The sequence below is a fragment of the Bos indicus genome, chromosome 12, assembly GCF_029378745.1.
Source record: "Bos indicus isolate NIAB-ARS_2022 breed Sahiwal x Tharparkar chromosome 12, NIAB-ARS_B.indTharparkar_mat_pri_1.0, whole genome shotgun sequence".
Classification (NCBI taxonomy): Eukaryota; Metazoa; Chordata; class Mammalia; order Artiodactyla; family Bovidae; genus Bos; species Bos indicus.
In genome coordinates this window covers 34,233,998-34,361,410 of record NC_091771.1, presented here as the reverse complement: position 1 = coordinate 34,361,410, position 127,413 = coordinate 34,233,998, and the positions used below count along the sequence as shown (strand labels likewise).

General features: G+C 45.4%; 1 protein-coding gene across 3 annotated transcripts; it reads left to right on the top strand.

Moving 5' to 3' along the window:
• The first annotated feature begins 19,430 nt into the window (after window positions 1-19,430).
• Window positions 19,431-110,565, top strand: TNFRSF19 (TNF receptor superfamily member 19). 3 transcript variants are annotated; one of them, XM_019971502.2, is made up of 10 exons: window positions 19,431-19,927; window positions 40,927-41,026; window positions 43,155-43,265; window positions 60,909-61,087; window positions 71,694-71,779; window positions 99,691-99,855; window positions 100,299-100,424; window positions 103,579-103,681; window positions 104,770-105,175; window positions 107,194-110,565. In XM_019971502.2, exons 2-10 carry the CDS (start codon window positions 40,961-40,963, stop codon window positions 107,224-107,226), a joined length of 1,275 nt encoding a protein of 424 aa, XP_019827061.2. In that variant the 5' UTR covers window positions 19,431-19,927; window positions 40,927-40,960; the 3' UTR covers window positions 107,227-110,565. The 3 variants fall into 3 exon arrangements, with proteins under 3 accessions (XP_019827061.2, XP_070656383.1, XP_070656382.1); XM_070800282.1 differs by lacking the exon at window positions 19,431-19,927 and adding an exon at window positions 19,977-20,324; XM_070800281.1 differs by lacking the exon at window positions 19,431-19,927 and adding an exon at window positions 28,254-28,408.
• Window positions 110,566-127,413: the final 16,848 nt, after the last annotated feature.

Here is a 127,413-nt window from a genome sequence, read left to right as displayed (position 1 = left end):
CAATGAATATTCAGGGTTGATTTCCTTTAGGATTATCTGGTGGTCTTGTGTATTCTGTTAATATGGTGAAGTATCTTGATAATTTTTATATGTTAAGCCATCCTTAGAGCCCCAGCATGAAACCCACTTGAATTTGATGCCCTATCCTCTTCATATCTTAAGGGATTTGATTGGCCAACATGTGCTAAGGATTTCTTCCTCTATATTCACAAAATATATTTGCAAATGGCTTTCCTTTCTTGTAATGTCATTTTCTAGATTTGGTATCTGGGCAATATATTATAAAATTAAGAAGTGTTCACTTCTCTGTTTTCTGTAAGGTTGATAGAAAGAATCTGGGCAGAATCCAGCCATCCAAAACTATCTGAGTCTGAAATTTTCTTTATCAAGAGACTTAACCTCAGATTAAAATATTTAATAAGTATAAGCCTATACATATTTCCTATTGCCTCTTGAATCATATTGGTTTGTGTCTTTCAAGTAATTTGTCCATGTAATCTAAGGTGTTAAATTCATTGTCATAAAATTGTTCATAATATCTCATTATTCTTTCAGTATATGTATGATGTGTATGACGACCCACTCTTATTCCTGATATTTGTGATTTGTGTCTTTTCTTCTTAACCACTCTAACAACCACAGAAAACAGCTTCTGCTCGCACTGATTTTCTCTATTGTTTGGTTGATTCCTAATGTATTAATATGTGATCTGTCCTTGTTTTTCCCTTTCTTCTACTTTGGGTTTCATTTGTTCTTTTCTAGCCTATATAATGCTTCTAAATACTACTTAAACTGTCTTCTGCATTTATCTGTATGTTTTTCATTTCTGATGTTTTTCTCTCCTTTTAAGATTCAAGTTACTAGTATGATTTTACTTCATCCTAAGGAATTTCTTTTAACATTTCTTACAATATAAGCTGGGGAAATGTCTTTCAAGATTGTTTGTCTGAAAACGACTTTCTTCTCTTTATTTTTGAAGAATATTTTCTTTCACTTGTTATAAACTTCTGTGTTCCCACTTTTCTTTCGTCAATTTAAAGATGTTTTTCCATTGTTTTCTGGCTTTTACTGGCTCTGAGAAGGATGGGACATTTCTAATTTTATTCTTATGTACATAATGTCTTCACCCCTCTGGGCTGCATTTAAAATTTTCTCTTCATTCTTAGCTAGCTAGCTATGCTCTGCTCAGTCACGTCCGATTCTTTGCAACCCCACGGACTGTAGCCAGCCAGGTTCCTCTTTCCATGGGATTTCCCAGGCAAGAACACTAGAGTGAATTGCCGTGCCCTCCTCCAGGGGATTTTCATGACCCAGGGATTGAACCCACGTCTCCTGTGTCTCCTGCCCTGGCAGGTGGGTTCTTTACCACTCACACCCCCTTCATCCTTGGTTTTCAGTAATTTGAGTGTGATGTTCCTTAGCATTTTTTTTCATGTTTTTTTCTGCTTGGAATTTATTGAACTTCTTGGGTTATAGGTTTATAGTTTTCATAAATTCTGAAAAATTGTGACCATTATTTAAAAATTTTTTTTCTGCCCCCTTTCCCCTCAAATGACATGTTAAATCATTTTATATTTTCCTACATGGTACTAAAGCACTGTTCATTTTTGTTCAGCACTTTTTTTGCTCTCTGTGCTTCAGTTTGGAGTTTCTATTGCTGTGTCTTTGATTTCAGTAACTTTTTCCCTCTGCAGTGTTAAATCTGCTGTTAATCCCTTTAAGTGAATTTTCTCTTTCCAGGTATTGCACTTTTCAACTCTGGAAGTTATACAATATGCACCCATCTGATTAAGTCCTTGCAGGTCTAAACCATGGGAGATGGTAGGTCTCACACTGATGGTTTCTCCTTCCTCTGGAAGCTCACTCTGTGCTCTCTGTGGTCCAGTATCTTCAAGCCATTGCTTCAAAAACCTTGTATCCTTTTCTTTCTCTTTCTTTCCTTTTTAAAAAAATATTTATTTATTTGGCTGCACAGGGTCGTAGTTGCAGCATGTAGGATCTAGTTCCCTGACCAGGGATTGAACCCGGGTCTCCTCCATTGGGAGTGCAGTCTTAGCCACTGGACCACCAGGGAAGCCCTTGTCCCCTTTTCTAGTTCTCCATGGCAGGAGGAAGAGGAAAGTGAAGAAGAACTAAAGAGCTTCTTGATGAAAGTGAAAGAGGAGAGTGGAAAAGTTGGCTTAAAGCTCAACATTCAGAAAAATAAGATCATGGCATCCACTCCCATTACTTCATGGCAGATAGATGGGGAAACAATGGAAACAGTGACAGACTTAATTTTCTTGGGCTCCAAAATCACCGCAGATGGTGATTGCAGCCATGAAATTAAAAGATGCTTGCTCCTTGGAAGAAAAGCTATGACCAACCTAGACAGCATACTAAAAAGCAGAGACATTACTTTGCCAACAAAGGTCTGTCTAGTCAAAGCTATGGTTTTTCCAGTAATCATGTACGGATGTGAGAGTTGGACTCTAAAGAAAGCTGAGTGCCAAAGAATTGATGCTTTTGAACTGTGGTGTTGGAGAAGACTCTTGAGAATCCCTTGGACTTCAAGGAGATCAAACCAGTCCATCCTAAAGGAAATCAGTCCTGAATATTCATTGGAGGACTGATGCTGAAGCTGAAGCTCCAGTACTTTGGCCACCTGATGCGAAGAACTGCCTCATTGGAAAAGGCTCTGATGCTGGGAAAGATTGAGGGCAGGAGGAGAAGGGGACGACAGAGAATGAGATGGCTGGATGGCATCACTGACTCGATGGACGTGAGTTTGAGCAAGCTCTGGAAGTTGGTGATGGGCAGGGATGCCTGTCTTGCTACAGTCCATGAGGTCGAAAAGAGTCGGACACGACTGAGTGACTAAACTGAACTGAACTGATGACAGGAGGGCAAGTCCATGACGATGATGACAACATGACTGAAAGTGGAAGTTGTTCATAAGCTTTTGACACACTACCTATATCACTTTCTCCCCTTTAGTCTCTGTTTTCTTAGTTTTTCCTACTAGCTCTTAAGTTCTGTAAGGTCAGGGAATTCAGTCTGTTTCCTTGCTGGTACTTCTCCATTACTTAGGCAATGGCACCCCACTCCAGTACTCTTGCCTGGAAAATCCCGTGGATGGAGGAGCCTGGTAGGCTGCAGTCCATGGGGTTGCTAAGAGTTGGACACGACTGAGCGACTTCACTTTCACTTTTCACTTTCATGCACTGGAGAAGGAAATGGCAACCCACTCCAGTGTTCTTGCCTGGAGAATCCCAGGGACGGGGGAGCCTGGTGGGCTGCCGTCTCTGGGGTCGCACAGAGTCAGACACGACTGACGTTGACTTAGCAGCAGCAGCAGCAGCATACCATAAATATTGCTCACATTATTGAATCAATTTTTTTTCCTGCAATTTAAAGTACTTTAGCCAAGAAAGAATGGTACTATATTTGTCCTAGTAAATTCCAGCTTTGACCTGGCATATCAATGTTCACAATTATGAGTCCACATTCAGAGGTGTTTACGTAATATTACATCAGTTGGCATGTGAGACCTCACTAATTAGCAAAATATATGTGAAAAATGGGGCCTTGCTGGTGATATCAAAGGCATTCAGAATGTGGGGACGGGCTAGGGTATTTCAGAGGCATTCCTCACCCTCATAAGATGTAAGAATTCAGTGAGCCTGTAGTCTAAACTCAGTGATGGTATGAGGCTTAATCTTTAAACAGTCTTGTCTCCAGCCATTTCTAGGCAAACATGCTTGCCTGACAGTGACTATGGAATGTTGTCATGCATTTTATGCAAAGCACTAATCAGAGCACCCAGATGTACAGGGAGCTGGAATTTCATCTAGATTAGAGAACCAGTTTTATGTCTACTTCCTAAACAGTACGGACTGCGCTCATGGAAGGGGGTGGAAACTGAAGGGGCTTCACATCCAGCCAGGCCCAGGGTCCACATTACTGCCTGTACCACAGGAAAGTGAGGTAGAGGTGAAAATCGTACTTCATGGATTCAGGAAAAACGTCTTCTAAGATGAAAGGGCCATCCACAACTTCCTGTGATATCCCCCACACAGGACACTGCTAAGCTTCTGCATTTCAGTTAAAATCTGAACCCTAACTTCTCCCAGGCCGAGCCTTCACCTCCAAGCTTTCACCAACTCTTCACTTGCTCACAAGTATCTAGTGCTCATTTCTCTCTGTCACCAGGTACAAGCTTCTTTCAGGTCAGGGCTATGTTTTATATCCTCTGGGTCTAAGACAACATTTGGCTCTTATTCAATTCAGTTCAGTCGCCCAGTTGTGTCCGACTCTTTGCGACCCCATGAATCGCAGCACACCAGGCCTCCCTGTCCATCACCAACTTCTAGAGTTCACTCAGACTCAGGTCCATTAAGTCAGTGATGCCATCCAGCCATCTTATCCTCTATCATCCCCTTCTCCTCCTGCCCCCAATCCCTCCTAGCATCAGAGTCTTTTCCAATGAGTCAACTCTTCGCATGAGGTGGCCAAAGTACTGGAGTTTCAGCTTTAGCATCATTCCTTCCAAAGAAATCCCAGGGCTGATATCCTTTAGAATGGACTGGTTGGATCTCCTTGCAGTCCAAGGGACTCTCAAGAGTCTTCTCCAACACCACAGTTCAAAAGCATCAATTCCTCGGCACTCAGCCTTCTTCACAGTCAACTCTTACATCCATACATGATCACAGGAAAAACCATAGCCTTGACTAGACGGACCTTTGTTGACAAAGTAATGTCTCTGCCTTTGAATATGCTATCTAGGTTGGTCATAACTTTTCTTCCAAGGAGTAAGCGTCTTTTAATTTCATGGCTGCAGTCACCATCTGTAGTGATTTTGGAGCCCCAAAAAATAAAGTCTGACACTGTTTCCACTGTTTCTCCATCTATTTCCCATGAAGTGATGGGACCAGATGCCATGATCTTTGTTTTCTGAATGTTGAGCTTTAAGCCAACTTTTTCACTCTCCACTTTCATCAAGAAGCTTTTTAGTTCCTCTTCACTTTCTGCCATAAGGGTGGTGCTATCTGCATATCTGAGGTTATTGATATTTCTCCCGGCAATCTTGATTCCAGCTTGTGCTTCTTCCAGCCCAGCGTTTCTCATGATGTACTCTGCATATAAGTTAAACAAGCAGGGTGACAATATACAGCCTTGACATACTCCTTTTCCTATTTGGAACCAGTCTGTTGTTCCATGTCCAGTTCTAACTGTTGCTTCCTGACCTAGTAAAAAACATTAATAAGTATTTTTAAACTAACTGTCTTTCTGGTCACCTTGAAAGCCAAGATGAAAGTTGTTTCCTAAATGTTTAAGAGGCCAAGATTCTTACCACTCTAAGATCAAGGACTAGTTCCTGTTGGAAAGTATTTCCTTCCCCAGGTACAGCATACAGCATCTTGCAATGAACCTACCAGGAGAGAAAAGTAGGTCTCTAACTTCAAAGCTTTTCAGAGTGTGAGTCTTTTACAATTCCTATGGCAGATGCCATCAGAGCAGCCTGTCCAATTGTAGCTTCCAGCAGGAAAACTCCTTGGAGAATTTCTCTGCAAATCACTCACAAACTTCAACAACTGCCTTAAGTAGCAATGTCTGCTTGGGAAAGTTTGTCATAAAGAAGTCGGGATTCTCTGGCCTGTAGCCGGATGTTTTTATTTCACTTAAGGTGACTCTGAGGGGCTGGATGTAATCTACAAAGTTCTACTGTCTAGGTAAAAATTCCTCAGAGAGCTCCCCTTTCCCTTCCACATTTTATGGTAATTATGACACTGGGCTGTGTTACTGCTTACGAGCAAAGATCTGAATTTCAGAAGTAGGAAATTTGGCCTTGAAGAAGACAGTATTATCTTCACAATCTTCCTATTGTGATTAAGCAAACACATTAGATTAAGCAAACACAATTCTGAGTAACACCCAATCTGTCTTTTTTTTTTTTTTGAACAATGGAAATAGGACTAGTGTAATTTTGGGGTGGAATTGAGATACATCAATAAAAAATAAATTTGTCAAATAATACTAAAGAATTTATAGGGCTTCCCTGGTGGTCCAGTGGTTAAGAAGCCACCTTGCAATTCAGGGGAAATCAGTTTGACCCCTGGTCCGTGAAAATCCCACAAGGCCGCTGAGCAGCTAAGCCCATGTTTCACAACTATTGAGCCAGTACTCTCGAGCCCACAAGCCTCAACTACTGAAGTCCGTGCTTCTAGAGTCTATGCTCCACAAGAGAAGCCACCGCAATGAGAAGCTTGCACACGGCAACTAGAGAGTAGAGTAGCCCCCACTCACCACAACTAGAGAAAACCTGCGTCCAGCAATAAAGACCCAGGGTAGCCAAAAATAATAAACAAAAATATTTTTAAAATTATAGAGGAAAAACGGAGATAGCATAATACATAAGACATAGCTTGGAAAAGAGAGTACATGCTAGTCCACCCATCGAGTGAGAAATAGAATCAAGGGGCTCAAATTTGAGAAGCAGGTCATTCCTGTAGAAATCAGTCATTTATTCACTCAGCCACTATTTACTGGCCATCTGCTATGCCATATCCCCTGTAAGATGCTGAGAATTACTTGCAGTTACTAAAAGACATTGACTCAGTCCCTGAAGGATAATTCAGGTCTCCCAATGGTAATCATGCTTTAAAATTTCTCTGTTTCAATTGAATGCGTACATACTCATGTCTTAGTGGGAATCTAGGTCAACTATTCCTCTCCCAATAGTGTTCCTGTTTTACAGCTCATCTGTTTCAGTTGAAATGCTTGACTGGCTCCAGTAAAGCCCATCAGAAAAAAGTCGAGACAGTCCATCGGCAGATGATGACAATAAAAAGTCCTTTCTGTTAACCGCTCCCCCCACCCCCAGGTTAACTATCCCACATTTTATGACTGTTAAAAACTTGAAAGGCCAGCTTACATAACTGTGAGCTTGAAATAACCTCAGTTACAATGAAAAGGAAAGCCTTGAGTTGGGTCAAATGCTCCAGGGGTTTACATCCCAGAGCAGCAAAGGAATATTTTCTCTGCTGTCTGCCTCACCAAAGACGATAGCGGGACTGCGCAGAGCAGCATTTGTTAACAGGAGTAAGCTGATACTGTTGAGAGGGTCCAGAGCCCGGCACCCAGATGATCAAAGGAGCTGTTTGTGCATTAAGATCAAAAGCCCTGGCAGAGTATAGACTGGCCGAGCAGTGGTGGGGGGAATGGATGCTGCCTAGGTGCGCGATAAGAGCTCTACAAATATTTAAAAGGTGTTAACACCCCAGAAGGCAAGTCCTCATTTTGCTTCCTTGGGGATGACATAATGTGAGAAATAGTAAAGGTAAAACTAAAGCAAGAACAAAGCACATAGGGTATCTGGAAAGATTTCCTACAAATAACGAATGAAGTTTTTTGCAAAATGTCCAGCGTTTGATCCATGATGCCCATAGCAGAAATGAACTGTGCAAAACTTTCCTTCCTTTCGAATGTTGTCTTTCTTACCTTGTTACCCATCATTTAAGACTTACTAATCCATCTTCCACTTGTTGCCAAAATTCTTTCATGTCCTTAAAGGTCTCATCAGTGACCTTGTACCTACTTTTTGATTGAATACAATTTATGTAGCCACGTCATATAGACATCTACAAATAGGAAGCCTTTGGATGGTGGCCATCACTGATGTAATCCCTAGGGTTTTAGAAACCAGAAACAAGCTTGAGGGGACTGCTGTCATCAGAGAGGCTGGGGGACTTCTCTAAAGTGTACCAGTCTCATGACTGAGAAGAGAAAAAACCAGGTCTCGCCAACATGGGGCGAATCCCAGTCTAGAGCAATTTTGTTGTTGTTATTGTTTAGTCACTAAGTCATGTCTGACACTTTTGTGACCCTCCATGTAGCCCGCCAGGCTCCTCTGTCCATAGGATTTCCCAGGCAGGAATGCTGGAGTGGGTTGCTATTTCCTTCTCCAAGGGATCTTCCCAACCCAGGGATTGAACCTGCATCTCCTGCATTGGCAGTTGGATTCTTTAACCCTGAGCCACTTGAGAAAGCCCAGGAAAGAGTGGAAGCCCATGATAGTGGAAATACAAATGATCAATAAATATGTGAAACATTGCCTAACTTCACTTGTAATTAATACAGAATGCCAAATAAGACAATGAGATAATACTTTTCACCTATCTAGTTGACAAAAAGTGGAAAATACTGATAAATTTCAGTGTGAAGCAAAGATGAAGGCTGGAGTAAAGAGGTCATGTTCGTATGCTGCTGGTGATAATGCTAAACGATCCAACCTTTTTGGAGGATACTGCAGTGATACCCTAAGACGCTGACTGCATATAACTCGACCTAGCAATGTTCTAGGAGTCTTTCCTAATGAAATATTAGCATGTGTTGGCAAAGATATTAACTATGGTACCATTTACAATAACAGAATAATTGGGAATAACTTAACATCCACTAATAAGGAAACACCATGCAAGCATTCTGATACATTTAGTGTACAAAAGGTAAGTTTTAAAACAATAGAAGGAAGGATAGCATAACCACATTTTGTTTTAAAAAAAATATGTACGTGTGTACATGGTGTGTGCACAGTGTGGTGTGTGTGCACAGTGTGGTGTGTGTGCAGCGTGTGTGGTGTAGGCATGCTATGGTGTGTGTGCACAGTGTGGTGTGTGTGTGTGCAGCGTGTGTGGTGTGTACATTGTGTGGTGTGTGCACAATATGGCAGATGTCTGCGTGCAGCGTGTGTGGTGTAGGCATGCTATGGTGTGTGTGCACTGTGTGGTATGTGTGTGCAGCGTGTGTGGTGTGTACATTGTGTGGTGTGTGCACAGTATGGCAGATGTCTGCGTGCAGTGTGTGTGGTGTAGGCGTGCTATGGTGTGTGTGCACTGTGTGGTATGTGTGTGCAGCGTGTGTGGTGTGTACATTGTGTGGTGTGTACATTGTGTGGTGTGTGCACAGTATGGTTGATGTCTGCGTGCAGCGTGTGTGGTGTAGGCATGCTATGATGTGTGTGTACAGTGTGGTATGTGTGTGCCGCGTGTGTGGTGTGTACATTGTGTGGTGTGTGCACAGTATAGTAGATGTCTGCATGCAGCGTGTGTGGTGTAGGCATGGTGTGGTGTTGCACATGGTGTATGTGCATGATGTATGTGTGCAGTGTGTGAACCTGTACAGACACACTTGGAAGGGCTCGCACTGCAGGGCTGGCAGAGTCAGCCTCTGTAATTGGATTAGCATGGAAAGAAGGAAGGAGGGAAAGGAGTTCCTTTCCACTGGACACATTCAGTGTCCTTTGAATCTTTATTATAGATTCCTGTACTGATGTTCTGATCTCTGAGTCATGTTTCTCTTTTCCTGCTAGACCTTTCAAGAGGAAATGGTGCAATTTCTATTCGAATTCCAGCACAAGAGACCTTTTTCTCAGGAACCTCATTTGAGGACAGTGTCTTATTTTGCAATCCCCCCTCCCAAGTGTCAGAGACGTTCCCAATAAAGGGACTGATTGTCAGAGACATTTGTTCCCTAAAGCTTTGCTCGTAGATGTGATTATGAGATAAAACAGGGCCCAGCATTTCCTGTATTAAATATCACACTGAAGTAGCACTTCAGATCCCCACCAGAAGGTTAAACAAACAGGAGAGGAAGAACAACCTCATCAGAAACCTGCTTGCTTCTCCTTTCAGGGTTTGCCAGTAATGAAAAGCTTATTGCTTTAATCATTTAAATCCATATAATTTTTATAAAGAAGACTAAATCAGGATCATGGATGAAATGGATAATGTCTTTTTACTTTGCTTTTGTGTACTTATCCAGTTTTTTAAAACAAATATATACTGTTTTTGTAATCAGGAAAAAAAAAACAGTGCTTGAAATTTAACATTTTTAACAGGAGGACACATAAGCCTCCTGTGGGCATTTCTATAGTCCAAGAAGCCCCAGTAATTTACAGAGGCTATTAACACTTAGGTTGGCAGGACTCCCTACTTGTGAAAACTAAAGCAGGGTTTTAGAAAGACATTTAATTAACAGAAAAACGGTGAAATGGTTTGATCTTGTAAAAAAACACAGCACTGGAGTCATACACTTCTGAGACTGATTTCAGCCATGTGACTGTGGAAGGCTGATGTATCTTTTCAGCCCCTTGGTCTCCTGGCCCGTGAACTGAGGGAGTTGATTATGAACCTAGCAGAGGACAAGGCTGAAGGGAGGTTGTTAACCAGGAGATGTTGCTAATAGCTCTGCAGAACGCACATGGAAACAGAGAGTTCCACTGTGTCCCCAACCTCTCGGAGACCCCAAAGGAGCTGTCAGATCATCAGGGCCTCTGAGGAGCACTGGATGCTTTTCTGCCTCTGATCACAGACTCTCGTCCTGGTGGTGTCCCAGTTACTGGGCCCCAGGGTCCTTCACTTCTGACCTTTTAGCAGTTGGACTTCCTCCATCTTTCACTGGCTGAGGTCTTTGCTATTCATCGTGCCATGTACATCCTTCCAGACCATACCCTTAGTCTTAGCACAAGAAGTTCTGTGACTTCTAGCATCTCCAGGCTTGTGCCCTCTCTCTAGGAAGCTTGTACCACTCCAAGACGGCAGACTTACAACACAAAGCTGCCCCCAACACCTAACACACAGACCACCTCTACTGTGTTCCCAGGACTCCCCCCTGTCTCCGTTGTGACTCTTGCCCTCCACCATACCCTTGACTGATGAAGGACTAGACATCCTTCGCTGACGGTGGGCATTCTGTCCCTCCAATAGGGAGGACTCACTCACTGTCTAGCTGTCCCAGTGTATGAAAATCCCTTTAATTGACTGAAATTTATACATAATATATATACTTTCACTTCTTATTTCGGGAGAACCTTGTTAATCTTATGCATTCATCTAGATTGGTGAATCCTTAACCTCTAACATGAATGAAATATCCCCCCTGAAAACTGTCATAATACGCTTTGGACTTTTTGATGGTATGATACTAAAATTTCACAGTTGTTCAGTCGATAAAAGTTGTGTCTGACTCTTTGTGACCCGATGGACTGCAGCAAGCCAGGCTCCTCTGTCTTCCACTATATCTGAGTTTGCTCAAATTCATGTCCATTGAGTCAGTGATGCTATTAACCATCTCATCGTCTGTCTCCCCCTTCTCCTCCTATCCTCAGTCTTTCCCAGCATCAGGATTTTTTCCAATGAATCAGCTCTTCACATCAGGTGGCCAAAGTATTGGAGCTAGGGAATGGCAAGCCACTCCAGTACTCTTGCTGTGAGAACCCCATGAACAGTATGAAAATACCACAGTGGCAATTTTTAAAAATCCAAGTTGTCATTGAAACATGTATAATATCATGTATGAAACGAGTTGCCAGTCCAGGTTCAATACACGATACTGGATGCTTGGGGCTGGTGCACTGGGACGACCCAGAGGGAGGGTATGGGGAGGGAGGAGGGAGGAGGGTTCAGGATGGGGAGCACGGGTATACCTGTGGCGGATTCATTTTGATGTTTGGCAAAACTAATACAATATTGTAAAGTTTAAAAATAAAATTAAATTAAAAAGAGAGAAAAAATAAAAATAAAGAAAATTTTAAAAAAAATCCAAGTTGTCCATATTCAAAGCTATAAAACATGTTGTTTGCCAAAATGCAAAAATATCTTTTGACTTCAACATAAGAAATGCTTAGAAAAAGCAGAACACAGTGTGTTTTTCTCTTTCAAAGACAATTTCTTTCTCATCTGATACAGCCAGATGTGACTTTTTTTTTTTCTTTTTTTGGCAACACTTGAAATAGCTGGGACTCAAGGTGTGCTCCATACTTACTACATGCCAGTACTATTCTAAGGTTGACAAAAACTCTAGGGAGTAGGTAGTCTTATTGCCCCACGTTTTAAAGATAAGGAATCTGAAGTTTAAAGTGACTTACTGACACTCAGAATTTCATGTGGAAATACTGGAATTCAAGCCAGCACACCCTGGCGTGAGCAACCATTCACTTAAGCAATGTGGCTCCAGCTAACACATTAGAAGGTGAAAAGTTGACTAGAACAGTTTCTTTTTGAAAAATTCCTTATATTTACTTCCAACAATGTACGCATCTCTTACTTGTATGGGTTCGATCCCTGGGTCAGGAAGACCCCTTGGAAAAGGAAATGGCAATCCACGCCAATATTCTTGCCTGAAAAATCCCATGGACAGAGTCTGGCAGACTACAGATCATGGGGTCGCAAGGAGTCGGACACAACTTGGCAGCTAAGAATGCACACACACACACAATGATCTATGAAGCTGGAAAATAGAGACTAAACTCTGAGGCTCATACAACCTATAGGCTATGATCTTAAATAAAGTTAGGAAAGATCTACAATGTAGTCATTTTTCACAAATTAAAAATAGCAACTGCACAGTGTATGCTTTATTAGAAGGTAAGTGTATACCTGGGCTTCCCTGATGGCTCAGTTGGTAAAGAATCCGCCTGCAAAGCAAGAGACCCCGGTTTGATTCCTGTGTTGGGAAGATCTGCTGGAGAAGGGATAGGCTACCCACTCCGGTATTCTTGGGCTTCCCTTGTGGCTCAGCTGGTCAAGAATCTGCCTGCAATGTGGGAGATCTGGGTTCGATTCCCGGGTTGGGAAGATCCCCTGGAGAAGCGAAAGGCTACCCACTCGAGTATTCTGGCCTGGAGAATTCCATGGATTGTATGGTCCATGGGGTTGCAAAGGGTCGGACATAGCTGAGGGACTTCCACTTTATATCTAGGGAATAAAGAATACCAATTTTAAACAAACTTTCATAGAAAATGGAAGAAGATGAAACACTTTCCAACCCATTTTAAGAGGCTGGCATTACCAAACAAATACATCACAAGAAAAGAAAATGAGCGATCACTATCTTTCATGAACATAAATGCAAAAAAAAAACCAAAACAAAACACTGAATCCAGCAAAATATTAAAAAGCTCAGACAGCACAGCCAAGTCCTACAAATGCAAGACTGACCTCATCCAACGTTTAAAAATCAATCAGTGTAATTCACCGTATAAACTGAAGAAAAACCATGCAGTCATCCCAATAGATGCACAGAAAAGTGTGTCACAAAAGTAGCCATCCATTTACGATAAAAAAAAAAATGTATTAGAAAAGTAAGGATTGAGGAGGCTTTCCTCAACCTGATGAGAAACAAAAGCCAGGACAAAAATCCTGACAGCTGCCATTGAACTTACTGCTGAAAGATGGGTGGTTTCTCCTCGATCCTGGGACAAAAGCAAGGACGTCTGCTCTCCCCGCTCCAGTTCGCCAGCCTACCGGAAACCCCAGTAACGCAGGAAGCAAGAAGAAGTGTGTAAGCACGAATGGTTATCCATTTACTCTACCACTTGCCTTTCAATTCAGTTTTATTTTGCAGAACTACTCAATTACACTTCTTTTTAAAAATAAATTCTATCTTTTCCTGATTTTATACAGCAATTACCATTATTCTGTGTGTATTACGCTAGGTGCTTTTTCAATTTCATTAAATATTTTGACTCTAGATCAGCATTTCTTAAAGTAGACTTCTACTTTTCTTTATCTAAAATCGTACTTCCTGATGAAGTGAAAACCTCTCTCTGGTATTATTCTGAAGACATTCCTTACTGAATCTTTCTGTATGTTCTCAACATGCCATTAGCAATCTAATTTCCTCATGTATCCTGTCCAGCTTTCAACAAAAGATCATAAGGGCTGTCAAAACGCAAGATAATGCACAGTCTCAAGAGACAAAGCAAGCTTCAGAACTAGACTCAGACATGATGCAGTTTTTAGAATTATCACATAGGAAATTTAAACTAACCGTGATTAATATGGGCTTCCCAGGTGGTGCTACTGGTAAAGATCTCACCTGCCAATGCAGATGTAAGAGACATAGGTTCAATCAATGGATTGGGAAGACCCCTGGAGAAGGGCACAGCAACCCACTCCAGTATTCTTGCCTAGAGAATTCCATGGACAGAGAAGCCTGGTGGGCTACAGTCCATAGGGTAGCAAAGAGTTGGACACGACTGAAGTGACTTAACACGTGATTACTATATTAAGGGCTCTAATGGAAAAAGGAAATAAGAACAGATGTAAGCAGAGAGAGGGAAACTCTAAAAGAGAAAGGGACTTTCCTGGTGGTCCAGTGGTTAAGAATCCATCTTGCAATGCAGGGGATGGGGTTCGATCCCTGGTTGGGGAACTAGGATTCCAGATGCTGCAGAGCAACTGAGCCCATGTGCCACAACTATTGAAGCCTGCACACCAGAGAGTCCATGCATTGCAACAAAAGGTCCCACGTGATGCAGTGCAGATCCCATTTGCTGCAACTGAGACCCCATGAAAGCCAAACAAATATCTTAAAAATAAATTTAAAAATAAAACAGAAAATAAAAAAGAAATGCTAGAAATCAAAAACTTTGTAACCAAAATGAAGAATGCCTTCAGTAGGCTCATCAATACACAGGACACAGTGAAGGAAACAATCAATGAACTTGAAGAAATATCAGTAGAAACTTCCAAGTGAAAATGCAAAGAAAAAAATGAAGAAAATCTTGTGGGATAATTACAAAAGGCATAACTCACTAGTGATGAGAATGTCAGCAGAAGAAAGAAAGAAAGGAACAGGAGAAATAGTTTAAATAAATAATAACCACTGAGAATTGTCCAAAATTAATGACAAACACCAAATCATAGATCAAAACTCAGAATCTACCAGTCAGGATAAACACAAAAAAGTCTATGCATAGGCATATCCTATTTAAACCACAGAAAACAAAAGACAAACTCTTGAGAGACATCTAAAAACAAAAATCAAAGCAAAAACACTTTCCTTATCAAGAAACAAGGATAAGAATTACATCAGATTCTTGATAAGAAACTATGAAAGCAAAAGGCGAGTGGGGTGACATATTTAAAATGTTGAAAGGAAAAGCAAAAAATCATCAAAAAATTCTTCAGAGAAAAGGTAAGTTTCCAGGTGCTGCTAGTGATAAAGAATCCGCCTGCCAATGCAGGGGACTGTGGGTTTGATACATGGGTTGGGGAGGTCCACTGAAGAAGGAAATGGCTACCCACTCCAGTGTTCTTGCTTGGAGAATCCCATGGATAGAAGAGCCTTGAGGGCTACAATCCATGGGGTCGCAAAGAGTCGGACATGACTTAAGAGACTTAGCATGCTCATATGTACCTAGAGCTTGCAATACACATCTACAATTTCTTAGTCAACAGACTGAGAAGGAAGAAATTAAATTTTTTTCTGTTCACAGATGTCATGATTATTTACAGACAATCCCAAAGAACTGACCCAAATAAACGATGGAAAAATTCCTGGAACAAATAAGTGATAAGAGCAAGGTTGCAGGATATAATACACAAAAGTCAATTGCGTTTCTATATACAACCACTGAACACTTGAACCTTGAAATTACAAACACAATGTCATTTATCTTAACAACCTACCCCCCAAAACTAAAATATTTCGGTATAAAATACTTCAAATGTATTATATATACGAGGAAAAGTACAAAACTCTGATTAAAGAATTCAAAGAAGATCTAAATTAATGGAGAGATATTTCAAGTCCTTGAATAGGGAGATCCACTGTTAAGATGTCAGCTTTTCCCAGTGTGATCTAAAAGGTCAATGGACTCTCAATCAGAATTCTATGTATGACACAGGACATTGCATTTGTCAAAATCTATACACCTCCTTTGTACAATTCTGTAATGGCAGTGAAACTATTCCATCTGAAACAGGATACTATGCATTTGTTAAAATCTGTAAGAACTGTGCAACACAATGAGTGACCTTTAGTGTGAAGTAGGCAATGGCACCCCACTCCAGTACTCTTGCCTGGAAAATCCCATGGACGGAGGAGCCTGGTGGGCTGCAGTCCATGGGGTCATGACTGAGCAACTTCACTTTCACTTTTCACTTTCATGCACTGGAGAAGGAAATGGCAACCCACTCCAGTGTTCTTGCCTGGAGAATCCCAGGGACGGGGGAGCCTGGTGGGCTGCCGTCTATGGGGTCGCACAGAGTCAGACACGACTGAAGTGACTTAGCAGCAGCAGCAGCAGCAGCAGCAGCAGCAGCAGGGACTTCAGTTAATAAAATATATCAGGTCTTCCCTGGTGGTCCAGTGGTTGAGAATCTGCCTGCAATGTGAGGGACACTGGTTCAATCCCTGCTCCGGGAAGATCCCGCGTGCCACAGAGCAGCTGAGCCCATGTGCCACAACTACTGAGCCCATGCGGTGGGCTATTGAAGTCCATACTCCCAGAGCCTGTGCCTCTGCAACCAGAGAAGCCACCACAGTGAGAAAACCCACATATGGCAACACAGAGTAGCCCCCGCTCACCGCAACTAGAGAAAGCCTGTGTGCAGCAATGAAGACCCACCACAGCCAACAAATAAATAAATCTCAAATAATAATAATAATGTATCAATACTGGTCCAGCCCCATGACACAGCCAGGTGGTAGAGACAGGACGTGGGGAGGAGAACGAGATATGCCGTCTACACAGGACGTGGCTCTAGGGATCAGAAATAAGACTTCAACTCAGTATTGTTCAACTGAATCATAACAGAGTGGGGGCTGACATATTTCTTATTGTCATAGCATATGACTTAATTTCTCAAATCTAAGATTCCCAGAGGAGAGAGAGGAAAGCTGTGCAGGGGGTCCCCTTCATGGAGCCCTGCAGAAGTAACCGTGGTGTGGCCATGTCTCCATACTGCAGGAGCCTCCATGGGCACAGCCCTCGTGGGTTGGGTCAGGAGGTCAAGCCTCGTTCCAGGCGGCCTTCAGCCACACTCTGCTCCTGGTGACATAGGTGGTCCTAACCTCGCTTCCTGTCGTCTCACATGTGGGGGGCTCTCGGCCACAAGAGAAACAACTCAAAATAATTCTCAGCCACTGGGTGAATAAACTCCTCCTTTGGAGATGATATCACATTGCTAGGCTTCCCTGGTGGCTCAGTGGTAAAGAATCCACCCGCAACACGGGAGACCTGGGTTCAGTCCCTGGGTCGGGAAGATCTAGAGGAGGGCATGGCAACCCACTCCAGTATTCTTGCCTGGAGAATCCCATGGACAGAGGAGCCTGTTACAGTCCATGGAGTTGCAAAGAATCAGACACAACTGGGCGTGCACGGATCACTGCGTCATCATCGTCACATTTCTAGACCTACTCTGAACTACAGATCTTCCTTGGTGAGGTTCGTGTAAATGGAGGATCGCTTGAGTGGTTTTCACTGAAGTTCCTGCTTTCAAATGCATCCTGCTAGCTTCCAGTGGAAGTGTCAGAATCCTGACCCGGCCCCTCACCTAATTTCCATTGGTGTTGAATTCTATCAATACATTAGGATTTTACATGCTTATCCGAAGAGCCTCACAGAGCATCTGTGTGTGTCTAGGTATGGTCAGTTGCTCAGTCGTGTCCGACTCTTTGCAACCCCATGGACTGTATGTAGCCCTCGAAGCTCCTCTGTCCATGAAATTTCCCAGGCAAGAATACTGGAGTGGGTTTCCATTTCCTCCTCAGGGGGATCTTCCTGACTGAACCTGTGTATCCTCAGTCGTGTCCGACTCTTTGCAACCCCATGGACTGTATGTAGCCCTCGAAGCTCCTCTGTCCATGAAATTTCCCAGGCAAGAATACTGGAGTGGGTTTCCATTTCCTCCTCAGGGGGATCTTCCTGACTGAACCTGTGTATCCTTCGCATATAGGGCTTATAAATTGCTATGTTGGTGTGTCAGGAAACATAACTTCTGAGCGCTGCTTGGTGGAATATGGATTTCACACTAGGGGCAAGGCTGGGTTAACTCAGAAAAGAAATGAGTACATGGCCACTGGGAAATATTTTGTCCTTTTTGGTATTCTCTATGTATTCTGTGGAGCCCAGGTAATGTTACGTGGAGTCCAAGTATCACAGGAGTTTTCGTGGTATACTTTTGAGAAGTCATAGGAAATCATACCTTGATCATATACTATCTGAGCTCTAAGCATCTTTGAGAAATGACCTGTGGGGAAGGAAAATTGTACAAGAAATGCTGGAGGAAGTGATTACTTAAATGTTAAATACTGAATTCAACTGTGGAAACCAAAAATTTTGCTATCAAAATTTGAGAATCTCAGACATCTGGAAATAAACATACCATAAACCACATTTTCAAAAATCACATGAGGAAAGAATTAGATGAAACTTATTAGGAAGAGGAGTATATAATGTATATAAATTAAATTCTATTGTCTTCTAAGTTTTACAAAAATATTTTTAACTGACTTCTAAAGGTTGGCAAGTTGCCATTAGAAAACAGAAAAATTTCCTTCAGGCCATAGAAGAGTGGCCTGGAATTCAGAAATGGACTGTATCCTGGATTGTAAGATGAAATTTTGAAATTATTTTCTATTTTGATAAATACTAAAAATAAACTTATTTTATTGAATCTGCTGTTGTTCAGGAAGGATAGTCAGACAATCTAAATAATACGTAATAAGTTTCAGGTTAAAACATGAATAAATAGACTAAATGTGATGACTTTTAGTGAGTTAGGAGTCCAAACTATGGGTTTAGGAGAAATGGTCCTAAAAGGCAAGGAACACAGCCTTCTTTATTTTTGTGAATTGTATTTTTTAATATTTATTTATTATATTTATTTAATTGACTGGGCCAGGCCTTAGTTATGTGGGATCTAGTTCCCCCATCAGGGATCAAACCAGGTGCCCTGCACTGGAAACCACTGGACCAACAGGGAAGTCCTTCTTTTGTGCATTTTAAATACTCGATAGGTGTTAATGAATTACACCTATCTAAGAAGTACACGTAGTTTTGAAATCTAGTTTTCTGAATCCTAAACTAAGATCAAGACTATGTCGGGCCCAGTGGCTTAAGTGAGAGGGTGAGAGATATCAAAATACTGGGTAACTTAGTTATCTGCTCGTTAATGACTTTGATTAAAGCGCCGGTGATTAATATTGGCAACGTCTCATAATTTAAGTTTCAAGGAAAAGACAGGTTACTCAAAATCCGTAAGGACTGGTCACAGGGAAGGCCGGAACAGCCTTTGAAGAGAGAGGTCACCCTCTCCCTCGGGGTCCCCACTGCTTCTCGGAACCATCCTGGAGACTGGACGCCGGCTCTGCGGGACGCACCGCGGGCAGATAAAGGCTGTGTCTCTGGCAGCCAGGACGGCTCGGGGGTCCGCTCCCCACGGAGTGGCCCCGCAGCAGCTTCCAGGAGTTGCCGCCGGGGCCGCGGGCGCGCGGCGCGATCGGAGGCGGCTGCCCTGCCCCCGGGCGCGCTCCCCGCGGGCGGCCGTCCTGCCAGGAGGCGGTGAGGTCATGGGACCCGCGGCTCCGAGAGATGAAAGGGCCCCGGCGCGGCCGGCTGGCACCAGGCGAGGCTCCCAGCGCGCAGCCCGGGCGCAGCGCGGGGGCCCGAGCGCCGCGGGCCCAGACTCTCAGCCCGGGCTGGGGGGCACCGCAGGGGGGTTCCTGGGTGCCAGGGAAGAGGAGAACGACGGGATCCGGGTCAAACAAAAGAATCCGAGGGCGGGGAGGCGCGGGGGCGGCTACCTGCTTGAAAGGAGCGTTCCTAGAGCCCTGCGCGCGCGCGCGCGCGCTCTCTCTCTCTCTCTCTCACTCTCTGACACACACACACACACACACATACACACGCACACAGCCACTTGGCCTGCCTTTGATGTGCGGCAACTGATCACCGATCAGATTACGGGCATTTCATCTCCCTGCTCGTCTGCCTTTGATCTGCAGGCTTCATTTTCTTTTCCCGGGTTGGAGGTTTCGTCTGGGCTTGTGCCGACATACATTTTTGGGAAGGTACAAGCGTTGGGCGCAGAAGGGCTGCCAAGGAGAAACTCAGTTGCCGAAAAGGGTGGTGAGTCCTTGGAAAGAGTTCAGCACGTTGAAGGTACAGCGATTTCTGTTTGTTGTGGCTTTCGGTGCACTTTTCCTGCGTGTTCTCAGAAAAGAGGGTTTTAGTCTAGGGGGCCACGAGCATTTCTGTCCTTGAGTACTCTGTGTGTGTGTGGATGAAAGGAAATCCGATACTCCGGGGTCGGTTTGGTAGTTTGTACAAAGGGTTTGCAATCTGCCGCGCACATTTTACTTGGAAATGAGTTGTTCCAACAGGACCGAAGGGGAGGGAGCTAACTTGAGCCGTCTCCCCCGCCGCTGCAGAGCCCGAGGTCTGCAGGCTGTAACCGCTCTAACTATTTACAAGTTGCTGTACTCAGTATACAGGCGGAGGGACTCCATGGATGCCAATGCTTTCCTGTTTTCTCATAGAAAAGAGCACTGCATCTCTGGTAATACTGTTTCTTTATTTATTCTCTCACCTCCAAGACACTGGCCTAAGAAATACATTTCCTTATGCAGTATGTCCCCTCCAAGGAAGCACTGGAGAGCCATTCAAGTACGATTAAAGCCCTTTTCTGGGTAAAACTTAAGAACTGTCAGACAGGGAGGGTTAGGTTGTGCTGAGTTTGGTTTAAAAAGAAATCCTCTGGTGATCTTCTGGAACCTTTGCACGAGCCTCAAGTGCAGACACATCCTGGAGGTTAATATTCTTAAACTGACATGTACTTTTAATGCAGTGACAGCTGTTGTGAGTTAAAATTTGCCAACTGTTTATGAAAACTGGGTGATCAACAGTTACGATGTTACACAGTTTTTAGTCCCATTTTACCTTTAGTTTACACTCAGTATGGCAAAACCAAAGTATATGGCTGTGCTGAATTTACAAGTTAACTTGTCAATTCAATGATCACGCGTGCACAGTGGAAATGTAAGAGCACCGTGTTCATATTCGCTCATTTCAATGTTTTGGTCTTAGTTTTACTTGGGTAGAGTAGGTATCATCACGGCAGTCTATTTAATGCCAGCCGAACCACAAAGCAAGTATAAGTGATGAGATCAGTTATTTTTTAGTCAGAAATTCTGTTGAGACCGGAAGGGCCTAATGAGCCTCATTTCATGTGTAATTAATTTTTCAGAGCCAATTAATTAAATTACTTTCTAAATTTTCCTCTTGATATTTGAAGGAGCATAATTAGCATTGTTTACTTAATTTTAAAACTGATAGCTGTTAAGTGGAGATTATTTAAAACCATACCAAACTGACTTTATTTTTAAGATGTATCAGTAAGAATTTAAAAGATTTAACTCCTGTTTTTAGTCATGCCAAGACAGGCATTTAAATTTTTGTTTTACTGACAATGTGACAAAGCATGTTCACAAAATCCTGAATGATCAGCTTAGGTTGATTTTTTTTTTTTCATTTGTTTGCTGATAAAGTCCTCCTTACATCACATTGCAGCAATAATGTTCACAATAGTTAGAATAAAACAATAATTAGGATAAAGAAAATTAAACTTTTAAAATAATGACTAAAGAGAAGATGCCTAAAGAAATAGTGCGCTTAAGAACTCAGTCATTTAGTTCAGATTTGGGACTTACAATTTTTTTTAATGACTATTATTCTGCTACTAGGCTCATTCTAACAAACACGCACTTTTTCAACAGAAAACAAAAGGGAGAATTGGCAATTATCTGATTAATTTAGGCTTTGCAGAGAGCTTGCTTGGGCAAGTCAAGTCATTGAAAATCCACTTCAGGGTCTGAATTAATTCAGGGAATTGTTTACATCTTGTGTCTTGGTTGAGAAAAGAAGCAGATTGTATTTGGTTTTAAAAGAAGGCTGCCTATTGCTAAATGTACAGGTACAGTCTTAAAAGTCATCTCTGAACTGATTGCTTTATGTTGATTTTGACTGTGATTTAAATCGGTAAGATTTCTTTCCACTGAAGAAAACCCTTACATTACATTCTTCAAAGCCCTTTCCTATCTGATGCTTCAATGGCAGCTTTGTTACTGCAGAAACTCTAAGACTTCAAAAGACTTATTTCTAGTCCTGATTCTCTCACTGAGCAGCTATGTGACCTTAAGGGATTCACTTCACTCCCCAGTGTTCTCATGTGGGGAATGAGGGAGTGGACCAGATCGTCCTCCTGAAATAAGCAGGGTGGAATTTTTATAGCTATTGTACTGATGAGGAAGCTAGGACTATGGAAAAGTCACTTGACTTTCTTAATTAAGTTACGTGGCCAGTTTTCCAAGTCTTGGTCCTGTGTCCTTCCCAGTTCACCGTGGATATTTTCCAACACCTGCTAAAACAAATGCACTGCTGACTGGAGAACAGGGTTAGTTTGAAGATCAAGATAACCACTTCCTTCTGCTGTGTAGTTTTTGTTTCCATGAGATATGTGTCAGTCAACTGGACCAGTCCTCTGATTTCCCAGTTGCTGTTGCTTCTGTGTTTCTAAGCAGTCTGAACACAATTACTGCCACACGCAATTTACCAGAACATTTAAAGTAATTTTCACAAAAATGTAATATATCTATGCAATGTGGAATTATATATACTTGTGTATGTGTAGATACAGGTGGGCATATATATTATGCACATATTTTGACATTATATGCACATTCTTTTTGTGTTTCCAAGGAATTGATACTTTCTTGAAGGATGTCAGTGAAAGTGAAAAGTTTGACGTAATAGTTAACTAAAGGTTGTTATTCCTTCCTGGAGAGTCCCAGTGGGATTTTGTGAGATTTCAGTTTACAGATTCAACATGGGCTTGTACATGATATATATTTCATATTACATTTGATTATATTAAGAATTCTTTAGCAAGTTTCACTAACTCCTTCTGGGATTTTTTTCTTGGAAAAAAAAAGAATATATCTCTTGTGAATAAATTTATTTATTGACTATAAATTTTTCACATATACACTGATCTCAAGGCCAAATAGCTATCTCTCATGTGTTATCACCCTCATAAAGATTTCATATAAAGCTTTACAGATTATTACTTAGTAACATTCACTAGCATTTATTAATGCACTAGTTATTAATTCACTCATATCTATGGAGTTCTTGTGTGTCAGGCACTCTGACAGTATTTTTAGGATACCATCTCATTTCCAGCAATTAATTTTGTCGCTGCAATTATACAGATGAGAAAAGTGAGTCTCAGAGGGATTAAATATCAAGTACAAGCTCACAGGACTAATTAAGTGCACCACTGGAGTCTGATTTCAATTCAGGTTCTTTTGTTTTAGGGCTGGGCAGTTAATTCTGTTATAAGAATTGCATGGAGCTGAACTTGACTGTTTAGCACACATTACAGCCAAAATTTTAGGAGGGGAATGGGCTTTTAAAAAAATTTTGTTTGGTATATTTTATGAGAGTTATTAGAATTTTTTGATCAATTTTTCCATCATTGGCCTAGAATCTTCAACCATAAAGGACCTCAGGATCTAAGTCATTCTTTCTCTGCTTCAGGACTGGACCACACTCATGCATCCTTCATTGGTGTGGTTGGTCAGACTCTCTGTGATAGCAGGGCCAGTCCAGGACACCCTGGAAACTTTCAGAAACCAGTGCACCATTAAGGAGTGATTCTTTACATGTTGTCAGCACTACTTAGAGGAATGGGCTACGAAAGGGGGCGTGAGGAGGCTCCCTGGTGGCCATGCTCCCTCAGGTCCACTCACTGGCTGAAATCACCACTCCAGCCTGACCATCTCTCCCATCCTTGCTTGCAAAGTACTTCAGCATCACCCATTGTGACTTAACTCTGCCCTTTGATGAGGGGGCAGAGGGAGATAACATGGGGGTTCTGAGCGACTTGATCAGACCAATTCTTCCAACACAACTTGCTCCCTCTCTGAGAAGCATTCTGAGAAGCATAGCTTTCTCCATCCTGTCAGTGGCGCCCAGGACTTAGACAGCCCTACAGCCTAGCCTTGGGGGCTGCTGCCCAGTAAGCCTGCTTCTTCATCCCACCATGTACAGAGGAGTCAGTCCCCTGTGTTTCTTGGGAAGCAGAAAAGGAGCATCATGGCCTGTTTCTTCTCTCAGTAAACACAGAAGAAGATTTTGACCAACGTGGTGTCATAAACTCACCAGGATCAGTGCACCTGCTGCAACTTATAGCAATTTTGTACTATAGATGTCATGAGTTTGACATTATATCAACTGAATAAATACCCTCCTTGGCCTGTGTTAGTCACTCAATCATGTCCAACTCCTTGTGACCCTATGGACTATAGCCCACCAGGCTCCTCTGTCCTTGGGATTTCAGGCAAGAACACTGGAGTGGGTTGTCATTCCCTTCTCCAGAGGATCTTCCCGACCCAGGAATCAAACCTGGCTCTCCTGCATTGCAGGCAGATTCTTTACCATCTGAGCCACCAGGGAAGCCCTAAGCCACATATATTAATTTATGCATTCTTGGTATGGTGATGATTATATTAGGAGTCAGGAAGCCTGGATTTTGGATCCTGCTTTGTTATTAACTTGGTGTGTGACCTTGGACAAGTTGTTCCCTGTCAGGCCCCCGCCCTACACAGATGGTCTGACATCAATGGTCAGCAATGGGTGCTGGGAATTACTTAAATATTTGGGTCTTTGTTATATTCCCCTTTATTTTCCTAACTATATTTGGCAAACTTTGTAACTCTTTGAGATTTTTACCCCTATTTATTCATTCATTCAACAAATTTTTAATGAGTACCTACTATGCACCAGGCACTGTGAAGGAACAGACAGAATTCACGATTCTTATGTGACTTGCATTCTGCTCCTTTCCCCCATGAAATAGTGTTTTATGCTGAAAATTACTTGAAAGTCAAGCAATTTTTCATTAACTTTTATTTCAGTGAGCTAGCTTATCACGGAAACTATTTTCCCAAGAGGTTTGTTAACTTCATTGGTTCAACTTTTTTAGGAACATATTCTAAACAAATACACTTCAAATCAGCCTAGCTATTGCTAAAACTAGCTTCAGAAAGCCAACTCTTAACGTTATCTTTAAAACTACACCTCTACCAAAATCCTCGTAAGAATTTGGCTCTTTCAGGGAATTGCTTAGTGGTCTAGTGGTTAAGTCTCTGGACTTTCACTGCCATGGACCAGGGTTTGATCACTGGTCCCAGGGAACTAAGATCCCTAAATCCCCAGTAGCCAAAAAAAAAAAAAAGAATTTAGCTTTGTCAGTAAAATTTCAGTTCATTAATAACAACCAGTGTGGAACTTCCCTGGGTTTCCCAGATGGCTCAGCAGTAAAGAATCCTTCTGCCAATGCTGGAGACAGTTTCAATCCCCGGATTGGGAAGATTCCCTGGAGAAGGGATTGGCTACCCACTCCAGTATTCTTGCCTGGAGAATCCCATGAGGAGAGGATCCTGGCGGGCTACTGGGTCCACAGGGTCCCAAAGAGTCACACTGAGTGACTGAGAACACATGCATGTGGGATTTCCCTGGCAGTCCAGTGGTTAAGATTCCACACTTCCACTGAGCGGGTGTGGGTTCCATCCCTGGTCGATGAACTAAGGCCCCAGATGCCAAAAAGTTAAAACAAAAAGAGTAAAAATGCACTCAATAGTCACAGTGCAGCCATTCAGTGCTCCTCATGTCAAGCACCATTTGGGTTATCACAGATCTCTGATGCTTGGCACTGTGTGCCTGACAAAAGGCTGCCATTTAGTGAGCACTGATGGTGTGCCAGACACTGGGCTGAGCTCTTTGCATCCCTTATCTTACTGAACAACGACCAATGGAACAACGCCTTTCGCAGTTGAAGAAGCATAAGTTTGGGAAGGTCAAGTAACTTTTCCAAGGGCATACAGCTAGTGAGTGGCGATTTAGCATCCAAGGCCAGAATGTGAAATGCCAGTGGCCGGGTGTGTCCATCAGACCTGTCCATGGAGAGTTAGTGGGCTCAGGGGAAACTCAGCCACGCACATATGAGATAGTGCAAAATGACTGAACGAAGTAATGTGCTACTGTCTCAAGCAGAAAGTGAGGCCAGAAGAAAACAAAGGAGTTCCTGGTCTGGCAGATTAAATTCCTCTCAGAAAACACTGAACATTCGTGTGAACGTTCGATACTATCAAAGGTGTACGTTTGAGCAAAATATGCCACTTCTTGAAAGCAGAACTCCTTTTAACTCCTTGAGGAAGAAAGCGAACTCACAGAAACAGGGCAGGAGGGAGAATGTGGCAAGTGCTGTCCTTGTCTTAAGAAGGCCTCAGACCTTAGGGAGACTCGTGAGAGCTGTGGCTTCTGGCGTGCGAAGGAGTCAGGTGAGGGAAAGAGGTGAGCATGAAGCGGAAGCTTGGGGAGCAGAGGAAGGGCAAGTTCAGGGCACACTGGAGGCAAGGCACGCAGACCAGTTTGGCCGGAATATGAAGTGGTCGGTCTAGAGGGAGGAAAGATAAGGCTGAAGGTGTGGGTGGAGCCCAGACCTGGAAATCCCTGACTGCTAATTTAAAGGATGGAGAAGCCATTCTTCACAGTGAAGAATCCTTGTAAGTCTTTTCATTGGTCAGTGACCACGATGTAAGGCAGGAGAAAGACAGATGGGCTGGACAGGGTAGTGGGGAAGGAGGTTTGAAAAGGCAGGGCATTCAGGCGAAAGGTGCGGAGGGCCTGCACTGTGGTTGAGGTGATGGGGTTAAGAGAGAAAGAGGGAAAAGGGTGAATGTGTGAGACCTTACAAAGAAGCAGCAATAAGTCAGCTTAAGGATGGTAGATGGAGGATCCCCTGTGTGCTAAGCTCTGGGCTACCAAGAAAATAAGAGGTGCCCTCGGGGAGGTGGGGTCCAGTTAGACAAACAGGTGACTACCATCTAAGAGGGAGCTTGTGAGTGAAGTTCAGGGAGTATTGTGGTCCCAGATCACAGCTGACAGGTAGGTTTGGGAAATTCAGGCTCACCTTGAGTTTCAGGTATAGTGTGTGCGTGCATGCTAAGCCGCTTCAGTCATGTCCAGCTCTTTGTGACCCCATGGACTGTAGCCCTGGAGAATTCTCCATCCATGGGATTCTCTAGGCAAGAATACTGGAGTGGGTTGTCATTCCCTTTTCCAGAGAATTTTCCTGACCCAGGGATCGAACCGGCATTGCTTATGACTCCTGCACTGGCAGTCAGGTTCTTTACCAATAGGGCCACCCAGAAAGTCCTCAAATAGGATAGGGTATATCATTTGTAAATTATTAAAAGTAAGTTATTATTGCAGTTTCTATTCCGGCCATGACAACCTTGAGGTTGACACTTGGAAGGATATTTTTAAAGTATTTTTCACAACTGCCTAGTACTGCACTGGGCATTTTCAGTGTGGGGTCATGCGTATGGGTAACTAACTGTAGCAACGTACTCAATCTACAAACACTTGTTGAAGGCTACTATGGGCCTTGGGGTACAGAAAGGAAACATAGGATTTGGTTCCATTCAAAGGAACGTGAAGTTTTGCCAGGGAATAAAGCCAACGAAGGGAGCAGTGCGCTCCTCTGCACCAACGCAATGCCTGCGTGGCATCCTGGGCTGGAGAGAAGTTTGTCCACTTACTCACTGGCCAGATGACGATAATTGCTTACATTTCTATAGCATTCTACTGCGGAAAAACTTTTTCTGTACTTGGTCCTTTTACTTCGTCCACCGAAGGTGCGGAGTAGGCACCCTTAGCTCCGCTTCTTAAGTGTGCAAAGTGAAGTTTGGACACCATCCGTTCACGAGATGCGTGTGGAGGCCTGGATCCCCGGGAGCTTGGATCAGACCGCGCTGGACCTATGGGTGCACCGGGCCCTCTGGAAGCCAGTGTCCCTTGGACCCTCCGGGAAAAGCCTCTGTGAGTGGGGAGGAGCCCGGTGGGCCAGGTCCTGGTGATCTGGACCCACTGCACTCGTGTCACGTGGCTTCCCGCGCCTTTCCTGGCCCAGAGGCGGGCGCAGGGTAGGTGATGAGCAGCGCAGAGGCACGAAGCCTGGAAGCCCGTCCAGGTGGACACGAGGGTGCCACTCTAGCCGCAGGCAGTGACACAGCCCCGCTCTTGGCGGTCCGGATGAGCACTCTCCGCCCTGCCCAGGCCCGCCTGCGGGATGCAGTCAACAGCTCCCGCAGCCCCGGGGGCCACAGGCGGCTCAGCTGCGGCCTAAGGTGCCCGGGGCCGGTGGGGACAGCCTGGAGCCCAGGGGGTGTGAGGTGCCTCTGCTGTGGGCGGGGCCGAGGGGTGGGTGTGGCCACGATGTAGGCGGGCCATGGGGTGGGCGGGGCTCAGACGTGGGCAGGGCAAGCGGTGGCGCCGCCGGGAGCCTGCGGGCCGGAGGGGACGTGGGCGGGAATCCTGGTGGGCGGGGCCCCGGGTGGGCGGGGCCGGGAGGCGGTGGCGGTTGCCGGGCTACCGGGGAGCGCGGGGCCGCGGCGCAGGGCAGTGCAGGGCGCGCGAGTGAGGAGCCGACCCCGGCCCAGCTCCGCGCCGCGTGCCGCGCGCCCCTGAGCCTCCGATCGCTGTCGGGACCTGCGGGGTAGCCTCCAGGCACCGGGGAAGGTAGGTGCCCGCAGCCCACCCGGCCACGCCACGCGGCTGTCCCAGCCCTCGCCCCGGCGGATCCCCGCGAAACGCGCGCTGAGAGGAGGCGGCCGAGGGTGGAGACAGGGGGTGCCACCCTGGGCTGCCCGTGCGCAGGGCAGGGGTCGGGAGGACAGGGCCGGCGGAGGCGACCCCCTGGGAGGGCTGACGGCGGGGGGCAAGGAGATGCAGGAGCTGGGGGAACGCCCCCCGGCCCGCGTGGGCGACCGGACCGAGCGCGCTGACCCTCTGTGCAGGGATCTAGTCAACAGAATGCTGCGCGCAGGCGAAGGTGTGTGTGCGTGCAAGTGTGTGCTCGCCCGGCCTGGACCGGGCGCTGCAGCCCTCCCGGCGGGAAGCGGTCTGCAGGCGGGCAGGCGGTGTGAGAGCCCGGGAGGGAGGAGGTGCCGGCACGGTGATGCACGGGGCCGCTCTCGCAGCCTTGGTCAGGGGTCTCCTGCCATTCAATGGCATAGAGATGTAGATCATTCCCTCTTGAGAAGGAAGTTTGCAAGCACCCAGCTGCAGCGATCTGTTTCGTTGGTAGAGAGCTATGCGTCACACCTACAGTTACCATTGTAGGAAATGCATGTCCTTGTTTGTTTTTTTCATTTAAAAAAGGACTCAGTTTGCAGACAAACAAGACCAGTAGCCATTGTTTGGTATTTCTTTAATTGAAATAGTTTAACTCAAACTATGAATGGGTGGTTTTTACTTCAGTGACAGTTTTCCTTTACTGTTTACAATAGAAGAAAATTTCTTTATATAAACAGGAAACAGTTACTGTTAAACATGACTTAGGCAAACAGAAGAATTTATTTTGATGTGTTGTTATTTCATAATCAGATACCTATATGCAAAGGAGAAGATTATATTGCATTAGTTCAGGGTTTACTCTTTCTGTTTTCTGTTGTACAGCTTCACCTTAGACGTCTTTGCCATGCTTCTTTCATGTAGTTTAAAAACATGTCTTATTTCAAGCACTTTATCATCTAATTTAAAGATACATAACTAGAGGGGGTGAGAATAGAGTCCTACCCTGGAAAACAGTTTTTGACAGTTATCATTCACAGAGATGTCAGTACTTGAAAAGAGTTTTTCTTCACATAATATTTATCAAGTCCTGGCAGTAATACAAAACACAGAAATGCAGTTTCACTTTGAAAATATTCCCTTGGCATGAATACATGGTGCTTTATCGTGAGCTCTGTGTTTGTTTCTTTTTAACCCTTGTAAGTGTCTCATGAGGTCTACTTTGTTATGGAGGCCAGGTGTCTTTAAGTACTTTGGAATTTTTTCCATACTAAGTGCTGACTCTAGGATGTTGTATTAGCGTTTTCTGGGACATTCATGGAATTTATTTGTTTCTTTGATGGGAGTGTCTTTAGGCTCTGAGTCCAGACTGAATTTTGAATTTGAAGGTAAGCACATAGGGAGACTTTTTTATGCACTTGAAATTGTAAAGTGCCTTTCCTACCCAGATGACTTGAATAAAGAACATTGCTAACATTTAAGAGGCTTTTTAAAAGAACAGAAAATTTGTTTTTTAACCTCAGATGATGTTTAACTTACATAGAATGTATTTGTACATACATGTAATAATTACATGCTGTGCTTAGTATGTTAATTTAATTTACTAGTTGTAGCTCTAATATGTGAATCCAGGGTATTTGGGGACATTTGACATCTGAATGTGGAGTTCTGCTAACACTCCTGAAGAGACTTTGGTTCTCCTTTTTCATCCATTTAAACATCCAAACCCAAGCTTAACCCAGTCCTCTGCAACCGGATGAGCCATTCAAAAATTAACAAAGCACAAACAAAGACTGAAGGATCTTTAAGGAAAATAGCCAAGTCCTCTTAAATCTGATAAATCAGTATTTAAAGTCAAGCATTTAAAGATTTGGAAAAGGCCAGCATGCTCTGTCTGTCGACAACAGGTTGAATAAATATATGCCCTGAATAAAGAGACAGCTGCTCATGTGATAAGAGAGCAGGAACAGCTTAACAGTGAGAGGTGTTTGTCTCATGGCAGCTGATTCTTAAATGTTCATAACCTTTCTAAAATGACCTTCTGGCTGAAGAAAAAGAACAGTCAAGCAGTACGAACGCAATTTCCTTTCATGATTTACTGGCTGAGCAGTGAGTTCATTCATCGTATTTTATCTGTCTCAACTGTTTACATTTAGAAGTAAGATGTTTAAACAGTATTGGGTTATCACGTAGTCCACACATCACAGAATATGTGCCTTTTAAATTGGAGTTTTGAGAGCTGGTTTTAAAAGGAGGACAGCCAACCTCAGCAATTATATACCAGAGGAGCTTGTCTACCTGAAGATTAAATGTTATTCAGCCAACTCTTCCCCTCTGTCTGCTCAGATGGTTCTAAGATGAGAAAGTTCTAAAAGAATGGAGGCCATTTATAACGGAGAACTCTGCACATGCTACAAGAGGGGTTTGGGAATCTGTCCAGACTTCTAAAGTAAAAATTTAAACAGCTGTGTTGTAGACATTGTTATGCACAATTCTCTTAGAATAGACTGTATGGATGTTTGGGGTCCCTTAGACCCTGATGCTACAATTGTCCTATTTGTCTTTTAGGACTGAAAAACGTTAGTAAAGTTGGGGAAGAGTACCCAGTTACAGTATGCTAGTTGATTAAACATTTTGAGAACACTGTGGCTTCCTAAGGCAAAAATGACAGCGTTTAAAACTCAGAGAAATAAAAAGAATTATTTTCAAAAAACCTATCCTAGTTTGCTGCTGCTGCTGCTGCTAAGTCGCTTCAGTCGTGTCCAACTCTGTGCGACCCCATAGATGGCAGCCCACCAGGCTCCCCTGTCCCTGGGATTCTCCAGGCAAGAACACTGGAGTGGGTTGCCATTTCCTTCTCCAATGCATGAAAGTAAAAATTGAAAGTGAATCAGCTTCTGTTAAAAAAAATTGTAGGAGCCTGATAGTGAGTGGCCCCTAATGGTTTTGAACTTTGAAGGAATTGAAGGTATTGTATTTGGCAACAGAACATTTTAAAGCTTGTAGAGTTTTTAGTAGAAAATATTTCTTGTCTTGAAAAGGGAAATCATTCCCACTTCCCAGCCAACAACAATATGTATATTTTTATTACCGCATACTTTCCTGAGTTTTCTAGGCCGCAAAAGGGGCTGCAAATTCTACTGTGTAAGAAGAACAATTTTCAGGATAGAGTGAAACTGAAGGTGAAGATACAGAAGAGCCAGCAGCTAGAGGTTGTTGCCGTGTGTGGAAATAGCAGCACCCTAGATTTCTAATTAATTTTTTATTCTCTTTGCATATGGAACTGAGATTATCCTCAGCCATTTATGATTGTGTTCCACCATTAAAATATAAGAGGCCGTACGTGTAGCATTGGCGTCATTTCAGGGCTGATTTTATAAATTGTAAGCCTGCCAGTTTAATGTTAATTTCTTAAAAAAATATCTCAGCTTATTGCATATTGGAAAAATGTATGAGTTGGTTGTGGCTTCATGACCTAGTGTATGAATAGTTTTACTAGATGAAAATGTTTTCCTGTTGCATGCTCTGCGTGTCAGATAATAAATCAAATGGCTTTGAAATATGAGGGGAAAAAGAAAATTAAGCAACTTTTTCTCGGAAAAAATTATTTAGATTATTTGAACCATTTTAAGATTCATATATTTTGGTCATTTATAAGATCAAAAATAAGGACCATTCTTGAAGATGTTACTGAATTGTTAAAATTTGGAAAGGTCACACGAGCTCTTCCTCCTTGGGGATGTTTGTTATTATTATAGCTCTATACTCAGAAACACCCTCCTCACCTGAACCGTGCTCTCCCACCATCACTTACGTTTCAAGCTCAAGGTGTGGTCGGTCGCACACATTTCCCCTTATATTATTTTACTCCTTATGACAACCCTAACATTTTACTGTTTCTAGTTAATGAATTTCTTCATTGCTTCAACATGTATTGCGCACATATTTTGGATGTGTTACAGTTCTAGAGCAAAATCACAGTTCTGATCACCAAATACTCCAACCCCAACTGGTGATGAACTCTTAACTGCTTGGCTGGTGATGCAGGAAGGTTGTGACGACAGGGGAGGTGGGGACCATAGCCCCCAAGGCCTGAATTCCTCAGTGGATGGGATGGCAGCTGCTCAGCTGGAGCTTGGGTCGCCTTGACATGGGACTTGTGGATGCCAGGCTTTCAGTTTTCAGGGAAAGTCTTCATTTTTAATATGAAAACTGATCTTTAAAATTAAGTGCTATAGTGACTGAAAGAAGCGATGCGTCCTGACAAGATGCAATTCAAGGGCAACAGAGAGAGAGAAGAACCGGACGGTCACCCTGTGGGTTGGCAGGGCACCCAGGGTGCTTTAGGAGCCCAAGGGAGGGCGCCCACACTAGGTTTAGGGAGACCCAGTGTGGCAGATCCAGGGAAGGCGTGGTAGGTGAGGCCCCGAGTGCAGGAGAGCCCGGGGGCAGAAGCAGGGGCAGCCGGAGGGATCTGCAGGTTGGAGCAGCCCCGTGGTTCAGATCCAGTGGGTCTGCCCGGCTCAGACGGGGGAAGCCTGGGGCTGCCGCTCCCAGCCACTCCCGGAAACCCTGAGCTCTGCCCAGTGACACATGCACCAGCCCAGGTCTTCGGGATCTGGATCAGCAAGGAGAGGAGGATGCCTTTCATTTCCACACCTGTGGATTTACCCTCTCCAGGGGCTGGCAGTTAGGTGGCCTCCATGTTAGTTACCGTTCATTCAAATGAGCAGGCTGAGAAGCTTGATCTGATAAGCAGTCACTTTCTCTGCCGCTGAAAAGTGTTTGCCAGCTCTGGGCTCTTCGTTTTTGCTTGCCTGGTTCTCTTGACACCTGCTTGCTGTTGTTGGAGATGGCGAGACAGCAATCCCACACGCCTGGATTCCTGTACACCAGACATCTTTGGTCTTCTCCTGATTGCCGCGGCTGGTTTCTCTGCACACATTTTGGAAAAACAGGCACCAGACTGCTAGTTGATGTATCGTCTGGACACTGAGGCAAAATGTGAAAGCCCCTGTGGGCCCATTGTTGTTTAGTTGCTAAGTTGTGTCTGACTCTTTGCAACCCCAGGACTGCAGCCCGCCCGTCTCCGCTGTCCATGGGATTTCCCAGGCAAGAATATTGGAGTGGGTTGCCATTTCCTTCTCCAGGGGATCTTCCTGGCCCAGAGATCAAATCCACACCTCCTGCATTGGCAGGCGTATTCTTTACCTCTGAGCTACCAGGGAAGCCCAGACCCATTGTCCATAATCTCATAATGTGTATATTCTGTGCTTGTCAGGTCCTTCCCCAGATAAACAGAACGCTGGCATCTATAAAAAGCATTTCTTTACCTGGGCCAGTCCCAGAAGTTAAAAGCAATTTCAGTAAATACCTTTTTATTGCCTTATTTTTATTTTAAACATTATTACTTACATGCTTGTTATTCCATTAAATTTTCCTTCTTTTTTTTATGAATGCCAACACATTTCATAAGTGATTTCATTTTATTCCAGGAAATTCAAGGTCACGCTTAGAACACTCCACCGGCTGAATGGTTTATTTCTGAATAGTTCTTGGTCGGGCAGTCTGAAGAGGTTCAGCAGCTCTGTTCCGCCAAGAGCTCGGGCCAAGCGCCCCTTTACCGCACCCTCCCTCAGGTGGCTTCTCCTCCTTGCAGGCACTAACAGCTGTTCCATCAGAGCTGGTGGGATGAAGGGTTGCACTGCTGAACACTTTATTTAAGTGGTTGTACAGCTTTGCAGTATCGATCAGTTTGGTGGAGTCCTACAGAGCTAAGGGTCTTAGATACTCACTGGGGTGGGTACAACCCTTAGTCAGCCTGGCATAGTGCCCAGAGCCCTGCCTTAGGGTCACCAGGAATGAGTTTTCTTTGGTTTCCACCATTTCTAGTCCATGTGTCCTTTGGGTCTCAGTGTCCTCCCTTGTATGGGGATAAACACCTCGTGAAGAGAGTAGGTAGTGAGGAAAGAAGCTGTCTTTTGTCCAGAGCACGGACATGGTCCTCGATGCTGTGAATACCTAGTTCACTGGCCCTGTTCTGTCTTCAAACACCCTCTGCAGCCTCAGGTCCAGAGGTCTGAAATGCTGCCTGGTCGATCGTGACCATTTGGGTGTCCCACATTTGTCCAGCAGGTTGCAGCCTTCAGGGACTGTCAATACACTGGATCATTTGCTCCTCAAGGGTAATGTCATTAACAAAGGCAGGGTGTGTTCATGTTAAGTAGCTTCAGTCATGTCTAACTCTTTGTGACCCCATGGACTATAGCCTATCAGGCTCCTCTGTCCTTGAGGATTCTCCAGGCAAGAATACTAGAGTGGGTTGCCATTCCCTCCTCCAGGGGATCTTCCCGAGCCAGGGATCGAACCCGGGTCTCCTGCATCTCTGGCGTTGGCAGGCAGGTTCTTTACCACTGATCCAACTGGGAGGCCCAATAATGTCAGCACCCATTGCTGACCCGTATTGAGCACTTATTATGTGCCAGGAACAGTCATGTCTCAGAGCTGTCAGGCTCACTTATTGCTCACAGCCATTCTGGAGGCAGTCCTGTCACTGCACCCAGTTCAGAGAAGAGGAGACTCGGGTCAGGTCCACAGTTAGTTAGTGATGCTCCCAAGGGCAACAAAAACCATGGCATCCTCAGCAGCCATCATCCTTTAAGCCTTTACTCTGTTCCAGGCTGCCAGCTGTGCCGCTTCCCTGCATTATCTCAGCAAACCCTCCCACACCCCACAGAAAGGGCTTGTTTTTGTCTCTACAGATGTGTGATCTCAGAGTGACTTTGCTGGAAACCCAGGGATCCTGGCTGCATTTTCTCCTGACCATTCCCAATTACCTGCAGGCTATTTTCAATTATGGTGGGTTTTCCTCAGTTCAGTTCAGTCACTCAGTCATGTCCGACTCTTCCATCACCAATTCCCAGCGCTTACTCAAACACATGTGCATCAAGTCGGTGATGCCATCCAACCATCTCACCCTCTGTCATCCCCTTCTCCTCCTGCCTTCAATCTTTCCCAGCATCAGGGTCTTTTCAAATGAGTCAGTTCTTCCCATCAGGTGGCCAAAGTATTGGAGTTTCAGCTTCAGCATCAGTCCTTCCAATGAATATTCAAGACTGATTTCCTTTGGGATGGACTGGTTGGATCTCCTTGCAGTTCAACAGATTCTCAAGAGTCTTCTCCAACACCACAGATCAAAAGCATCAATTCTTTGGTGCTCAGCTTTCTTTAGAATCCAACTCTCACATCCATACATGACTACTGGAAAAGCCATAGCTTTGACTAAATGGACCTTTGTTGGCAAAGTAATGTCTCTGCTTTTTAATATGTCATCTAGGTTGGTCATAGCTTTTCTTCCAGGGAGCAAGTGACTTTTAATTTCATGGCTGCAGTCACCACCTGCAGTGATTTTGGAGCCCCCCAAAAATAAAGTCTCTCACTATTTCCATTTATTTGCCATGAAGTTATGGGACCTGATGCCATGATCTTAGTTTTCTGAATGTTAAGTTTTAAGCCAACTTTTTCACTCTCCTCTTTCACTTTCAAGAGGCTCTTTAGTTCTTCTTCACTTTCTGCCATAAATGTGGTGTCGTCTGCATCTGTCATCTGAGGTTATTGGTATTTCTCCCAGCAATCTTGATTCCAGCTTCTGCTTCATCCAGGTCAGCGTTTCTCATGATGTACTCTGCATATAAGTTAAATAAGCAGGGTGACAATATACAGCCTTGACCTACTCCTTTCCCGATTTGGAACCAGTCTGTTGTTCCATGTCTAGTTCTAACTGTTGCTTCTTGACCTGCATACAGAGTTCTCAGGAGGCAGGTCAGGTGGTCTGGTATTCCCATCTCTTTCAGAATTTTCCAGTTTGTTGTGGTCCACACAGTCAGAGGCTCTGGCATAGTCATTAAAGCAGAAGTAGAAGTTTTTCTGGAACTCTCTTGCTTTTTTGATAATCCAACAGATGTTGGCATTTGATCTCTGGTTCCTCTGCCTTTACTAAATCCAGCTTGAACATCTGGAAGTTCACAGTTCATGTACTGTTGAAGCCTGGCTTGGAGAATTTTGAGCATTACTTTGCTAGCATGTGAGATGAGTGCAATTGTGTGGTAGTTTGAGCATTCTTTGGCATTGCCTTTCTTTGGGGTTGGAATGAAAACTGACCTTTTCCAGTCCTGTGGCCACTGCTGAGCTTTCCAAATTTGCTGGCATATTGAGTGCAGCACTTTCACAGCATCATCTTTTAGGATTTGAAATAGCTCAGCTGGAATTCCATCACCTTCACTACCTTTGTTTGTAGTGATGCTTCCTAAGGCCTACTTTGTGTTCCAGGATGTCTGGCTCTAGGTGAGTGATCACACCATCGTGATTATCTGGGTCATGAAAATCTTTTTATACAGTTCTTCTGTGTATTCTTGCCATCTGTTCTTAATATCTTGTGCTTCTGTAAAGTCCATGCCATTTCTGTCCTTTATTGTGCCCATCTTTGCATCAAATATTCTCTTGGTATCTCTACTTTTCTTGAAGTGATCTCTAGTTTTCCCCATTCTATTGTTTTCCTCTATTTCTTTGCATTGATCTCTGAGGAAGGCTTTCTTATCTCTCCTTGCTATTCTTTGGAACTCCGCATTCAAATGGGTATATCTGGGTTTACCTGCAGGAGACTATTTGAACTTGGCCTTTATACCACCATAGCCACTCCATAGATAGTCCGCCCAAGCCTAAACTACTTCTCAGCCTCTTGGTATAAAAAGCCAGGTTAAAAGAGAAGCCACAGAAAAGAGAAGTAACATAGTTCATTGGCACATTTCAGCCCCCAGTTCCCAGTTTAAGAAATCTTCTGTGAATGACAGCTTGCATTTTTAAAGTGGATTAAGATGTTTAAAAATACATCACTATGTCATTTAATCCTGTCTCCTGATCTAATGTGGGCTTCCCTGATGGCTCAGCGGGTAAAGAATCTGCCTGCAGTGCAGGAGATGCAGGGGACTCGGGTTCAGTCCCTGGGTCAGGAAGATCCCCTGGAGGAGGGCATGGCAACCTGCTCCAGTATTCTTGCCAGGAGAATCCCATGGACAGAGGAGCCTGGTGGCCCACAGTCCATGGTGTCACTAAGAGTCAGACACCTATGAAGTGGCTGAGCATGCAATTTAATGTACTGAATGCCTTGAGCAGGTAGTAAGATTTCACATATATATGTATATTTGTCTGAAACAAAAAATGTTTATCCTGTACACCACAGAAGAATTAGATCTGTTATCTGCAACCAAATCTCAGGTGTTTTCCACGAAGTGTTTTTCATTGTTTTGTGCTTCTTCATCCACTTAATTCTGCACACGTTCGCTGAGCACCCTGGTGTGCCTGACGCTAGGAACGGAGTCGCAGGTGTGGTCCCTGCTGTGAAGAACCGTGTTGTCTGAGGAGTGGACCTGCCGTGCAGTGTTGTGGGTCTTGTCCGTGAATGTGGAAAGGGCTGTGGGGCCAACGAGAGCCGCGCTTTTCCCTCTGCTTGGCTGTGGACAGCATTCAGCAGGGTGGTCACTGAGCTGGCTCTTGGAGGGTCTCAGAAGGAGAAAGGCTCTCCAGACCCAGAGGAGCAAGATCACGGGCATGCAGCAGAAGGGTGGATGTCAGGGTGTGGCTGTCCTGGGCGGGCAGCGTGGGCAGGGACCAGTGATGAGACCTCTAGGCCAGCGGGCAGATGAAAAGGGCATAGGTGTCTGGCCAAGGAGTTTAGAAGATGATTTGCAGGCACAAACCCACTGTGCCCCTGGAAATGCAGGCGCAGCAGTGCTCCTTTTGTATTTCCCATTTCAACTACTCAGTTTAGTGTGTGTTGGGAAGATAATATTTTGGGCTGGCCAGAAAGTTCCCATAACATCTTATGGGAAAACCTGAATGAACTTTTTGGGTGAAAGAAAAAAGTGAAAGTCGCTCAGTCGTGTCCGACTCTTTGCAACCCCATGGACTGTATAGGCCGTGAAATTCTCCAGGCCAGAATACTGGAGTGGGTAGCCTTTCCCTTAACCAGGGGATCTTTCCAACCCAGAGATCGAACCCAGGTCTCCCATATTGCAAGCAAATTCTTTACCTGCTGAGCCACACGGGGAGCCCGAAACATTTGGCTAACCCAATATAAATCAGCACATTGGATCTAGTTTCATTAATTTTTGTATACCATATCATCTAAAAAAATTTTGTGATGCAAAAATCATAGTACTTTGTTCAGTGTTCTCCTTTTTGGGTAGTATATGTATGGTTTTTATCTCATCACCTTTTTTAATTTATAAACTTTTAAGAAGGATCATGTTACTTACATTTTTGGCCCCCAAAGCACTATACATGTGTTTGTTTCATTATTAATGAAATCTTTATACTACAAAGAATGTTCAGGATAAAGAGGGTAAAAAATCCCCCAGATTGCCACAGTATAAACCTAAATCATAGATAATATTTTGCCATATTTATTTTCGTACATAAAATGGGCGTGTCTTGTGAAGTCAGAATCTAATTGCCTTGACTTCTAGGTTGAGGTGTGTGTCATCAGTCATCTTTACAAGAAGATGCTGCATGTTTTGTCTGCCTTCCACAGTAATTAGCACCATGCCCCAGTAGAGTTATCTGTCCTAACTGGACGCTCAACTATAGACTGATTGTTCACAGACTCTAGAAGAAGGGGATGACAGAGGATGAGATGGTTGGATGGCATCACTGATTCAATGGACATGAGTTTGAGCAAACTCCAAGAGATAGTCAAGGACAGGGAAGCTTGGTGTGCATCGGTCCATGGGGCTGCAAAGAGTCAGACACGACTTGGCCACTGAACAATAACAACAACGTGCCCAGACTCTAGCAATCTCTTTGTTCCGCGTGTTCTATGTATATACTTTGGTATTTATAACCTCTTTTCTGTGTTAGTTTAATTCCATATAGGTTTTGTGCTTTTTATCTTAAAAAAAATTGAGGGCCCTGCTGGGAAAGAGACAGCCTGAAGCATACCATTCAGGGAATGTGATGTTATCTTCTGACCCCTATCCTGTGTCTACACAGCAGCAGGTTGCATGGTTGGGTAATTGCTGGATGATTTTGAGATATGCAAGGGGGGGTGAGAAAAGCTGTGATCAAGAAGCTGGAAAAGAAAAAAAAAAAAAAAAAGAGCTGTTTGAATTCATTCAAAATGGGTTATTCACTCAACCACATTTAAAAATGACTTTTTGTTGCCGATGTTTGGACCTGCTGGGGCAGCCGGGACAACCACCTGGACAGCCTCCTGGTGGGGCTGGGGTGCCCCGGGCTGGCTGTTTGGTCCGCAGTTGGGACGGCAGCCTGCTCAGCTCAGCCTGCTTCCTCTGTTGTTACTGTTGCTGTTTTTCTTGAGCTGTTTGATTTTTGCTCTGGTTTCTTTCCAAGTAGTCAGGCTATCTGCTCTGAGTTCTTGTTAGAAACTGAATCACTGTTCCTCTGCCTGATTGGTGGAGGGTACAGATGAGTCTTTACTTTTTAAAAACGTTCAAATAAATCTCTTCTCTTGACATGGCGTGAGTCTGTAAAAACAAAACAAAACACACTTGTCTCTGCATTTGGCAAAGAGAAAGAGGCTTAGTTTGTTCTTCTTGAAGTGTCAGGGTAGTGCCTCCAGTTCATCACTTATAAATGATTTTTAGGTGTTTTTTTTGTTTTTAATAAATGCTCATTTTTCTGCTAGTAGATAATTTGCGCTGTACTGGTTTGGGGAAGAGTTTACAAATGCCAGATGTTAGTTGTTCCCGCTTCTTAGTGAAGCTCAAGATCTGAGACACGAGCACGCAGTTTTTATTAAATGGAGCAGGTTGATTTCACGGTGTCTGTCATGGGGACACTGGAGCCACCCAGTGGGGTTGGCGTCCAGCTCTGCCTCTTACCACCAGTGTCACCCGAGGCAAGTGACTCAGCCCTTAATGAGCCTCAGTTTCCTCATCTCTAAAGTGGGGATAACGACAGCATCCACCTTCTAGGGTAGTTGTGAAGATGAAATGAGTTCTGCTAAGAATGGCGTGTGCTTAGCATGTGTTAGTTATTTTATCATTGGTATCATCCTATATGACTAAACCCATATAAATGGGAAGTTTCTGTAAGTTTGAATGTAATTTTCTGCTGGGTGAAGTTGACACTGTAGAGACTTGGACAGAAAGAAAATAAAGGCATGTGTAGCCTAGGAATTCAGAGCCCATAGGTGTTTTCTATGTACTGTGTAGGTTGACAAAGCTTCAGTTCTCATAACCTAAATTTTTAAAGAATTGTTTAGTATTTATCTCTGGTATCTTTGAAAAAGATGAGTTCTTTTTAAAACATAAATGATATTTTGTTTTATTAATATACTAAATAGTATCATGTTTTACTAGTGTATATAGTACATGGTAGCACTGTGTAGTAAATACTAAGCGCAGTCACTCCTGGATTAACATTAACTGTATCTTCTTCTCTTTTAGAGCTCTTCAACCAGAAATACATTTAATAAGAGCAATGGCTTCAAACGTGCTACTCAGGCAACAGAAATCTTTCACGGTTGTAGTTTTACTAGCCTGTTTGGTAAGTCAACTCTTTACTTTCATAAGAATGTAGGGGAAAAATTCATAGAACTAGTACCCAATCTATTTCCCATTTTTAACCCCATATCTTCAAATTTTTCTTTCAAATTCCTTTTATCATTGTTGCATTTAATTAATAAGTCAGAGGTTGCTGTTGGGTCTTGACTTTTGTGGCAATAATTGCACTTATTTATTTCAATCTCAATGAGATCATGAAGTCATGGCATTACTTGTAGCCTCAAGATAATGATGCTTCTTGGGCTTACAGGCAGGTGACTCCTGGAGCGACTAACACTTTCCTCTAAGATTGGTTGTCAAGTGTGGTTAAGAGAGGCTGGAGGTGATTACTAGACCTTTAGCCCCAAATTATGATCTTGAACCACACCTTGAATTCTCCCTCCTGCTTGCTCTAGAGAATAAGGCTGGGATTTTATTTAAAAAGGTTGGATGACATTGTTGTAGATATTTGCTTCAAGTGGAAGCAGTTTGTACTGAATAACTGCCCATGCTGTCACCACTAAAGCCCGTTCTATGCAACTCCATGTAAAGAGCATTGCACACTCCAGTCTCTATTCCGCCCATGCCTCCTGAAGCTCTCAGTTTTCATTTAGGGCAACAGAATTAGCATCAGGAATATTACTGAGGGGGCCTTTGCTTGACATGAGAGTTTGAACTGAATGTTGTCACCAGTCTGAGATTCTATTAATTCCAACACTTTTTAATGAAACATCAGCTATTAAGAAGCAGATATACATACTCTTGTAGGATGAGTGCATATAAGATGAACTTAACTGTCTTTAGGTAAAATAAGAAATAAAGTCTGTATCTTGAAAATAACTTACAACCTTTGTTTTTGCAAAGTAGATAGTCCTTCCATTAAGACCTATGCTGTGAACCAAAGCATATTGTAAGGACATAGAAAAGAGACTTTCAGTTGCCAATGGGGAGGGATGGAATGGGAAGTTAGGGTTAACAGATGCAAACGGTTACATATAGGATGGATAAACAAAAAGTCCTACTGTATAGCACAGAGAACTATGTTCATATCCTGTGATAAACCATAATGGAAAAGAATATTAAAAAATAAAGTATATGCATATATAGTGGCAAAGAACCTGCCTGCCAATGCAGTGATGTAAGATATGTGAGTTCAATCCCTAGGCTGGGAAGATCCTCTGGAGGAGGGCATGGCAACCCACTTTAGTATTCTTGCCTGGAGAATCCCATGGACAGAGGAGCTTGGCGGGCCACAGTCAATGGGGTTGCAAAGAGTCAGACACGACTGAAACGACTTAGCATTTGTGCATATATATGTGTGTGTAAATATGTATGTATGATTGAGTCACTTTGCAATACAGCAGAAATTAGCACAACATTGAAAATCACCAATACTTCAATTTTTAGAAAAAGGATATTATTAGGTCCCAATTAAGTGGCAAAATGGCAATCAATAGGAAAGTAACACTTTAACTTTGAAGAGCAGAGGATTTGGCCATTTTTGTCATCATCATAATTATTAGGAATTTTACTGATCTCAATATTGTCAGAATTTTTTGAATGATGGACTCTAAGTAAATGTAATTCAACTGAAAAGGTGGAAACTTCTGCACCAAAGTTGGGTGTTAGATATGTCTAAAAGATAATAGCAGAGTTCTTGAGGCCAGTCTATATGTTCCATTTATTTATTTATTATTCAATTCATTATAGCTGAATATGTTTATATTAAAAATCAAAAAAATATGATTTTTAAATTCAGAATTTTTCCAGTTGAAGAAGTACCCTGGGTCTCTGCATATCTGTTCTTTTAAGTCATCTTCTCACTTAGAAAAGAGAACAGCTTCTAGCAATTTTTACCTTGGGTTCACAAATGTGTAGGAAGAAGATGGCGATTGATTCCAGAAAAGGAGAGTTCTCATTCAGAAGCAGAGAGAGGACTCGGGCTTGAATTGTTTCGCTGACTTTTCCAGAAAGTGGTTTTCCTTCCTAAAGTGGAAACTGAATTGGCCTCACTCTGAATTAATGTTTACCTTCAGTGGTTATGTCGATAATACTGAAGATACTGTTCCCTTTTTGTGAAAAACAGAATTACCTCACCTTAAGATAACGTTTTGTGAAATGTTTTTTTTCAGGCATGTGGAGTGATTTGTGAAACAGGAGACTGTGGACAGCAGGAATTCAGGGACCAGTCAGGAAGCTGTGTTCTGTGCAAGCAGTGTGGGCCAGGCATGGAGTTGTCCAAGGTAACTGTTGGGTGCGTGGGACAGTCGTACGCCTGTGTTTTTTATTTATACTTATTTGCTTATTTGCTTGGACGCCTCAGGTCTTGGTTGTGGCACGCGGGATCTTTTGCTGCAGTGTGAAAACTCTGTAGTTGTGGCGTACAGATTTAGCTGCTCTGCAGCATGTGGGATCTTAGTTTCCCGACCAGGGATGGAACACGGGTCCCCTGAACTGCAAGGTGGATTCTCAACCATGGACCACTAGGGAAGTCCCACGTCTGTGTTTTTTTAAATGCGTTCTTATCAGCTGAATTCTTTTTCAGTTGATGACTGGTGATGATTTCCTCCTTTAGCCAAGTATTGAACAATTCCCTTCTCAATACGTTCGATTCACGTGTCTCACTGAGACAAAAGAAGTTGATTCTGGTAACCATACCTCATAGTTCTGTATACTTTAATGTTTACCATATTTTATTAAAAGAATAGAATCATTAAACAATAAGGTCTCACTGTGTAGCACAGGAAACTATATTCAATAATCTGTGATAAACCACAATGAAAGGGAACATGAAAGAGAATGTATATATTTGTATAACTAAATCAGTCCGTGGCACAGCAGAAATTAACATAACATTGTAAATCAACTATACTTCAATAGAATAATTTTTTAAATAGTTTTATTTATCTATTCTTGTGTGTGCTGGGTCTTCGTTGCTGCATGGGCTTTTCTCTAGGTGTGGAGAGTAGGGGCTACTCTCTAGTCACAGTGTGCGGGCTTTCAACTGTGATGGCTTTTCTTGTTGTAGAGCACAGACTGTAGGCATACAGGCTTCAGTAGTCATGGTACGTGGGCTCAGTAGTTGCGGCTCCCAGGCTCTAGAACTTGGGCTCAACAGTTGTGGCTTTGTTGCTCTGTACCAAGTTGAATCTTCCTGGATCCGGGATTGAATCCTTGTTTCCTGCATTGGCAGGAGAATTCTTTGCCACTGAGCCACCAGAGAAGCCCTGAAACAATCTCCTTAAAAAAAAAAAAAAAGAATCATTAAGGTTTATTTGCATTAATTAAAAAGAATCAACATTCTACTAATGATTTAAAAATAAAGCATTGATAGCAGAATATGTTAATGCTCATATTTACTGGGCCTTCTTTTTCTTAAGATGAAGGTTACCATTGCTAGTCAAGGAACAGAGTCCAACAGTGTCTTAAGTAACCAGGCTCCAAGGGAGGAGTTGTTTTCCAAGCCAGAGTTTTGAACATTCTTTCAACAATGCCAGTGTGATTATTATTTTTCCCATGCTGAGTATGGACTTCCCAGGTCTGTCAATGCTAAAGATCTAAGAGATGCAGGTTCGATCCCTGGGTCAGGAAGATCCCCTGGAGGAGGGCATGGCAACCCACTCCAGTGTTCGTGCCTGGAGAATCCCGGGGACAGAGGAGCCTGGTGCGCTACCGTCCAGGGGGTCACACAGAGTCGGACATGACTGAAGAGACTTAGCAGCAGCAGCATGCTGAGTATAAGCTCCTTTCAGGAACATCTTAAATAGACTCATCTTCAGGACTGCTTATGAGTCAGCCGTGTTCTAAGAGGGTGGACGCAGCATCTTGGGTGTTCTGGGGCCCTTCTCTGTCCTGAGGACCTTGGAAGCTACGCACACATTTGCTTTATTGACTGACCTTTCGAAGATGTTACCGGTTGTGGACAATTGATGTATCGTTTTGTTCTAAATAATGCACCAAGATCTTCCTGTTAGAAAAGAAACAAAAAATGTCTCTTTAAGTGACTTTTCAAAGAGAAGTCCTTTCCCCTCCAGTCCACTGTGCTCTGAAGTTGAGTCTTGTCATTCATAGACTTTTGATTGATGATCTGCAAACATTGGGAAACAAAGAATTATGCATTCCACAAGTAATTATGTGGATGGCCTGAGTGTTGTGTTTAATATGCGATGACTTTCAGCCTCCTGGGCCTTCCGTCTGGGCAGAAACTGGCTGAGTTTTGAACTCTGCAAAGTCAGGTTAACTGGAGCACCCTGACTGATGTTTTTTGTAATCCCTGTCCGTTGTAAAAAGGTCCTTTATAATGGCAGGCTGCATATCTGGAATCTATCGACAAAGTTAAGAATGCAATCATGCCTGGGAGGAAAATAGCGGTGTTTCTACTCCTCAGAGTTCTTTTTCCAAATCTCTCTTAAATCAGAATGAAAACTCACAGATTTGAAGAGATGAGTTAAGTCATTTCTAAGAAACCGTTCACTAACCTTCATCATTTATCTAGAGAATGAAGATGAAGTTTCTATCAGCTCCAAAATTTTTTTTAAAAACTCATCTTCTGAGGTTAACTGATAGTAGTTTCCATATTTCATAATTTCCCATGGATAGCCAGAAGAAATATTTTTCATTAGGGAGTAATTTTCCCTGATTGTTGCAATAGCTGTCCAACTATATTTCATTAACAGCAACAAAAGGAAGCAATGAATAGCTCTCCTATGCATACTCTTTTTGTTTATTAGTATTTATGATCCATTTCCTCATTTTAAAAATGTCCAGGACAAATTAAGGGAAAAAGAGTAAAAGTGAAGGTAACGATGTCCCGGAAGTATTAGATTCTGGAAACCCACTCTACTACTGTAGGCAAGAATCCCTTAGAAGAAATCGAGAGGCCATCATAGTCAACAAAAAGAGTCCGAAATGCAGTACTTGGACGCAATCTCAAAAACAACAGAATGATCTCTGTTCGTTTCCCAGGCAAACCATTCAGTATCACAGTAATCCAAGATTATGCCCCAACCAGTAATGCTGAAGAAGTTGAAGCTCAACGGTTCTATGAAGACCTATAAGACCTTCTAGAACTAACACCAAAAAAGATGTCCTTTTCATTATAGGGGACTGGAATGCAAAACTAGGACGTCAAGAGATACCTGGAGTAACAGGCAAATTTGGCCTTGGAGTACAAAACGAAGCAGGTCACGAGAATGCACTGGTCATAGCAAACACCCTCTTCCAACAACACAAGAGAAGACTCTACACATGGACATCACGAGATGGTCAATACCAAAATCAGATTGATTATATTCTTTACAGCCAAATATGGAGAAGCTCTATACAGTCAGCAAAAACAAGACTGGGAGCTGGCTATGGCTAAGATCATGAACTCTTTATTGCTAAATACAGACTTAAATTGAAGAAAGTAGGGAAAACCACTAGAGCATTCAGGTAAGACCTAAATCAAATCCCTTATGATTATATAGTGGAAGTGAGAAATAGATTCATGGGATTAGATCTGATAGACAGAGTACCTGAAGAACTATGGACGGAAGTTCATGACATTGTACAGGAGCAGTGATCAAGACAATCCCCAAGAAAAAGACAAGACAAGACAAAATCGTTGTCTGGGGAGGCCTTATAAATAGCTGAGAAAAGAAGAGAAGCTAAAGGCAAAGGAGAGAAGGAAAGATATACCCATTTGAATGCAGAGTTCCAAAGAATAGCAAGGAGAGATAAGAAAGCCTTCCTCAGTGATCAGTGCAAAGAAATAGAGGAAAACAATAGAATGGGAAAGATCGAGATCTCATCAAGAAAATTAGAGATACCAAGAGAATATTTGATGCAAAGATGGGCACAATAAAGGACAGAAATGGCATGGACTTTACAGAAGCACAAGATATTAAGAAGAGATGGCAAGAATACACAGAAGAACTGTATAAAAAGATTTTCATGACCTAGATAATCACAATGGTGTGATCACTCACCTAGAGCCAGACATCCTGGAACACAAAGTAGGCCTTAGGAAGCATCACTACGAACAAAGGTAGTGAAGGTGATGGAATTCCAGCTGAGCTATTTCAAATCCTAAAAGATGATGCTGTGAAAGTGCTGCACTCAATATGCCCGCAAATTTGGAAAGCTCAGCAGTGGCCACAGGACTGGAAAAGGTCAGTTGTCATTCCAATCTCAAAGAACTGCTACTGCTAAGTTGCTTCAGTTGTGTCCGACTCTTTGCGATCCCATAGATGGCAGCCCACCAGGCGCCCCTGTCCCTGGGATTCTCCAGGCAAGAACACTGGAGTGGGTTGCCATTTCCTCCTCCAATGCAGGAAAGTGAAAAGTGAAAGTGAAGTCGCTCAGTCGTGTCCGACTCTTAGCGACCCCATGGACTGCAGCCTACCAGGCTCCTCCGTCCATGGGATTTTCCAGGCAAGAGTACTGGAGTGGGGTGCCATTGCCTTCTCCATCCCAAAGAAAGGCAATGCCAAAGAATGCTCAAACTACTGCACAATTGCACTCATCTCACACGCTAGCAAAGGAATGCTCAAAATTCTCCAAGCCAGACTTCAACAGTATGTGAACCATGAACTTCCAGATGTTCAAACTGGATTTAGAAAAGGCAGAGCAACCAGAGGTCAAACTGCCAACATCCAATGGATCATCGAAAAAGCAAGAGAGTTCCAGAAAAACATCTACTTCTGCTTTATTGACTATGCCAAAGCCTTTGACTGTGTGGATTACAACAAATTTTGTGGAAAATTCTTTAAGTGATGGGAATACCAGAACACCTGACCTACCTCCTGAGAAATCTGAATGCAGGTCAAGAAGCAACAGTTAGAACTGGACATGGAACCAGAGACTGGTTCCAAATTGGGAAAGGAGTATGTCAAGACTGTATATTGTCACCCTGCTTGCTCAACTTATATGCAGAGTACATCGTGAGAAACACTGGGCTGGATGAAGCACAAGCTGGAATCAAGATTGCCGGGAGATATATCAATAACCTCAGATATGCAGATGATACCACCCTTATGGCAGAAAGGGAAGAAAAACTAAAGATCCTCTTGATGAAAGTGAAAGAAGAGAGTAAAAGAGTTGGCTTAAAACTCAACATTCAGAAAACTAAGATCATGGCATCTGGTCCCATCACTTCATGGCAAATAGATGGGGAAACAGCGGAAACAGTGAGAGACTTTATATTGGGAGGCTTCAAAATCAGTGCAGGTGGTGACTGCAGCCATGAAATTAGAAGACTCTTGCTCCTTGGAAGAAAAGCTATGACCAACCTAGACAGCATACTAAAAAGCAGAGACATTACTTTGCCAACAAAGGTCCATCTAGTCAAGGCTATGGTTTTTCCAGTAGTCATGTATGGATGTGAGAGTTGGACTCTAAAGAAAGCTGAGCGCCAAAGAATTGATGCTTTTGAACTGTGGTGTTAGAGAAGACTCTTGAGAGTCCCTTGAACTGCAAGGGGATCCAACCAGTCCATCCTAAAGCATATCAGTCTTGAATATTCATTAGAAGGACTGATGCTGAAGTGGAAACTCCAATATTATGGCCACCTGATGTGAAGAACTAACTCATTGGAAAAGACCCTGATGCTGGGAAAGATTGAAGGTGGGAGGAGAAGGGGATGACAGAGGATGAGATGGTTGGATGGCATCACCGATTCAATGGACATGAGTTTGAGTAAGCTGTGGGAGTTGGTGATGGACAGGGAGGCCTGGTGTGCTGCAGTAATGGGGTCGCAAAGAGTTGGATACAACTGAGCAACTGAACTGAACTGAACTGAAGACCCACTCAGAAGCAGAAATTTACATATGTTGAGGGTGTTCCTGCATGTCCTGATATATCCATTCTGCAGGTAGGCAGCTTGTCAGCTTTCACCCTCACAATCTACACAGACTGCCCAGCTCCGTTTAACAGACACTTAGTGTGTCTTTGCTAGAGGAGTGAACAGATCAGTCAACCTCAAATAGGTTTTGGAAAGTAAGTGCTAGTACATAGTGTACATGGTGCTTCGGCGCTCAGTCGTGTCTGACTCTTTGTGACCCCACGGACTGCAGCCCGCCAGGCTCCTCTGCCCATAGGGATTCTCCAGGCAATAATACTGGTGTGTTGCCCTGCCCTCCTCCAGGGTATCTTGCCAACCCAGGAATCTCCCACATTGCAGGCAGATTCTTTACCGTCTGAGCCACTTGGAAAGAAAGGAAACAGTTAAATCTAGTAATATAAAAGTTAATGAATGTGTGATTGGTGTGTTATTAATAATGTGTTTGCCAAGTCTTTTAGTTTGGTTTTAGTTCTTAGTAAATAAAATTAGCAAGTGAGCCTTGCTCAGGCTCTAAATTATAAAATATAAGAAAGCCAAAGGATTCAAACATACCAATGGAAGTAAAAACATATTTTTATTTCCCCATTAATTAATCAAGGCAAAGGATATGAGGGTTTTTTTTTTTTTTTTTAATATAAGCCATTACTTTGGAACTAGAAATCTCCAAACTGCCTACCCGTGAATTTGCAGTTTTTTCCTTCCAGGCTGATTTTATTAAATTTTTAGCAAGTACGTATATCTTTCAGAAGAAAGAAAAGTTCTGAGTATATTAAAATCAGATAAATCACTTAAATCAACAGGTATGTTCAGTTGGTTAATGAGTCACTTCCAAGTTTTTCAAAGTGAGGTAAAATGTTTTTTTCACTAAGTTTTTGTTAAATTGTTAGATATCAACATTTATAAAAAATCTAATTGCTTTCTGCTTGGAATATTAAATACATAATTTGGAAGGGGAATCTGTTCATTTGTAGGGAAGCAGATAAGTACAAACATCTTTGCTTTTTAAACTGAGGCTTACCAGTTTGGTTACCTGTGGTGTTTGATATTGTGAAAGCACAATAAATACTTTTAGATTAGTTATGAAAAAGTAGAAAAGCTGGGTCAAATGATCCATACCCACAACCAAAGTTTTCTTCATGTTAAGAATTTTAAAAGGAGCATTTTCACCAAACATAGAGCTTTCAAATAATCTTTCCTCTAACATTACTATATAATGTATTTTGCTGTACTAAACATAATTTAAAACTTCTATTTTCTACTATCATGTCTCTCTAAAATAACAAAGTCTGGATCATGCAGTTCTTTGAATTGCAAACATGTATCTGTATCTTAAAACTCAAGCTTGGAAATTCGTTGGGTGAGCAGGTATTCTTAAACTTTCCATCTGTGGTTTTATTACTCCTAATTATTATTTTCTTTGGAAAGCTTTCAGCCCTGCCTTTTCGCAAGGTGTCTGGCTTCCTCCCCCATGGTTAGGTCCCTACCCTTAGGACACGCAGTGGGGCTTGTTGCCAGCCGCGGGGAGCGCTCACCCGGGGCGCTATGCTCTCTGCTCATCTGCGGTGTTGGTCATGGTTCCGACCGCTTTTCACTTCCTCCCAGTCGTGAGAGTGTAAGGCGTCTACCCTGCAGCCCCAGGTTCCATAATATCTTTGTGGCTCATTGAGATAGACACCCTTTCCATCTTTGGCCACTTTTTAAACGAGTACTTGTTTTGAGACTTTGTGTGTATACTTTCTGTTATGTGCGTCTGCAGGGTGTTTCTTATAAAAAATAAGGCCTCTCTCTCAAAATGTCTGTCACTGTGACTCAGTCACACCGATCATGCAACGAGAATGGACAGTGGTGGCTGACGTCATGAGCCGGCTTCGATGTGATCTCCGTGTATGCCATCAGAAATCCTCACAGTGTAGGTCTGAAGAGGGGAGTCTAGCTGCTCCTGTTCACAGATGGGGAACCAGAGACACAGAGATTAGCCGGTGTGTCCACACCGCTGTTCGTGAGTGATGGCATGGGGAGGGTGGCGGGGCTGCTTGGGCTAACCTCTGCCTGCCTGTCATTGCCAGGGCAAGGCGCACCTGGCCGGGCTTTCTGTGCCGAGGAACATCTCAGCAGCCCATTTGGTTCCCAGGTTAACCGCACCCCTCCCACCCCGCCCAAGAGCCCCAAGCACCATCTCTCTCATTTAGGCCCTTTTTAAAGAAAATTTCATATTCATTTTGTTACTTACATTGATATAGTATTGGGTTGGCCAAAAAGTTTGTTCTGGCTTTTCCAAAACGAGATTTTTGGCCAAGCCAGTACTAACATGGTTGTACTTACTGTACAAGCCAGTCTTAACATGGTTGTAACAACAAATTAATACATTTCAGTACTCATGTAGCATTAATGAAACCATGACAGTGGTTATTATCAGTGGGTCACTGTAATCTCTGATATGTTAAGGTAAACAAACACATAAGTACACATATGTATTTGTATGTGTAAATATGTATTATATTAGCATTACATAATTGGTATTACATAGCTCATATATAAGGGACTTCCCAGGTGGCGCTAGTGGTGAAGAATCTGCCTGCCAATGCAGGAGACCCAGGTTCAATCCCTGGGTCAAGAAGATCCCCTGGAGAAGGAAATGGCAACCTTCTTACCTGGAGAATCCTAAGGGCGGAGAAGCCTGGTGGGCTACAGTCCCTGGGATTGCAAAGAGTTGGACACAACTGAAGACTTAGCACAGCACAGCACAGATCATATATAATATAAATACATATACAGTGTATATTATATTTATGGAATGTGTAATCAATATTCTACATGACATATACTGATACATAATTAACCTGTATGCAAAATTTAATTATTTTAATTAGACAAATGTATTTGATCAGCTTCCCTGGTGGCTCAGAGGGTAAAGAATCTGCTTGCAATGTGGGAGACCTGGGTTCAATCCCTGGGTTGGGAAGATTCCCTGGAGGAGGGTATAGCAACCCACTCAAGTATGCTTGCCTGGAGAATCCCATGGACAGAGGATCCTGGGGGCACGGGCTACAGTCCATGGGGTCGAAAAGAGTCGGACACGACTGAGTGACTAAGCACAGCACAGCACATTTGATCAGCAATATATGATCCATGCAAATGTTAGCTCAAACTCTTTATTATTTAAAATTAAAAACTCAATTAAGGAGGAATTTAAATGGGGAACAAAAGAGAAATCTTCAAAAGAAAAAAAAGACTTTTTAGTAACTCAGCTTAGGAAGTAGATTTCCTGAATCTTTTGGAAAGTAATGTGGTAAGTCATGGAACCATTCGGAGTCTGTTTTGAGGGTTTTATTCCCTTGAGCCATATTTACTGTCTCCCCCACTGCATGGTTTAGGTTTTAGTTTTTGAGAGTCTATGATAAAGATAATGAATAATGTCTTTTTCCTATTTCTGAGGCAAAAAATACCGCGTGTGGTTTCCATGGCTCTGTGAGCAGCCCCGCCGGTGTTTTGACCAGGACCGTGTGCCTGAGTGTCAGGTGGCGTCCCGGGGGCTCATGAGAGCAAACAGCATTGGGATGTGTGGGAGATGATATTTTCGTTTTCCCGAAGTGACCACATAAGACTTGGATTCTCACCATCTCGAGTTTGCCCAGCCCCTCCCCCGCACCGAGTATTGATGCCAACAGTGAGCTTTTACCACGGTCGCCTCTCAGCAGTAAATCAGGAAACTAGTTTTTGCATGAGCCTCTGGAAACAGACTTCAAGTCTCTGGCATGGTTTTCAAAGTAAGCTTTGCTAAGCAATTATTGGGATGATTTTAGTTAATGTGAAAAAATTGACTCTTGTAAACAACAAGAGTTTATGCGAGTCTATGCGGGGCTTCCTATTTTTAAAGACGTCTCCCTCTTGGAAAATTGTTTTCATCCTTATGAACAAAGTTACACAAAATTTAGTGTAATTTTCAAGCATAAAAGGATTCATTTCTGCCATTTAATTATACCGTTGCTCACTTTATTTGTGTTTAATTATACCTAATCGAGCCCACTGATGTTTGGCAGATATTAACAAGCTCTAGCTTGTAATTTTTCTTTAGAAAAACTCAACTGTGGGTTTTCACAAACCGAAAGTTTGGGGCGGGGGATGCATCTTTGGTGTTGTTTTATTAAAGGAAATTAAAAAGCTGATTTCTAAACACCGGCCACATGAATCTAATTCGTCATTCCCATTTCTGTGCCCTAGATTTTCTCTATAAATAACTTCTTCTCCGTCCAAGTTGAGCTTTTAAAGTTCAAAGAACCCAAGTTAATAGTCACTGGCCGCACAAATAAATAGTGCTTTCGACTCGAGCACCCAGAATGTGTCTCCGGGACATTTCGTGGTCTGAGAGGATCTCCCCTGTTGGGGGTGGGGGCCTGCTCCCCCAGCATGTAGGTGGGATCCACTTGTGTTTTTGTTCGGTTCTGGCTTTGCAGAGGGAGGGAGGAGAGAAGGGGATCTGAGGACTGTTTACTTTGAGTCATTTTGCTACTGGAAAGCCACCAAATGTGGCTTAAAAATATTGGGCAGAGTGACAGAGCCATGGCCGCCGGCTCTGTCCAGCCTCCTGCTGCCTCGGAACCAAGACAAGGCAGCCGATCCGTGCATCCCCGCCCTCCCGGGAGGAAGGCCTGGCCTTGCCAACCAGGAAATATTGCCATGACCTTTACAGGCTTGCTCCCTGGAGTTAAATAATAGCACCAGTAGTAGTGGTAGTAATAATAATAACACACTTTAGGAAAATGCACAATGTTTGTTCATCCATCTTAAACAGCAAGCAGTTCTTTATTACACATTGGCTTAACTCCTGCTAAAGAAAAGTTACTCAGTGTCTCTTGTTGAGGATGGTGGAACAGGAATGACTCAGAAACTTGGCAGCAGGTGTGGGGTGTGCTGTGGTGGGATTTTACAGGGGGAGGGGGTCATCTCTGAATACATCCTGGAGAAGTGGGAATTCATAGCTGAGGAGCACTGTAGTCCGCCAGGCTCCTCTGCCCATGGGATTCTCCAAGCAAGAATACTGGAGTGGGTTGCCATTCCCTTCTCCAGGGGGTCTGCCCAACTCAGAGAATGAACCCATGTCTCCAGCAGGTCATAATTTAAAAAATAAAGGCCATAGTATTGTCTTGAAGCCTCCATGTGTTTCTAGCATGGATATCAATGGGAGATGGTCCTCCACAAACAAAAGTGAAAGTGTAGGGAAACTCACTCAGTTGTGTCCGACTCTTTGTGACCCCCTGGACTATACAGTCCATGGAATTCTCCAGGCCAGAATACTGGAGTGGGTACCCTTTCCCATCTCCAGGGGATCTTCCTGACCCAATGATCGAACCCAGGTCTCCCGCATTGCAGGCAGATTCTTTACCAGCTGAGCCACAATGGAAGCCCGAGAACACTGGAGTGGATAGCCTATCCCTTCTTCAGCGGATCTTCCCGACCCAGGAACCGAACCGGGGTCTCCTGCATTGCAGGCAGATTCTTTACCAACTGAGCCAAAACATGTCACTAATTCTAGAGCCCAGGCTGGTGACTGACTCACTGTTCCCTCCCACACCACACCCTGCTAGACACACACACACACACACACACACACACACACACACACATACACACACACTCCTTCTAATAAAAGGGTCAGAGGGAGAACTCAGGGCCACCTGGGATGTGTTGGACAGAGGTTAAAACAGTACAAAGAACTTCTGTTCAGGAGCTTTTGCAACAGAGACTTCAGCCTACAACTGGGTTCAGTTTCAAATCTAGGTGGACATGTGGGGGGCAAGCGCCCGGGAGCAGGATGGGGAACTGGGGTGGGAACTCCCAAAAAGGAAGCATCAGGGGAAGGGGCATCCCGGCTAAACAGACAGGGGGATTCCTGCTGAAGGTGGGCAGACGATCAGACATCACCGGTGAGTGGGGAGGATGGGGGGAGGGTGAGGAGAGCTGGTCAGATACGGAGAATAAGCATGTGTGGAGAATGGGAGACACCTGGGCTCTTCAAGACCAGACCTAAGAACAGGGCATGGTCGAGAAATTGGCTCAGAGAAGCTTGTCCAGTTTGGTCAAGTGGAGGGTCTGTCAAAAGTAAGATGAAGCAGATCCACCACGGGCAGCCTGCTCCTTGCCTTCTCTCCAGAGACCCATCCATACTTCTTCTGCTTCTGTACTCAAAGAAAGCACTCTACCAGAGAAATCACCCCCTCCTAGCCCAGAGTCATGAGGGAAAACCCCAAAGATCGGATGCTATTTTGGTTAGATGCCGTAGTGTATCTCGTGGTTCTCACCAGTGAATTTCACCCGGGGCAGAGAGGGTGCCCTTGGGATGCAGTGGTGAGACCCGCATCCTGAACACTGCCAGCATGCCCTGAGACAGGCAGATGCACTCAAGCTGCACACACATGCACACACACCAGAAGGGCATGTCTGTGACGTTTCCACAAACCTGGCTGTAGAGTTTGACTGGGGGTGGGGGGTAGGAAGTTACAAATGAAGGACGGGTTGTTTACTGAACTTAATATGGAAGATTTCAAGGCACTTTAACCACTTTGTTTCACTGAGTGAAATAAAAACATCAAAATAGACATTTATAGTGGGATATAATTTAATATTTATGTGCTGTTTACTTTATAGCCTGGATTTCAAATAATTATGGCATCTGTATGTTTACGGTGCTTTAGAAATACGACAAATCAGCTCTAAAAGTGGTTGCTGCCTTGGACGCTGTACAATAATTCTTTGGAAATAATTGCTCTGAATTTCTAGTTAATTCAAGATGTCTAGTTAATTCAACACATGAAATGGTCACTTCATACACTTAAGCTGTCATGAACTGCAAGCTATGATGTTATTCTTAAAAGTTCAAAAATAGTATTAGAATAGTATTGTTTTAAAATGGCAAATACTTTAGAGAAAATATGTACTTTTAAAATTTTATTGAAGTATTATTGATTTACAGTGTTGTGGTAATTTCTGCTGTGTAGCAAAGGCATTCAGTTATATGAGATATATGCATTATTTTTCGTATTCTTTCCTATTATGCTTTATCACAGGATACTGAATATAGTTCCCTGTGCTGCACAGTAGGACCTTGTTGTTTATCCATCCTGTTTATAACAGTTTGCATCTACTAACCCCAAACTCCCAATCCAGCCCTCCCCCACCCCCCTCCACCTTGGCAGCCACACTTCTCTATGTCTATGAGTCTGTTTCTGACTGAAAGCGCAGGTCGCTCAGTCGTGTCTGACTCTTTGCAACCCCATGGACCATACAGTCCATGGAATTCTCCAGGCCAGCATACTGGAGTGAGGAGCCTTTCCCGTCTCCAGAGGATCTTCCCAACCCAGGGACCAAAGCCGGGTCTCCTGCATGGCAGGTGGATTCGTTACCAACTGAGCCACAGGGAAGCCCAAGAATACTGGAGTGGGTAGCCTAGCCCTTCTCCAGCGGATCCTCCCAACCCAGGAATTGAACCAGGGTCTCCTGCCTTGCAGGCGGATTCTTTATCAGCTGAGCTATTTGAATAAAATTCACCCAAATAATCAATCTCTGTACAAGTATGACTCACGGTTCCTGCTCTGTACACTTTGGTACTGTTTTATGATACTAATGATGCAAAGCCTTACCTCAACCCCTAACCCAGTGCTACCCCAAAGAAAATTGCTCTTGCTGCCAGTAAAACGTGTGAACTCCAGGCAGAAATAGTGAGCCAGTATCCAGTTATTAAGGAAACCTCTGATACAGTTGGAGCCCCACTTTTTTCTTTCTATATATGATTTGGTCCAATGTAGAATGAGCCAAAAAAAAGAAAAAATCATGAAATCCTCATTCTACAAAATCTAATGCCGTGTAAATGACACACCGCGATATATGGCAAAAACTCTTTGGCCAAAAGAGTCCTCATGTAGGATATACACTCTAGAATACAGCCAAGAATCAAAAAAGAAGCACAAAGATTTCTCCAACACTAAAGTATATGTTCTTTCTCAAGAGAGATGGGACTGTCAACACCCCTGTGTGTATTCTTTCAAGTCGGATCGTTTATCCAGTTTCTCGGGAATGGGGAGAGGAAGTGAGTGGCTGTGGACGGTGATGCCCGGCAGGAGGGAGGGAGAGCAGCTGACTGCCGGGCAAGGGCGTTAACACAGCCGCAGCGCCTGCAGACCCAGGGCTGCCTGGTTCTTTGTGCAATAGCGCAATGGAGCAGTGGATTCAACCGGGAAAGGTGAAATTCTACTTTGTGTACCCATTTTCAAAAGCAAGTAGCTGAGATTCATTTTAAACAGATTTTTATTCAGTAAAAATGTTTTGATGAAAAGTGATGCTTTTGTTGTTATTGTTCAGTCTCTCAGTCGTGTCGACTCTTTGCGACCCCGTGGACCACGGCACACCAGGCTTCCCTGTCCTTCAGCATCTCCTGGAGTTTGTGCAAACTCCTGTCCATTGAATCGGTGATGCCATCCAACCATCTCATCCTCTGTCGCCCTCTTCTCCTTTTGCCCTCAATCTTTCCTAGCATCAGGGTCTTTTCCAGTGAGTCAGCTCTTTGTATCAAGAGGCTAAAGTACTTCAAAGTGATGTTTGAAGTCACCTAAAAAACTGGGGTCTGCAGATCCCTTTGTTCCCCGGCGAGACTTTATTATACTGGAATCAGGAACACTTGGGCTGTAGATCATCCAGAATAATAAAAGCCGTTGGTATCCCTTCTTTGGCCGGATGCTAGTGCTTGATTTCTAGTTTGGAGGCTTTATATGTTTTCCAGTTTATTTCTCATAATAACCCTGTAGGGCCGGGTGATATCCCCTCTCACAGATGAAGCGGCTGAGGGTCAGAGAGTTCCCAGAGTACCTTGGCTGGCAAGTGGCCTATGTGTGTTTGTCTCCAGTGTGGGAGAATACCCCTATTCTGCTGAGTCAGCCTGGCCGGGAGAGCAGCGTTTCAGAGGTGTGCTGCCGGTTCACGGACCCCTACCTCTTTCCCCTTGTTTGCTTGTCTTCCTCTGCCCGCTTTTCCTTCCCCTCTCTGTTGTGTGTTAACCTGTATATGAGACCCGTGCAGTCCAAGCCACCTGCAACCAAGAGTGATTTTGCGGTTGTGGCCACAGGGACCTTTGCGGGGACGCTGAGCTTGAAGCCCCGCCCCGGATGTCACATGCTTTGATCCCTGATGCTGGGGGCACGGGGTGGGAGGTGCCCTTCTGTGCCAAACGAAAATCTTGGGATGCCCAGCTCTCTCTGCAGCTAACGTGGTCCCAATGCAGATCACACTGAGAGGCACAGCCCCCCAAATAGCAGGGGCTCCCCCCACCCCACTGAGACCGAACACACACCCCAAGAACTCTCTCTAGATGTGTGTCTGTGTTGTTTTCCTGATTGCTACAGCTGCTTTCTGCATGAAAATCAAATCATTACAGAGTTGTGAGAACTGAAAACACCTCATCATTCCACCCCCCACAAAAAAAAAGAATCCCTGTTAACGATTTTAAGGAGATTCTAATTTGTGAACTGGGGCTTCCCTGGTGGCTCAGATGGTAAAGAATCTGCCTCAATGCGGGAGACTCCGGTTCCACCCCTCTCCTGTCCCCCCCTGCCTTCAGGTCAGAGCTTTGTCCAGCTGGAGCCCTCGGGGTTGAGGAGGGGCTGACCTCCTGCTTTGTTTTTCTCCGCAGCTCTTTGCTGTGCTTGTTCAAGACACTTCTGAAAGACGGACAGAGGAGCTGCAAGGGGGACGAAGGGGCCCCTCCCCCCAAATGTGCATGAGTTCATTAGTGGATTGAAGCCTTATTGCTAATACTCTTTATTGAGTTCCTTACTGAGTACAGGCAATACTATTCTTTGTATTGGTTTTTGTTTTTTAATTGAAGCGTAGTTGATTTACCACGTGTTAGTTTCAGGTGTACAGCAAAGAGATTCAGGCATACATACATAATACCTATTCTTTTTCAGATTCTTTCCCCATTATAGATTGTTACAAGATATTGTGTATCGTTCCCTGTGCTATAGAAGGACTGCTGTTTATCTATTTCATATACAATAGTGTGTATCAGTTAACCCCAACCTTCAAAGCTGTCCCTCTCCTCCACCTCCCCCTTTGGTAACCATAAGTTTGTTCTCTATGTCTGTGAGTCTGTTTCTGTTTTGTAATTAAGTTCATTTGTATATTCTTGTATGTGTGTCTGTTGATTTAATTTTTAATTAGTTGTCTTTGTATCTAAATATGGATGGAGAAGGAAATGGCAACCCACTCCAGTACTCTTGCCTAGAAAATCCCATGGACAGAGAAGCCTGGTAGACTATAGTCCATGGGATCGCAAAGAATCGGATATGACTGAGCGACTTCACTTCATGGATGGAGAAATTAAATGTGTAAATTTTATGGAGAAATGAGGATTTTGACCTCCCTGGACCTGTGTTCTGGCTTCCATGGTTCCCAGAAGAGGGAGCTGAGGCTGTGAGGGGAGCCCTGACTCCTGCTGCCCCTCTGGCTGCCCGTGGGCCCCTGGCACATGCTCATGTGGGGCCGCGTGGGCCCCTGGCACACCCTCATGTGGGGCCGCGTGGGCCCCTGGCACACGCTCGTGTGGGGCCGAGTGGGCCCCTGGCACACCCTTGGTGTGAGGCTATGCGTGCAGCTTATGAGTTGCTGCCTGATTTTCTTTTTAATGGCCAGTGTTCTATCGAACGGAGAAGGCAATGGCACCCCACTCCAGTACTCTTGCCTGGAAAATCCCGTGGACGGAGGAGCCTGGTGGGCTGCAGTCCATGGGGTCGGGAAGAGTCAGACACGACTGAGCGACTTCACTTTCACTTTTCACTTTCATGCATTGGAGAAGGAAATGGCAACCCACTCCAGTGTTCTTGCCTGGAGAATCCCAGGGACAGGGGAGCCTGGTGGGCTGCCGTCTATGGGGTCACACAGAGTCGGACACGACTGAAGCGACTTAGCAGCAGCAGCAGTTCTGTAGAAACCATCACATAGTCGGTTTAACTATGATATGTAACTCTTCAGACATCCTCCTGTGTACATGTCAGATAAACTGCCAGAAAAGCCCACAGTATAATAATAAGAAGTCTGGCTCTGGAATTAAATGGTGTAGGTCTCATACCTTACGCCCCAGCAGTTCTGCTCCAGGGTATACATGTGAAAAAAACAAAAACACTAATTCAAAAAGATATATGCACTTCAGTGTACTACTTAAAATAGCAAAGGTATGGAAGCAACCTAAGTGTCCATCAACAGAGGGATGGATAAGAAAGATGTTGTGTGTGTGTGTATGTGTGTGTGTGTGTATGTGTATATATATATATATATAGTGTTCTTTTAGGTGTCATATAAGCATCTTCTATCAGACAGCAATAAACAGCCAGGGCTTCCCAGGTGGCACAGTGGTAAAGAACCTCCCTGCCCGTATAGGAGACGCAGGAGACGCAGGCTTGATCCCTGAGTCAGGAAGATCCCCTGGAGAAGGAAATGGCAACCCACTCCAGTATTCTTGCCTAGAGAATCCCATGGACAGAGGAGCCTGGTGGGCTATTAGTCTATGGGGTTGCAAACGATGATAATAAACAGGTAAATATTTCAAGGCAGTTCACTGGATAGGTTTCTAGGCTTGTAAGCCTCTGACATTTCATATGCAGCCATCCTTGCGTTCTAATATTTATCAAAGCACTTATTTTCTGCCTTGATAAGTGAGTGTGTGTCTGCCTGTTTCCCTGACTCCAGTTTCTGAGGATTCAGATGACTGGCCAAGTTAGAGAAGAAAGTGCCTGATTCCACCCTAAGCCAGCAATAATTCAGCAGCGGGAGGCAGAGAGCCTTTCGTATTCAAATGCTCATGCTGCTGGAATAAAGTGGATGACAAAGTATACTTCTGGCCGTAAGAGAGATTATTAGCAGGGAGACACATGGGAACCGCTGAAAGAGGGGCCTTTGTGTGCAGGGAGGCGGGCACTGGGTAATTACCAGCCCGGTTCCTCGTCGTCGTATCTCGTCGTCCTCCGTTTTCACACTCTCGAGGTCTGAATAGCCGTCTCTTGTCTCTTCATCCCCACAGGAATGTGGCTTTGGCTACGGGGAGGACGCCCAGTGTGTGAAGTGCCGGCCGCACAGGTTCAAGGAGGACTGGGGCTCTCAGAAGTGCAAGCCGTGCCTGGACTGCGCCCTGCTGAGCCGCTTCCAGAAGGCCAACTGCTCGGCCACTGGCGACGCCGTCTGCGGGGACTGCCTGCCTGGGTACGTGGCCAGTCCTCCCCGGGAGATCAGGTCTTTATTCTGAGCAGGATTTTCTCTCTGGTTCCCCTCCAGACACGGATGCCTGCTGACACCCACCCCAACAAGGTTGCCGAGGTTCACGGCTTTTCTGTTTCCCGGGCCTCCCGCACACCCTGCACGGTGACAGGCGGGGGGTTAGGATCAAACAGATAAGCCAGTGACCAAGGCTCGGTGTCACAAAAGTCTGCAGAGTCCCCACCAGTCAATAAGAAAGAAAAGATGGACAAAGGGATGAAAGAATAAGGCAGCTCACAAAAGAGGAAGTGCATGTGGCCTGTGATGCTAGAAAGATGGCCATCCTCCATATGATTAGAGAAATGCAAACACCACCGTCCAGCCGGTCACTTCTGCGGTGTTTGTGGGGCAGCTGCCAGGTGTTGCTTTCGGGAGGGAGACAAAGACTGCCGCCCATGGGTAGCTTACATCCTAATACGGTTTGAAAAATACCTGCATAGTAAATACTAAGAAGTTGTGCAGAAAGGTAGAAGGTGGTGGTTCCTGGGGAAAACAGAAAGTCTTCAGCGTCTCAGGGGGCTGGGTGTGCCCGCTGGGGACAGAGAAGAGAGGCAGGTGGCAGGATCAGAGTAGGTCATCAGGCTGGGTGATGCTGAAAAGCTGAGGTCTCTGTGGACGCAGGCCCTAGGGGTGGACATGTGTGCGTTTCAGAAACGGCCAAGAGGACAAGCGGGTGTAGGAGGCAACAGAGTGGGCTGGAGGGAGAGGCAGAAGGGGTGCTAGGGGTGGACTCGTGTGATGTGTACCTTAAGTGTACACATCGGAAAGGAACCCAGGCCGTGGACAGAAAGCGGACCACACCTGGGCCAAGTGGAGAGACAAAGCCCAGGAGGAGGGATTTTTAATAAGTGGTTATAGGTAATGGTTGGCTGGACCTGCCAGATAAAACAGGCAGCTGGAAGCCAGAGTGGTGATGAAAACTGGGACCCACTGGGGCCGAGTGGTGGTCTGTTAGAGAGTGAAGAGGCCTTGCTGCAGGAGGTAAGGCAGGGAAGAGACCAGGTGACTGCCAGGAGGACGTCTTTAATACAGAGCAGAGCCAAAGGAGAGACCAGGAATCCTGGAGCTTGCCTGGAACCCAGGTTTTATGGCAGAAGTGAATCGACCAAGGCTGGCAGCATTACGGGAGCAGCAGACACGTATTACTTAGTGGCTAAGCACTCTGTATCCTCTGGAGGAGGAAATGACAACCCACTCCAATAACCTCGCCTGGAGAATCCCATGGACAGAGGAGCCTGGCGGGCTGCAGTCCATAGAGTTGCAAATAAGTCAGAAGGACTGAAACAATTTAACACAGAGAAGCACTTTACATGAATTATTTTCTGTAATGTTCACAGTGTTTTAAAAATGAAGAAACTGAGCCTTATCATTAAGGTTATTCAGGCAAGATCGCACAGAGAGTACGAGGTGCAACTTGGAGCCGTGTCCAGGACTCTGCTGCCAGAATCCACGCTCCAAGTCATGACAGATGCAGGGCCCTCACTGTACTTGACCAGCATGTGCCCACAAGACCAGGCGTTTGACAGATGCCAGGTGCTTGTCTTGGGGCTTCTACTGAAGCCAGAGGACAGCTAAAACTCTGGGCCCAAAGAAAGAGCAGAAAATAGCCTTATGAATCATGTCCTCGTGCAAAAACTTACCACCCAAACAGATGCAAAAAGTAGTGGTCTTACACCAACAGCACAACAATCAAAGGGAAAATAGCTGTATTGGACTTCATCAAAATTAAAGTCTTTTGTGCTTCAAAGGATACTGCCAAGAAAGTGAAAGACAACCCCCCGGAATTAGAACTATTCATAAATCATAAACCATATATGTGATAAGGAACTATCTTATCTAGAATATATAAAGAGCTGTTACAACTCAATAACAAAAAGACAAGTAACCCAATTAAATTATGGGCAAAAGATATTAATAGACATTTCTGCAAATAAGATACACAGATGATACTCATGAGTGAGCTTGTGAAAAGATACTCAACATCAGTCATCAGGGAAATGCAGAAAAATACCCCCGCATATACTTCACGTCCATGAGGATCAGTTCATTTCAATTGCTCAGTCGAGTCCAACTCTTTGCCAGCCCATGAACTGCAGCACGCCAGGCATCCCTGTCCATCACCAACTCCCAGAGTTTACCCAAACTCATGTCCTGTGAGTTGGTGATGCCATCTAACCATTTCATCCTCTGTCGTCCCCTTCTCCTCCTGCCCTCAATCTTTCCCAGCATCAGGGTGTTTTCCAATGAGTCAACTCTTCGCATCAGGTGGCCACAAATATTGGAGTTTCAGCTTTAACATCAATCCTTCCAATGAACACCCAAGACTAATCTCCTTTAGGATGGACTGGCTGGATCTCCTTGCAGTCCAAGGGACTCTCAAGAGTCTTCTCCAACACCACAGTTCAAAAGCATCAGTTCTTCGGCGCTCAACTTTCTTCACAGTCCAACTCTCACACCCATACATGACCACTGGAAAAACCATAGCCTTGACTAGATAGACCTTTGTTGGCAAAGTAATGTCTCTGCTTTTTAATATGCTGTCTAGGTTGGTCATAGCTTTCCTTCCAAGGAGCAAGCATCTTTTAATTTCATGGCTGCAATCACCATCTGCAGTGATTTTGGAGCCCAAAAAAATAAAGTCAGCCACTGTTTCCCCATCTATTTCCCATGAAGTGATGGGACCGGATGCCATGATCTTTGTTTTCTGAATGTTGAGCTTGAAGCCAACTTTTTCATGCTCCTCTTTCACTTTCATCAAGAGGCTCTTTAGTTCTTCTTCACTTTCTGCCATAAGGGGGTGTCATCTGCATATCTGAGGTTATTGATATTTCTCCCGGCAATCTTGATTCCAGCTTGTGCTTCTTCCAGCCCAGCGTTTCTCATGATGTACTCTGCATATAAGTTAAATAAGCAGGGTGACAATATACAGCCTTGATGTATTCCTTTTCCTATTTGGAACCAGTCTGTTGTTCCATGTCCAGTTCTAACTGTTGCTTCCTGACCAACATACAGGTTTCTCAAGAGGCAGGTCAGGTGGTCTGGTATTCCCATCTCGTTCAGAATTTTCCACAGTTTATTGTGATCCACACAGTCAAAGGCTTTGGCATAGCCAATAAAGCAGAAATAGATGGTTTTTTGGAACTCTCTTGCTTTTTTGATGATCCAGCAGATGTTGGCAATTTGATCTCTGGTTCCTCTGCCTTTTCTAAAACCAGCTTGAACATCTGGAAGTTCATGGTTCACGTATTGCTGAAGCCTGGCTTGGAGAATTTTGAACATTACTAGTATGTGAGATGAGTGCAATTGTGCGGTAGTTTGAGCATTTGTTGGCATTGCCTTTCTTTGGGATTGGAATGAAAACTGACCTTTGCCAGTCCTGTGGCCACTGCTGAGCTTTCCAAATTTGCTGGCATATTGAGTGCAGCACTTTCACAGCATCATCTTTCAGGATTTGAAATAGCTCAACTGGAATTCCATCACCTCCACTAGCTTTGTTCGTAGTGATGCTTCCTAAGGCCCACTTGACTTCACACTTCAGGATGTCTGGCTCTAGGTGAGTGAGCACACCATCATGATTATCTGGATCGTGAAGATCTTTTTTGTACAGTTCTTCTGTGTATTCTTGCTTCTGTGACCACAAGGATGGCTATAGCCAAAAGACAGACAATAGCAGGTATTGGTGAGGACTGGAGAAATTGGGAATGTAAAATGGTGCAGCTGCTTTGGAAAACCGTGTGGAAGATCCTCAACGAGTTACACATTGAGTTTCCTTGCAACCTAGCCGTTCTGCCCTTGGGTATATAACCAGGGGAATTGAGAACATGCCACACAAACACCTGAACACAGCTGTTCACAGCACTATACGTAATAGTAAAAAGTAGAAATGACCCAAATGTCCTTCACCTGATCCATGGATCAACTAAATGGAGTGTAATTAACGAATTAATGACAGAATGCTGTTCGGCAGTAAAAGGAATGAATTACTGATACAGGTGACAACGTGGGTGAACCCAGAAAACAGGATGCGAAGTGAAAGAAACCAATCACAGAAGACCCCGTTCTGTGTGATTGCATGTGTGTGAAATGTCCAGATGTGGCAGATCTAAAGAACAGAAAGTAAATTAGTGGCCGTCGAGGGCTAGTGGCTGGGGAAGATTGAGAAGAATGGGGTGTGGTTGCCAAGGAAGCAGAGTTTCTTTTCTAGAGTGGTGAAGATGTTCTAAAATAGTCCACAGAATGTGTCCATGAATGCTCCGTGAATGTGTCGATACTAAAGATTGTTTACTTTAAAGGGATGGAATACATGGTATGTGAATTATATCTCAATAATCTACTCTGTTTTTTAATGAATTTTTATTTCTTGACTGTGCTGCACAGCATGTGAGAGCTGTTCCTGACCAGGGATCGAACCCATGCCCCTGCATTGGAGGTGCAGAGTCTTAACCACTGGATCACCAGGGATGTCCCTAGTCTGTTATTAAAAAAAAAGTAGTGTAATCTCAGAAGGCACTGATACCTGTTGAGTATCATTATGCCGAGTTTTGACCTTGTGCAAATCTAATGCAGGGATAGAAACTGAACACCTGTCTTATCTCTGTTGCTGTCCTGACAAAACCGAGTCTGTGCGCTTCTGCCCTCTTTACTGGGGTCGGGCGTCAGGGCAGGGGGAAGAGGAGTCCCCGGGGGCTGCTGCCCAAGGTGGGCAGTGCCTGGAGACCCAGGACTCGCTGTTTGTGGGACTGGGGGGACCCCAGGTGTGAGCTGCTGGACCGTGAGAGGATCCAGCCTCCCCCGAGCCTCCTCCCAGACGTGCTTCTTCATCTTCCACCAAATTTGCTGCCACCTGAAACCACAGCTTTAGTTTCCGCAATGTTTGCTCATCCTGTAAATAAATGCTTCCGTGCGGGAAGGTTAGAAATGAGTAGATATTTGAATAGTGTTTCATCGTTTATTTATACGATTAGTTTAAAATTACATCCTTTCTAAGCCAGCATGAAGGTATGGGGCAGGCAACAATTACAGAGTGACTTGTACACAGGTCTTCCTGGGTGTGTTCAAAGTGCTCACCCAGCTTGACTGTGTTTGTGTGAAAGAGGCAAATAGTTCACACGTGCTTTACAGACAGGAAAATTAAGGTGCAAAGGAAATAAACAGGGATGTCCCTGGTGGTCCAGCGGTGAAGACTCTGTGCTTCCAATGCAGGAGGCCTGGGTTTGATCCATAGTCAGGGAACTAGATCCCACATGCTACAACTAAGATACGGTGTACTCAAATAAGTAAATATTTTTTAAAAAGAAAGAAAATAAATGAATTGCATATTACCTCCAGAAAAATGCCAAGATCAGGCATAAGGTGGGCATTTTTATTCCTGCTGCCATGCCCAGCTTCTGCAGCCATGGTCTTACTGGGATAAGGACCTGACTGTGGGCTTGGCCCCTCTAAACCCTGGCATGGAGAGTCTGTCCTCCGGGTACAATTTGACCAACCAGGGAAAGTCAGTGCCCTTGTTCACAAGTATGGTCGTGGCTTCCAGCCAGTTACTTAATTTCTCTGACATCAATTCTTCTCACCTATAAAAATGTCATCCATCTAATAGAGACTTCCCTGGTGGTTCAGTGGTTAAGGCTTAGCCTTCTAGCGCAGGGGTCAATCCCTGGTCAGGGAACTAAAATCCCACAGGCCTTGTGGCCAAAAAACCAAAACATGAAACAGAAGCAATATTGAAATGAATTTGACAAAGACTAAAAATGGTCCACATCAAAAACAAAAACAAACCTCTTTAAGATAAATAAGTCAATTATGTAAAAATCAAGTCTATGGTTTTTCCAATGGTCATGTATGGATGTGAGAGTTGGACTGTGAAGAAAGCTGAACACAGAAGAATTGATGCTTTTGAACTGTGGTGTTGGAGAAGACTCTTGAGAGTCCCTTGGACTGCAAGGAGATCCCCATCCTAAAGGAGACCAGTCCTGGGTGTTCATTGGAAGGACTGGTGCTGAGGCTGAAACTCCAATGCTTTCGCCACCTCATGCGAAGAGTTGACTCATTGGAAAAGACCCTGATACTGGGAGGGACTGGGGGCAGGAGGAGAAGGATGAGAGGATGAGATGGCTGGATGGCATCACCGACTCAATGCACATGAGTTTGGGTGAACTCCGGGAGTTGGTGATGGACAGGGAGGCCTGGCATGCTGCAATTAATGGGGTTGCAAAGAGTTGGACGCGACTGAGCAACTGAACTGAACTGACGTATATATCATGTAGTAATGCTACCAACCTGTAGCATTGTTGGAAGGGTTAAGAATAGAGCTAATGTCCAGAGCCTGGCAGAGTGCGTAGGGCACAGTAAGCACTAAACACATCACAGACATTACTGTCAGTTAATGCTGTGCAGGGCCTGTGAAAGCTTTGCAAAAGGGGCCACATGGCCTCCAGCCCCGGCCCCACCCACCTTTCTCTGCTGAGGGGGCCTGGGGCCCTGCCCTGGAAGAGGAACCCACGTGGCCAGTTCTTTGCTGCTTTTAGTAACCGGGATGGCTGACATTTTCCAAGCACTCTGTACCGATTCGATGATTAATCACCAGACCACTCTGTGAAGAAGGGATTAGCATCACCCCTTCCTCGCAAAGGACGTTTTTGTTGTTCTCGTCAGTCTCAGTCGTGTCTGCCTCTTTGTGGCCCCATGGACTGCAGCACTCCTGGCTCCCCTGTCCTTCTCAAACTCATGTCCTTTGTGTTAGTGATGCCATCCAACCATCTCATCCTCTGTCATCCCCCTCTCCTCCTGCCCTCAATCTTTCCCAGCATCAGAGTCTTTTCTAGTGAGTCAGCTGTTTGTATCAGGTGGCCAACTTGTTGGAGCTTCAGCATCAGTCCTTCCAATGAATATTCAGGGTTGATTTCCTTTAGGATTGACTGGTTTGATCTCCTTGCAGTCCAAGGGACTCTTGAGAGTCTTCTCCAACCCCATTATACAAAAGCATCAATTCTACAGTGCTCAGCCTTCTTTATGTTCCAACTCTCTCATCTGTAGATGACTAATGGAAAAACAGTAGGTTGCTGCTAAGCTAAGTCACTTCGTCATGTCCGACTCTGTGTGACCCCATAGACGGCAGCCCATGAGGCTCTTCCGTCCCTGGGATTCTCCAGGCAAGAACGCTGGAGTGGGTTGCCATTTCCTTCTCCAATGCATGAAAGTGAAAAGTGAAAGTGAAGTCGCTCAGTCGTGCCCGACTCTTAGAGACCCCATGGACTGCAGCGCACCAGGCTCCTCCGTCCATGGGATTTTACAGGCAAGAGTACTGGAGTGGGGTGCCATCGCCTTCTCCGAAACCATAGCTTAGGAATTATTTAACTCTGGATATCAACCCCTTATCAGATATATGGTTTGCAAATAAATTTTCCCATAGTATAGGTTGCCTTTTCATTCTTTTCGTTGTCTCAATTTTTTTTTAACTTCCGAAGAAACTGTTACTAAAATTCAAAAGTCTTTTTTTCTTTTTTTGGTTGTGACATTTTTAACCACTTGGTTGAGGTACGATTGACTGAAGCTGTACATATCTATTATATACCGCTCCATGAGTGTGGTAATAAGTACATATCACATCAATAGTATCCTTTGATATACAAAAGTCCCAGATTTAATATACTCCCTGTCTAATTTTGCTTTTGTTGCCCATTTATTATATGCCTTTTGATGTCGTATCCAAGAAATTATTACCAGATGTTGTCATGAAACTTCTCCTGTATTTTCTTTTAGGAATTTACAATCTGGGGTCTTATGTTTAGGTCTTTAATTCATTTTGAATTAATTTTTTATTTGGTGTATAATCAGGATAAAACTTCAGTTTTTTGAATGTGGCAATGTAGTTTCCCAGCACCTTTTGTTGAAGAGACTGTCCCAGATCCATTCATTAGACCAAATGTTCAGACTCATCCAGTACTTGCTTAACCTTCCGTTTTCATTTGACTGTGAAGATCTGCGTCACTGATTGTAGTATGGTGACTTTCCACCACAATTTAATAAAAAAAATTTTCTTTTGGAATTTATAAAGTACAAATCAAAGAACAAAGTTGGAGGAGTCACACTTCCTGATATCAGAACACATTACAAACTCCAGTTTTCAGTACAGTGTGATGCTGGCATAAATGCAGACACGCAGAACAGAACAGAGAGCCCAGAAGGGAACACGCACATGCATGGTCAGACGATTTTCTGCAAGCTTCTACAAGGAAGTGTGACTCCTCCAACTTTGTTCTTTGACTTTTACCTTATAAATTCCAAAAGAAATATTTTTTTATCACATTGTGGTGGCAAGTCACCATATTATGATCAGATCTTCACAATCAATTGAAAATGGAAGGTTGAGCAGGTACTGGATGAGTCTGAACATTTGGTCTAATTATCTAGTTTTAATGCAGATTTTGCTTCAACCACAAATCATGCAGATTTGCTAAATAATCCAGTTCCACAAAATAATTGCATCTACCTGTCTCTATAAACTTGATCTGTAGTTTATTCTCCATATCACTATTTTTGTCATGGAAAGGTCGGAAAATGCATGTGTATATACATACATCTATCATGAATACGTATGTATGTATATAAAACTCACTGGAATCCCCACCATTTAGAAATAATCATTATTAATATTTGGTGTATAATATACCAAGCTATTTACAATGCACCTTTACACACATAAATGTCTTTAGCTGCATTGATAAATAAATAATCTGAAAGAATCTATACCAAAGTGTATGTTTGTGCAAATTAGAATTATATTATTCACAATTCATTTTCAGTTAATGGTATTTCATGAACTGAAAAAAAAAAATAGGTACGTAGACCTGCATTGTGGTTTCTAAAGGCCCCCTTGTATTCCACAGTCTTGGGTCCACCACGGCTGAGGTCACATCTGCTGTTGGGTATGGGCCAGGCCTCTTGGGTTTTTTTCTTTTATAAGCAATGCTGTGGTTTCTCTATTTACATCCAATTTCCCCCAATTGATTATTTTTTGAGGATAAATTTCAAAACATGAAATTACTGGATAGGATGTAAACTGTTCTATTGAGTTCTGAAGGCCTGTTGCTAAATTGCCCTGTAAAGCAGCGGTTTGTATTCCCACTGCACACGTGTGCCCGTTTGCCTAGGTGCGTGCCAACAGGTGCCCAGTTTTCTAATTCAAAACAGTATATTTTCATTGCAGTTTGCACTTGCTTGTTAGTAATGAGGTTAAACATTTTAATGTGAAAATTATTTAAAGTGCTTAATTTAATCATCTTTTCCCTCTTAGCTCAGTTGGTAAAGAATCCCCTGCAATGCAGGAAACCCTGGTTCGATTCCTGGGTCAGGAAGATCCGCTGGAGAAGGGATAGGCTACCCACACCAATATTCTTGGGCTTCCCTTGTGGCTCAGCTGGTCAAGAATCTGCCTGCAATGCGGGAGACCTGGGTTCAATCCCTGGGTTGGGAAGACCCCCTGGAGAGGGGAAAGGCTCCCCACTCCAGTATTCTGGCCTGGAAAATTCCATGGACTGTATAGTCCTTGGGTTCGCAAAGAGTCGGACACAACTGAGCAACTTTTTAAATTATGAAATTTTAAAATTATGGTATGTTCTTTGGAACATTAATGTTCTTTGCATGTTTTTCAGTTGCCAGATTTACTTTTATAGAAATGTATTTATTTACTTATTTTAATTTATGTTTGGCTGCACTGGTCGTTGTTGCTGTGTGCGGGCTGTCTCTAATTTCAACAAGTGTTAATAGTTGTAGCCCCGGGGCTTTGTTGCTCCGAAGCACGTGGGATCTTGCCAGAGTAGGGATCAAACCCATGTCTCCTGCATTGGCAGGCATATTCTTAACCACTGGACCATCAGAGATGTCCCATGTTTACTATCATCATAATGATTTTTAAGTTATAGACAATACTGTGAACTATTTTCCAGTTTTCTTCTGCCCACGAATTATGTTGACGATTTGTTTTTGCTCTTCAGATGTCTCTAGTATTTGTGCATGCATGTGTGTGTGAGTGTGTTTATGTGTGTGTGTGTTCAAAACTGTTAATCTCTTCTATTCCGGTTCCTGGATTTCTTCTCATTTCTGGAAAGGTGTCCCCGTATCAAGATTGTACAAGTATCTGCCTACATTTTCCTGGTGTTCCTATGGTTTGAATGGCATTTTGGTTTCTGAATTTCAAAGGTTAAAAACTAGCCCTGCATAAGGTATTTTGTCATTTAAACAACAATAGAAACATCCAGATTTCATATTCCCTCTTGGCGCCCCCCCACCTCGATGTACAAAAGTGGGGCTGAGTAGAATCTACAAAGTCACATTGAGTGAATTGTCATTTCTTAAGTGTCCACAGCATGCTCAGAGTGCTTTCTAAAGTTGTGCCGGTCTAAAATATACTGTAACGTTTAAGCCTTTGAGAACCTTTTTTGAACATAGAACTGGTAATGGAGACTGGCAGTAATTTATGACAGAAATCTGTTTGCTGCATCTGTGAGCTGAGATGAAAAAAGCAACACAAAGATTATTCTCCTTTCTCTTCTAGGTTTTACAGAAAGACAAAACTTGTTGGTTTTCAAGACATGGAGTGTGTGCCTTGTGGAGACCCTCCACCCCCCTACGAGCCGCACTGTGAGTCATGCCCTGCACACAGAGAGGGGCTCTGGGCCTTTGTAAAAGCTTTCTCCAGTTGGCAGATGGAACACAGTCTCTCTCTACTGCTGGCTTAGAGGGTACAGTCTTTTGTCAGGTGTCCAGCAGGACAGAAAGCCCTTTTGTGTGTGTCTCAGTCAGCAAACTGCATCCACTGATTGGAACCTCGAAGGGAAACACAGACATGTTGCTACTCCCGTTCCCTCCAGACTCTGATCTTTCAGTCCAGATGATGACTCGGACAACTCCAGTTAACTAGGGGTCCAGATTCTGCCTGATGTGTCCTGTCTTTGTGCTGTGGCCCCCTGAGTCTGTGCATTTCCCTTCCTGGTCTCTAGACCATGGACAGAGGAGCCTGGTGGCTACAGTCCATGGGGTTGCAAAACAAGAGAAAACTCATTTGCATGTTGGTAGAGAGAATATTAACGAGTTAAACTTTCTGGCCATGTTGTTTCTTAGATATAAAGGTATTTGTTACAGGTTATCCACCTGCATTGATTTTGATTAGGAAAGAGAGGCTGCTGACTTGTCTTAATCCTAAATATAAATCTGGCCGGTGAAAACCCCTCCGGGAGATGGTGAAGGACAGGGAGGCCTGGCGTGCTGCAGGCCATGGGGTTGCAAAGAGTCAGACACGACTGAGTGACTGAATGACAATAGCAATGAAAACCCACTATCAAGGGGACAGGAGAGAAGTCAGGATGGGCGCCCCACCACCCCCCAGGTGTGCTCGGGGTGGGCTTGTCTGTGCTGAGGAGGGCTTTCCTGAGCTGGGGGGCAGCAAGGTCCAGGAAGGGGGTCGGAGGAGGAGACTGTGCTCAAATGGGTGTTGCTCTTTCCTTTCGGGGAGCATAATACAGACATTTATTTATTTAGGGATTACTTTGATGTAATTCTCCATGCCCAGGATCTGACCTCTTACTTCTTTTCATGGCAGAAGCCCCCTTAAATTAATTGAAATTTACTGCATTATTTGATAAAGTCGCATGGTATTTTTGTTTCCGAGAATACTATGGAATTTTGAAGTCCCTATTATTATGTCCTTTACCAAAGTGCATTCCTTTCTACGTTTGAAGTGACAGGAAGGCCAAGGGCTTGACTCTTTTATAGAAATGCTGCTGACCCCTCTCTTTGTAATAGGTAAATGTTCACCAAATAATTCATTGCATTTAACAGATGCAGTATTGAATGTCTGTTCTGTGTGAGTCACAGTTGGTTTTACTTAATTTTCTCAGGGTCTCATCATCAGCTCACAGTCATCAGTGTGAACACTGGTCCAGAGAGGTTAATGACTCTCCGCTGTTGGCTGATAATTGGCAACCTCGGGTCTAACTCCAGACACTATGTTCTCCCCCGCACGCCCTGCTGTCTCTGTGCAGTCCCCAGGCATCCAGTTGATCCCCTGTTGGCTAATGTCATCCATTCCATGTTGACTTTTTCTTGTATTATTTGCTTTACTGTTTGTCGTCTAAGGAAAACTCTAAAAGTCCAGCTTAGGAGAGGTGCTCCATAGCTCAGAAAAGGACATGTCCTCTTGCCAGTTAGAATGGCACAGCTACCAAGTAAAGTGGGTCAGACAGAGAAGGAGAAATACCATATGACGTCCCTTATATGCAAAATCTAAAGAGAAATGATACAAATGAACATATTACAAAATAGAAACAGACTCACAGACTTAGAGAATGAGTTTACAGTTGCCGGGCATGAACGAGAGTATGGGAAGAAGGGATCATTAGGGAGTTAGGGATGGACATATACACACACGGGCCTTGGTGGCCCTACTGTGTAGCACGCGGAACTCTGCCCGATGTTAATATGGCAGCCTGGATGGGAGTGGAGTTTGGGGGAGGATGGATACATGTGTATATGTGGCTGAGTCCCTTTGCTGTCCACACCTGAAATTATCACAACACTGTTAATTGGCTATACCCCAATATAAAGTTAAAAGTTAAAATGAGGCAGCAGCCTGGTCTTGCCTATGGCTCAGCTCAGCCATCATTCTGTCCAGGAGGCAAAGATTATCCCCTTCATCCAAAACTATCAGAAAAAGATTTAGTGAAGAAATTGATATTGCCCATAGAGTTAGAAAGGCCTAGGTTTTTTTTTTTTTCCTTTAATTTATTGGTCTTAGATTTAATGTGATCTAGTCATGTTTGAGGCACTGGAGTTGTTTGCCTTTGGGGAATCTGGCTAAGCTTGGACATCATAAATTAGCCTTTAAGCATAGATTTCACATTTAACTTTTAATGTTTTGTAAAGCCCTAAGTAAGTGATCATTTGAAAAGAAAATTGGCTACATATATATATATATATATATATATAAAATATTTCTCTAGTATGAGACTTTTTAGAAAGCAAAGAAAAAAATAAAATTTTTTTCCAAGCCAGAAATGCAGCGCACACAGCTAATAGCTTTTCAAATTGTGAAACAGCTGTCTGGTGGTCTTTAGTGAGCCTTAATCCTTATCTCTTTAAAGGAATGTTTGCTGCATTTGGCACAGTTCTTGGGAATAATTCCAGAACGCGGCTAATCTCTTCAGAAGAGTTCTCGAGGTCTTTGGGGAAAATTATGTAAGGCGCCTCATGTTTTCATTTCTCCTGCTTCAGGCTTTTGCACTCATCCACGAACAATTGCTTCTTTAGTGACTTTCCCAGAGGCGTTCCTGTGTTATAGACTCAAAGCGTGAAGTTGGTGGCCTCTGGGAAGCTCCCTGCAGAGACAGGCTCCATTTCAGGGGTGCATGTGGTGCTGGGGGACTGGACTCCCCAGACCAGGAGCAGCCCCTGCTCGAGACCCCAGGTAGCCCTGGGGTCTGGGGACCGCAGCCCCCGCAGCAGGAGGTTCCCTGTGGCTACTCTTTCAGCCTGCAGGCTCTGCTTAGGCCTCCTGGCCTCCCCACGCTCTCAGCGGGCTCCTGGGATGTGTGCTTGCCCCTTCAGGCTCCTGAAGGAGCAAATCCAGCAGGTGCAGGTGAACACCATCGTCCTGGGAGCTCCGCCTTTCCTGCCTGCCTGCTGAACAAATACTTGGGTGTCTACGAGGTGCGAACCCACCATGGGGCAGACATGGGCGCAGCCCTTCCTGGAGCTCACAGTGCAGGGGGCGAGCTGTCAGGCCACTCAGACGCCACACACCTGGATGCACCTGGTGACAGTCAGTCCCACCTGGGAGGACCCTCGGCTCTAAGGTGATGGTGCAGGAGCCGCAGGGAGGGTGGCCCCAGCTGTGACCCGGGAGTCAACCAGGGGAGGGAAAGCCCGAAGAGGGGGACGCCAGGAAGGAGAGTGTTCCGTGGCGTGGGGTGCTGACTGTGGTCCAGCCAGCCAACACTGGCAGTGCCTGTGGACTCGGTCCCTGAGAAGCCTTCGATGGCTGTTTCAATGAGTGACGGAAATGGGGCCCAGGCTACGGGGACATAGGAGGCTGTACAAGGGAAGGAGGGAGCTGACGGTAGGTCACTCGGTCCAGAGCCTGCCTCGACAGTGACTGTGGGGAGCGTAGTCAGGGGAGGGGTCTCCTCCTCACGGGAGAGGAACGCCTGTTTGCAGGTTAAAGGGAACGATCTAGTTGAGACAGGCTGACTGTTTTATCTGAGAGGACAAGAGAATGGTGTCACGTAAGGTCTGTTGAAGGATCCAGAGAAGGGTTGCCCTCTGGTGGAGGCGGTGCCTGCTCCATGCCCCTCCAGGGCAGGGGCAGGCGAAAACCCAGGCATGTGCATCCAGTGGCCGGCAAGGGGCTCTCCTGTGAGGCTCTGTGTGTGTGTGGAGCACAAAGCACCACTCTCCCGGGTGAGACTGGACCCAGGGCCTCAGAGACTGGGCCAGCACGGACGTCTGAGGTTCTGTCATCGAGAGTGGAGGGGATAGGGGAGAAAACAGTGGGCTCCCGGGAGCACCAAGGGTCCAGCTGGATCAGTGGTCATGGTGAGCCTTGTTTTCGTCTCCTGTGATGTCTATAGGGGCCTCTGTGCCACAAGACGTACCTAAACTGTGCCTGAAATGTGCAGCTTATGGTTGTTGTCGTTTAGCTGCTCAGTTATGTCCCACTCTTTGCCACCCTGTGGACTGCAGCACGCCAGACTTCCCTGTCCTTCATTATCTCTTGGAGTTTGCTCAAACTCATGTTCATTGAGTCAGTGATGCCATCCAACCATCTCATCCTCTGTCGTCCCCTTCTCCTCCCACCTTCAATCTTTCCCAGCATCAGGGTCTTTTCCAATGAGTTGGCTCTTTGCATCAGGTGGCCCAAGTATTGGAGCTTCAGCTTCAGCTTCAGCATCGTCCTTCCAGTGAATATTCAGGGTTGATTTCCTTTAGGATTAAAGTCCTTTAAAAGGATAACTGTCTGTGTTAATAACATGAGAATAATTTTAAAGGAATATAAATACATTTTATTTAAAAAAAATTTTTTATTGGAGGCTAATTGCTTTACAGTGTTGAGATTGTCTCTGCCATACATAAACTCAGATCATTCATAGTTATATATATGTATATATATATATATATATATCCCCCACCTTGAGGCTCCCTCCCCTCACCCCGTGCCACCACTCTGGGTCATCACAGAGTGCCAGGCTGGGCTCCCTGTGTTACACAGGAGCTTCCAGCTAGGTATTTCTTTTTCACATGGTAGTGTATTTATGTTGGGCTTCCCAGGTGGCACTACTGGTAAACAGCCCACCTGCCAATGCAGGAGATGAAGAGATGAAGGTTTGACCCAGGGTCAGGAAGATCCCTTGGAGGAAGGCATGGCACCCCACTCCAGTATTCTTGCCTGGAGAATCCCATAGACAGAGGAGTCATGGGGTTTAGCAGAGGCTGTGGCTCAGAGACCAGCAGTGAGTGTGGGAACCTGGACGGGGCATAAGGAGAGATGGAGGGAACTTCAGCTGTCTGTTCTCCGCAGCTCAGATTTGTGACCAAGAGTGTCTCGGTGGCAGTGTCTCTCTGAAGCATGTACCTGCATTCCTTATAAACTGATTTAGAAAACTAGAAGGAAGTTTCTATCCAAACCCCTGCCTTCCGACTGTGTATATTGGCCCAGTCTTAAGTCCTCAGACCCTGGCATCCAAAAGCAGCCAAGGGTGGGGCACAGCCTGGAACCAGCGAGAAGTCTGGGCACCCTTTCCTCTGCCCCATGGCCCAAAGCACCGTGCCCGCAGCCCAGCCAATATGAGCTTTAAGCTCCCTGCCCCTGAAGAATGGTGGGTGTGTGAACCTTCATTCACGCCCAGGCTCTGCCTTGGACCACAGATGTCGCCTCGGGCAAGTCAGCTCACCACTTTGAGCCTCCCCTTGCCCCTCCGGAAATAGGGATAACCGTGCCATGTTGGCAGAGGGGAGATAGATGCAAACAGGATCGCGTCCAGGAGCACCAGCCTTCTTCCCAGCGATGACTGCACCTGGCCTGCCATGCCGCGGCCCCGCCCGTCCAGGTGTGCCCTGTGTGGGAGGTGGCAGCTGGGAGCTGCCCTATGCGGGGAGGGTCCCAGATGCAGCTGGCTTCGGTCCTCCCCTAGCCCTGGGGGGTTGGGGGGCAGGGGGTTGAGGGTTACCTGGATGGGGCTGCAGAAGACTTCTGTGCTTGGTGACCCGGATGGCCAGAACACCAAACCGCCCGCTTTCCTCTGCCCCTTGGCCCAAAGCCCTACGCCCACTGCCCAACCAGCTCGAGCTTTAAGTTCCCCTCCCACCGGGAGAATGATGGGTGTGTGAACATCACGCATTAGTCCGCCCAGAGCATTCTAATTTGTGAGGATGGAGCTGCAGCTAAATAAAGGCACCCTTTCCACAGAAACCCCTGCTCCACCCTTTGATAAGGGGCAGCTGTTTACAGCATTAGGAGAAGCACAGAAAAACACAAGAAATTTTAGAACTACTTCCTGCCCTGGGCCTGATAAGAAATGCAGGATTGGAGTGATTTCCTTTAAGCAGTGTTTACTTAATTTGGAACAAACACTGTGGTTGGAACAAATGGTTTTGAAAACATTCAAAGCGGTTTTTATTTAAGGGTGTTTAACCGAGATGTTTGCTTTGTCCTTGGGGGCTTAGTAAAACATGCCACGTGATTCCTAGGAGATAAGCCATCAGATAAGTCACCCTGTGGGGGAGATGGGAGGTCTCGAGCTGTGCTGACCTGTGGTGCTGTAGGATTTAACATGACTTCGTCCTCTCAGAAAGCCCGCCGCTCTCCGCACTAGTAAGGCATTTCATTGTTAAAGACTGACTGTTTTCCAAAGGAAACTCAAACCGTCTTCTAAATAGAGAGTAACGTAATTTCAGAATAAACTTTAAAAAGAACTCGTTGCTCATGGGGCTTCTCTGGTGGCTCAGTGGTGAAGAAACGGCCTGCCAACACAGGAGACATGGGTTCGATCCCTGGGTCAGGAAGATCCCCTGGAGGAGGAAGTGGCAACCCACCCCAGTATTTTTGTCTGGGAAATCCCACAGACAGAGGAGCCTGGCAGGCTATGGCCCACAGGGTCCCAGAGAGTCAGACATGACTTAGCAACTAAACAACAACTCATTTGCTCGTTTAGTGGATAATTTTTTTAGGTTTAGTAGGAAAAAAAGAAGGGGAGATCATCGTAAACAGAACATTTCCAGTATTGACACATATAGAACAAAATTACGGTATTCTGATGGTCTTTTCAGTCTTTGTTCTATCTATACTACTGATTTTTTTTTTAAAATAGGTATAATTATGCTGTACACAGTTTTGTAACCTTTTCCCACTTGAGATGTATATTCATATACTAATCATTACTTCAGTGATATTTTTGAGTAAGTGCTGTGGACTTCAGACTTGAGGTGGACTTCAGGGCTATCTGCCACACACTGCTCTGTCCACATGAGCGGGAGCCCTTCCCCAAGTGTGCAAGTGGATTGATGCCCACAGGTGCTTATGTGTGCAAAGGCATATCTTTCATATCTTTCTCTCTTTCTTTCTTTCTCATATCTTTCTTTCTTCCTCATATCTTTCTCTCTTGACCTGTGGTGCTAAATTGTTTTAAATAAGGGTGCCTGGTAAACACCTCTTAAAGAAAACCAATTTAAAAGGAGGGCTTCCATGGTAGCTCAGATGATAAAGAATCTGCCTGCAATGCAGGTAGACCCAGGTTCGATCCTTAGGTGGGGAAGAACCCCTGGAGAAGGAAATGGCAGCCCACTCTAGTATTCTTGCCTAGAGAATCCCATGGACAGAGGAGTCTGGCAGGCTGCAGTCCACAGGGTCACAAAGAGTCAGACACGACTGAGCGACTAACACTTCCTTTCAACTTAAGAGGAAACAAATGGGGAGTGTTCTGAAATCGATGCCCATGTGGGTTTTCAGGTTGCCTGTGGTGGAGAGCAGGTGACTTTAGCTGCTACCTGTGTCCAGCTGAATCCCTGAGGATCAGAAGTCAGTTCCTGCTACCTCCTCGCACCCAGGACTCTTCATCCGGACACTCAGCACTCACTGAATCTGATCAGAGTGATGTAGAATGAGGTGCAGAGAGAGGTATATAATCCAAAAGATTTATAGCAAAGCCATGTGCTTCAGAAGCATCACATGGTGTTGTTGCATCTGTGTTTCCCGTTCCTGCAGGAGAGAGTTCTTCTCCTGAGTTTGTTCATACTTAGTGGCCTTTGCGGAGAACTTGCTGGATCCTCTGCCGAACAGGCCCACAAAGCCACCCTGTGCTGATTACGGGTTCAGTTTACACGGGATGTTCTCGGAGTCTGTGGTCCTCAGGCCAGGAGTCCAAGTGTCGGGCGGGAGACTGGCGCCCTGGCTCCTGTGGGTGTGACCGGTTTGGGGACTCTTTTCAGGGCAGACAGGCGCTCCCGGGGCCTCCTGAACAGTAGGGAAGGGCAGCTTCTTCAAGATGCGGCTCTGTCCTGTTCACAGAACAGGGCGAGAAGCAGGAGGACAGGGCGATCAGAGAAAACAGCCCTGGCTCCCGGAGCCTGAGCCGACTGCAGAGCGGCCCCCAGGCATCCAGAGCATGCTCCCTGCACTGCCCACTCGTTAGTCACTGGTTCCGGGAAGTGCTCTCTTCTCTTTGTTCATCTTTCCACAGTTTCCTGCTTTCCTCCCTTTCTCTTTCTCAGTTCCTTGTGATTTCCTTACTTTATTGACAAACAAGCTAACAGAGTGGACATGGAAAGTGGCTTATGTGGGAACCAAGAGATGAAAATCCACAAGGACGCCCTGCACGGTCCCCGCACCAGGGCTTGGCCCCACGATACCCTGAGGGGTCCATGGAGGCTTTTCTGTGGACAATGCTCTGCCAGCTCCACCCGCCAGGCAGAGGGCAGGAAACGGGGGCAGCTACAGCAGGCAGAGATGCTCGGACGCAGGAGGAGAGCAGGGTGGCTTGTGTATCCGGCCTGGGGGTGGGGACCCTAGACAGAGCACCCAGCATGCTCCAACTTCGTACAAACGGATCCCTGGGTTATCTGATACCACCTGCTACAGTCATTGCAGTTTTCATTATTACTCTGGACCCAGGAGGGGTGGGTGGGGAAGGGGAGACCCAGTCACATTGGTTGGAATCTTTTCCTGAAAACAGAAAGCTGCTCTCCTTTCTTTGAAATGATTTCTATCACACATAGTTAATCTGGGTTTTTTTAAATGCAGATTTGCTTCTCGGGTAAGCAACTGTTTTCTAAAGATACGTTGAAAATCTGTCATAGCAAATGGCTTGTTTTCCAAGAATGCTGAGAAAACAACGGGGCAGCTTTAATGTCTTGGCCTCTTTAGAGAAAGAAGTGCTTGGTGAATGCAGCCGCTTTGAGTGATTATTTAGCTATTTCAAATATTTGCCTTTCCTTAGCCCTAGTTTCATTAAAGTTAACAAAAATCAAGACATTTTAAGAGAAAAATGTTTCTTAGACTCACGTGCTCTACATGCATGCTTTTCTCCCAATATAAAATGGCCAAGTGTTTGTCAGCCATGGTTCCACATAAGGAGAAGAAAAGCAAAGAACAGTCTGAGTGCTGTCCCCGGGTCCCTGGACCATGTCCCCCGACCCTGGAGATGCTTCAAGAGCTTGTCTGCTGGCTGCAGTCTGGAGGCAGGGGAGTCCTGAACTTGAGGTGCTGAAGGCTTTGATCCGGGCCCTCGAGAACAGGAGCAGCTGATCATTACTCAGTCGGCTGTAAATCCAACTCCTTGGCCTTTCTCTGCAGTCTCTTTTAGACATTAAAGTCAATGAGCTGGTTTAAATATTTACTCACCGAGAAACAGGTTGTGGTTTGTTAAAGGCCATCACTAAATTAAATGAGTGTTAGATTAAGTACAGTTTATTTTAAAAATATAAAATCCGGCAGGCCTGTTTCATTAAGTCATGGACTTTTGCAAAGGGAGCAGTGATTTGTGTGTGTACCCATTAAATGCTTAAAATAAAAAAGCGTGGCATAAAGCGACCTCACGGAGCATGCCAGACCCAATGTGGAGACTGTCAGAGATTCAGCTTAGCAACGACTCCATCCCTCAGAGCTGAGCGTCTGTCCTCAGGAGGAGGTGTGTGAGCTCTGTTCTCTGAGGGCCACATCCCAAGGGCGACTGGAATAAGCGTAGCTGCACCCACAGAGGGTGTCCTTTTGTCTCTAAACCTACGTGTGTATCCAGCCCCTTCGCACACCAGCTCTTGACCAGGAACATCATTGGAGGAGCATCACTTTGAGGAGGGAAAGAAGAGGAGAGCCCCAGGAGAGTTTAAAGCAGCAAGTGGGTCTTGAGTCCTAGAGGGAACCACTCTCCCTGTGCTTCTCTCAGCCTGTACCACCCCCACGTCACTGCAAAGAAGCAGCCACAGCAGAGAGGCCCCAGTCGGCCCCACTTCTCCAGGCCAGCTCCAGGACCAGGAGTGAGGGTGTTTTAATTTTAAACTTAAGAAAGAAATCAAAAAAAAATTTTATATTTTTAAAATAAACTGTACTTAATCTAACACTCATTTAATTTAGTGATGGCCTTTAACAAACCACAACCTGTTTCTCGGTGAGTAAATATTTAAACCAGCTCATTGACTTTAATGTCTACTTGAAGTGGAGTCATCCTACTTGAAAAAGAGTTAGACCATACACAAAGCTGAGCACTGAAGAATCAATGCTTTTGAATTATGGCGTTGGAGAAGACTCTTGAGAGTCCCCCAGATTCTGATCTGAAGAATAAGATGCAGCAAGTTTCTCTAGTTAGCACTGAAAGGACATAACTGTCTTACCCTATCATCTCCAAATTATTGCCAGCCAGTCTCTACGGGAGCTTGCTTTTGAGTCCTAGTCCCAATCCTTAACTGCCAGACAAGTTATTTATGTGGTCTGTGTCCCTGTCTTTCATGAACCAGTTGAAGATTCTCACAGTTTTTAAAATTAATTTTACCTGTTTCTCTCATTTACTTTATCCAGTTTTGGTTGTGCTGCATCTTCACTGCTGCATGGGCTTTCTGTAGTTGCAGCAAACAGGGGCTACTCTCTAGTTGAGGTACGTGGGCTTCTCATTGTGGTGGCTTCTCTCATCGTGGAGCACAGACTATAGGGAGAGAGGGCTTCAGTAGTTGTGACACGTGGGCTTAGCTGCACCGTGGCATGTGGCGTCTTTCTGGACCAGGAATTGAACCTATGTCCCTTGCATTGGCAGGCAGAGTTTTAACCGCTGGACCATCAGGGAAGAAGCCCTGAGCACCTGTATGCTCAGTCCTGTCCAACTCATCACGATCCCAAGGACTGTAGCCCACCAGGCTCCTCTGTCCATGGGATTCTCCAGACAAGAATACTGGAGTAGGTTGCCATGACCTCCTCCAGGGGATCTTCCTAACCCAGGGATCAAACTCCAGATTCTCACAATTGTAAAACAGGAAATAAAGCCTTGGTTGAAGTCCTAAATCTGCAGCACATTCCAAACCTCAAGACATATGGGCTCTTTCTGACCTAACCCAGACTTGGGTTCTTCACCAGAAGTTCTGTCAGCTGTAAGATTATGAATAAACTAAGAGCAAGGTTGATTCTGCTGGAACAGGGATGGCAAGAAACACAGTCTACATCCAGGTTTTCTCCTCAGTTTAGGCCCCGCCATGCTAAACTGGGCAGAGACATACACATTTTTCTTTTCTTAGTAAGAAGTTAATGGGTCGAAGTAACTTGAGTTTTATCGTCTTAGAATCATTTCACAGTACTATTACTACCAAGTCGCTTCAGTTGGGTCCGACTCTGTGCGACCCCATAGACGGCAGCCCAGCAGGCTCCGCCGTCCCTGGGGTTCTCCAGGCAAGAATACTGGAGTGGGTTGCCATTTCCTTCTCCATTCACAGTACTGCAGTGAGGTAAATAAGAATTATCTGCTCTACTAATAACAGAGAAGCTGATGATTCCAGGAGCCAGAGTTCTTAGGTGCAAGCGTGCCAAGCTGGACGCTGCTTTTCCCGTGGATGAGGTCGAATGAACAAGGTTCCTTCTAAGGGAATGCGGAGTCCTGGGCCCCCAGTGCAGCCTGGCACTGCAGGGGTTAAGCGGAGTCCTGTTCGGGAACAAGGAGGGCAGGGGCCCAAGTCTCATGTCTTTGTTCCAGCTCCCAGATGGCAACCCCATCCGTTAGTCCCAGTTGAGGCAAAACTATTTTTGAGCCTGTGTATCCTTCAGCACAGATGGTCGAGGCCGTAATAATGTGTTTCTTTTATGGTGTCTTTTCTGTTTCTTCATGTGGAAGTTTCAAAGCTTCATTGTTCCATCAGTCAAATAAACACAGTGAGACCTTCTGGGACTAGGGGATAATAAAAAGAAGAAAAACATCCTTGAAAGCAGGAAAAAAAAAAAAAGCTTTTTATCGTATCTACAGAGAAATGCTGTAGACAAGCTGCTGCCATTTTATGGCTTATGATTTTTTCAGTATTAATTATGACATTTATCATAATTAAAATACCAGACCGTTATTTATAATGCACCCACTGCCAAGTGTAAAGTGACAAGCTTGCTCTGGGTGTCATGTCACAGACTTTCTCTGAACGGCGCAAGCGGTGGAAGTCGTCAGTCGACCCTGTGGTTGAACGGTGGGCAGTGCTGGCCTGCGGTTCGCCTCCCTGCCCCTCCAGCCGCTCTCCTTTGGCAGTCACCTGCTCTGCCCTTTCTTCTTTTTGTTCCCCATAAAGACATACGTGATCATATCTGGCTCAGTCCTGGCGGGAATAGTTCTGCAGGCCAAGTAGTCTGGAAGCAAGATGAAGAAGAGCAGAAACCAAATTTAGTTAAGTCATTAACTGAGTCTCAGCATCTGGGACCTGCAGCCCAGCTGGGAACAGGTCCCCTGCCAGAACTTTCCTGCACAGGGTTATTTCTGCTCACTGGGTTTGGCCTTCAGGATGCTTCCCCTGACCTCAGCCTTCCAGGTCCCTTCTACCCCCAAGCCTCCCGGGATGCCTTTCCATCTGCTGGGAGCCTGAGGCCCTCATCCATCATCTCAGCCCCTCTCTTAACACCCCTGCTGATCCCTTTGCCTGCCCGACCTTCTGTCACAGTTGCTCCAGGCCCATCGCTGGGCCCCCGAGGACCCTTGAATCCTGTTTTTGTTTGGTTTTATTGTTGCATTTTTGTTGGCACACCTGAGGACACACATATCTTACAGCATAGAAGACTATTTGTCTTGTCCATCTATAATTTTCTTTTGTCCCGCTGAGAAAAAAATACAGCTGTTCAGTTCAGTGCCTTATGAATATGGTTAATTTTCATTTTCTGGATAGAAGCATTGACGTTTTGTACTAAGAAATGAGATCCAAACCAAACCTGGGCTTCCCAGGTGGCGCTCATGGTAAAGAACTGGCCTGCCAACGCAGGAGACAATGAGACGCAGGTTCGATCCCCAAGCTGGGAAGATCCCCTGGAGGAGGGCATGGCAACCCACTCCAGTATTCTTGCCTGGAGAATCCCATGGACAGAGGAGCCTGGCGGGCTACTGTCCAAAGGGTTGCAAAGAGTCGGACACGACTGGAGTGACTTAACATTCGTGCACGCACAAACCAAATTTAAAGAAACAAAAAGCAGGAAAGCTTTCCCACTCCCGTTGGTAGCAGTCGTGGACAGCGGCATGAGCATCCGCGGCCGCCACATGCAGGGACGCAGGCCTGGCAGAAACGCAGCTTGCTTCCCAGCTGCCCCTTGCTCCTCCGGCCAGCACCACGCCGGGGCTCAGTGAGCCCACCAGGGTGGGCTGTGCGCCCCTGGCCCCTCAGGGCTCTTGGCCAGCAACAGTGAAAGCTGGTGGCTTTCAGTCCACAGCAGCCACTGCTACAGACAGAGCAGCCCCTGAGGGACCAATTCTGGCAGCAGAGCGGGGTCTGTGGGGAGAGGTGAGTGGGAACCAAGTGGAGGCTGGTGGAGAAAAGGATAGAGACCTGGGGATCTGGAAAGAGGACTCTCAATGCAGTGCGCACCCTGCTAGATGAGAAGGAACATCCTAAAATCGTGATTTTCTGGCCGTTGAAAGACAAAGTGCTCATTATTGTGGGCAGAGTGAATGATGTTACTGTGGCTTTACACCTTGGAACAAAACAGATCACCGCTGGCGGATACTGTGCTAGTTGTTAGGTGGCTGAGAGCCCGTCAACTCACTAGACATCTCGGAAGTGTTCTCATGGGCGAGCATGCAGCTGGTGGCAGATGGAGCGGTGGGACGCTTGGGTGGTGCCCCACTCTCAGGAGGAAGGTAAGATCGGCTGCCCAGGATTCTGTTCAAACACTACAGGGGCCCGTTTACGTAGTTGGACGAGGTTTACAGTGGAAACGCAGCCTCAGTTGGACGGGCAACCAAGCCCTTGTCTGCATACACCAAGGAGAGACTTGGTGAATTCTGCTCGATTTTTTTAAATAAGTTTTTGCAACCATGCAGGTTAGTGATTGAAGTTGTTGGGTAGCTGTGTTGGTGAGAATGTGAGCCTGCCGCATTCCTCTGTAAGTTCACACCATCAACTTATTGTAAACACACGCATCACCCACTTCCTGACCCTGAAGTGTCCCCAGGTGGGAGTGAAAGTGACACTCAGGTAAAAGGTCACACGTTAAGATGAAACATCCCCGACACTGGGGGGACTTTCCCATCAGTCAGTGTGTCTTTCTGGTTGTAAATGCTGTGCTGGCCAGGTGTTGGTCCGGCCTGCTTCCTCTTTTCTATCTCCCCTTCACCCCTCTTCTTCCCAGATAGGAGGGTCTCTCTTCCCATGCTGAGACCCACAGCTTTGAAGATGCACACTGAGCATCACCACCCACCCTCAGGAATGAATTAAGTCAAATTTCCTTGTCCACCAACACAGTTATCACACATTCATGGAACTGACCTTTTTTTCTGTTGTAGTTTCACAGTGAGGCCGACCATCTAAATATTGGTAGTAGAACCAGGCAAATATATACATGAGAAAGTAGTTTTCATTTCTATTAATCATCTTCTATCGAATAGCCTTACAAATAGCTGAGAAAAGAAAAGAAGCCAAAGGCAAAGGAGAAAAGGAAAGATTTAGCCATTTGAATGCAGAGGTCCAAAGAATAGCAAGGAGAGATAAGAAAGCCTTCCTCAGTGATCAATCCAAAGAAATAGAGGAAAACAATAGAATGGGAAAGACTGGAGATCTCTTCAAGAAAGTTAAAGATACCAAGGGAACATTTCATGCAAAGATGGGCTCAATAAAGGACAGAAATGGTATGTACCTAACAGAAGCAGAAGATATTAAGAAGAGGTGGCAAGAATACAAAGAAGAACTATACAAAAAAGATCTTCATGACCCAGGTAACCATGATGGTGTGATCACTCACCTACAGCCAGACACCCTAGAATGTGAAGTCAAGTGGACCTTAGGAAGCATCACTACAAACAAAGCTAGTGGAGGTGATGGAATTCCAGTTGAGCTATTTCAACTCCTAAAAGATGATGCTGTGAAAGTGTTGCACTCAATATGCCAGCAAATCTGGAAAACTCAGCAGTGGCCACAGGACTGGAAAAGGTCTATTTTCATTCCAATTCCAAAGAAAGGCAATGCCAAAGAATGCTCAAACTACCGTGTAATTGAACTCATCTCACACGCTAGCAAAAGAATGCTCAAAATTCTCCAAGCCAGGCTTTAATAGTATGTGAACCGTGAACTTCCAGATGTTCAAGCTGGATTTAGAAAAAGCAGAGGAACCAGAGATCAAATTGTCAACATCCATTGGATCATCAGAAAAGCAGGAGAGTTCCAGAAAAACGTCTACTTCTGCTTTAATGACTATGCCAAAGCCTTTGACTGTGTGCATCACAACAAACTGTGGGAAATTCTTAAAAAGAGATGGGAATACAAGATCATCTTACCTGCCTCCTGAGAAATCTGTATGCAGGTCAAGAAGCAACAGTTAGAACTGGACATGGAACAACAGACTGGTTCCAAATTTGGAAAGGAGTATGTCAAGTCTGTATATTGTCACCCTGCTTATTTAACTTATATGCAGAGTATGTCATGGGAAATGCTGGGCTGGAGGAAGCACAAGCTGGAATCAAGATTGCTGGGAGAAATATCAATAACTTTATATATGCAGATGACACCACCCTTATGGCAGAAAGTGAAGAAGAGCTAAAGATCCTCTTGATGAAAGTGTAAGAGGAGAGTCAAAAAGTTGGCTTAAACCTCAACATTCAAAAAACTAAGATCATGACATCTGGTCCCATCACTTCATGGCAAATAGATGGGGAAACAATGGAAACAGTGAGAGACTTTATTTTCTTGGGCTCTAAAATCACTGCAGATGGTGACTGCAACCATGAAATTAAAAGACCCTTGCTCTTTGGAAGAAAAGCTATGACCAACCTAGACAGCATATTCAAAAGCAGAGACATTACTTTGCCAACAAAGGTCCATCTAGTCAAAGCTATGGTTTTTCCAGTAGTCATGTGAGAGTTGGACTGCAAAGAAAGCTGGACACTGAAGAATTTATGGTTTTGAACTGTGGTGTTATAGTAGACTCTTGAGAGTTCCTTGGACTGCAAGGAGATCAAACCAGTCAATCCTCAAGGAAATCAGTCCTGAATATTCATTGGAAGGACTGATACTTTGGCCACCTGATGTGAAGAACTAACTCATTGGAAAAGACCCTGATGCTGGGAAAGATTGAAGGTGGGAAGAGAAGGGGACAACAGAGGATGAGATGGATGGCATCATCAACTCGAGCTCCGGGAGTTGGTGATGGACAGTGAGGCCTGGCGTGCTGCAGTCCATGGGGTCACAAAGAGACGCAACTGAGCAACTGAACTGAACTGACCTGATCTTCTATCAATGCCGTCTTTTGTATGTAATTTAAATTTATGACACTATTTATGCTTAATGTCTATTTGTATTTATCTGTCACTAAGTTGGTAACGGGCCTTCCCTAGTAGCTAAGCTGGTAAAGAATCCTCCTGCAATCCAGGAGACCCCAGTTCGATTCCTGGGTTGGGAAGATCCCCTGGAGAAGGAATAGACTACCCACTCCAGTATTCTTGGGCTTCCCTGGTAGCTCAGTAGGTAAAGAATGTGCCTGCAAGGTGGGAGACCTGGGTTCAATCTCTGGGTTGGGAAGATCCCCTGGAGGAAGGCATGGCAACCCACTCCAGTATTCTTGACTGGAGAATCCCCATGGACAGAGGAGCCTGGCGGGTTATCGTCAATAGGTTTGCAAAGAGCCAGACGTGACTGAAGTAACTTAGCATGCTTGCACGCACATGTAGGTAGTAAGTCCAAACCATGGTCTTAGTGTTCAAGAAGCTAAAAGGGAAAGAAGCATACTATTTTCATTTATTCATCCCAAATCCTGTACAAACACTATTTAATAAAAGCCTTTGAGGAAGACTTAGAAATTTTGGACAAACATCATAGTCAGTTGTGACTCTCGCCTGGAGCCTCATTTACTCAGAATTCCCCACCAGTGTCTTTAAGGAGCAGTGAGTACAGGTCCTATGGCTTGTCTGCCTGCCATGTCCCTCCTGCTCTGTATTCTCCAAGCTGTCTTTGTGCCTGACTATTAATATTTTTCTGTTTTGCCTGGAGTTTTTTCCTGCAGGCCCTTGTTAGTAATAGCTTTACCATTTTATTCACAATATTCCAAAAGGTTGACTTATTTTGCTCATGGTTGCTTATTCTTACGCAACAATGCTTAATGTTACTTTGGGCGATCTTATGGCGGGAGGGACCCTTTGAGACACTTAGATACAAGTAGTGGCAGCTGTGTCTTTTGTAAGAAACGAACCTAAACTTCTGGGGAGAATTCTGTTGGTTTGTATTCACTGTGCACTTCCCTGCCCTCCAGGGCCATGTGATGATGACACAGGCTATCCCATCTGTGTGCTCAGTGGCCTGCCTGCTACATAGGTGGTTTCACTTGGTTTAAGAGACCATCCAGATTCCACCATAACAACAATTAGAATATAACATCCGATTCTGAATAATAATAGGAGGAAGGATGGCTAACTCAGGAAGTTCACTGTGGGAGGTACCAAGATGACCCTCTGTGTGTGCATCACTTCCTTCAGGTCTCACAGACCTTCAGGTAGATACTTTTATTTCCTGGCTTTACTGATAAGGAAACTGAAGTCGTCATTTGCTGGTTGGTGACACAGCTAGTAAGTGGCCAAGCCAGGATTCAAACCCAGAGTGCTGACAACAAAGCTCTTAACCAAGAGTGTGCAGCACCTTACAGTATATTTTAGAGCCAGGAAAAGAGGGAAGGAAAAAAAGATAAAGACCCCAGCCTATGTCCACGTGCTGCACTTGGGCCCGTGGAGGGAGGCTTCTGCCTATCCTTTTAAAATTTGAGCTCTGGTCCTTCAGCAGCAAAGTGCTTACATTCATCAGCCTACAGTGCTTCCAGTTCAAGCAACAGCCTCTGACAGGCTGCCCAGGAGAAAAAGCCGCAAGTTTGCTATTTTAATTTTCACTCAGTAGAATCAGGTTCATGTAAACACAACATGCATGAGCTCTGCACATATGAGCCGATTACCACTAGGCTCTGCTAGTTGTTTGTTATTCTGTATGTTAACTTATCCGAAGGGCCACTGCCACTGTCTTCTGCTCCGCCATCAGGAGGCCTGCTCAAGTGTGATAGTCACTCAGTCGTGTCCGAAACTTTTTTTGACCCCATGAACTGTAGTCCACCAGGCTCCTCTGTCCATGAAATTCTCCAGTCAAGAATACTGGAGTGGGTTTCCATTCCCTTCTCCAGGGGAATCTTCCCTAGCCAGGGATTGAACCCAGGTCTCCCCCATTGCAGACAGATTCTTTACCGTCTGAGTCACCAGGGAAGTCTCAGGAGACCTAATCATAAGCAATTGTTTTTCTGTGTAATCAAAATACTGATATTGCATTCTTTTCTTTAACCCTTTGACTGGTAATAACATTCTGTCACTTCCAGACTCTTAACAGTCAATTATCTTATTTTGGCGTTCGGTTCAATCGCTTCATGGCAAATAGATGGGGAAACAGTGGAAACAGTGACAGACTTTATTTTTGGGGGCTCCCAAATCAAAGCAGATGGTGACTGCAGCCATGAAATTAAAAGATGCTTGCTCCTTGGAAGAAAAGTTATGACCAACCTAGACAGCATATTAAAAAGCAGAGACATTACTTTGCCGACAAAGGTCCATCTAGTCAAAGCTGTGGTTTTTATACATATGGTAGTCATGTATGGATGGATATGAGAGTTGGACTATAAACAAAACTGAGCACCAAAGAATTGATGCTTTTGAACTGTGGTGTTGGAGAAGACTCTTGAGCATCTCTTGGACTACAAGAAGATCCAACCAGTCAATCTCAAGGAAATCAGTCCTGAATATTCATTGAAAGGACTGATGCTGAAGCTGAAACTCCAATACTTTGGCCACCTGATGGGAAGAACTGACTCACTGGAAAAGACCCTGATGCTGGGAAAGATTGAAGGCAGGAGGAGAAGGGGATGACAGAGGATGAGATGGTTGGATGGCATCACCAACTTGATGGATGTGAGTTTGAGTAAGCTGTGGGAGTTGGTGATGGACAGGGAAGCCTGGCATGCTGCAGTCCATGGGTTGCAAAGAGTCGGACATGACTGAGTGATTGAACTGACTGATCACTGACTTTAGTTAAGATTTTCTAAGAGCAGAGATAAAGTTAGAGATAACAACTAATGGGCATGTGGTTTAAAGAAGTTTCTGCTTTTCTAAACACATACCTCTTCTAAGGTAAGGAATTCAGGAAAAAATGTTTTCATAAAAGCTTTCCAGAAGGCAAAAAAGGGCTTTGATTCATATCACGTGTTTTCACTGCAAGATTTGGACTTTCCGTCTTTAATTCAAAAGATAATAATGGAATAATTGGAACCATTTTGGAGTATTGGCTATAATCATATCTTTTTTAATGTCTCATAATACAGGGTAATATTTATTAATAATCTAAATTGCTTCCCAGGTGGCACAGTGGTAGAGAACCTGCCTGCCAATACAGGAGACATGGGTTCAGTCCCTGGGTTGGGAAGATCCCCTGGAGAAGAAAATGGCAATCCACTCCAGTATTCTTGCCTGAGAAATCCCATGGACAGAGGAGCCTATCGGGCTACAGTCCATGGGGTCAGAAAGAATAGGATATGACTAAGCAACATGAGCACTTGCACTTACAAAAGAAAGACTCTGTATAAGATTGTGAGAATAGACAAAAATGTGAAGGATGTGTATGCTTTCAATTTAAGAGTGAACAGAATTATGTCCACCGCCCTCCCCCTCTTCAGCTTCAAGAAGAACAGTTTGCATTTTTTCATGGTTTCCTCCCAACATGCATGGTAAAGGCTAAGAATAGCAATGGGGCAGCGGTGGGCAGGCAGCCCAGAGGGAAACAGAAATTGATGGAGGCAGAATGGCAGATGGCGTGAGGGCTCAGAGGTCCTCCGTGGGGGTCTTCCGCTCTCCTGCTCTCAGTAACCTGGGGAACCACCATCCCATAGTCTCATAATCAGGGACCCATCCTGACATCGTGGGGTACCCTGGGTTTCTTTGGTTCCGCAGCCTTGCGGCTTTTACGTATTGCTTTATTTATCCTCGGTGATTCACCCAACTTGAGCAATTGGGAAGCAGAGACACAAAAGTTTACTTCTCAGAAGCCGGCTCTGCTTATAATAGAACTGTATTTATGAATCATCTGTATTAGTATTAAAAGAAGGCAGAGTGGAGGCCGCCTCGGGGTTCTGCCTTGATTCACTTGAGTTTAAATCATGAAAGGACTAGTAACTGGGGCAGTGCCCGAGAGGGAACTTGAAAGAAGGAATCAAGCTCAGAAGTTCTGTGTTTATAAACAGATGTTACAGCATTGCTCAACAAAGGAAAAATGTTTGCCTAGCTGTACTGTTTTTGATATGCTCTTAAGTTCAAAAAGGAAAATAAATTAAAAAAAAAAAAAAACAGTTTAGGGCATTAGCTTGGAAACTCAGTACTCAGAGCATGTTTGAAAAGCAGCCTGACACGATGAACTTGTGGTTTTACTTGCACACAACTGGCTGCCCCAGATACAGTTGTAAGAAGGTGGTCTGGCCAGTGCTTACCAGGCTCAGATTCTGGTAAACAGAGACATCAAGTTGAATAGTTTGGGTGAAACTTCAAAAGTAAGGTCAGAATGATTCCTTTTTTAAAAAGAGAAAGATACACATCCTCATATAATGCTTCTACCATTCATTTGAAAAATGATGCTTTCTTAATTTAAATAATCTTGCTTCTGATGAATAAAATCTTCTTGTATCTTGATTACTGTTTTGTTGTAAACTCCCGTTGAGCTTTGCTTCTCTTATTTTACTTAGTGATATTGTATCTCAAAATCACATCTTAGTTTCATTTTAATCAGATGGTTTGTTTTTCCGATCTTCAGTTGTGTGAAAGTGTTAGTTGCTCAGTCATGTTGGACTCTTTGTGGCCCCACAGACTGTAACCCGCCAGGCTCGTCTGTTCATGGGGATCCTCCAGGCAAGAATACTGGAGTGGTTGCCATTCCCTTCTCCAGGGGAAGTCCCAACCCAGGAATGGAACCCCGTTCTCCCACACTGCAGGCAGATTCTTTCCTGTCTGAGCCACCAGGGAAGCCCATATTTAAGGAACCATTGCCAAATCCAAGGTCATGAAGATTTTACCCTGTTTTCTCATTTTTAAGATAGAGTTTAGAATGTCCATATTGATCAAGGCACATTTAAGAGAAGACTCTGAAGAGTCCCTTGGACTGCAGGGAGATCAAACCAGTCAATCCTAAAGGGAATCAACCCTGAATATTCTTTGGAAGGACTGATGCTGAAGCTGAAGTGCTAACACTTTGACCACCAATGCGAAGAGGCAGCTTATCAGAAAAGACCTTGATGCTGGGAAAGACTGAAGGCAAAAGGAGAAAGGGGTGGCAGAGGATGAGATGGTTAGATAGCATCACTGACTCAAGGGACATGAACTTGAGTCAACTCCAGGAGATAGTAGAGGACAAGGAAGCCTGGCAGGCTGCAGTCCATTGGGTTGCAGAGTTAGACGTGACTTAGCGAATGAAGAATAACAACAAAAGGGAATAATATCTTAAGTAATTTTGAAAGTTGCCTGTCTTCATCTTATACATGCCACTCTAGCACATTTAATATTGGTATTCATCATGCTCTTCAAGCCAGTCAAACTTGGGATCCCCAACATTTCTGTGTCAGTAATGTAAGGTGCGAAACAAGCAGATTCAGTAAAGACCTGCTTCATCCTCACCACAGTGGGCATCTAGATGCCATTTGGGTTGGGTTTACAGGGTGGGGAGTGGCGATGATTCCTGGCCCGAGTCTCCTAACAGCAGAGATGTGGAAGGGAGGAGAAGATCCCCAGGAGACCGGCTGTTGACTGCAGACCGCTGCCACTGGCCTCGGGGTGGTGGTGGTGGAACTGGGGGCAGCCGTGGTGTCCTGGGAGGAGGACCTGAGAGTTCTCAGAGTTGTCGGATTGGAACAAATCTGCCTGGGTGGGAGCAACACCTGCAGCAGCAGCCCAGTCCAAGCCTGCCCACCACCACTCTGCCCACACCTGCCCCAAAGGCACGTGGCACGTCTCGCTGGGTGTGCGGAGAACCGCTGGCTCAGGGCAGGCACTGGCAAGGATGCCTACTGGTGTATTGAGTGCTTGTATCATAAAAGCACGTTGGGTGTTGTCAAGTGCTTTTTAAACATTGTTGTCCCCCTGTGGGCACACTGTTGTTTAGCTGCTCAGTTGTGTCCGACTCTTTGTGACGCCACAGATTGTAGCCCACCAGGCTCCTCTGTCCATGGGATTCTCCAGGCAAGAATTCTGGAGTGGGTTGCCATTTCCTTCTCCAGGGGATCTTCTCAACCCAGGGATTGAACCCAAGTCTTCTGCACAGGGAGATTCTTTATCTTCTGAGCCACCAGGGAAGCCCTTTTTTAAGCGTAATTGAGGCGATTCGTGTGGTTTTTTGTCCCTTTCTTTTTTTTTTTATCATGGGTTACATTGATTTTGGTATGGATCATCATCATTGCCTTCCTGGAATGAATCCCACTTGGCTGTAATGTATAATCCTTGAATATGCACTGATTTTTATAAGGTACGTTTTTGTTGAGGGTTTTTGCATCTGTACTTGTCAGAAATCTTGCTCTGTAGTTTTGTCCCCTTAGAGTGCCTTTTTCTGGCTTTGGTATCAGGATAATATTAGCCTCGTAGAATGAGTTAGGATGTATTCTTTCCTCTTCATTTTTTGCAAGAGTTTGAGAAGGATTGGTATTCGTTTTTCTTTAAATACTTGGCAGAACTCACAGGAGGGCATCTGGTTCTGGGCTTCCCTTTGTCAGGAGCTTTTTAATGACTGAGTCCGTCTCTTTGTTGTGGTCTATTTTGGTTTTCTGTCTCTTCTGTGTCAGTTTCATTGGCTTGTGTATTTCCAAGAATGCCTTTTTACCTAGTTACCCAATTTGTGGTACCTTTGTTCATGGTGTCCTCTTATAACCTTTTTATTTCTGTCAAGTCCATGGCAATGTCTGCTCCTTCATCTCTGATTTTACTTACTTGAGTCTTCTCCCTTTTCTCCTCTGTCAATCTAAGTTTCGTCAATTTTGTTGATCTTTTCAAAGAACCAACTTTCGGTTTTATTGCTTCTCTCTATTTATTTGTCTCTGTGCTAATCTTTATCATTTCCTTCCATCTGCTAGCTTTTGGTTTAGTTTACTCTTATTTTTCTAATGCAATAAAGTTAAACATTAGGTTGTCGATTTTACATCTTTTTTAGTATAGACATTTACTGCTATAAATTTCCCTGTGAACACCTCTTTTAGAGGTGTATCCCTCTTTTGCTGTATCCTTATCAATATAAGTTTTGATATTTTGTTTTTTATTCTCAATCATCTCAAAGTGTTTTCTAATTTCCTATGTGATTTCTTCTTTGTCCCATTGGTTATTTAAGAGTGGATTATTTATCTTCTGCATATCTTTGAACTTCCCAGTTTTCCTTCTGTTATTGATTTCTAGTTTAATTCATTTGTGGCTGGAAAAGATACTTTGTATGATTTTAGTCTTTTTAAAGAAGAATATATATTCTGCAGTTGTTGAGTACTTCCTGTTATTCTTAGAATAGAATTCAAGCTCCTCACTATGGTTTAAATTCCTACAAGTACCGATCCTGACTAGCTTCTCTGGCACTGTCTCTCTCCACTCTTCTCTTGGTTTGCTCAGGAATCTTTTTTTTTTTTTCCCCTGACTTATTAACATAATGCTCTAGCGTAATAACATTACGTATGTGAGTGACTGATGAACATAATGCCTTAGTGAAAGAGCACTAACGTATACCTTTTGATAGCATGTGGAGCCATTGTGTGTATCTTTGTGAAACGTTTAAAAGTGTATGGAGAAAGACTGAACGTGAATGTTCACAGCAACATTATTCACAATAGCCAAAAGGTGGAGACAGCTCACATGTCCACCATCTGATGAACAAATAAACAAAACATGGTCCATCCATCCAATGGAATGTTATTCAGTCATAAAAAGGAATGAAGTTCTGTTGCATGCTGACATAGATGACCTTGAAAACACTCTGCTAAGTGAAAGAAGACAGACACAGAAGGTCATGTAATATTTTATGGTTCCTTTTATAGGAAGTATCCAGAGTAGGCAAATTCAGACACAAAGCAAATTAGTGCTCGCCAGGATGTGGTGGTGGGGAAACAGGAGATGGGGCATGACTACTTCATGGGTTGGGGGTTTCCCCTCTAGTGGTGATGGTTATATAACATTGTGAATGTACTCAGTGTCACTAAGGGTAAATTTTATGTTATGTATATTTCACCACAATGGAAAAATCAATCCAGTTTAAAATCTTTTTTTTTCCTGTGCAAAAGAAAGCGCTCATTTTCAAATAATGTTTATTATCAGTATTGAAAAACAAACCACATTGTTCAAAGACCAAAGTTTAAAATGAGAAGTAAAATGATTAAGACTCACTCTTTTACATGACATTACATCCAGTGTCAGAGAGCTTGGTATAAAATGGACTTTAAAAAGTCCAACTATTTTGTGTATTGGCAGACTGTTCTGTGGTACATCTGGAATTCATAGGTTGAGTGTTACGGTAGATATTTTTGTTTAACCAGTTTGGATGAACAAGATAAAGCTTACACTCCAGGCCTGTATCCTTGCCTCAGTTAAGATTGCAAAATGCCCTTTTTAAATATATTTTTAAATTAAAGAACATAGCTAGAAATCAATCCATCACGTTTTGGTCTTGTTACACACTCAACATGAGTTTTCTTGGTGGTGATGGTGGTGGTGGTGATGAAAGAGCACAGAAAATAATGAATTGATTTGTTGTTTACTTGAAAAAAATATGAAAGTCAAAGATAAATATGTTACTGAAAATTATTAGAGAATGTCTGTTTATCTTCCAGAACTAATTGTCATTTGAATTACTCATGACAAAACACGGCCATCAAAAGTGAAAATGTTTGCATGTCCGATTATGGTGGAGCTTCCGTGTCACATAGCATGCAACCTGAGGTTTTATTTTCTTCTGTGAACTCTCTGATGAAAACACAAGGTGTCAGTGAAATCTTAAACATGGAAGCCCAGACAGAAAGCGTAATTAGTTCATATATGACAGTTCATATCCTTCCCTACTCTGTTTAATACTCATCTAATTATACTATATAGACCTTAACAAGAATGTTTAAAAAATGAATTTAAAGAGTCATATGTTCTTTTTCACTGCGATAAAATGCAATAGCCTCTTTAATCTTGGGAGCAAGAGAGGTTGGACTTGTGAAGCTCTGTTTGTGTTTTAAATTAGGTCAAGTCGTATTATATATGTTAGCTAATTAACTAGAATTTACTGGTCTGTACAAAATTTGAATAATAGTCCTTCACATTCCTGTTTTTTTTTTTTTTCCTCTAAACAATACTGTTGGAATGTTGGGAGGAATATAGCATAATTTTTTTTAAGAGCATATATTTTAGAGTCAGACAGATCAGGCCTAAATCTTGATTCAACTGCAGGTTGTTTAAGTGAAAACCCGTTTCTAGATTTGTAGAGACATCTTCATCTGTAAGACCCTTGCTGCGGAGGATTGTCATGACATTTTGAAGGTGGGCAACACAGGGCCAGTCCTCTGCAGGTATTTGGTGTGTGGTCTCTGTGATAACGTTGATGGTAATTTGGATGACTTTCTACCAAAAATATCCAAGGTCTCCTGTTGTTAGCAGATCTCTAAATAATCTCGTCATTTTTTCCATCCCCCATGTGGTTTTAGGGAATGCTCAAATTGTTTAGTCGTTTCTGACTCTTTGGGCTTCCCAGGTGGCACCAGTGGTAAGAAACCTGCCTGGCAATGCAGGAGACATTAGAGATGAGGGTCCGATCCCTGGTTTGGGAAGATCCCCTGGAGGAGGTCATGGCAACCCACTCCAGTATTCTTGCCTGGAGAATCCCACGGACAGAGGAGCCTGGCCGACTTTTCTGGCTTCTTTGGTTAATTCACAATGGACATGAGTTTGAGCAAACTCCAGGAGATAGTGAAGAACTGGGAGGCCTGGTGCACTGCAGTCCATGGGGTCACAGAGTCGGACACGACTTAGTGACTGAACAACAACTGGACAGGTGGTCCACCAGAGAGAATCTGAAGGCCAGGGTCTAGTTCTCAAGCTGTCTCATTTGGATTACAGATTGGCCGAAGCCTAGCATTGACTGGAGCTTGGTTCCTTGATGGAAAATTTAAGCTACAGGGCCCAGGCTCACTCTGAAGTAAACCATTTTCTCACAAACATGAATCAACCTCACGGTTTGGTTGCAATGAGCAATACTCAAGCTTCCCAAGTTACTTACCATTCATTGTAGCCCACACTTTTACTTGCATTAGACATAAGTTCCTATTCCTGTGTTTATTTGTCACTGTTTACACAGCTGTGTTTGTTTGTGTTCATACATCCTCTCGTGAATTTGCCTGCTTATAGAGGCTGTTTCGGATTTAGGTTTCATCTCGATCAGGTCCGAGGTATGATCTTTTTAACTTGCTGTGTGGTGAACATCTAATGTGTGCTGTTTGATTATGACATTATGTCTGCATAACTAGAAGCAATATATTTATGAGTATTAAACACATTTACCAACGTTTACCAACCTTTAAAAGGTATGATTGGATTATAATTCTTATTCATCCAGGTCTAAGCCATATGGTATTTGTGCCTTTCCCAGTGACAATGAGAACCATGTATCAGGGTGGCCCAGAGTCATGGAGCCCAGATACACCAGGACTCAACATCCCCAAATGACTGTTCTTGTTTTTGTTCCAGCTGTCGTGTTTTTATGGTTCAGTAACTCAACCCTCGGAGAAGGCAATGGCAACCCACTCCAGTACTCTTGCCTGACAAATCCCATGGATGGAGGAGCCTGGTAGGCTGCAGTCCATTGGGTCGCTGAGGGTCGGACACAACTGAGCAACTTCACTTTCACTTTTCACTTTCATGCATTGGAGAAGGAAATGGTAACCCACTCCAGTGTTCTTGCCTGGAGAATCCCTGGGACGGGGGAGCCTGGTGGGCTACCGTCTATGGGGTCACACAGAGTTGGACACGACTTAAGCAATTTAGTAGCAGCAGCAGCAGCAGCAACTCAACCCTGATGGTTCTCTCTGGCTCTGGCCACAGTGGAAACCTGACTTTAGGGGTTAAGATGGGGTGCTCCTGTGTGGCCAGGGACAGGGCGAAAGTCCCAGGTGTTCCAGGTGGGCTTTAGTGCCTCGCAGCTCAGATGCTGGTAGCAGCTGCGCGGGCAAGTAGGCCCTCAAAACGGGCTCCATCCAGATGGAGATGCATTGTCAGTGTGAGGTCATGGTGGTGTTAGCTTTTTTTTTCTCCAAACCGTAGGTGTTGTTCAGTACTGTAACAGCAACAGTGTTAAAATAAAGTAATAATAATAATGTTCACTGTCTCAGAACGTGGGGGCCCACGGCAAGGTTGTGAATAATCCAGTTCCTTGTTTGCCCCAAAAGTTGCCTTCCAGAGCACACCTCAGTTCAGCCTACTTAAAACTGTGGAGAGTCTGATTCCAATTTGCAGAATATTAAGTGCTTGTTGTGTGCCCTACACTGCCGGGTGCCGGGGAGACAGAACACGATGACAGACCCCCATCTGGCAGACGGTCTGGTCCAGTGGGTCTGAGGACATGTATGTCGGGGTGGCACATGGTTGCTGCCGTGGAAACAGAGGAGAGCTGCAGGTGGAAGTGCAATATTCCAGCCATGACCCGGATGGAGGGAGTGTGTGAGCCGCCTAGCACACCTTCCCTCCTCACCCTGATGTTGCACGAAGGCTCCTGCAGGGGACCCCGCGTGCAATGTGCACGTCCAAGTCTCCTGGGTGGTGGAGATGTGAGAATTCCATCCCCGTGGTTTTCAGGTACCAGCAAGGTCAACCTGGTGAGGATCCCGTCCACGGCCTCCAGCCCGCGGGACACAGCCCTGGCGGCCGTCATCTGCAGTGCCCTGGCCACCGTGCTGCTGGCCCTGCTCGTCCTCTGCGTCATCTACTGTAAGCGGCAGTTCGTGGAGAAGAAGCCAAGCTGTAAGTCCTGAGCGCTTGCTGTGTCTTGGCATCCTGCCAAAGGGTGTTGATCATCATCACTGTCCTCTGAGTGTCCAACGAGGATCTGAGAGGAGCATCTGGCAGCGGCCACGGAGGCAGAGAACATGTGCTCCCAGGGGAGGCGCTGAGGGTGCAGCCGAGGGGCGGCATCACTTCACGGGGGCCTGAGGAGGCAGGGCCGCCCCCGCCCTCCACAGAAACACAGTTCCTTCTAAGTTCTGGCAACACAAGGGCCCCCATCTTGAGCTTTCTTGACTGATTGTTTCGTTTCTCTGCCTTTTTGTAAGAAGTATTTTTAAATGTGAACCACAGCTCTCCTTTCCTCCCACACTGCAGAAGCTGGGTGGTTCTGGCCGCGCTGTGATGTTCCCAGGCTTCCCCTGGGGAACTTGTCTCGCTGACCGAGTTCTCGGCCTCCGCAGGGTCCCTGAGGGCACAGGACCTGCAGTACAACGGCTCTGAGCTGTCCTGTTTCGACAGACCCCGGCTCGGCGCCCCTGCCCCGCGTGCCTGCTGTCAGTGCCTGCGGGACTCGGCCCAGGCCTGCGGTAAGTTCAGAGCTTGAGGTCCACTAAGAACGCAGGCCCCGAGGCTGCAAAGAGCGCTCCTGCTCTGTTTTCCAGTTAAAGCTAATCGAGTTCAGTCATTCTCCCTGTCCCCAGAGGTTTGGGGTGTTGTGCATCTTTAAGTATTAATATCAAATAGAAAAGAAGCATCTCATTAAAATTCTAGGATTTCTCAGTAACTTTTATTTTATTTTTTTTATATTTTGTTTAATTTTTTTTTTAATTTTATTTTATTTTTAAACTCTCAGTAACTTTTAAAACAAGTTCGCCTTCATTTTGGTGTCAATTGATTTAAAGTCATGTGAGCCTTTTGTAGAGTAGGGTTGTCTTGTCTCCTTTCTTGTCTGGTGGGTTCAAAGTGAAGCTGCACATGGCTGTCTTAGTGTCTTTCTGGATTTCTTTTTCTTTTAACTAGTTTATTTATTTATTTTTGGCTGTGCTGGGTCTTGGTTGCCGCGTAGGCTTTTCCCTGGTTGTGGCAAGCAAAGGTTACTCTCTCTTTGTTCTGTGGGGGCTTCTCATTGCAGTGGCTTCCTCTTGTTATGAAGCAATGACTCTAGGGCTCATGGGCTTCAGAAGTTGGGGCCCCCAGGCTCTAGAGCACAAGCTTAGTAGTTGGGGCACACGGGCTTAGTTGCTCCGTGGCATGTGGGATCTTCCCAGACCAGGGATCAAACCTATCTCTCCTGCGTTAACAGGTGATTCTTTACCACTGAGCCACCAGGGAAGCCCCCGATTTCTTACAGAAGAAGGAGGAGGGAGACCTGTGACAGGGTTTTCCACAAACCAGTATTGCCTCTGGGATAATTGACAGAGATGGAAGTTCAGGGAAGTCCAGGCAGACCCCGGAGACACAGGTTCGATTCCAGACCATTGTAGTAAAGAGAATATTGCAATAAAGTGAATCACGGGACATTCTGGGTTCCCTGGTGCATATAACATTATCTTTATGCTATACTGTAGTATATTAAGTATGCAATAGCATCATGTCCTGAAAAATAACATATAAACCTTAATTTAAAAATAATTTATTGCTGAAAAATGCTAACCATCATCTGAGCCTTCAGTGAGTCATACTACAGTAGTCACATCAAGGTCCCCTGAGCACAGACCATCATAACAACTATAATAACAATGAAAAAGATTGAAATACTGTGAGAATTACCAAAATGGGACACAGAGACACAGAGTGAGCAGACACTGTAGGAAAAATAGTGCCCCTAGATTGTGAGACACAGGGCTGCCACAGACCTGCACTTCAGGAAAAAGCAGTAATTGTCAGGCATGATACAGCCAGGTCTGCCTGTAATTCAGGTGGACTAAGGTTTCTAACATGGGCAAAAGTCGGCAAAGGAACACTAACTTACGCTTAACTTCTTACCCCATCCCCACGACCTCACCTCCTCTGCAGGGCATAATCAAGGTGGCCGCAGCCCTTCCAGAAGCCTGCCCTCTGCCCGCTCCATCCTCACCTGTGTGTCCCCCACACCTGGGGACACAGCACCTAGCAGTGTGTCGTCTCCTGTAACCATCCATGAGGTTCAGTGTTTCCCAATTCGATGGCTGGTCCTCTCAGAACTGTCCAATCTTTCAAGACATCGAAGGGTTCAGCTTTTCAATCTAATATTTGATATGGAAATAAGGCATTTTTAGCACAATTCTTTCTTCGCTGACCGTTACTATCTGCATTTATTACTTGACTTCCTAGGTAAGCAAGAACTTCCCTTCTTCCCCATTTATTCTTTCCTTTAATTACAATGGACGCAGTGTCCCTGATAAAAGGGTGATGGTCCTTTTTGATCATTATTTATTTTAAGGCTCAGATTTTCCCAGGTTTGGCCAGAGGGAGTCCCTTCACCCTGCTCAGGTGTCATTTGGACATAGCTTTATTATCCTTTTAGCTTCTCTCTTATTTTCTGGCTCAGAAAAGAAGTTCCAGGCTCATCTTGTATTTTCCAGCTGGAGCACTAGAACCAGCCATTTCTACAGGGAATAGCGGTGCCTTTCTTTGAATAAATTTGAAATGTCCCACAGCGAGGGTGACTTGCTGAAATGACTGGCGGTGGATCCAGGCACATCCCCACGATCACGGCCGCTCGAGACAAGGGCTGCTTCCGGATAGAATCGGCTGCAGGCCGGGCGGCCATCCCTCTCAACATGGCTTGCTGCTGCATCTCAGTGGTTAACTTTCATTTTTAAAAGGGAAATGGTTTCATCATCTTTTTTCTTTTGATAAAAGAAAAGAAATAATTCATCATGGAAACTTTGGATGTGTGTGTGTTTGTGTATTAATATATAATTTCCTCAAACCTTTCTCTGTATATTTAATATGTGTGTGTCTTTGCATTTGTCAGTATGCTTTACTGTGTTTATGGTTTATAAAATCAGATTTACGTATGTCTGTATGCATAGAGAGAGGAGTCTAGAAGGCTATTCAGAAATGTGGACAGTGTTTTGCAGTGTATAGAAGTGGGAAAGATTTATTTTTCGATTTCTGATCTAATCTCTCTATTTTTAAAGTTTGTCTTCAATGAATGTGTATTGTCTTCATAACCAAAAATAATATACATACTGCTTCAGTGAACAGAGTAGTTAGTAAAGCTGTATGCACATAGTTATTTCTTAGGCTACCAAAGTGAAAACCAAAGTGTGAATGTGTGTTGAGTTAAAGGCTGTGGACATTCGTGTTCTGCCCAGCATCACCCTGCCAGCTCACAGAAACACTGTCCTTCCTGCCCTCATCAGCCATGTATGAAAGACTCATTTCATTTCCCCTCTCTTCGTGCCTTTTCAGTATTATTTTCATTGCAGTGAAATTGACATCACATTAAGTTTACCGTTTTAACCATTTCCCAGTGAGCAGTTCAGGGACATTAAGTACATTCACCACCACCATCCCCAGAACGCTGTCCTGACCCCACAGAGGAAACTCCCATCTTCCTACCTCCAGCCCCTGGGACCACCCTCCAGCTGCCCATCTCCAGGTCCTTCATAGAAGTGGTTCATCATTTTTTAAGAGAAAAGAGAAAAAAATTAAACCTCATGGCCCATCCCCCTCAGAAATCACCCAAAGGGGAACAGCTAAATGTTCAAGTGCAGTGTTGAAGCAATGTAACAAGCCCTCCGACTTTCCTAGGGCCCGTCCACCTTGTCCCATCCCGGTGCTGTGGTGGGGCCTGCGGCATCGGCCGGGACACTCCTGGTTGTCAGGGGCACTGCAAGGCCACACTTCAGGACAGGTAAGTGGGTGGGTCTTTGCAAAATATTTTTTCATTTAATTGCTTGGCAGCACTGGGTCCTAGTTGCAGCACATGGGATCTGGTTCCCTAGTCAGGGATCAAACCCGGGCCCCCGGCATTGGGAACTCGGAGCTCCAGCCACTAGACCACCAGGGAAGTCCCAAAGTCGTGTTTTTAATCAATATAATTTCATATTCCCTTGCGCAAATATACATCCTTCTTATTTTCATTTCATGTAAAACTATGGGGACATCACTTTCTTAGTAGTATTAATGACATTCTAGACATTTAAGAGGGTGGGAACTTTGGAAAGAATTAGGTAAGTCTCTCAGGGTTACTTAGAGCCAATACAACATTCTTTATACTGTATATCCTGCTAATTTTATTTTTGTCTTATATTCATGATTTGTAGCACTTACGTCATCTCTGAGTAATTTTTAGTATGCCACATACCCAGAGAATTTCAGAATAGTAGTCAAACTCAGTGAAGAACCTAGGACACTCCATATTTTAGACGTTGGATTAAGTATAAATATAAGGAAATGGCAACCCTCTCCAGGATTCTTGCCTGGAGAATTCCATAGACAGCAGATCCTGGTAGGCTGCACCCCTCAGGGTCACAAAGAATTGGACATGACTGAGTGATCAACACATGTTGATTAGAAGAAGTAGGTATAGAAATTCAATTTTATAGTAAATGGGGTAATTTAACTTATTGTACTGAAGCAAGTTTATAAAAAAGGAGGCACAAGAATTCTGACTTAATAAAATGTTTATTTCACGTTGTTGTTCAGTCACTCAGTCGTGTCCGATTCTTTGCAACCCCGCGGACTGCAGCACACCAGGCTTCCCTGTCCTTCCCGTCTCCCAGAATTTACTCAAACTCATGTCCCTTGAGTTGGTGATGCCATCCAACCATCTCATCCTCTGTTGTCCCCTTTTCCTCTTGCCCCCAGTTTTCCCCCAAATCAGGGTCTTTTCCAATGAGTTTCTTTCACCTAGGAAACTTGAAAGCATAGCTGGAGTGTTGCTTTATAGGAGGTTTTTCTCCTGATAGAGTACTTATACACTTTCGAACATGTGTCCAGAAACACAGGTCCAGCGGGGGAGGCGATTCCCACTTTCTTTGGGTCCCTGTCAAGGTCCCTCTGTGGCGAGTTCTCAGACGCCTGGCCTCTGATGCAGAATCCCGGTGGTGGTGACGATGTCTCCTCCTGCGACTCCTGCCCTGAGCTCCCTGGAGAAGACGCTCACTCTCTCGACCCAGAGAGCACAAGCTTGGCTTCCCTGGACTCAGACAGCAGTCGGGGTCTGGTCGGTGGGGTGGGGCCAGTTCTAGCTCATCCGGAGACCTTTACAGACACTACTGATTTGTCAAAACTCACCGACACGCTGCCGGAGCTTGTGAGGGCTCGGGTCGTACTCACTGCTGGAAACCAGCTGGATCAGGGGCGAGGAGATGCCCCACACCTGACCACACAGCCACCCGCCCAGGTGAGGCGCGCCCCCAGTGGTGGATCTCGGGATGGGTGCAGTACTGACTCAGGGATGCCCAGAGAGAACCAAGCTCTGACCCCAGAAAATGTGGGGGACCCTGGGGAGAAGGTCTTTACATCCTTCATACCCTCTTGTGTGTTATAGGAGAGTATGTTTACATTAAATTTCAGGAGTTGCTTTTTTTTTTTTTGTACTAACAACCCTACCCCTTTGAAAATAATTTATTTCTATTTTATTTTCAGTGAAACTTTAAATTCCTACCCAGACACTCATTTATATTTTAACCTCTATTTATTCTTTTTTCCCCAGCTTTATGGAGATAGAATTGACATATAACATTGTATAAGTTAAAGGTGTGCAGTGTGCTGATTTGATTTATTGCCAAGTACACCCTGGCACGTCCCAGTGCAGGAGACGTGGGTTTGATCCCTGAGTTAGGAAGGTCCCCTGGGAAAGGAAATGGCAACCCATTCCAGTATTCTTGCCTGGAAAATCCCATGGACAGAGAAGCCTGGACAGCCACAGCCCACAGAGTCACAAAGAGCTGGACACAACTAAGCACGCAAGAAATTAAAAAAAAATTATTGGATTTCTAACTTGTGATGCATTTGTTCCCCAAAATGTATTTTTACACAACAGTCTTCTTGTGGGTGGTTTAAGCCACCCAGAGTCTGACAGTGATGGTTATGGTGGTGGTGGTTTAGCCGCTCAGTCATGTCTGACTCTCGCAACCCTGGGGACTGTAGTCTGCCAGGCTCCTCTATCCATGGGATTCTCCAGGCAAGAATACTGGAGTGGGTTGCTGTCTCCTTCTCCATGTAGTTATGGTTCAGGATAAAGCAAGTAGGAGTGAGCAGCTTCCTTAGTCTATGTGACTCAAATTTAGTCAAATTTTCCCTCAACACACCTCTCTAGAAGGGAAGAGGACTAAGATATTGAGACCTCACTTGCAAAGACGTTTGGGGAATGAAATAGCTTGTTTGATTACAGGAAAAGCTTTTGTGGGTGGTGTTTTTGAACAAACATTTTAAATGTCAGCATGAAATGTGGGAGGAATGGTAGGAAAGAGATGAGATGACCTGGGTTCTAGTTTCTCAATCTATTAAAATCTATTTTTTTTTCCCTCTCTCTATTGACCAATTAAGTATAATTTGCCTTCCATAGTAGCATTAACATGGTTGGTATTATCGTATCAGTTGACCGACATATTTGACAAAACTATCTTATTATTGAGAGAACCTCAGAAATTTCTATTTCGAGATAATCTGCTTAAACTTATGAAAAAAAATTTTACTGTAGATGTATCTGATATGTCAACAATGCCAAATTAGTAGTAAGTTGATGAAAAGTGACTGCAGAAATGAGGGTTTCACGCATGTATGATAATATGCAGTGGCCAGACCTCAGCCCCTCCCAAAGTGAGGTCACTGCCCTTTTGTGACAAGGGTCACACCTAAAGGCTGCTTCCTGCCAATGATGTTTGCCCTGTGACATGTATGAGTGTTCCAGGGAGGTCATTTATGAGAGAAGTCTCCTTCTCAAACTCTTTCTAAGCTTTCTCCAGTAGCATCACAGAAGTTTTAAATTCAAAGACCAAGAATGGCACTAATCATTAACCATCTTTGTTCTTTGAAAGAATAGACTAAAGAATCCTAAAATCTTTGCCCATAGTTGCTTTAAAGAAGGGCGACACAGAACCAGGCTTGAAATGTTTGACAGGTTGAAAATCAGCAGAAGAATTGTCCATTGATATAGTTTGTTGGGGTTCATTTCCATCTTTTAAGGGCTGTTTGCCCAGATGGAGTGAGTGGGTTGGTAGGAAGTCTTTATTTTTATTCCCAGAGTACATGGGTGCCTGATATTAGGATGCCGTAACAGGATCTTCCCGTCCGTAGGTCATTAAATCCACGTGCACCGTTAGGAAAAGCAAAGCACCGTCCGCCTTCACAGTCACAGCATAGGGCTCCAGTTCATAAGGTGCTGTGTTCAGAGCTCTCCTTGTGTCGCCATTTCAGGGGGACGAAAGGACTTGCTTCTTTCTTCAGTGAAGTGTCCAGCAGAGCCTGCATGTGGACTCGCTGCCATCTGGACTTCTCATGGCTTCTGGGGAAAAAAAGTGAATCTGAACAGAACTGATGTCATTTAAAGCTTCTGAGCCAGGCCCGCCATGAGCCGAAACCTCGAGGAATGGCGCCTCCAAGCTTTGCATCTTTTCCGCACAAGGAGCATCTGAGCGGGAGGCCAACTTCAGAGACCCAGTGGGCCGGGTTTGCAGCCTCCGAGCTTAGGGGTATGACGAGAAGCAGAAATACAGTCACGCTTCTTTTCGTGGTGGATGTGGTGGTTTGACAAGACTGAAGGCTCAGAGTATAACTTTTCATTCACACTCTCTGGAAATAATTTCACATCTCCTCCTGAAAGTCAATGTCAGATTGGTTACCTAGTTTTTACACAGGATGGGTTCACAGGTGAGTGTTTCTGTGTACTGGAGGTCACCTTTTCATCATCTGAATAATCAGCGTGGGAGGTTAGAATTGATCTCCCACGGCCTGCCTGAGTCTTGGCTCATCAGATGGTGGCCGGGGAATCAGAAGAGATCAAATCTTATAGAATGGACACTTCTCCATCAGCCACTGTCTCATCAACCCCAGCTGAGTTAGTGACCGGAGGGGCCTGAGTTAGCTAATGTGGTTGGGAAAGCCTACCCAACCCCTCCCCCGAGTTAAAAGCTCCTTAATCCTCATCCTAGATTAGCAGATTTCCTCGGAAAATCCACTGATATGGAAGCGTTTGTTACTTCTGTCCCTGGGACTGAGCTCAAAAGATCCAGATTTTCTCTTCTATAGAAAAGCGGTATTTATAATCATCTTTTGTTTGCATCGTGTTTTATAATAAAGGCTTTAGAAATGCCAGCACATGGTGTGTCCATGCCACTGAAACACGATGCCAGGTGAGTAGTCTTAGGAGACGACTCTGCGTATTAGGACCAGGAGAACAAGCACAGCGAGGTGGACGGATTGCAACCGCCGTCGTGTCGTCTGATGAGCACGTTACAGGGCTCCCTCCGATCTCCTAAGCTTGGTCAGCACAGCAGTTTCCACCACAGCCCAGCGACGCTGGATTGAAGAGTCTGGTGCTTCTACGGAGGCGATCCACCCCTGCCACCTTGATATTGACGTACTAGAATTTGCTCTACAGCTAAGACAGAAACAAACCCAGCTCAGTCATGAACCAGGGGACGGCTCCTTAGCTCTTCATCTCTGCACGCTGGAAAGGATTGATTTGAGCAGGATTTCTTTCTTTTCCTACCATGTTCATAATCAGTCCTGGCTGTTGCCTTTTAAGTGATGACTATTAGCTTTGTTCCATTTGCACTTAAAAAAGACATAAACCTTCAAACATCCATGCGTTAGAGAATAATCACATATTTTGTTTCCGAGTTGGCCCTCCGAAATCAGTGTCTTCTCCTGACCTTCCACATAAGCATTGGAGGCAATTGCCGGAGGTCCAGTGGTTAGGACTCAGCACTTTCACCGCCAAGGGTCTGGGTTCAATCCCTGGTCAGGGAACTAACATCCCACAAGCCACGTGATACAGCCAAGAAAGTCTGAAGTGAGCATTAGAACTCTGCCTTTCTCAGGACATTGTTACTTCTCTCTCATTGCCCCGTGCTTTTCTCTCTTGCATTCATGAGCTCTCACAAGGTGCACCCCCTCATCTTCCTTCATCCACAGCTCAGGCTCCCTGCAAAGACACAAGCTCACCTGGGCTTGGTGTGTTGTGTGTGTGACCTCTGTTCCTTGGACTGAAATAGGAAATTACAGTGCCTCACTGTAATGCATAGCCTTTCCCATCTACCTGGTGCCCAGCCAGAGTTAACTGACTTTGTTTTTTCTCTTCCATTTTTTTTTAGTCTAAGCCAATGATTCTTAAGCTCTGGCGTGCACCAGCTCTTCTGAGATGTGCCTTTAGGAAACTCATGCAAAGTACTTAGGATCTGAGCACAAGAGGGCCAGGAAAATGCAGATTTAAGCTTAAGTCACATGTGCTGTCGGAGAAGGCAATGGCACCCCACTCCAGTACTCTTGCTTGGAAAATCCCATAGACGGAGGAGCCTGTTAGGCTGCAATCCATGGGGTCGCTAAGAGTCGGACACGACTGAGTGACTTCACTTTCCCTTTTCACTTTCATGCATTGGAGAAGGAAATGGCAGCCCACTCCAGTGTTCTTGCCTGGAGAATCCCAGGGACGGGGGAGCCTGGTGGGCTGCTGTCTATGGGGTTGCACAGAGTCGGACACAACTGAAGTAACTTAGCATAGCATAGCATAGCACATGTGCTATAGTCTGCAATCCAATCACTTTTGTTACAACAGGGTAAGCCAGGGCTGTATTCCTTTTTATAACCAGAGTATATCTTCCATGTGTAGAGCCCTCATTAATGTCAAAGGCAGACACTTGGAGGAGAAAGCTAAGATTGATGGAAAAGAGGCTCTGGCTCCAAATCCTGAAACATCACTTTTGATCAACAGAGATATTGTTGTTGTTGTTTAGTTGCTAAGTCGTGTCCGACTCTTTGTGACCCCATGGACTATAGTCCACTAGGCTCCTCTATCCATGGGGATTCTCCAGGCAAGAATACTGGAGTGGGTTGCTACTTCCTGCTCCAGGGGATCTTCCCAGCCCAAGGATCGAACCTGCATCTTCTGCATTGGCAGGCAGATTCTTCACTGCTGAGCCACCAGGGAAGCCCCCAGGAGAAAATTAGGGTTACAAATGGATTTTATTTGATGCAACATTTGAAAAATCCTGGGTTATTTTAATCAAGATGAAGACATTGTCCTACCACGTACTATGGGAACAGACAATGATGTTATATCCTGCGCTCTATGTAAACACTGGAAAAGACAGTCCAGCTGGCATCTCATATCATTGGAATATTGGCAGCACTCAGATAAAATCAGCTGCCAGCATGCCAGGAAATCAGCATCAGGTGATAACAGGACTGGGCGTGCGAATCCTTGCTACTTTCTGCACCACAGAAACTCACCAACAAGGATGAGATGATTGGACAGCAATCACAGAAAGGCATGGGTTTTCTGATTTTGTGTATATGGAATATATTTTTCCAATATAGATTTTTCTACTTTAGATAAAGTGTTCATGTTGCTGTTACCTAGGTCAAGCACTGTTGTCTGTGCTAATAAAAAAAAAAAAATAAAAAAGGAAAAATCCCATCATTGCTTTAAGGCAGTCAGCTTGCATCCATTTAGACCTCATCTTGATTTATTTTGCATACTGGAATTTATGAATTTGTAAATGTTGGTTTTCTTACACAACTAGTTTTGTAAGACCTTTTTTTATTTGTGAATAAAATTGTTACCTTGTATTCTTGTCGACACATCGGGTGAGAAAATGATGGATGGTGTGAATGCAGCTGTGTTTCCCCTCCTACTCCCCGTGGAGGGTCTCACTAGGATCGTGTCCTCCCCACGACCCCTCTCCAGACCTCTGACCTCTGAGGATTTAGAATCCTCCCGGGTGACCTGGTTACATCTCTCAGGCATGAGGCAGGTCAAGCTACTAAAAAATGTTCTAAGTTATCTGAGAGGCTTTGGTATGAAGATTTTATCATGGTCTCTTTTTTTGGTCCTTCGGTTTGTGACACCAAGTGGGAAGGTCTGAAGAAGAAATTCTCCATTCATCCTCTTTGGAGGTCAGTGGGGCTGGGGGGACGAGGGGCTCCCCTGGGGCAGCAGTGGTCACCTGAGAGCCTCTTTCCTCTTGGCTCCTTCCCTTCTCCTTTCTCAGCCCCCTCTTCCTCCCCTCAATAAAGCTTTGAAAGCTGTTCCTAGATTTTGAGAGGACTTTAGACTTCCTGAACAAAACATGGATTATGCATTTTTTGAATTTAATTTTTATCTTAGAGTTGATTTGCAATGTTGTGTTAGTTCAGGCATGCAGCAGGGTGATTCAGTTATACATGTATCTATTCTTTTCCAAAAAGACAGCTTCCCTGATAGCTCAGCTGGTAAAGAATCCGCCTGCAATGCGGGAGACCCGGGTTTGATCCCTGGGTTGGGAAGATCCCTTGGAGAAGGGAAAGGCTCCCCACTCCAGTATTTTGGCCTGGAGAGTTCCATGGACTGTATAGTCCATAGGGTCGCAAAGAGTCGGACATGACTGAGCAAATTTCACTTTCCAAAAATAGGTTATTTAAAGTGTCACCATGTTCTCTCAGCTTACTGTTCAGTGTCCCTGTGGACCCCATAAGGGAAGGACACTCATCAGCTTCTTTCCTCTTTCCCAGTGTCCATACAGACGGCGGGTGGGGGCTGGAGGTGCCTCCAGCTCTCTAAGGAAGGCAGCTCAGATCCAAGCAGGATCCCGCAGGGGGCCTGAAGGACTCTGCCGTCACTTAAACGGTACACGTGCGTGATGACCACCATGATGGAGGTCGGTTGGCAGTTGCCTACTTGTCATTCTGAACTTGTCTCTTTGTTCCATTTCAACTTGAGCAGCTGTCATTTTTTTAAAAAATATATTTGGCACCTGATAAGGTATGAAAATATAGCTTAAATGTACCATTCGGTTATCTTGAAACTAAATGGCAGTCTGAGAATTTCCAAAATCTATAATTTCTAAGACATTTCACGATTCAAAAGTGGTCATTATGCAGAGTCAGCAGAGGAAGGTCAAAGCTTTCTTCCTGCCCTCCAGATTCCAGCAGGCAGGCAGCGGCCGGGTCCTTTCACAAACCACAGTCGCCTTTGAAGTGGTGTGATTTATGGCTGCTTTCAAATCAACCTCTCCAAGAGCCTCGAATGTTAAAAACTTTACCAGCAAAACACTTTCTCTGGAGCCATGGGTGGTCTTCCGAGCCAGGTTTCAATGATTCATCTGTAAAAATGGAGGATTTCTTTTTATCTTAATTTCTAACAGCATTAACTATTCCTGTTTGAGACAGAAAGAGCTGTGTTATCTGTATTTTGTTTGGGGTTGAGCATAGCCAGCAGAGCCCTGCAGAGGCATCTCCTCCCTGGGGTGGACTATTTACAGTCAATAGAAGATCTGAGAAAAGGCTGGTGATCCTTTAATTGCAGGTGAAGGGAGGCAGGTGGCCCATGCCTGGCACATGTCCCCGAGTCCCCCGCGGTGTATCAGGTAAGAGCCGTCTCCCTTGAAACCTAATCGGGAATCTAATTCCTCCCAGAGGCCTGGCTCTGAAAAGACACTGTTTCCTGTGTCAGGCCTGCCTTCCTTCCTTCAATGTATATTTGTAGAGTTATATAGTGCTGCTGTTTAGTTGTTAAGTCGTGTCTAACCCTTTGCAACCCTGTGGACTGTAGCCCAGCAGGATCCTCTGTCCGTGGAATTCTCCAGGCAAGAATACTGGAGTGAGTTGCCATGCCCTCCTCCAGGGGCTCTTCCCAACCCAGGGATCAAACCTGGGTCTCCTGCATTTCAGGCAGATTCTTTACCGTTTGAGCCATCAGGGAAGCCCTGGTCACAGTCTGTAGCTCCATGGGTATAAATGTTGGTTTTTCTCCAAAATTGAATCCAGTGGGTAGAGTTACCCAACCAAGGATATGCCCGCTTTGGAGGCAACTCTGAAAGATGCACTTGAAAGAAATCTTAAGAAACAGCAGCATTATCAGAATAATGAATTGTCCAACCAAGGAACGAACATCTTTGAAGTTAATGATATTTATCTGAATATTCAAGGCTTGTTTTTCTTTGTACTCTGAATACTTAACTGTTAGACCTTGTGTGCCGGACGTTTCTGTTGGACGTGATGAATATGCTCAAAGCAAGATTCTTCGCTTGGGGACCCACATGTGACATTTGAAAGCAGCTCATGTCTTCTTCTGGAGAAGGCAATGGCACCCCACTCCAGTACTCTTGCCTGGAAAATCCCATGGACGGAGGAGCCTGGTGGGCTGCAGTCCATGGGGTCGCTATGAGTCGGACATGACTGAGCGACTTCACTTTCATGTTTCACTTACATGCATTGGAGCAGGAAATGGCAACGATCTTCCTCTTACAGAGAGGGAAATGGAGATTCAACACCAGTCTTACAGTCAGTGAATAGTAGGAAGTGGTAGAAAACATGGGGAAAAGTTTTCAGCCAATAGTGGTGGAGCTGGGATGTGAACTTTGGATTCCAAATCTCAGAGCCATGATCCCCCAGCTGCGGAAGCAACTTCGGAGTCCCTCTCCACACTGCAAGGTGGGGTGTTGCTGCTGCTGCTGCTGCTGCGTCGCTTTAGTCGACCCTGTGCGACCCCATAGACGGCAGCCCACCAGGCTTTCCGTCCCTGGGATTCTCCAGGCAAGAACACCGGAGTGGGGTGCCATTGCCTTCTCCAAAGGTGGGGTGTGGGGATCCCAATTTCTGGCTGCATTTGTGTGGGATGAAGGCACGGGCTCCTGGCTTCATCCTACAGCCTCAGGCTGGAGCTGGAAGGACCACAGAGATGGGTCCAGCAGTTTCAGCCTGGAGATCTGAGGAGGCTGCCCCAGGGAGTAAGAGAGGCCTGCAGGCAATCCCTGGTCCATCTCGGCCCTGCTCCAAACACAGGACCGTTCACCTCTTACTGTGCAAGTGCACAGACGTGAAAACAGAGAATCTCCACTTCATCCCTGGTCTGCTGGCTCTGAGCATGGAGGACAGCTGTGGCTTGATGAAGCTGGACACCGAGGCCAGATTCCAGTGAGTCCTGCCACCAGCAGCTGGGTGAGCTTGGGCACATCACTGACCCTAACCACTCCCCACCCACGAGACTGCGGGGGGTCCACCCTGACCTGGCCTGGGGACCCCTTCATTCCTGGTCCAGCCTCCGCAGGCCAATGGGAATGTGCAGGGTCACCAGGGGTGTGGAGAGTCCGGTTCCTGGGAGGCACGGAGCCCAGCCGTGGGCAGGTCCTTGACTCAGGCCCGGCCATGGCCTGTGTCCCACCGGCCCCCACCCCAGCCCTGCCTGCCAACCGTCTCAGCCACCTTAATGCACCGCTCACCAGTATTCATCCCTTCACACGGTTGTCAGCCGTCACCACCCTCCATCCCCAGAGGGAGGGAAATTCTTCTTCCAAACTGAGTTTCTGCCCCCATCAAACACTCTCCCCACTGCCCACGGCCATCCAGCCCCTTGAGGAGCACCGTTCTCCCTGTCTCTGACCGTGAGGATGCACACAGACGGAAGCTTACATTGTTTATCCCTTCGTGGCTGGTTTGTTCCACTGGGCTTAATGTCCTCAAGTTCCATCCGTGTTGTAGCCTGCGTCAGAAATCCACCTTGAGTTGTTTTTTTTTAACTACTTCTGTGCAAAATGGTGACTATTTCTAACTCTCCAGAAAGAATATTGTAAGAATCAGAAAATATCTAAAGCTGTCACAGAGGGGTCCTCAACAAGTGGAAGATATCATTATTTCTACATATATTACCAGTGTAATAAGACGTGGAAACAGTCTGGAAGCAAAATGGAAAGAGTCTTCAGACAAAAAACCGTGGCCTGTCATTCCAATGAATGAGGAGTGTTGCTTCCCGTGAATCATCAGCCACTGCAGTTGCCCCAGTGGTGCACCCAGAGGGGATTCAGGATGCAGAAAGACAGGACATTGGCCCTGGACAATTACAATGCAGATTGAAGGAGTAATTTGAATGAGCCTAGACCTCTTGCCTCTTGCCGTACACAGAAGAACTGAAATCATTAACTTGAGGTATCTGTTACTTAGGCTCAGAGGTAGAGAATCCACCTGGATGCGAGAGACCTGGGTTCTATCCCTGGGCTGGGACAATCCCCTGGAGAAGGGCATGGCAACCCACTCCAGTATTCTTGCCTGGAGAATCCCATGGACAGAGGAGCCTGGCGGGCTACAGTCCAGGGGGTCGCAAAGACAGACATGACTGGGTGACTAAGCTTATTTTTGACCAGCGATCATCATTTGCTGTTTCACTACATGTTTTGGGGTTGTTGTTTCCCTCCCCAGCAAACACACCTGCATATCCTGACTCCTCCCTTCCCTCCGCCGAGCAGTTTCTCAGAGGACCTGAGAGGCCTTCTCCTGGGCTACAGTCCTCAGTGAGCTCTGGGAATAAAGCCCAACTTGATACTTTTAGGCTGTGTGTTTTTTTCAGTCAACAAGTCACAGCTACCTGTTCGTCTGGGCCACTGGGGCTTGGCATGATTTCACTGCTTCCCACGGTAACATGGGGTTCTTTAGAGGCAGAAGAAGAGAAAGGCCAAGCTGTGGTTTGGGGGCCTTGCTCCCTCCTGGAGGAGGTGTGTGTGAGGGGTGGGATGGGGGCTGCAAGGAGATCGGGGTATCTCAGCCCCAGGTCGGGGAGGTGTGCAGGCCCTGCAGTTGGGAGCTCCTCAGGGCTGGCATGAGACGTGGGGCCCCCGGGCAGGATGCAGAAACCAGATGTGCAGACAGACAGCAGTGAGCGGCTGAGCCCCACGGGCTGGGAGACCCCGGGCCTGCTTCCCAGGGAAGCTCAGCCGTGAGAGGCCACTGCTGTCAGGGGGTGGCAGGGGCCGGACCTGTGGGGGTGGCGGGAACAGCAAGGTGACAGGCCAGGGTGAGAGCAGCTAGGAAGTGGGTGTCAGCACGTGGCTCAGGGTGCGTGCATGCTCCCCTGCTGTGTGGGGGCTGGGGTTCTACCAGTCCTTGCCGGGTGTGTGTATGCATGCTAAGTCGCTTCAGTCTGTGTGGTACTCGTTGCAACCCCAGGGACTGTACCCGCCAGGCTCTGTACCTGCCAGGCTGTCAATGGGATTCTCCAGGCAAAAATACTGGAGTGGGTTGCCATTTCCTTCTCCAGGGGATCTTCCCAACTCAGGGATTGAACCCACATCTCCTACATTGGCAGGCAGGTTCTAGCGCCACCTGGGAAGCACCCCTGTTGGGTAAACCTGTCTAATACCCCTCCGGGAATGGAGACAGGCCTGGGCAAAACTGGCCACCAGGAGATGCCCAGAGAGCCAGGGACTAGAGCGGCTCCAGCCTCACCCCTTGTGGGACTCAGTCCACGATAATAGCCATAGACGGCTCTTCCTAATCCAACTGATGGAGGCCAGGAAGGCTGGCTGCAGCCACAGTGCCCACCACCCAGTACTGTCCATCAGTGAGCGGGGAGGACCTGGGCAGCCCCACAGGAGCGCAGTTGAGTGAGTGAGCAGCGGGGCTCGGAAGGTCTCCCTGAGCTTCAGGCCTTGGGACACTGTGGGGTACTGGGGGCCCTGGTATTCCCAAGGCCCACACCCACCAGTTCAGACCTCAGCACCACAACCCCAAGCACTGGGGCCGGTGGACAAGCCTTCTGAGAATGAATGAATGAATGAATGAAGTTGCTCGGTTGTGTCTGACTCTTTGTGACTCCATGGACTGTAGCCCACCAGGCTCCTCCATGCATGGAATTTTCCTGGCAAGGATACTGGAGTGGGTTGCCATTTCCTTCTCCAGGGGATCTTCCCGACCCGGGAATCAAACCCAGGTTTCATGCACTGCAGGCAGACTTATTACCATCTGAGCCACCAAGGAAGCCCAGCCTTCTTGGGAAAGATGCACTAAAGCTGGTAGGGGAGAAAAGCTGTTTGGTGGTTTGGCTGCTTTTCATTTGCTTTTCTGGGGGCAGAAGAAGCTGGGGAGCAGGAGGAGAGCCCACTAGTGGCGCCAGGCCGAATTCCCTCCCCCGTCACCAGCCTGTGCCCACCCTGCAGGGACCTGGGCCCCTCTCCTGCTGGGATGGTGCTGGATGGGGGGACAGCACCAACTGGGAGATGGTGATCGAGCCAGCTGGACCCCAGAGGTTCCCTGAAGCCTGCGGTCCCTCCCAAGCGTCCTGCGTGTGGGGTGCCCACCCCGGGGGGCGGGGCTCGGTGCACAGCCCTGCAGTGACTGCTCCTCCCCAGGTGTGGTCTGCCTGCTCTACTCTGATCTGATCTGCTCCTCAGGGCCGAGATCACAGGGAGAATTTCTTCTTTCTTGTGATTCCTTTGAAGGTCCTGAGCTCACATTCCTTCCCAGGACGTCTGTGAGCCCAGACACACTCCCCTCGGCCCCCAGGGCTGAAGCTGAGATTCCAGCTTGTGCCGGGCTGTGATTTCTCCTAACATGGGGCCCCAGCCCTACCTCAGCCCCAGGCCCAGCATTGACAAGCCTGCCTTGGCCTTGCCCAGCGAGTAGCTTCTGTGACAATGACCTGGGGTTGGGCAGCTTCGGGGCTGTGCCACTGAGTCGCGTGGCCCAGAGCACAGAAGGGCCCGCTTGGTTTCATGCCCTGTCTGCTGTCGCCTTCTAGAATCCCTCAGTACTGGTTTGAACCTGGAACTTTGTGTTCACTCTGGACCAGGCCCTAGTGGGGTAGAAGCTGGGCCCCAGCCTGGAGCACATTCATGTGACCATTGAGGGCAAGCAGTCATAGGGAGACATCAGGGGAGGGTGAAGGAGGTGGACGTGGGGTCCCCCCCAACAGCTTCTCCCCTCTCCCCTGCACCGACCCTCCTGTGTCTCTCATTCTAAATGCCCATTGTGCTTGCTGGGACCTAGGCCTAAAAGGGTGCTGGGCAGCTCTGTGCCCATGGGCCAAGTCACCCCTGCCCAGGGGACGAGGAGAGGGTCCCACTGCCTCAGGTTTCACTATGTTGGAAGCATCTCAAATCATGGTGCCTTGAAAACAAAGACAAAACCTCTTTTGGATTTCCAGGTATAGGCTAATCAGAGAAAATGAAATGTCTTCTGAAATGTGAAATGCCGTAAAAGCAGCCCGTGATGGCTTCACACGGTGGGCGTGACCCTGCAGAGACTGAGAACAGGGTCGGGGGTGGGGGCGGCACTTTGCGGTGCTCAGAAGACCGTGGTCCAGCTTACCCCAAGAAAGCCTGACTGGTGACTTGGCTCTCAGTGTGATCATCTCCAGGTCCATCCATGGTGCTGCAAATGACGTCACTTTCTTCTTTTATGGCTGAGAAATATTCCATTGCATGTATGTACCACATCTTCTTTATCCATTCCTCTGTCACTGGGCATTTAGGTTGCTTCCATGTCTTGGCTGTTGTGAACAGTGCTGCTATGAACATAGGGGTGCACCTATCTTTTTAAATTAGAGTTTTCTCCAGATATGTGCCCAGGAGTGGGATTGCAGGATCATATGCTAATTGTTTTTACTTTTCTGAGGAACCCCATATCATTTCCCACAGTGACTGCACCAGCTTACATTCCCACCATCCATGTAGGAGGGCTCTCCTTTCTCCACACTCTCTCCAACACTTGTTATTTCCAGTGTTATTTACAAATAACACTTGTTATTTTTATTGATGGCCGTTCTGAGTGGCATGAGGTGATATGTCATTGTAGTTTTGATTTGCATTTTTCTAGTAATTAGTGATGTTGAGCCTCTTTTCAGATGCCTATTGGCCATCTGTATTCTTTGGAGAAATGTCTATTTAGCTCTTCTGCCCATTTTTAAAGTTTTATTGTTGTTGACTTATATGAACTGTTTATATATTTTGGAAATTAAGCCCTCGTCAGTCACATCACTTGCAAATATTTTCTTCCATTTCTGTAGGTTGTCTTTTTGTTTTGCTTATGGTTTCTTATACTGTGTAAAAGGTTGTTAAGTTTGATTAGGTCCTATTGGTTTATTTTTGTTTTTCTGTTGTCTTGGGAGACTGACCTAAGAAAACATTGGTACAATTTATGTCAGAGAATGTTTTTCCTGTTCTGTCTTCTAGGAGTTTTATGGTGTCATGTCTTATATTTAAGTCTTTAAGCCATCTTGAGTCTATTTGTGTGTATGGTAAAAGGGTGTGTTCTGACTTTTACATGTGGCTGTCCAGCTGTCCTAACACACTTGCTGAAAAGACTTTTCTCTGTTGCATATTCTTGCTTCCTTTGTAAAAGATTAGTTGACCATAGATGTGTGGGTTTATTTCTGGGCTCTCTAGTCTGTTCCATTGATCTTATGTCTGTTTTTGTGCCAATACCATGCTGTTTTAATGACTGTAGCTTTGCAGAATTGTCTGAAGTTGGGGAAACGTCCTGACAGTAAATGATGAATAGGGGACATGAGACCCAGAGGGGAAAACACTGACTTAGGCCCACTTCTGCACCCTGTTGTCATCACCGTCAGCCGCCCGCACACCCACCAGCCACTTAGTCTGTGTCGAGCACTGTGTTTGCCACATCTGCTGCAACAGCCGTCCCGGGATGCAGGCAACTGGAGTGTTGTGTTATGTATCAGTGGTATAGGGGTTCAGTTCAAATGGTCCCTCAGCTGAGACCCCTCCCTGGAGATGCTGATGGCCAAGACCCTGAAGCTGTGGGTTTCAGGTGACATTTGAGAGCCGAGGAGGGTGGTTACATGGTTTAAACATAAAGCATTTTCAGCGTCTGAGAGGAGATGCGTGGAGATCAAAAAAGTTTCCAGGATCAAGAAGGCCTGTGGTAAACCTGCTCATTTGTCATTTACAGCATGCTCCTAACCCAGAATAACCCTGGAGATACTGAGATTAGACAGTTGAAATAGGATAGAAGGAGAAAGTATCATTGAGAACAATATCCAAAGGATGGAATCAAAGCCAGAAGATGTTGATAGCATCTAAATGTAGTAAGGGTCCCATTTTACAAGGCTTGGACTTAAGCCCTCCTGGATAGAGCAATCTCCATTTTACTTTTAAAGATCCTGCAGAAACTCTCCCTCTGTGCCCCCATCCCAAGGAAATCTGTCCTTGGCTCCCATCCCATGCCTCAGGATTAACTGTGGAGAAACTTTATCTCTAATCTTGTTCTAGTGCTAACCCATCTGCATCATGTAAAAAAAAGATGGGAAACACAGCTCATCCTGCCCTCGACAGGAGAACGCCTCACCCTTGGGAGGAACACTTGTGCCCGTACATGCGTTCACAGTCCCACAGGCCCGGTTATTTCATGTTTTCACTGGGGCTCACGTCTCTGAGTCTTCCCAGGACTTCCCCAACGGCATGGCCAGCAGGATCTGGAGGCAGAAGGAGGGGTCTCCGTGGCAAGGCCCACCGCCTCTGGCCTCGCCTCCCAGATGACCCGGGGAGGCAGCTGCCCCGTAACTGAAACTCCGAAACTCCACAAGCCCCCCAGATGAGGATGAGACCAGGATGCAAAAAGCCAGAGGCACTCATTGAGGGCAGTGAATAAAAGGCATCAGGGTGGAAAAAATTTAGGGATTGCCCTGAGGAGGGCAAGAATCCCAAACCAAGTTACTAATGGCAGGGAGATAAAGTGTCTGGAAAAGACAGGCACTGAGAGAGACCTCAGGGGAATGAGAAAAGGCCAGCAAATTATATGTGAGCTCGGAACGGGATTGGGGGAGCAACCACGCAGAGCACTCAGTTGTGAATCACATAGTTGAGGGATGGAGTCAGGGACCAGGAACGAGGGCCGTCGCCCTGGAGCCCTGGAGCCAGCAAGCCGGCCCGCAGACGGTGGAGACTTAGCTGAGGTGGAGGGGATGGACAGAGGGCCCGCGGAGGGGGAGGCACCAGGGGCTGGATAGAGAGAATTCCTCACAGAGTTGGTGCCTGTGGACATGGGCTGGCCAGGCCCAGCCCCGGGTGCGGGGTGGCCCACGAGGGCAGACCAGCCATCACCAGTGTGTGCAGAGCCTGGAGGCCGCGGGACTGCTGGCCGTGCCGCTCTGCGAAGTGTGTCGGGGACCAGGCAGTGTCAGAGCTGTGGGCCCGTGGGGGCTCTGCTCAGCGGCTGTGGCTGTGGCCCCTCGGAGCCAGGGTGAGCTCTGCGTGTCGGGGACCAGGCGGTGTCAGAGCTGTGGGCCCGTGGGGGCTCTGCTCAGCGGCTGTGGCTGTGGCCCCTCGGAGCCCGAGTGAGCTCTGTGGGAAGGGATGAGTGTTTCCTCAGCCTCTCAGGTTGCCTGCAGGACGCTATCACAGGCTGACCCTGCCAGGGATTGGGCATCTTGTTCCCACCTCCAATCACGAGACCCAGGTCTATGCAGAGGCCCCCTTCCTCAGGCCTGGCCTTTCTGTCCCTTCTTGGGGTCTGTTATCTGCCCTTGTCTCAGGCTGAGAGACGGAGGAAGGCAGGGTAGACAGAGACAGGCAGAAGGCGAAAAGCCTCCAGACAGAGTGGGCATGGGGACAGCCCAGGAAGCCGAGGAGAGGAGGCACAGGGCGGCAGGGGATCCTGCAGATCCAAGGGCATCAGACAGCAGGCAGAGGGCAGGAAACCATCCAGGGGCCTGGACCCCATTTCAGCCACAAGCCTCAGGGGCTCTGTGATGCACACCCATCTCCCATGCTTTGTGCAAATGTGTATTGACCCCATGCACCAGACTCAAAATGCAAAAATGACCCACGTGGACCCTGGTGGGGACACAGAATGGGGGGGATGATGGGGGAGCAGATGATCACACTCGGGGGAGGGGCAGTGACTGAGGTGTGAGATGAGACCCAGGATGGTGGTGGCCGTTCAGCTGGTGGTCATGGCATTGTGAGGGGTGATGCGTGGGCTCCTGCAGATGGAGTGGGGTCTGGTGGGCAGGGCAGGGCTGAGGGCAGCTCTGCACAGGAGCATAAGGTGGAGGCTGGGCTCCCTCTGCCTGGCTTCGTAGCTGTGCGACCTCAGGCAAGTGACAACATCTCCGTGCCTTGGTCTCCCCATCCATAAACAAGGATGGAGAATGGTACCCGCCTCCCAGGGTCGTTCTGAGGATTACACATGTTAATATACATAAAGATCTTAGGAGCATGTCTAGCACAAAGAAAGTGGCTATTCTATAATAGTGGCCATCTTTTTTGTCATGTGTTGAGAGAACTTGGGGGAATTCAGTGTGACCAGACGGGAGACACCAGATCCAGGGCTGGAAGAAGGGTGGGTGCAGAGGCCCGAGAAGGTACCATGGACAGGTGCAGGCCCTGGGTCTTTTGGAGACTGAGATGAGAAATAGCTCCCGACACTTCATGCTATAGATTTCTAAGTATATTACTTTTTTTCATTATATTTAAAATTATTTTCCAATTCCATGACTTAAAAAACCAAAAACACACTGCTACTTTTAAATTACCTCATTCAAGAGCTGTACAAAGCTACTGTTCAAACATGTATTTGTGTGTGTGCATGCTTAGTCATTCAGTCATGGCCAACTCTGTGACCCTTTGGACTGTAGCCTGCCAGTCTTCTCCATCCATGGGATTCTCCAGGCAAGAATACTGGAGTGGGTTGCTATGCCCTCCTCCAGGAGATTGTCCCGACTCAGAGATCAAACCCGCATCTCCTGCTTGGCAGGTGGATTCTTTACCACTGAGCCACCAGGGAAGCCCTCTACAGGCGACCCCAAATGGTAAGAATAGCATGTATGTGTTAGTCGCTCAGTCGTGTCTGACTGTTTGTGACCCCACGGACTGTAGCCCCTCTGTCCATGGGATTCTCCAGGCAAGAATACTGGAGTGGGCTGTCATTCCCTTCTCCAGAGGATCTTCCCAACCCAGGGATCGAACCCTGGTCTCCTGCACTGCAAGCAGATTCTTTACCGTTTGAACTACAGGGAAGATTAGTAATCAAAGCAAAAGCCATTGACATCTCAGTGCTTCTGAAAGCCTTCACGTGAAGGCAGTGCTCTGGGGCTCTGCTGTCCTTTCTGGCTCTTGGCCTGGGAGGTGCCCAGCAGAGGTGCTGAGGGTCCGGGAGAGGACTTGGGGAAGGACCTGGGGAGAAACCGTGGTAAACCTCTGAGATAAGGAAGAAGACACTGATTTTTAAATTAAGTTATAAGCATTCACCTATGCTTCTTAAAAATACATATATCCCTTCCCCCAAATTACATTCTTCCGGGTGAGGGGTGGAAGGATGGCACTCCCAGACAGAACACTGGGTATCCTGACGCCTTCAAGGCAGGGTGACAGCTGAGAAAGATCCTGCTCTTCGAATGGCAGCCCCAAAATGTGAAGAGTTAAAAAGACTCTGAGGTCGGGAAATTCTACCCTGGTTTCGACAGCGTCTCCCCGGCCCCCGCTTTCCCACAACCACCCGATGGCGGCCAGGAGGTCCTGCCAGAGGCCACTTGAAAGAGAGGGGTTGGTCCACGCTCCTGGAACTGCGAGTCTGCACGTCCACAGCCCTTGATAAACATCCGCGGACAGGCTGGGGCTCAGCTTTCCCCACCCCCAGCTGGGGGACAGCAGGGGTGTCCCGGGGTGGACAGGGCCTCTCGTTTCCACACTGGCCTCAGCGTGGGCTGGTGGCACGCCTGGCCAGACCCCGGATGTGGCCAGACCCCTGGAGGCCCCTTCTCTGCACACACGTCCCGCAGGTCCTGGATGCCTGGTGCTGGGCTGGCAACATGATAGGACGGGCCGCTGGTCACCCTGGCATTGCTCACTGTGCTGGGGACACAGACAAAAGTGGCACTGGGCCACCAAGGGGCTTCCTGGAAAGTGAGGGGGTGTGGTCAGGTCACGGGTAGACACGCCAAGTAGGGGATGCTTGTCCTGAGTGGGAGGACGGGGGATGGAGTGTGGGGCCGGGGGTAGGGCAGGAGCGCTGTGTGGGCAGTAGCCTCGGATGTGCTGGGCCTCCAGCTGGCAGGAAGCGGTCAGCGGGCACCCCTGGGCAGAAGGCAGACGAGCATGGTCCCAAGACATGGTGTGGTGGGAGCCCAGTAGCCACGCTGAGATACTGAGCATGGCATCTGAGAGGAGGGTCCCCGCAGCTGTGGGGGTGGGGTGCCCGGTTCAGACCTGACTCTCCCCTGGCTGCGGAGCCCCACATCAGGCTGCCCAGTGGACGTGAATATGGATGGAGGAGACTCGTGGACACAGGGGAGGTGATCGGGAGGGGCCGCCTGTCCCCCCAGCAGGGCTGGATTCCACACCCAGTGTCACAGGCACCCTCCGTCTGCACGCCAACACCGGACGTGACACTGACTTCTGCTCACAGGGACCCAGGGGACGTTAGCCCCGCTGTGACGACAGCTGCGGGGGCAGGGATGCAAGTTGAGAAATGTGGAGAAGGCTGGAAGCCCGTTGTGCGGGGTGAAGGATGGGTGGCGTCAGTTGTGGGCTGGTGGACAAGCTGGGCGTCAGGACACATCCCACTTTGCAGGGCTTCCTGACCCCCTGCTGTCAAAGCTCTCGCTGTGGCTGGTTTCTAGTTACCCAGGGGAAGCCAGGAACTTGGAGCTGGGAAGGGATGTGCACAACGGGCTCTTTGGAGCTGTTCCCACGGATGCCAGCTCTCCACTGGGGGGGACGTGGTCCCATCAGGGACCCAAGAGTACAGAGGTAAAGGGCGTGGACTCTAAAGCCAGGCAGACTGGGTTCAAATCACAGCTCTGGTGTATATTAGCTGTGGAATCTTAGACAAGTAACCTAACCTCTCTGTGGTTCAGCCGATCCCTTGTAAAATGGGGATAATAATTATAGCTACCTGGGGAGCGTTACAAGGAATAAGTGAATTTATAAAACACCTAGCATGTAGTACATATTTAAATGTTTTCCAAATAAAATATAGAAGAAAGAGGGCGGAGTTCATGTTTTGAATGTTTCTACGTTCAAGGACAGGTTCACAAACAGGCGCTTATGTGCCTGCAAAGAATGTTAGACAACAGGTAAGTGTGGAAAGAGACCATTTGTTGTTTGCTTTTAAAAATATATCATTAGTATTCCACAGAGTTTAGTGTCTTAATGTAGACCTCTTACAGCCTTCAAAGAGTCAGGCACATCTCCACCCGAGGGCCTTCCCATGTGCTATTCCCTGGCTCCTCCCCCCAGATACCTGTGGCTCCTCCCCCAGACACCCCAAGGCTCCTCCCCCAGACACCCCAGAGTTCTTTCACTGTCTTTTGTCACTTTCCCAGGGAGGCTGCCTCTGACCTGCAATTTTCCATTGCCTGGTTCCCCAGACTCCACATTCCCTCCCCTTTTTCACCATGGATGTTGTTACCTTTAAACTACTACTTGTTCATTTTATTTTCCATGATTCTCTGCTAGAGTTGAAGTGCCACGACAGCAGAGGGTGTTCCCTGTTCCGTTCACTGATGGAACCCTAGTGCCCAGAAAGTACCAGATGCACAGCAGGTGCTTAGGGAGTATTTGTGAAGTGAATAGAGGAACACATGTGTCTCTTTGGACTCAGCTAAATTCTCGGAGTTATTAACTTCGTAATAATCATGCCGAATTGCTCTGAAGCTTCAGCTGTAAATTCAGTAGTCCAGATGGTTTTTAAAAAATTTTTATTTATGTCTGATTTCACTGGGTCTTTGTAGCTGCACTTGGACTTTTTCCATTTTCAGCAAGCAGGGGCTACTCTCTAGTTGCCATGTGTAGGTGTCTAATGGTGGTGGTTTCTCTTGTTGTGGAGAACAGGTTTTAGGGTGCTCGGGCTTCAGTAGATCCAGCTCCAGGGTTTGGGCTCAGTGGTTGTGGTGCACGGGCTCAGTTGCTCTGTGGCATGTGGGATCATCCTGGACCAGGGTTGAACTTGTGTCCCCTGCATTGGCAGGCAGATTCCCACCCACTGTACTACCAGGGAAGTCCAGTAGTCTGGGCTGTAACTCAAATATCAAGGTGGTTCAATCAGTTCAGTTAACTTCAGTCACTCAGTCGTGTCCAACTCTTTGCAACCTTATGGACTGCAGCACGCCAGGCTTCCCTGTCCATCAGCAACTTCCAGAACTTGCTTAAACTCATGTCCATTGAGTTGATGATGCTATCCAATCATCTCATCCTCTGTTGTCCCCTTCTCCTCCCACCTTCAATCTTTCCCAGCATCAGGGTCTTTTCAAATGAGTCAGTTCTTCACATCAGGTAGCCAAAGTATTGGAGTTTCAGCTTCAGCATCAGTCCTTCCAATGAATACTCAGGACTGATTTCCTTTAGGATAGACTGGTTGGATGTCCTTGCAGTCCAAAGGACTCTCAAGAGTCCTCTCTAACACCACAATTCAAAAGCATCAGTTCTTCGGCACTCAGCTTTCTTTATGGTCCAACACTCACATCCATACATGACCACTGGAAAAACCGTAGCCTTGACTAGATGGACCTTTGTTGGCAAAGTATTGTCTCTGCTTTTTAATATGCTGTCTAGGTTGGTCATAACTTTCCTTCCAAGGAGTAAGTGTCTTTTAATGTCATGGCTGCAGTTACCATCTGCAGTGATTTTGGAGCCCCCAAAAATAAAGTCTGTCACTGTTTCTACTGTTTCCCCATCTATTTGCCATGAAATGATGGAGCCAGATGTCATGATCTTAGCTTTCTGAATGTTGAGTTTTAAGCCCACTTTTTCACTCTCCTCTTTCACTTTTATCAAGAGGCTCTTTAGTTCTTCTTCACTTTCTGCCATAAGGGTGGTGTCATCTGCATATCTGAAGTTACTGATATTTCTCCTGGCAATCTTGATTCCAGCTTGTGCTTCTTCCAGCCCGGCATTTCTCACAATGTTCTCTGCACATAAGTTAAATAAGCAGGGTGACAATATACAGCCTTGATGTACTCCTTTTCCTATTTGAAACCAGTCTGTTGTTCCATGTCCAATTCTAACTGTTGCTTCTTGACCTGAATACAGACTTCTCAGGAGGCAGGTCAGGTGGTCTGGTATTCCCATCTCTTTAAGAATTTTCCAGTTTTTTGTGATCCACACAATCAAAGGCTTTGGCATAGTCAATAAATCCTTTGTTAGTGACAGTAGTAATCAAGTGCTGTGTGAGGATGGGATAAACCAGTGTGTATGTGTGAAAAGACACTTTCACTTACAGCTAGCAGTGATTGTAATGTCAGGAGAAGGGAAACCTGAAAGGGGGAAGGAAAGGGTTAGGAGGAGGGGAGCCCAGCAGGTGGGCTTTTCCCCCAGCCCCGCTAGGGCCTGACTCATCCCAGGGCACTGGGTGTGCATGGGTCTGTACTAAATGAGTTTTGTGAAACTGCAGGGGAACAGCTCTTTCTGTGAGCATCAGTTTGGCTGATCCCAGGTGATGGTTCTTGGTTTGGGGGCTTGGGGTGGGGAATGCTGTGGAAATGTGCAGTTGTTGTCTTTGAGGGAATCTGCAGTGGGGTTTCAGTTGGCAGGTAGCCCCTGATGCTGTTACTGAACTTCACGTGGGTCCCTTCCTCTGGTTCCAGTAAAGCCTACCTGTGGTTGTGGTGAAGGACAGGGCAGCCTTTACTGCAAGGCCAAACAAGGAAAGGTTTTTGAAGACAGGTTGGGGTGTGAGGGGGAGGGTTGGAGCGTGAGGAACCAGCGGTAAAGC

Bases quoted from the DNA above. Each gene is read 5' to 3' on its own strand.
- TNFRSF19 (XM_019971502.2), top strand. From the start codon at position 40,961: ATGGCTTCAAACGTGCTACTCAGGCAACAGAAATCTTTCACGGTTGTA. The intron at 41,027-43,154 runs GTAAGTCAACTC...GTTTTTTTTCAG, and splicing joins TAGTTTTACTAGCCTGTTTG to GCATGTGGAGTGATTTGTGA. The intron at 103,682-104,769 runs GTAAGTGGGTGG...ACATGTGTCCAG, and splicing joins AAGGCCACACTTCAGGACAG to AAACACAGGTCCAGCGGGGG.